Source organism: Columba livia, chromosome 1 (assembly GCF_036013475.1).
Source record: "Columba livia isolate bColLiv1 breed racing homer chromosome 1, bColLiv1.pat.W.v2, whole genome shotgun sequence".
In the NCBI taxonomy this organism is placed as follows: Eukaryota; Metazoa; Chordata; class Aves; order Columbiformes; family Columbidae; genus Columba; species Columba livia.
In genome coordinates, this window is record NC_088602.1 from 73,477,292 (window position 1) to 73,621,470 (window position 144,179).

Sequence of the window (144,179 nt, forward strand, 5' to 3'; positions counted from 1 at the left end):
TCAGCTCCTTTTTAACTATCGCTAAGTTGCATAGTACTGTTTAGGCACAGATAATGTTTCCTGACAGTTAAGAAGATAAAGTGTTTTGTTGGGAATGAATGGCTGAAGTGCACTTATGACTCACTTCTCGGGTATTCATCACTCGCATGGTGTCTCTCCTGATGAATTTGCAGGCATAAATGAGTTGCAGAAAGACCACCATACAAACATGGAATAGTTTGGGTTGGAAAGGACCTTCAGAGGTTATCTAGTCCAACCCCCTGCAATGAGCAGGGACATCTTCAACTAGATCAGGTTGCTCAGAGCACCGTCCAGCCTGGCCTTGAATGTCTCCAAGGATGAGGCATCTACCACCTCCTTGGGCAACCTGTGCCAGTGTTTCACCACCCCCATTGTAAAAAATATCTTCCTCCTTTCTAGCCTGAATCTTCCCTTCTGTAGTTTAAAACCATCACCCCTTGTCCTATCCCAACAAGCCCTGCTAAAAAGTCTGTGCCCATCCTTCTTATAGGCCACTTTAAAGTACTGACAGGCCACAATAAGGTTTCTCCAGAGCCTTCCTCTTCTCCAGGCTGAACAACTCCAAGTCTCCCAGCCTGTCCATGTAGAAGAGGTTGTTCCAGCCCTCTGATCAGCTTGGTGACCCTCTTCTGAACCATCTCCAACAGGTCCATGTTGATCCTGATATGACGTTGGAAAATGGCAGCCTCCAAGTGTTACTGAAATCTTTCTGCTTTATCATCATCTGTCCTATCTGCAGGGCCTGCTGTGTGTGTCAGAGAAGCAGGCAGCTGCTCAAGGTGAAGGGGGCTGCTGTGGGCAGCAAGAGGGCTGCCTGCCTGCCCTGTGCCCAAGCCCTGCAAGCTGGAGCTGCTGCTGGAGCAGCATGAATGCGCAGCTGTCCTTTCCTGGGACCACAGCCTCCCCCACCCTGCTGTGGGCCATGCTGCAGCAACTCATCCCAGGTCTTTCCCACCTTTCCCTGTGGCAAGAGCAGCTTGTCCCTGGTCTCTTGTGTTGGACACACAAACTGATTGAATATATGGGTGGAAAGCCTTGAGCTGGCTCTGCTTGGCTGTGCAGCAAACTCTGAGTCGTCTGCTCCCTGCATTAGGCAGTGCTGAGGCTTTCATCACCTGCAGCTGCTGATCAAAGAGGAGGGAGACTTTTCCTTGAAAATACCTCCTTGTAGATTAAACTGTGCACATCGCCCGAGTCAATCTGATCTTTAGCAGACTGCCATGAATCCATGCGTCTTTCTCTTTTTAGAGCAGTATCTTCAGCTTTCCTTTTAAGATAAAAAGCTGAAAGAAAGTCAAGCTGGCAGCAAAAGTAATTCCTTATATGTATATACAGTTTGCATAAAATACATTCCAGCAATGTTTACTCTGTCAGCTGGAGAATAGAACTTTCTTAATTCACACTTTTTTTGTTTAGGCTCTGACATACCAGATACTCTGGAAGAGAGTGTTAGCCTAGCTGTCTCTCAGTAGAAGCAATATATAAATGGTTCCATTTTTGGCACAGATCTAAGCGTCTGAATGGAAGACTTTGAGATGTCAGAAAAGAAACTAATTATGGTCATGAGTTTTGAACTGCTACCCTGTCTTGACAAATGACATCGGGAATTGGAAGCAGCAGAAGAACCTGAACACTTTCTAATCATGTTGAAAAAAAAATGTCATCTATCATAAAATAAATCTCTTCAAATGAATATTGAAATGAGAGTTGTAAGTTCTCTAGCATTTGCTGTAGACTGTATGGAAATAATAGTCCAAAGGAAAATGAGTTATTGTGTTAGTGTTATCTACATGCAAGAAGCTGTAAACCCAGTATCAAGGGAAAGGAACTAGTATTGAAAAAGTAGGCTAGTGTTTGGAACTCAGAGATATATGGTGTCTTGGTATTCTGGCTCTCAGTAACAGAGGCCATGTCTCCTAACCTTAAACTGTCAGGTGCATATGTGGACAGGAGCTCGCACCCATACTTCCTTGGCAATGGTGGCAGTGATTTGTTTTCTATCTCGGTTAACCCCAGATTGATGAAAAAGAGGGTTTGAGACTTCATGTTGCAGGAAATACTACCCTTTAAGTGAGATCTGAAACTGAAGACTTAGCCTTGCTTTTTATCATTTTGTTTTGCTCATTCCACAAAAGCTTTGTGTTTGCTCTAGTTTTATTGTTTATTTCTTGCTGTAGCAAGGTCTGATTTGTCTGATATTTCTCCTTTTCTTTTTCCACACTCTGTTTCAGACATGAGTTCAGCTTGAATTGTTTTTACTTCAAGCTTCTTTCCCCAATGCTCTTGTTATCTCTGTATTAAGCTGAAGTCTGTCCACTTAAAGAAGCATCATTTGGAATTGAATGTAGCAAGTGCCCTGGATGTCACAGTCATTTTCAGTGCTTGACACCACTTTCTAAATAATGTCTTAAACCAGAGCGGAGTCCTAGTGAATTCAGTACAATTCTGTTCTTGTTTAGAGTTGCATAAGAGTTGTCATATGGAGGTCTGAGCCTTATTGCACCAGAAGGTGCAAATCCTGTGGAGAGACTTAATATTCAGGAGTAGCTGTGAGAGAGTCCTTGCTACCTGATACTTGTAAACAGTAATCTCCTCAGTCTGATCTTGCTAACATAAATTTAAAGGCTTTCTTGAGGCAGTATTTTTTGTGATATATCATCCTTTCTGGCCAAAAACATGTGGAAATAATTGACTTTTGATGATACTCAACTGAAGAGGTCCAACAGGAAAATTTTTTGAGTTGTGATTCCTTTTTTTCAGTTAAAAAAATGTTTTTGACAGCTGATGTGAAATGGTTACTTATGTCATAAACATTTACTTTTCATATAAATTATGTACACGGTGTTGGTTCTATGTCTAGTTGCACTTGGAAAAATAGCCTTTTAAAAAGCAGTATTGAGTCAAAGTCAAGTCTAGAAGTGTGTCCAAGAATACAATTCAGAGATTCCCCCTGCCCCCATGGCTGTAACAAAGAGAGTTGAGGCAGCAGTTTCCCAAACCTGTTAATTTATTTTAAATTTAATTTTATTAATTTAATTAATTTTATTTTTATTTATTTTATCATCTCTGTATCTCAGTTCTCCACAATACTTAAATTAGTATTGCTTAAAACTAAACTTAGTTCTCCCCCTGTTTTGTTCCCCAGGTCCAAATTCTTTCTGACTTCAGGGAACCAAACTTTGTTTTGTTACTTATACAGCATTATTAAAGACAAGTGGTGGCAGTAGTGAGAATATTGTAACTTCATAGTCTTCAGTCACGTTCATATTTCTTTTGAAATCAGAGGAGCATCCCTGGTGATTGAGGCCCAGAACCTTCAACCTTCTTTCTGGGATCTCTGTTCTATAACTACATCTCTGGAGTCTCATACATGCCCAGATATCTTTAACTATACACTTAGCTTTTGCACAGCCTCAAAAAAACAGAGAAGAGAGGTGGAGAACAATGTGGTGAAGAGGATTTGTTCTGAGAGATCTGAGGTAGCACCGCTCTTTGTAGTCTCAGCTCACATAAACCTAAAGCTACCATGAACCACACTTAATGGTTTTGCCAAGCATGAATGGCAGCAAAAATATTTATATTTACAGTTGGCGAGTTGTACCCTTAGCCCTAGGCTTGTTTTTTTACAAAGTCAAATGTGAAGAACAGAACAGGGGGCTATTGATAGGCCATGCTCTGCTGGTTTATTGTGCTGCTGCTTTTTTCTTTATTTCTTTTTTTTTTTTTTTTCTCTATTGACAATTGTAGAAGGGTTCCCTCTAGCTTCTTTGGCCAACTCAGAATGGTTTCCTTAGAGAGGTTTCATCAATGTCTGCAGCTGGAGAATGTTTTACTGGTTTTAATATTTATTTTAATATTTTCAATATTTTACTGGTGTGTTATCTGTTCTTTTTTCCCTTTGTAGGATTTCTTACAGAAAAGAGTAAGCATAATATTTACTCGGTGAAACTGAATCCAATGTCTGCTTCAGGGATGTGCTCATCTGCTCAGGTCTTGCTTCTGGCTTCACTGAAGTAGATGGGTTCACATTTCATGTAGCTGACACACCATGACTGCCCTTCCAGTAACCGTGCCCAACCATCTATCCTCTGGGTATTTTGTTATGGATATGTAGTTTCATTAATAAATAACACTGGTACAGAACATGGGCTGCTGCAGGGTTCACTGCTTTAACACAGACAAACCAATTTACACATGGCTGAAATCTGAGATTGGGGTGACCAGCTTTTAGCAATACTCTTTAGAGGGGATGGGTCTACCTTTGGCTCACATCTACTGCTCTTGGCAGCATGGGTGTCTGTGCCCTTCCCATCTCACTGCAGGCCATGCTGACTTGCAGGTAGTTATGTTACCAAATCATAGAATAGTTTGGGTTGGAAGGGACCTTCAAAGGGCATCTAGTCCAACCCTCCTGCAATGAGCAGGGACATCTTCAACTAGATCAGGTTGCTCAGAGCCCCGTCCAGCCTGGTCTGGAATGTCTCCATGGATGGGGCATCTACCACCTCTTTGGGCAACCTGGGCCAGTGTTTCCCCACCCTCATTGTAAAAAATTTGTTCTTCCTGTCTAGCCTGAATCTCCTCTCATTTAGTTTAAAACCATTATCCCTTGTCCTGTCACAACAGACCCTGCTGAAAAGTTTGTCCCCATCTTTCCTATAAGCCTTCTTGTAGTACTGACAGGCCAGAATAAGGTCTCTCCAGAGCCTTCTTTTCTCCAGGAATGTAACCTTGTCTTTTAGGACAGCTGTTCCTGCAGCACTGGGCAGTCTCTGCCTATTGCTTAGATGAGAGGTGCAGCAGGCCTGTCCTTATCTCTCAGAGGCAAGGGGGAAGGCCTGTTGTACAGGGGTGCTTTGGCTGCTGGAGACAAACAGGACATTGGGACTGAATCCAGCTCCATGGTGGTTAGGAGAGCATGAGGGGAGCTAAGTGCCCCTTCCTGCCCTGTGTTCCCACTGTCCTTCTCCTCCTCCTCCTTTGTTGTGGTTTATCTGTTCTCTAACACCCCGCTGCCTCACACAGGAAAGCTGGATGGACCTGTGAAGGGCTGAGCATCAATGACTAGGAAAGGAGCTCATGGTTTGACTGTGACGTGTTGTTTATATGTTTGCTCTTGCCTTGGGCAGAGCATAGAGTAGAAAGAGGTGGATCTAAAAATAAGATGGGAGCTTCTATGAAATAAGAAAAATTAAAAAGAGGGTGACAAGGAAAGCAGCAGAAATAAACGCGACAGCGGCACCAGCTTGAAGTAGAAGGTGTGGTAGGAAAACTAAGGTGAAAGCAATCACTAAAGTTCCCTCTTCCTACATCATCTTACATGTAGTGCTACACAAGGCTCACCTTGTGTTCACACAGAACACAGCCTGTTTCCTGTGAGGTTTTGTGTAGGTGTGGAGATCCATCCTCAGAGCTGCTTGCCACTTAGCTAGCTCTGCTTGAGGAAAGGGACAGTTGCCAGGAGACAACTAGGGACAGATAAAACACTAATACTGGGATGCAGCCACACCTGCAGCATCTCGGCACCAGCAGAGGACAAGCTCAGCTCCTGTAAGAGAAAAAGTGATCACCTCTCAGGAGACTGAAGAGAGATGCTGGTCTCTGGTATAAGCCAGAGGTTCGGCAAAGGGAAAGTACCAAGTCAGCACTGTGACCTGGTGCTATTTTTTTTGATCCTATTAAAAGCTCAAAAATCCATCTTAATAGTGGAAAAATACATGCATTTTTTTAATAGGCTTTTATAATCGTAAGATTATAAAAGCTTTCAATGAACGTCCACTGCATCTGGGAAGGTTGACAGGACTAACCTTCAATTTTCAGAGCTTTAGGAATCTGCTGACAGGGCTTTAAAATTAAGTCACAGAGAACAGACTGTCTTGTGAACCTGAAATAGACTGTCAAGGGAAAACACCCTTGCCTACTCACTGGAAAAGTGAAGGATAAAAAACCTGATAATCACTGTGTAGCTAAGCAGCCCATTCAATTCCTTTGTGGAAAGTTAAGCTGGAATGTCAGAAACGTGGGGGTCTTGGCTAGCTAAATCTCTCTTTAATGATGGACCTATTATATAGCTACATAATGTGGGCTGGTTTACAGTTACCAGGAGGCTGCTGTTCCCCTCTCTGATAGTGCACAGTGGTAAGAATCTTACCCTGTATGTATGAATGCGTGTATAATGCATCTCTAGCTATTTATATAAAATGAGGAGGAGGTTGAAACAGTGCTGGTTATTTCTGAGATCTCTTCTGAGAAAATAATCTGTGCTTCTGTCTGGATAGTGTGTATCAGTCTGTCTAATACACCATTTATTTCAAATTGTTTTTCAGAAATAGCTGTCACTCTAAAAACAGTCCCCTCACTGAGGATGGAGCTGATGTTTGGTGGTTTTGGTGGTTTATTTTTTTTTGTTTGAGCCACTATTTATCAGTGGTTTGAGTTGCAATTTGGTTATGTCATCTGAGACAAGGTGTTCTGTTTCTGAAAGTACACGTACAAGGACAGAGAAAGAGAGGTACTTCAGTGGTGTAAGGAATTTTGTTATGCACTTGGCAATATTTGTTTAAGTTTTTATGTAGAGTTTGAGTTTTTATGCAGCAGGGCTTGCTCTAACACTTTGCACCTTCTGAAATCTTCCTTTAAGTAATGGATTTCCATTAGGCTTGCCACCTTAGAAACAAAACTGAAAGAAAAAGTTGTTAGCCACCCTGTCTGGAGGTGATCTGCATGTTTAGTGAGTTCAATATCGACCTAATGAAAAAAAGACATTTATCACGTTTTTGTGTCTTTTTTCATTCTGAGTTTTGAAACGGAAAAAAATATTATTGATGTACAGGGTCAAAAACCATTACTGAACAGCTTTGTAAAAACTTCCCTTGCTTAAAGTGTCCTCCCTAAGTCAGTTCTAGTTCAAATTGAGTGTTAGACACCACTGAATCAGGACAGGTTTATGACTGATTTACATGGAACCCAAATTCTTCTTACAGCATTTACTCTCTTTTCAGGAGTGTAATGAGCCAAAGCAAAGAACAGTGGAGAATCAACTCCATTGTCAGTCTCATACAGTCAAATGAACTTTCTGCTTTCTTCCTAATGTTACACGTTTGATCATGATCTTTTTTTTTTTTTTTCAGTTTAGAAAATACCTCTGTCCTCTGATGTGGATGTACATACAAAATTGTGTGAAAATGTACATAAAACTGATGTATAGATAGACTGCGATAAGGAAGTTCTTGCATTACAAACATATTGGAGGACTTTTATCAGCAAATCTTTTCTGGAGATGACTGAGACTTGACCCATGTTTAGAGAATCCATTAAACAGTAGGTAAGCAACTGATGATTTATACTACTTGAAATTCATGTGTAATACTTAAGATATTTTTAATTTTGTTGTTATATAAAGCAATAATAAAGACAAGAGCCTGGCAGACTGGAGCATTTTCTAAGACTCAGGAATGACTTGTCATGAAGACTTTTGCTCTATTCTTAGGTCTAACACTTACTCGTAGTTTAATAACAGATGTGCCACATAACTTTTGTGTCATTTTACTCATTACATGATGATAGATAAGATTTATCAATGCCTAATTGCTGGAGTTGTCATAAAGTCTTAATAGACATTCATTTATGAAACAAGACATTCTCAGGTAGGAAAGGCTATTGCAATGTTAAGTTTTTACAGCTGGAGGTAGTGGAAACTTAAGATAATTGACCCTTGAGAAATTATAAAATTCAGGAAAAAGGGATTTTGTTTCCACTTGGCAACAGGAAAAAAACCTAGAACTTTCTGCACAACTGAAAATATTTTTTCCATTTTGAGGAAAAAAGTTGAGATATTTTATTTGTTTATTCAAAACACATCCCAGCTTCTCTAGGATTTCAGTTCTAGGGATTCTTGAGGCTACTGCCAATAATTTAAGGATAATAGCTATTACCCCATGGTATAGAGTGTGGGTTTGGTAAACCGTGTTCACACTGCCTTGAGGAAGAGTTCTTTTGGGCTCATAACAGAGTATGTGTATCTGTCATGCACTTGCTTCTGAGCAATGCCATGACATCTGCTTCCCTGATGTCAGGGACCCCAAAGCTTTCATAATCCGAAACGGGAGGTTTTCAAAATGCAGCGCTCAGAGAGAATGACAGAACATGTGGGCTGTGCTGGGACCAGGTCACATGCAACTCATGCATGATCTGCGGAGCGAGAAACAGATGCTTTGAAGAGTCACTGTCTTTCCTGCTGGCCCCACGGCAGGTGCAATGGAAGACATGAGAAACCAGATTAAAGCCACAGGTGTCGGCACTTACCCTCTCCTTGTTACTGCACATCCCATCGAGCTCCTAGAGCTCTCTGGTCTCCTGTGTAAACTCTTGGGGTAGTCTGAGCTTGAGGGAGTCCTGTGGAAGCCTGCTGGAGTCCTTGTAAAGTCTCGTGAGACCTTGTTTGGCCAGTAGGAAGGAACCAGACACTGAATCAATAAAAACTCTTTGGAACTGTGACACTTCTGTATTGAACTTTTATCTTAGGGAATCAGAGTTTTCTTTGCTAGGAAAGACATGTCAAGCTGTAATTAGTGTTGGAATAGTGCAGCTTTAAGGCTGTGTGCTGATCTCTGTTAGACTGACTTCAAGACAAGTCTGCCAGCGTTTCCCCACTCAGCAGCAGGCCCTTAACATTTATCTTTCCATCCTGTATTGTTGAAGAGCGTTGCTAGAGAATGGTTTCACATAGCTGCTGAATTTCAGTGCTTTTTAATTCTTTGTGCATTTGTATGGAAGAAGTAAGCCGCTGTATTTACTTCATAAGCATTTGTAAGATTTCATTTGCTTGGAGATGCATTGGGTGAAAGATGCTGTAGGTACAAAATAACAGTAATAGAGGTCTATTGCACCAGAACTCAGAGCAAAGGAATATTGTTATAACAAAATTATTTGATTTATTGTACTCTGCTAAACAATGAGTAGCATGAGGTTATGAAGAAAAACACTGACTGACTCGAATTGAAAATGAGAGAATAACAAGATCATCTTAGCATTGATTACATAAATAAACATGGAGAAGAGGCCTATCTGCCTCTGGCAAGTAGGTGAAATGAATATTTCAAAATAAGACCTTTCTGCTCAGCAGAAATTGTCCTGTTTATGTTGTTAGCTTGGTCTCTCCCTGATGCTCATTGTCTACTTTAGAAGGAAGAGAGCATTATGTTTCCAGTCACCTGAGCTGAGCTGGGAAAGTGCATAATGCAAGCACAGATTGAATTTCCAGCCTTGCATATACCTTCTTACTTTCTCAGCTGTAAAAGGGACAAGGATTGTGAAGATTGCTACAGAAACAGTACTGGCATCTTTACTGTTACATCCCTTGGATGCTTTCCCTGTTAGTCAGAAGCTGGTGACCACAGAGACTACCCCCCCATGTGAAAAGTAATTTGATTTTATAACTGAATATGATGGTAATGAGATGATCTAGACTTAGAGGCCTAGAACTTGATGCCCTCTCTCCATAGAGTGGTTCCAACCTGAACACCTTTAAAACTAGTCGTCTTTCTCAGGGCTTACAGTGGCATTTAATGGGTACCACTAGAAGAAGCAGGAAGGGAGATTAATCTATACAATCTAGATTCCCTCTATCCTAAGTGTGGGCTATGAAAGTGTTTGGAAGGTTTTTATGAAGCATAGGGAAAGCTGAGCCATCAGCATCTTGGTTCATCTAGAGACTGACTGTGTAGGGAGCTCAGGTCCAAATTGTCCAGTGAGGTCCAAAAGTATTGACATGGATAAGCTGCCCATCAACTGGCCAAAAACACTTCCTTCATGGTGAACAGTCTGCCAGGTGTTTTCACAACTCCTGTTGCTACTCAAAAAGTATGAGCATACCATTGACGTGGGAACAGTACAGTCTTTTTAGCCTATTTATCAGTCACCCAGCCATCACGTTCTATCTATCGTGACTAAAGAGAATTCTTCATAATTTCACATGTAGGTTTTATAGTTTCAATTGTTAGGAAGGATTCCTTCTCATCACTAGCATGAGTCCAAAATGTCTTAAAGTCTAAATCACTCATAATCAACATGCAATGCATTCAGATGTATGCTGTGTTTTCCTAATCAAATTGCATATGTGATCTACTGTTGTTTCAGTGGAAACTCCCTTTCTGCATAGTTAACAAAAAGCAAAAACATACTTTTGATGACACAAGGACCATTTGTGCTTGTGAAATAAGGAGGATTTTGCTTAGACTCAGCTAAACAAGTAAAGTTAGTAGAGAATTGTCTCTGGCATAATGAGGGCCTTGCAGAGACCCTGATGAAAGGACTGTGTGACCCTGCATCCCAAAGGAAGCACAGGAGACCCAGGTAGTCACTGTGTCTCACAAATGCAAATACCTTCTTCCTCTAGCAAGGCTGAGCTTCTCTAGCTATTTCAAGTGTCGGAGTTTGCCTGCAGGCAGCCATTTGGGTGCTTGGACCTTCTTCTTGAAACCTGTTAACTTAAAATCTGTTGGACAGGTTTTTTCAGAATTCAGAACAGAAAGATATTAAGCAGTTAAGGTTGTAATCTGAGTTTAAACTGCAGGGATATGTCTGTCAGCTGAGTTGAAAGTTAACAGGACATCTGTTTTACACCAAAGAATCTGGCCTACAGTAAGAAGAGACATTCCTTTGCATGTCTGGAATGGGTTGATAACTGGGTTACAGTTAGCTCTGTAATTCTAGCTGATTTGATCCGAGGCCAGGAAAGAGAGATGGAGCAGCTCACATAAAAATGCAGTCTCATGCAATATTATTTCATTCTTGGCAGTTCTTTTGCCTTCTTGTCTTACCTAGCTGTATGTGGAGGATCACTGACTTATCTCTGACTGTACCAGCTTGCACCTGGAGACTTGGAAGGATGGCTCTGGCCATGAATCTTGAGCAAATGTGGTTGCCTGTACAACCCAGGAGCAGAAAGGCAGTGATTTATACAGTGCAGAATAAGTCCATGAGACAACTTGGCAGGGAAAAGAAGCTAAAGGTTAGTTGATCTGAACAATCTCAGATTAACGCATACCACCTTCCCACTGCCATCCATCAGATCTGAATTAGCTCTTCTGAAGCACGGAAGTGCTTTCCAGTAACCCCGTTGAGCAACAGGGAAAAGAATTCCCATGGAAATGATCAGCTAAAACAACTATGATTTTGGCCAGTTAAAACTCCTGTGGCAAATTCTGCAAGTCCGTTGTCTGCATTCTGCTAAATTCCTGGTGGCATAAAATGGAATAATTTTGCTTGAGTAAAATGATAGTGATTGTATTGGTGCTGCTGGACTGAATGGATATTTCTGGGTCTAGTTACCACTTTGACTGCAAGAGCACCAGCAACACTTGTCTGCCACAGGAATGAGCAAAAAGCCAAGGCTGGTGTTTGCCAAGCAAAAAAATCACACCAAGTGGCTAGGCAGAAGGATTTTATAGTGCCCCAGAATCACAGCTGAACTGACAAATGAGAATTAGAGCAATAAATAGGACTGCATGATTTGTCCATAAGATCTACAGCTTACAAAGAAGGAGGTCTGGCAGCATTTTTAGGAACGTTAGGAGACTTGGAAGATGAGTGTTTTTCCTTGTGTTCAGTGTACTTCAGAAAGCTTCCTCCAGGCTCTCTCCCTCCATGCTGCCTGTGAGGACTGTTCTTTTCATGGCAAAACCAAGCCCCAGATGACAGCAGACTGGTGGGTATAGCCAGACAGAAAGAGAGGCTTCATCAAGTCCTTAGAACCAGCCTTGCTTGCTCCAGCTGAAGTACAGGATAGGGCTTTTTTGTTTATCACGAAACAGTGAGGGTAGATAGGGGAAAAACTCGCTACAGAATAAGGCTGTACAAACTGTGGTAATGCTCTGCTTGCAGTGTCTTTATCTGGTGGTGGGCTCAGACTACAGTAGAACAGACTTCTGTACCCTCCTTTGCTGCTCAGTATATGAAGAAAGCTTGTATTCCTGGGAGGATCTTAGTTCATTCAGCAGTTTTCTTCGATTTTGTCAGGAAAAAAATTGTAGGTTAGTTGATTTGTTAAGTATTTTCTTTTAATTGACTCCTAGAATTGCAAGCTTCCTAAGTTTAAGGGTATCCTTTCTTCTTTGTTTACCGAGTTCTCTAAGGGATGAGCTAATTATATTACAGCAAGTTCAAAGCAGCTGTGTGTATGCCTGGGGCAGCTCTTAAACATTTCCTGAAAGCTATAAGAGGTGGCTAGGTGGTCATAAATAATCCTTTACCGTATTACGTTAAGATTCACACATGCGGCTGAGTTGTGTCCTCTGTCTCCTCTCCTTGTGTTTGTATGGAGACAGTGTCAGAGTTTTTTTTGTGGAGAGCAGGGATCAGGACACTGCACTGAGCACTGAAGCAAGCTGCTCCATGCAAGATAATTTTCACACTTGTTATCTGAGTAAAAGTGAGGTGGTTGGAATTTCCTCAACCACCCTAATGCAACAATTGCTTTTTTCATTGTGGCTTCCCTGTTTGATGTATTTTCCCCTCCATTAGCCCCCTTTTGCCAGCCCACCACTTTGTCGTATGTGGAAATGTCAAGTGGCTTTAAAAATGAATCAGAACATTATTTCTAACACCCTCAGTTGTCTGATCACCTCCAACTCTGTACTTGCCCTCTAAAATGCTCATTGTAATTACTCAGTACAGGCTAAATTGGACTAATTTAGTAACAGACAAGTGTAAAGTGCATTACTGGAACTTATTCAATTCCTCAGCCATATTTCAGACTTCTTACATCTCTTTCCTTAGTTGTAACAACTAATATGTTTAGTACATTATCCCACACCATGTTAGCATCAATGCCAGGGTTTGGAAGGGCTTGCAAGAGTACTCATTTCGCATTTGGTCTCAAATTAGGCCAAAATGCAAAATTTATAAAAACAAACTAGTTTTCCAAGAAATTAATCTTTGTGATTTATTTTCAAGCTTTGGAAGATATTTTAAAATTATATTAAATACTAATTAAATTATATAAAATATGTAAACATATGCTTTAAATTTAGATACGAAATGCAAATATAGACTATTTAAACAGTTAAACCTTTCAGAATTTTTGTGAGGTTTGCTGTTTGTATTCTCAGCCCAGTAGTTTGCTGATGTGAACATGAACAGAACGTTTTGCAAATTCTACCTGAGACTTTTTTAAAAAAAATATTCATTAAAATCTCTACCACCAAATAGCATCTTCAGCTGCATGAGCAGGATTCTTTACTGGAGTGAAATAATACAATGCTGTGGCTTAAAGGAGCTGGTTTTATCTTATTCAGTGAGCATGGATTAACTCAAAGGGCTCTGGAGGCTCAGAGAACTCAAATATTTTCTTTCCATGTAACTAGCAATAGCCTGTATGATATATACGTTCCCCTACCACATGATGTAGTTACAGATGGGTGGCTATTAGCCTCATATAGTAGTTAATCCCCAGAACACACAAGCAGAGATGTAGGGTTGAATGGAGCCCCTGTTTGTATAGAGATTTTCTTGCTGCCTAGTTAGTAGCAGTTCCACGTAGTTCAAGGTGCAGGGGGCTGGTTTGCTGTTTCTTGTTATATTTGGTGCCATGGTTAGTCACCTGCCATAGATTTGCACTGTCATTCCTGAGTGGGTTTAGGAGTGCCTGTGGCCCTGAGAGTGTATCTGGGGAGAGAGTGTGTGGTGAGGAGTGGATGTAACTTTAGGAATGGTCTTAGCAATGGACGTGGCCTTGGGAGTTGATTTGAGAGTGATCATGGCCCTGAAGATACATATGAGGAAACATCTGGGGCTGGGAGAGAGAGTGAGCTTGAGAGAGAGGAGCTCTGAGAATGCATTTGGAAGATGATGTGGTCTTGGGAAGGAGTATCAGGAGTGGGCATGGTCTTTGGAAAAAAATGCAGTCCTTGGTGTGCTCTTGGAGGTGGTTTTTGGACTGATTCTATGTGATGGTTTGGGAGCTTGTCTTGCCCTTTGTGTGTATTAGGACTGGAACTTCTGACTCTGCTGGAAGGTCATTATTTTTTTTTTTTTCACCTGTCTTTTATTTGATATTTCCATGGCATCTTGCACCCACTGGAGGTCAGTCCTCACATAAATCTTGTAGTAGTAAGGAACCTGCAGAAGAGCAGTAAAGCGAGGCAGCCATCACACTTCTGGTTTCTAACCCAAGATTTGCTGTAAATGTTACAATAAGACCTTTTAAGTTTATTTCTCATCACATATTCCATACAGAACCAGACAGCAATACCAACTGTTCATACATTGCACGTGAATGTAGTTAGATAGAGTATGAGTATATATAATTATACTCATGTGCAATATATGGTGTTGCTCCCTCCAACTGTGAACCACTTTGGGGAGACTCAAGTACAGCAAATAGCCGGTGAACAACTGGGCAAAATGTTACTAAGCTAAAGGATAAAGGTATGTGGCAGAAAGTGTCATCTGTGCTTAGAAAATAGGTGTGTTTGTGGAGCAGCACTAAGTAACACTAATTGGAACAGCTCAAAATGTTCTTCAAGGACAGATGAATGGTTACATAGGATGAAACTGTGCTCCCTTGTTCTCTGAGTATATAAACGCAGGGGTTTTAATTTGGGTGCCAACTTCCAGTACTGTACAGCAACTGTAAATTCTGTATGTGCAGCAGCTCCTTAAATGAAGGTTGATTTGTCTTAAGGTAGGCATCCAAAAATAGAAGCCACCTCTTCCTCCCTCTAGTCTGTAGTTTTGAAAAGAATGAAGTGTAAGTGTGAAAAGGCAGTTTTGTAGTGACTGATAGTGAAGTGCTGGTGATTCCAGCCACTGTTTCTCTCTTCCCCATACAAGTGTGTTCTGCAGAGGAATGCAGGGAGTCTTACTATGACAGCCTATAAGTCTGGGCAGCTCTTACCAAGAAGCCTGCGGTATCTATGAGCATGTTCTCAACTCATGCTGCAGGAACCAGCCTTCTAAGAGAAACTGGGAAATGCCATGAGCACCAAGGTCCACACTTATAATTTCTTTTATCTCCTTTTCTCCTACTGGCCTTCACCTTTCTGATCCTTTTTTTGCTTTTTCTCCCTGTGTTTGCCTCCCACACTTCTTTGCCACTACTATTCTTGCCTGTTGTTTCCTCTCAGTTTCTTTTTTGTATGACGGGACCAATGTATCTCTCCTCTTTTTACTCCTGCAATTCTTTTCCCTCATAAAAGGTATGGCTGACTGCTGTGCCTTTAATACTCACTTTTTAGAGAGAAAAGAAAAGAAAAAAAAACCCCACAAAAAAACCCCACCACACCAAAAATACCCAACAAAAAACCTTGCCTTGCAACCAACAGCCAGTTCCTTGAAAAGTATATTTACAATATGGCCTCCAAGTCATGGGCTCTTGTCTCCTTTTCACTTTGTTTTTAGAAAAATCCCTCTTCTTTAGCATGGTAGTCAACAGAACTATTGTGGCTACCCCTCTAAGCCTTGTCACCTCTGCATGTTCCTCGTACTTAACAACAAAAAATCCCAGGGTATTTTTTCACGGGCTTTCTGCTGCATGTCTCTCTCTCCACAGGGCAAAATTTTGTAGCAAATCATCCCTCCCAGGAAACAGAAGTACTTGGTTCTGAAAAGCTACTAACAATGCCGCAAACAAAGATTGGATATAGAACTACTCTTCATGAAATCGCTGAGAATAAGCAGCAGCAGCAAAAACAGTGGCAGTAACTTCAGATTGTGCATGGGTTAGCTCACAAGAAAGGTAGAGGCATCCTTGGTTTTGGCTTTCCCTTGTATTGTGAGTATATATTTTTTGTGCTTTAAACTTTGCATTTTGATGGGTTTGCATAAGGCTACATGTGGTTGGTTTGCAGCTGTGATTTTTGCACTCCCAAGTCCATGCAAAATTTTTTTCTGCCATCTACAATTTATGCACACCACGTAAGAGCTTCAGCAACAGGCATGGGCTGTGGATTTGGGATCACATCACATCACCGCTGTAAATAATGGGTGGCAGTGGTCTAAACATCTTAACTGTATGAAGTCAGGAATAAGACTTCATTATATAAATCACTTGTACTACTTTGTCTCAGATGTTTTTGTTTCCACTATCTTCACATCTATAACACATTTAGCAGCAAGATAAGAACCCAGCAAAAAGGTAAGATACTTTGTCAGAGGGCTGACAGACTGATAAATGAGAATATGAGAAGATTAAGTCTATATAGGTTAAAGAAGGATGAATAAGAGGTGAAATACAAGTATGTACAGCAAAAAGCAAAAGACCATGTCTGCAACTGACTCAGGAATCTTCATTAAAATGCCATTAACCCATGCAGCTCATTGCAATAAGACATCAGTGATATTAAGACATTTACATATATGGCTTCAAAATTTCATGGTTAGGAGAGCAATTAAGAGATTTCTAAGGCACAGAAACTTTCCTTTCATTAAGGTGAAACCCCACCACTAAGATGAGTCTCTCATGTAGGCAAGTTATGCTCTGACTGCCTTCAACAAGATTTCTTGCTGGTTTGATGGCAAGAATCAACTTTGGCTGAGGATGAGTCCTGAACTCCTCAGGCTGCAGGTGCAATGTGATTGGGAATTCCTGTCTTCCTGTTGGCTTTCAAATTTGCATCTTAATTTGTGCACAATGAAGATATCAAGCTGAAAGGTCACCAGAATAGCTGTGGTGTGGAGTTTCATTGCTGGTGCCTTCTCTGTCAAGACAGTGAAGAAAGTGATTAATGTGAGCATCCTTTCATGGAGTTTATGTTCTGTTGTTCAGTTGCCAGGTCATGGTTTTGCCAAAAAACTTAGTGGAGTAGTGGGAAGGGGGTACATACATAGGAAATTTTAATTCTGATGACAGAGAACCACCTCTTTCCTGTCCATTATCTGTTAGTAGCCCTCCTGTGAAGGGTTTTCCTGCTGAAACCCTGTTGTGGCTGAAGTTCTCTGAGTTAAGTTTATTTTAGCCTGTTTTAATTTAGCTACTTTTCCGCTGTACTCTGTGGTCTACATTTTGAACATTGTGCGTAAAGATCCCCACAGAGGCATAGAATGGCACTCTCTGACCAACAGATCACTGATGAAGAGAATATGCATCAAAGGAAAGCTTGTTAATGGAAATGCAAATGAGGTGCCCCAATCATAGTGGCTGCATAAGCTGGCGTTTACTCTCAATGGTGTCTTTAGAAGCAGCTCTGGAAGGGGTACCACACATCCCTTCCGTGGGCTGGAACTTGTCCGAAGTTTAAGGCTTTCCCCTGGCCTCCAGGGAGCCTGGGCTGATACCACAAAGTGCTTGGGCCGGCTGTGGGAAAGCACAGAAGCCGTGGGCCCACCTGCAGGACATAACCATTGCCACAGGTCACCTTGTGAATCACGCTTTTGAGTAGGGATTCGCTTAGGCAGCCATAGGGAAGCTTGGGGGGCTTCAAAGCAAAGCATATGTTTTAGAGAGTTTGCAAATCTGTTCATGTAATTCCAGACCATTAGCTGAAGTCCTGAGATCTCTTAATTGATATTTGAAATGAAAACAAAACAAAACCAACCAAAACCCACCAGCTATAATTCTACCAAAATATAAAGCTGTAACCACAAAGATTGTTCGAAGATTCTCTCTTGATTTGATAACTCAGTGGATAACTCAGGTGAAGTTTTAAAGACTGAGTTTAGATATTATTAGAACTTACACTCACTACAAGTAGCCACAATAGGGAGGAATCAACCAGTTTGAGTTTAAAAAGTGAAGTTTACACCAGCTATTTTTCTCCAATTGTATGACTTTTCATTTAGAAAGTTAAATCAGAGCCCATGAACCATATGCTTTAGAGTAAGATTTTTATAATCGTATTGCTAATTTTATCTGGTAAGTATCTACCACTTTTTTCTAGCATAATGAAAACCTAGAAATGGAGATATGCAATATTTTGCCAGTTTGGTTGCTCAACTCGATTGGCATCATTACAGTAGGTCCTCCTGAGTAGACATGATCTGCCTCATGAGAGATGTTCGTACTAGAAGGCCTTAATAAATCAAACCTGAATGAGCCAGCACCTCATGAAATGCACCCCAAGGATAGTACCAGGTGAACTAGAAACCCATAGCATGGCTGTTGCTGTTTAGGGTTTGTTTACAGATAGGGTTAGGATGACCCTGGAGGTAGGTTGGAGCCCTAACAGACATTTTCTTCTCGTGCACAGAGAAGCACTAGGCAATTATCAGTTGAGGTTTTTTGTGAGTCAGTGTTGTGCCACTGGGGAATACCAGGGTAACTCTCTACTGGTCTCAGAGCAGCCAGCATGTTAGAGCTGGCACCACAGTCCACATTTGGCAGCAGATGGTAGCAAACAAGTAGGTACTTTCCCCACTAAGAAGTCTGCAGAAGGCTCATCTTGCACATGTGTGCACAAACACATGGATGCACTGAGATATGTGCACCCTTACTGTCACTCTCTCCACCACCAACCTTTCAGGGAGACTTCAAGCGCTAGGTGCTTACGCTTAAAACAAACACTTCTTTACCTAATGGTTCTTGTGGAAGCTGTAACCTCAGTGTGACACTACAAGGCTCAGAAACCTAGAGGGAACAAAAAAGTTATCAAATGTGTTTCTAGTGCTATGATTTCTAAACAGCTTTTGAATTTTCTTTTTCTTCAGTCTTTAAGGGCTTAATGCAAGAAATATTCAATATGATACATCATAATCATCTCAAATCAAGTGACACCCACTGCACAAGAATGAACAATGAAGTTGTTAGTAGGGCAGGACATGAGCTTTTATTTTTGGAGTTCTTTTCTTGTGTCTTGTGACAGGACCAGCCTACTTCACATAATAAACATTATAATCTGTCTTGACTCTTCTATTTCAAGCCTCAGCCAGACAGGAAGGAAAAACAAAACTTCTCCAGGACAGGGCCTGCTGTGCAACCCCATTTACTGTGGTGTCTTTAAAGTAACAGAGTAGTGTCAATAAGCAGGCCTCGAACCAACACATGCTCTGGAAATGTCTCAAATAAGCTGCACAAAGCTAGAAGGTTCATTTAAATTGCAATTCCATACTTGGTTTGGGGGATAAAGTCTTCTGTAGCAAACCCAAATCACCTTGGTTAAGTAATAAATTAATTTTCAGTTTAAAATATAAGATTTAGCTTTCCAAAATCCATGCAGTACATTGTTCCACAGGGATGAGAGAAGAAAATACTTGTATCTGCTGAATTATCATGCATTATTTATAATTTCATGTACCAATATTTGGCAAAATAGCATCACTGATGCATTAATATTTTGTACAGAGGTAGAGTCCTTCTCCCTTTTCTTCTTCCCATGTAGGGTCTTGAGCAATCTGTTAAAATAGATGATCAGCTGATGAAAACCTTCAGAGTAAAGCAAAGCACAAATAATAGGCAGAAGGCATGTAGAAAACCATTATAGGAATATCCCAGCTTATTGCTGGTGATTAGGGGTTGAGTGGTGTAGTTATAGTTTCCTGGAAAGCTGATTGTCATTGCAAACCCTTAACTTTCTAGTTCTTTAACTATAAACAAGCAGTGTTAAGAATACAGCTGCAGCTATGTAAAGTCACTGCCCAGGAAGTGTACTTTTTTAAAATGCAAAAAGCTGGCATGCACAAAGAGGTGAGTAGTTGTCCTGTCTGCCTTTGTGGAAGTTAGTGAAGCTGTGAATACTGACACAGGTTGAAGGTTTGTCCCTTGTGCTCTCTGCTGTCTTTCCCCAGTACCAAAGATCTGAACACAGTGCATCTCTTCTGTCCCTTTGGAAACCTTGTGAGTGCTGTGTGACAGAAGAGAAATGGTTGATTTGTTTCAAATCTTGCTGCTCCCTGGTCTGCTATGTGTATTTGCAGGGTCCTTTCTGGCAAGGATGTGCACAAATCTTACTAAAGGGGTGAAAGAAGATCACTGGTCTTATTAAAGGCTGCAATCCAGCAGAGGATGAGCTGGAAAAGAACCAGTCACTCTGAGTCCCCTGCTCCCCCCCTCACTTGGAGACAAAAAGGTGGGCAGCCAGTACAGGTAGGACATCAGTGCAGCCACAGCCCCAGATCTCCAAATATACCTCGGAGCCCAACTTTCTGTTTTTAGTAAGTGAGATGTTTCCTAAGTATGTTGGAGAGACTGAGATTATGGTTCTTACTTACCTCCAACACCACGGTGGCACTTTAGTTCTTCATTTTGCGCTTTACTTTTGTGTGTATGTGTAGAAAGGAGGTTTAGTAATATTTTCCATTCTTTTAAAGGATTTTGAGAGCCAGAGGGAAAATTGCTAAGCAGGAGCATTAACATTACAGAGAAGCTTCCAGATTATACACAGCTAGAGGTGACAAAAATAGTGTGCAACTGGAACACCAGCAAAGACTGGGGTAAGGAATGGTCAGGAAAAGACAGGGAAGTCCCTGGGGTTTAATGGCTGTGTAGAAAGAGATGTTGAGAGCACTCATTACCCATAGTAGTTAACTCCCAAGAAATACACAAAGATCACTACAGATCTTGCAAGATATAACAAAAAATGTCATTATTAAGTAGGATGATTCACTCTTAAAAATCATTAATAATCATGCTACGAGCTGTGATGAAGATGAGCAGATATAAAATATTAATTTCTATGTGATAGTTAATTAATATATCTTCAAGTTGTGATAGTCCTAATTAAAAAAAAAAAAAAAAAAAAAGTATGTTCACTTCATCAAGATTCATTCCAGGATAAGATACTATTGAGTATAAGCAAAGGCATTAAAATTCTGCCTGCCAAAAGCATGTTTAGTTCTGGTCCTGGATGAATTTGATCAGTGGAAGCTGATGATCTTCATCTGAGAAAGCTCACCATAAAAATGTTTTTATAGGTGACCTGGTTTTGTAGCCTGCTGATAGTCTGATGATGCTGAAGGGAACAGTGGTTTTCGTCTATAATACAATGGACGGGGGCCTTGAGATAGGGCATTCAAAATGAATGAACAACAATTTATATATTGAGGTCCTCCAGAAACATCTGATCTCAACATCTCTTTCTATGCTTAAAGCTCTTCTTACGAGGTTTGTAGCCAACAACTATCTTTTTATTTTCTAGTGGAGCTGATATCAAGAACTTCAGTAGTGAAGCAACACTCTGTGTAATGGAAGCTCATCAGCCTGCCCTGGCTCTGTTCTGCAGTGTGACACACACAGGCATCCTTCTCTTCTCTGCCTGAGTAGTAGCACTACTTTAAAACCTAAAAACTAACTGCATTTTCCTACACAGGACTAAGCTATTACAAAATGTGAGTCACAGGAGACAAATTCTGTCTGCAGACTTGACCAGAGCTGGGAACTGTGAAGACTGGCTTTTAGAGTAATGTAATCTTATTTCTGTAGTGTAGTTTGGAAAGTGCTGTAATTTCACATGTATCACTAAGGGATTATTTGTGATGGAAAGGTCACAGTTTAGCAGCGGTGTAGGCTACATACACGTGGTAGTATGAGAGAGGAAGGTTTTTCCTGGAGCACCTATGCCTCTTCTTTACTCCTCAAGCTCCTCAGATGCCAGTTTCTTAATCTCTCTGCCCAGAGCTCTCTCACGCCTGAATCTGATAATGTGGGGAACATCCTAGGGTTGTATGAAGTCTAGCTTTTAAGTTCCAGAGCTTTTGAAAAGATATTGTCTTAAATATGGCCTTTACAGCTGAAATATGGTGTAGGAAGCTCAGAATGAGACTGCTTTTGAACAATCCAAGTCATGAGTATGAGTTGGCAGTAGTGTCAGGTCTAGCCAGCTTGCCCAAAAATTCTCAGATTTGTGCTGTCATGCTGGTACCCACTTCAGCAACCTCCATCTGTATTACATACAAGCAGACTAATGTACCATTTGATTCTAGATTAATAGCAAATTAAAATTCAAAACCTTCTTTTAATAGAATTTATCAGCTTAAAAAAAATATAAGACACTTACATACACATATTTCTACAGGGCAGGGAGTTCCTATGAGTTTGTGAAATTCAGATTCCAGATATGGTTTATTCTTGCTTATTCAGAGAAAAGCACAGGAAAAAGTAAAATAGTTGTTTCAGTTTCACACTCACAAGAGACAAACCTGAAGTAACTTCACAGAAGTCAGTGGGTAGGATAAGTCTTCCCCAGAGCAAAGCTGAACAGGGTTACATTCATAGAGTGACCCTGAATTACTCAAGGTCATCCCTTGGTGACGGTATCCGTGCATCATAATGGACTGAGCTAATGGTGCAATAATGTCTATCAAACCAGAAGACCCAAGGATCTTCCTCTGTATATTGCACTGATCAGGTGAGAGCCTGAAACATGATGCTAGTTTACTTATAGGTTATATAGGTAGGAGTAACAATAAACACAATAAACACCTTCTCAAACCCAGCACCCAATGCAGAACTTTCTGACCTTCATCAGGGTGGAAGTTCCCACTCCTCCAGCTCTGTGGAGGGTCATCTTCTTTCCTACAATATCTGGAACTATTTGCCATTCACCATTAAATGCCATACTGGTCAGGACAGCAAGGATAAGATATCTACATTCAGTTGTAAATAAATATTAGCAAGCATTTCAGAAAATAAAGTGTAACAGAGTCCAGCTATAGAATGAAGAAGTCAGCAGATGTTCAAGTGATGAACAGATTCTGGTGAGTTCGTGTTTGTTCAGAGATTTTATTACCAATTAATCATCAGGAATTAAAAGCAGATCCTAAGGCTCGCTTCCCTGTTTTGTGCAGCACTGATGATGGTTCCATTTAGTTGGCCTTAGATGCTTGCCTAGGACAGGATTATTTGCCTTGGGTGGTACGTCTTTGGTCTATTTTCTTTATGGCAGTCTGCACCCATTTCTGATGAGGGCTTACACAGATCTTGATACCCTTTCTGTTGATAAACCTATAGGAAGAAAGAAAGAAAACCAGGCAACCATTAAATTCCAGTCTCCAAATGTTTATGGGGTTTATGCAGAATGTGAGGACCAATGTGGTAAAACTATATAATATGCTGGAGTTCATAGCTGTTAGCTGGAATAACAGCAGTTAGCAACATTAATTTCCTATTTATGGCATAGGTGTGTATGTCATATACATGGTCATGTGCATACGTACTGACATTTTAAAAAGGGAGCATAACGGGGATTTTGGGATTTTTACATGAGACTATGATGCACATTTACCTCCCAGGAGCAGATCCCAGATGTGATAAACACACATGCTTGTGAGATCGAAAGACCAAACACAGCTCCTAACAGGAGTCAGAGTTACTCCAAACTCTTCCACATCATCTTTCCCCTTGGCTCAGTTCTGGGCATTTGGCTTCTGACTGCTCTACCCTGACGCCTCACTGAGACTTTTTTTCCCCACTTTCTGGGCACAAAGAATCAGGCTGTTCAGAAAGATTTCCACCAGCATTTGTGACCAGTGCACATCTCCTGTCTGAGGCCCACCTCTCTCCCCTTGCTTCCTCAGCTGCCAGGTGGTTGCTTCATGGAGGAACTGGAAGGGTGGCATGACCTGGCCAGACTTAGTGAGTTGGGCCATGAAGTGTTTTCTGATGCCCTTTCCCTTTTTGATGGTAGCATATTTGCATAGATTAGTCTGAAGGTGAACTGAAGGTGAACACTTACATAACGGCATCTACTGGAAGTTGTTGCTTTTCATAGCTGATGAGATTTCGGATGTTCAGTTGTCTTGTAGTCAGGTTTACACAGCTGACTTTGCGCATCGACTGACTTCCAACACTCCCTAGAAGGGAAAAAATATATAAATGACAAAGGCAGTCAATACTATATTCATATTCAGCTGCAATTACTTAATAAATTATGAATTCTAGTGGCTTCTTAGCTGTGATTAGAACATGAGTGCCCATGATGTACAGCCACAATACTAGTCATACAAGAGACCTTAAGGTATTTTTTGTGATTCATCCTACCATTTCCAAAGTGTTATTTCAGTTCAGATACTGGTCTTCACCCCTTCTGAATGATCATTTTGTACCTAGGGAATCACTGCTTCCATAGCAGAAAAGGTGTTTAGTATCATTTGTAATTAGGTCTGTATCATCTGCAAGTAAGGGTCCATATGGAGTAGCGCTTAGAATTGACACCTTTACTGGGTGGATTTCCAAACGCCATCTGACTGTGGATCAGTAGTTCCCCCTGCTTTCCAACTGGAGGAAAGGAAGGCAAGGCTACTTGTCTCACACTGGACATCCAATACTAGCATTAAAAAAAAAGGGAGGTGTATCTGCCAGAAGTCTAAGTACTTGCATATTCTTGCTATAAGTCTGGTTTCATAGGCAATGGTGTGCTACTTAATCCTCTCTTTCCTCTACCATTTTCATAAATTTTACAGAAATGCACTGCTGATTAATGAAGAGGATTGTGATATCAGTGTAAAATTCTCTGAGCACTTGTTACTTGACTTGATGATAACTAAAAATAGGAGCTCGTTTAAGTGAGATGGAGTATACGTATACATTACTCCACTTGCTAGTTTCTGCTTTTCTCCCACTCATCAAAGGCAAGTTTGGGAAATCATGAGGGAGGAAAACACAACACTGCTGTATTCTGAGGTTTCTTTTTAAAGAATTTGTAGAGAAACTGGATTGGGAAAAGTCCAAGAGCTGTTCAGGTACAACTTGCTAAACATAAAACCTGCTTCATATAATCTCATTATCTATGAACTTTTCTTTGTTTGAAATGATTGGAATAGCTGAGGCAAACACGCGTCTGCCTTTTGACAAGCTGTAGCATAGCCAGTGCACAGGTACTGGCAGAGTGCTAATTATTGAGATTTTGTTTGCCTGTAGGAATACTTCTGATCTTGCTTTAGTCATGACTAAAGTGATGTATTTTTTGATGATTCATTACAAATATGTATCTTATTGCCTCACTTAGACTGGTTTTCAAAACATGGCATTAAAGAGCTCAAAGGTAGTCAAGCAATCCTTACTAGTCCTGGAAATATTCTGTCTACTACGAAACTATTTTTACGGAACACGTGCAGGGAATACCAGCGGAGCTCCTCTAAGTCTGGGAACAAAACCCAGGCTTTTATTATTATTATTATTATTCTCTCTATCCCTTGCACACTACCTCAGTGTGCTTTTTCGAATTTGGTGATATTTATGGCAAATCATACAGTCTGGAGAATGACATCCCGAACAGTCAGCCACATGTTGTGGAGAAGAACAGCAATAGCGTTAATCAACGTTTGAGAACGTAGCATAATCTAGCTCTAGGAGCACTAGGTCAGCATACTCTGAGAGTAGCTACATAACATTGTGAATGCTTAGCAGGTCTCAGTTTGTTTTTGGTGTGGTTTTGCGAAGATTATTTTTCTACGTGTTTCTCTTTGCATATTTTTGTGGCTTTGCAAATGGCTTGTATATGAGTGTATTCTGTGATTTTTATGTGCCTGTTTGTGTGAATCCAATGGTGTATAACATATGTTTATGTGTGTATATTAATGTTTTCTTATGATACATGTAGCCTAATCTCAATCTGTTTAGTCACAGGCCTAAGCATCACTGTAGACAAACTTATTTAAAGCACGGCTAATAAACATGGCTCATCCTGGTGCTCATAAACGGTGTCAAACCAGATGCTAAATTGTATGAAATCAGGCAGAGAGAAGGCATTGTATAAATCCTTTGTTCTTTGCAGTTTTTGTTCATAGTTTGCTTGTTTGTACCAAAATATTTGGCTAGAAACAAGCAGATAGACAATATATGGAGTACAGAAATGAAAGAACTTTTAAAAATAGGGACATTAGAGGGATTAAGACCATATAGTTAAAGACAAATTAAAATTATATAATAAAAATACATATAAATGTAGTATATCTAGGAAAAGATATAAGTACATCTTATACAAGAAATATTTTTCATAAGTTATCAACCTATAGAACTCACTGTTATACAGCGTCAGTGAAATTAAAAGACATGTCTTTAAGATTTCATTATTTTAAGAGAGAGAATCATGCACAGAAACCCTTTAAGTGTTGTAAGGCCCAGAAACTCCCCTTGCTTTGAGACAGAAGCCAGCCACTAATTGACAGGACATCAGATGAAATCTCCCATAAAACTGCATTTCTTGCGGTTCTGATCTGGATTTCTTGCAAGTTTTATCTTATGAATCAGCTCTGTCTGAGAACAAATCCTGCACATCAGACCACTGGTGCAATGTGGAGCAATTTCTGTCTTTCTTTTGGGCTGTAAACTTACCTTCCACCATCTGCACAAGGAAGATGCCAAGTAAGAAGGTGACGAGGAGAGCTGCAGCATGCAGTTTCATTGCTGGTGGCTTCTTTGTCAAGGCAGAGAAGAAAGTGGCTATTGTCAGCCCCCTTTGACAGAGTTTATATATTGTCATTCGGTGGTCAGTCCTTGTGTTCACTTTTGGGCTGTCATGGGGGGGCTGACTGTGAGTGGAAAAACTTGAGTGGCAGCACTTTTTCTGGTGACAGAGAACCACCTCCTTTCCCCAGCCTGACCTCCACTAGCCCCCTTGTGAAGGCTTTTCCTGCTCAAACCCTGCTGTGGTTACACTTGCTGCTGTGTTGTGAGTTGGGTTTATTTCAAGCTGCAAAAAGTGAGAGCTCTTGTTCTGTAGTGGAAACCTTTAATAAATGTTCCTATCCTTTCACAGCTTGCTTTAGAGAGCTATACCGAAGCCGCACCGCAGAGGCATAGGGTGACATTCAGACTTACCTCTTTGACCAATGGACTATTTAAAAGGGGAACTGTGAGCTAAAGGATGATGGAAACAGGAACGCCTTGGGTTTTCCATAGTGGCTGTAGAGACTTGGTCACTTTAGCATGTAGCTTTGGAGGGGTATCACTGCTATTTCCTATGTGTGGTGGAGCTTGTCAAAACTCTTCTGTTTTCTCTGTGATTTGATATGGCCAAAGCAGGTATCACCATGTGCGGGGAGAAGGAAGAGTGAACACACTTTTACATAGAGAGCTAGATCTACTAGCCCTCCTGCCAATCAGGCATAACTAAAATACAATAGTTTCAAAGAGGAAGAAAAGTTTTGTGGTTTTTTGTGTGTATGCTGTCTTTCTAGTATAAAGAAGGAAGCCCAAGAAAGTAACCAGGCAATCAGAGAGGCACAATACATAGGAAAGAAAAAGTTCATTACATCCCCATGTAAACATGGTATGGATAACGGATCTGTCAACTCGTTCCAATTGTACCTTTATCAGAAATGTCTTTTTTTACAGTCTGTGGTAATCCTATTACCCACTTCTAGGTGTCCTTTCTATGTTGCATTAAGGTGCTCTGAGTTACTGGATGGTATTGCTACATGCTAGCGGTTTTGCACCTGCAAATATTTTTCAAGCAAGCTGTGGACATCTAGGCCGCACACAAAGCAACCCCTGAGCCGGCATCATGGTCCAGAACCTTTGAGCAGGAATTTCCTCTTGTGCTTTCCATTCTGGAGCACTTCTGGGTCTGGCAGAAAAAGCCATGCTTTGCTCTGCCCATGGAGACCCAGCTGTGCCTGGTGTGAAGCTGCCTGCTGGCTGAGGTTGTAAGGCAGTGCTGCAAAATAGCTGTCAGTGCAAAGCCTCGAGCAAGTGTCCATTCATGGCAGTCTGAAGTCTCCCCGCTCTTACTTCCAGGCCTCATCTCAGCTGGTTACTTCTGGTTTTCCAAATTCTCGATAACATTGATGTAAATTGCTTTGCATGGGGAAGTAAGAATGTGGAAGTCAGTTCCCTGAGATTCCTCAGGCAAAGACATTTTGCTAAGACCTGAGCTCACATGATTCTTAGGCTGTAATGGCTGGTCTGTGGCCTCAAGAACAGTCTATAGATCTGGCAGGTAGAGAACACGCTGCTTGGTTTGCTTGTATATATGTGCACATTCTTTGTTTCTTTTGGTTTTATTCTTTCATCTCACACGGTGGACAGCAAGCAGGTGCAAGATACCTGCTGCTTTACTTGAATGCCTGCTAAACCCACTTGCAACACTAACGCAAGTTGAAATGAAATGGAAGCTAAAGTTTCAACCAAAGTCCTAAAGGACATGCCTGATGCCACAGAGGGGAGGAACTGTCCTGACCTCAGCAGCACTGCTGGGAAATCTAATGTTAAGCTTGTGTCCAAGTAGTGTAGCAGCCTGGTGTTTTGCTGAACACTACCTGAAATCACTCCTTGAATGAGACAGTCTAACTTTTTGGTACTTGGCAGCTCTGAGATGCAAGATAACAACTTTGTCATTGATTGTAGAGGGACGTTTTCTTTCCATTAAGAGAGGAGATGCTCCCACACTTCTGCTCACTGGTGTGATATGTATATATATGTATATACTCACTGTCTATAGCTTTGAGAGGAAGGATCATCAGCTGTACTGAACATGATCCAGCTCAGAAAAAGTCAGTCCTTTCCACAGAAAGTTCTGCAGGTTGTTAGAAAGCCTGTTGCTTCTTCAGTTTTCCACCATTCTTAAGGTGGGATGGAAAAATTGCCCTGTGGCAGGTTTTTCTGCTCTTTGTAGTTCTCTTTTGCTGTGCCCTCCTGGGCTGTTCTGCGTAGCTGGCTTATGTCCAGTGAATTTTGTGTTTTGGCGAAGAGTTCTGTGGGCTGGAGTCCCACAGCCCTGTCTGTGGATATTGGGTGATCCCTGGTGTTCTAATGTTGTGTAAGGCTCATTTTGCACTTAATCTAACACCCGTGTGTGCTGTCTCTGTACTGTGGCAAAAGTTTAGTGCAGGATGATCAGACGTATGGTCTTTCTGTTTTCTTGCTGGTAAGTCTTATTAAAAAGACTGCTAATGAGTGCCCAAAGTGCTTTTTCTATTAGTGCTTCTCAGCTCTGGATAGGTTGAATGCTAGTGATACTTGTCCTGAGGCCTGACTGCCTTTTATGGGGCTCACTTGTCACAGGCTGCTTTCAAGGCATTCTGGAGTAAAACAATCATGTGCAGCTTGTGATATGGCTACAAACAGACAGATGATATGACTGTGGAGTTCTGAAGTAGTTTGTAAAGTCTGAATTGTGGATAAAGATAACTAACTCTACCATGATGCCTCCCAATCTCTTTGCTACAGGTAGGATATTGTGAGCACCATGAGAGACTCCACTTCTCCTGCCTTCCACGTCTTATGTTTAACACGTGCACTCTTTGCTGAGAGAAAGCAGGTGCAGACAGTGGGTGCTGAAGGTATGGATGTGTAGATATATCAGTATTTAACCTTTGGAGCCCACTCACATGCAGAAAACCACAGGCTTTGAGGAAATCTCCTAGGCTTCCTGTACAGGGTGGGGAGAGACTGGGACACACAACCCTGGGAGAGGACAGCAACAGCAAACTCTCCTGCTTGAGGAGTTCAAGGGCCCTCCCAGGCCATTCAAGCCCTGTTCATGCAGAGCACTCTCTATCCCTTTTACCAAGACAGCAGCTGTGGCACAGGGAGGTGAAGGGACATGTGAGACTGCTCACACACAGCAGGAGGCGAAGTTAGTTCCTAACCAACTGCTGAACACAATAGTTTTCTAAATTTTTAACAAGATCAATACATTTTCACTGAAATAGTTGCTGTATATACCCTGTTTTGTATCAGCAACCATGCTGAAAGAAAAGAAATATGTAGTGAGGAGAGTTTTGGGCCCAATATCAGAGTTTACTTACCAGGGTAAAAAACCTGAAGTATTGCATTGTCTCATACTGTAGTTAGCTTTCAAAACAGAAGGCCAAGATCTTCACAAGTAGTTAAATTCTTATGCATTCCTTGAAATGAGCATCTTAACTGAATGTTCAGCAGCCCCTTGAACTTGAAGATGTGCCAGCAGGTCACTATCACTTTTGAAGACTAAATCATGGCATTCAGTGACTTTGAGTGCACCCAAGAACCTCAGCTTAGACACATCAATATCTCAGACAGCTGTTTTCAGGGTTGGAAATGTTACCCTCAGGAGTTACTCATCTGTCTCTATTATCTACAGAAGCAATATATGCATTTATCTTTTGCCAGACACGATTAACTGATCGAAGTCTGGGATAAATCTGACCCTAATATATGTCAGTTTTCATTGTTTCTTAACAGCTGGAGTACTGGTTTAAGAATGAGCAGCAAGTGATATCCAGCTCTGATGACTTTCCCCCTTTTTCCTTTGTCTTTCATCATTTTTGCTCTGTAGATTTCATGATGATTTCATAAGTACTTCTGGCATTTGATTTCACTTTCTTATTGAAATTGCTGTTGTCCTTCTATTTGTGCCTTCCCACCAGGCTTGTTAGATCCTGCTCCATAATTCAGCATATCTTAAGCTATTTACGCACTTTTAAACTCACATCTGAATTCAAGCCTGCCAAGCAGCACAAGTTAGGTATATAATAAAGACCTACTGAAGTCAGTATCCCACTTTAGTATCTGCTTAGTTCTTTAGCTTGATGCATTGAGGGATGGTCAGACAGCAGCTGAAGACAGAATTAGTGTGATTTAGGAAGTTTCTATCCCTCACCTGGAAATGGCAGTTTATGTTAGTTTTTTTCATTCATATTGTAATGGAGTAGAAACACACACGTGCTCAGTGCTCACATGTCAGCTGAGAGACAATGACTTTTAATCTAATTTGATCACTTAAATAATATTTTTAATAACTGCTCTGTTTTCTCCTGCTTTTGGCAGAACTCTTCTTTTGAAAATGTAACCCTATCAGCAGTACTTTCTCTTAAACATAATAGGGTTGGCAATCTGTTTCTAGCACTATACTGCCAGCTTTTCATTTAGTGCGGTGGTGTTGTTTTTGATGAACAGTTATACAGTCACACAAGAGTTTACAAGAGGAAGAATCTGATCCTGATCTTTGTTTTTAGTTAGTCTTGTCTTTTTTTGGTTCTCTGTGAGATGCTTAGCAGGAAGCTAACTAAACACCGTGCAATGCTATTGTTCCAGAGAATCACAGAGGTGATTATAGCTCAGTTCTGTGAAGTTATCCAAATATTATATGTGCTGAAACAGAAGGCACACAAAGCTTTGGGAATTTGTGAAGTATTCTCAGTCCATCTTGTTATTACTACTTTTTCTGCTTTCTCTTCCTCGGCTGTCATGTAAAACAGAATGTAGATTTTGTTTAGTACTTCTTCCTGTGCGTGCCATATCTGTAGGATCAAGGCTGTGGGAACTAAGTCATATTCTATTTGCCTTCAGAAGAAGAATCAAGCCTACTGTGTGAAAAATAAACATACTTCTTGGTTAACCATGGAGAGTCAGTGTCTGTAGACACTGGAAGTGGATCTGAACCAATAAGTTGCTTCTGGGTAAACTGGAGGTTTCCTCAGAAGATGAAGCAGCTCAGATGCTTACCTCTTTTCCAATGGAGACAGTTTCCTCAAGTGTATCTCATGCTCTGGACACAGCCCCTTGACCAATCTGTGTTTGGTTTCCTTTGTTCCATGATGGTTGTTACAGGGGGCATGTTGAACAGCTAAGATCGTTAGGGGAAAATGGAAGTTACAGGTTTTGTATCACACACCAGTGATATTTGTATGCTTCACTTTCATCTGTTGTGCATATGCTATTGTTTACAAGTACACAGACTTTTTCTTCACTGCCATTAAATACTTTTTCAGTCATATCTATTCAAATGAATGATTGGAGTGGGGGCTACGTAAGAAAATTGCAAATCAAGCAGCAGGTTCCAGGCAGCAAAGCAATAAGCAGAACCAGTAAGCCTGGATTCAACTTTCAGTCCTTTAACTGCTAACTTCTCTTGTCTCCACCCAAGAATTATTTGAACTCCTCAGCATGTGTTTTCAGCTGCCAGAGAAAACCTGCATGCTCTCCACATGCTTGTGGCTGCCTAGTTCACATCTGCTGACAGACCTGCTGGCTAGTGCCCAGCATTGGATACCCCTATTCTGCTGGCTTTTCCCCTCAGTGGAGGCACCGTGCTGAGTCTTTCTCCCATTCATGCACTAGGCTTCGGAAAATGTGTAGAGATTTCTGCCTTTTGTTTAACATTGGTTGAAATTGGCCAGGGTGTTTGAAAAACAACAACAAAGAGGACAGACGAATAATGCAAAATTGCCCTTTTTAAAAAAAATAAAAAATAAAAAATCACCTTCTCTGAACTTTCCAAAAAGTATCCTTAGGATTTATTTTTTCTGTTTTTTCCCCACATAGCTGTTTTCTAATAAAAACATTTGTTTAAAACAATAATAATACTTTTAAGTATTTTTAATAACCAAACCTTCATGAGTTCCTATGATGGAGTTAAACAGATTTCACGAATTTTAACTTGGACTTATGGCCTTAACCCCTATGGCTTCCAGGAAAGAGGAAAAAAAATAATAGAGAAGAAGGCTGGAAGAGATCTTTCCAGAATATTTGCAAGAGAAACCCATGGATTTATTTTTACAATGAGGACTTTTTTTCTTCCTTCAAAGAGAGTTCTAATAGCCTTTGGAATAGGTACTTTTCTACTTAATCTCTCAGATGAAGAACCGTCGCACTTTCTAACCACGCCACTGGTGAGGTACATTGCCTTGCTTTCACACTGGTTACTATAATCTGACAATTTTGGGCCACATCCTGTTCCACAAAGTGTTACAGAATTTCTTAAAACTGATCACAGCACTTGATCCTCATCTGCCCTCTGAAATGAAACGTGGTGCTCATGTAGTTGTACCCTTACAGGGATACAGATCAAGAAGAGGTATTTTTCTTTCAGTTGGCTTTTATATTTCCTTAGCCATTTGCTCAGTGAGCTCATCATAGCAGGAGAGTCACTGTGTAAATCAAGGCTTAAATGAGAGGGGCAAGGAAAAAACAGCTCAGCTCATAGGGGCCTGCAGCAAACACCCACCCTTGAAAACGTTCCACTCTGAGCTTTCTTAAACAGAGTCCTTTGGGTTTATTTGTTCTCTGGGTTTTTCCCCCTCCTCATAGTCCCTCCCAGTATGAAAGCACATGTTAGAGAAATGCATCAGTCTGTGCTATTTACCTGAGCTCACTGCAGTGAGTGATGCAATATGAGAGACAAGAGGGCATGGGAAAATTCTCCCTTCCCCTCAAGTTAGCATTTCTTTTGTTCTTTGCAGTTTCAGAGATCAGGCTGTGACTGTTAAATGCTGTTTCAGTTTTCATTTGCAAAATACTTTTATCTCTCACTAAGGGCTGCAGAAACCCCCACCATATATAAGACAGCAATAAATTAAGAGCTCCCTCCCATGGTTATCATATTCCTTGCACTTAATTCAGCTGATTTCAGCAGGGTCATGGGCCACTGTCTGCCTCCCTGGGGTGCAGCACTCCATCCAGCCTTGCAAAGCATGCCAGGCCTGGTGGATGCCCTCGCCCTCCTCTTATACACAAAACCGGCCCAAATTAGCCACATGTCCCAGTGGCCAGTATGGCTACCTGCTTGTGTCAGGCCTAGATTCAGATTACCAGTTTGCTCTTTGTGCACTAGCTTATTTACTGGCATAGGACACTGGTTTCTTCTATCCTCTATGCTACCTTCTTTGGGATAAAGAATTATTTTCCCCATTTTCTACAAAAAATTAGAAGGACGCTACTGGTATCGTAGTATCAAAGGTATAGATGGGAACAGGTGATCTAAACTCTGCGTGACATGGCAGTTTGTACTTCAGAGCTAAGCAGGTGTTGATGCAAGCCCCAGATAAAATAGGATGAGAGTCAGCTGATTGCTGCTAGTCAAAATATTCAGGGAGTGCCCTGCCTATTTATACAAGTCCTTACCTTGCTCCAGCTCTTCTCTCTGTAGGTCCACCTGCGAGCTCTTTTGCCTCCTCTCACCATATACAACTAGCAGATTCATTGTAAGTAAAGGTGCTGCTCTTGTGTGGTGCTTCTCTCCATCTCAAAAGGTTGTGAGAGTATTGGCAAGTATAATTAGCTTTCCTTTCACAGAAGAGGATACAAGTCTGGCAAAATAGAGAAGTAGTCCTGTAAGCTGTTCACTGTTGCTCAAATAGGTAGCAGAGAGGGCATTGTATAAAACATATAATAGCTCTGGGGCACCATTTGTCTTTGCTGGATTCCTGTGCTCTGTCAGGGGTCAGAGCTCAGTTGTTCAATTAAATGTAAAATAAACTATATGGCCTGGGTCTCAAAGGCATTAGGAAATAGCTACTGTGACCAGCAGCATTTTTCAGTTGCAATTTGCTATAGCTATTAATGTTTAGGTAAGATTGCTGTGTATGTTTTATTGTTTGACAGTGAGGCCCGGTGGACGTGTGCAGATCTGTTGCTCCCTGAAGAACTGCGGGAGTTCTCTCATGGGGAACTGGAAAGTTTCAAGATCTTTGGCTCTGCATCCATATTTGTGCCTCGATCTTTCCCTCAGAGCCTTGGCTGAGCCTCACAGTCATGATTTGTTCTTCAGCCTTGAAGCACACCCACCTAATCTCTCCTTTCTTCTTTGCCCTGTGACTAAATATATCTCATTCCTGTGTTTATCTTTTGTGAGGAAGCACAGCTCTTATTGCAAAACAACATGACAGCTCATCAGCTATATCAGGGTCCAAAGCTCTACCTAATTTCTCTAGGGCCTTGTGTGTCTGTTTGCTTCTTCTCTGAGTGAGGTGAGACAGGTGGGTCATGGAGGCTGCTCCCTCTTCCTTCTGACCTTGGCTTGTAATGTAGGTAGCTTGGGTCGGGAGTATGGGCCATGTTACAGTGACAGTGTGCCATTCTGCTACAAGGACTCACCACCTGGGTGTGTGGAAGGTGAGTACAAAGAAAAGGGAGGGAACATAGAGCTTTCAGGGAACATTGTGAAGGGGAAGTGCCTGAAGGTAGCTGCAGTCTAGGCCAGGAAAGTCACAGTCTTTAGTGGGTTATCTACTCACTTATTACCTGTTCAGTGGTGTTTTAAGCTTCACCTTAGGGGAAGAAAAAGTTGAAAGGTTGCCATGAACCCAGGGCCTTGAACCTGGGAGAATTAGCTAGTCTGATGAACTAGGGGAAAAGAGAGATTGCAAAGAGAAGAAACTAGCAGGCAAGTGTTAAGCCTCCTCTCCCTGGGCAGAAGTGCTGGAGGGAGGAGAGAAGGGAATTCTCGAGGATTTAGAGGCTTGGTTGCCTTGGAGAAATGCAGTCTAATAAAATGAATTTCAAGGGGAACCTGAGATGGCTTATTTTGTTGTAGGGAAAGAAACGGAATGTTGTCGGCCACGTTGTGAACACCTTTCATTCATTCTTCCTAGTCAGGGACTGGAGAGACTGATCTTGAACCTGCCCTGGCCTGCTGGTACCTCACTGCCAGTTAGAAGGAGGTGGATTTCCCAGCAACTGTTCTCTGCGGCAGAGTTTGTCATGCAGCAGGCCAGGCTAGGTGGGCTGCTTGTCCTTTCTGGCCAAAAAAAACCTGCTGAAAACCATTTCCCCACAGCAGAGCTTGCCTTGCAGCTATTTGATTTCCGCTGACTTTGAGCATGACCTTGCTTAGGCATCTTCATAGTAGGGGGAAGTAAAATCGGGTTGAAGCAGGTGAGAATCAGGTGGTGTGCCTTCACAATCCTGATGGCTGTTGTGCTTTGGAGGCTCTCTGTGCTCTGGTGGCTCCCTGTGGGTAGCTCCAGCTGGAGCCCAGCGAGGCAGAACAGAGGTGGTTAAAAATCAACAGGGTGTACCAGCCAGAGATACTGTGCCATGCTCTCAGAAGGGGAGAGAAATGAATGTCAGGGCTACTTTTTCAAGACCTTAATTTCTTGTAACAATTCCTGAAAACTAAACTCCTTCTTTTTAGCTGCTGACCATTGAGGAACCTTTACTTTTGAGTTTTATTTTCTAGGCTGCGTGCTATGTCTCTTTATAGGCACAGTTGCACAGTACAGAGAGACCTGTTCTCCTTTGCTTCTTACAACAGCAGGGTGGAATCGCAAGACTTTCCACAAGATTGGCCTTGATAAGCTGCCGATTCCTGCTTGAAATTGAGCTGGACTGCACAGCAGCACCAATGCCTATGGAGCCATCGTGCACCCAAACTCCCTGCCCGCTGCCCACGGCAGAACTGCCTGGCGTGGACAAGGTCTGAACAACACGCTGCAGAGCAGCAGGGTCTGTGTCTACACATCAGACCCAGCAGCACTGGGAGCTCTGAGGGGCAGAAAGGGGTCCTCTGGCTGCTTCTAAGGGTTGTGCAAAATGGGACTAAGGAAAACCTGTCAGTGGATTTGGTTTCATTGTGTGGAGTCTGTTTCCCAAGGGCAAATTTTTCAGGCATGAGCATGTTGAAAGGGTTACAAATTACTGTACTTGAGTAATTCTAATTTACAGGCCAGAGCATGGGCAAGTAATTTGATTTGGGCAGAATAATAAATGCAATACAGTATTTTCCTTGATCAACCACCTCATGATTTCATTTCTGAATAAATGGGATGACCTATGCTATCCTCCTAGATACTTCTAAGGCCCCCTTCACCATAGGCTTGACCTGCACTGGAGGAATTCTTTCTCATTCCCCTCAATGTGACAATCTGAGACCAGGCCTGCTTGGTGCAGTGTGAACACATGAATAGCACTTACACAAAATGCAGGAAGGGTTGCATGTGTTCTGTCACACCTTCTATGTGATGTGTGGTATTGTCCCCATTTTACTTGATCACTAAAGGGGAAAAGAGAGAAAAAAAGAAACTCAACTGCAGCAGAGCAGGGTAGAAAAATTTAATTCTCCCCATAATTCTCCCTCTCTTCCACCTTCCTTGCTGTAACTGTTAAACACTGACCCTTTCTACACCATCTTGCTTAAATTATTAGGTTCAAACTCACAATAACCTGTCTGTCCACAGTTATCCATTCTCACACATCTTGGCATCTCACAGTCCTGATTGGAATCAAGAGGACTTCTCAGCTGGTGATTTTTGCAGGTTCAGAAATAAGAAATATTGGCTTGTGAAAGTGTTTAATCACATCTAGAACTGATTTGCTTTAAGCTGACGGAGCTTTCCAGAAGTCTGCTATAGCTGATGTTATGAAAGAATAAATAATATATCCTGCCAGAAGCAAGATATGGTGAGGTAAATGAACCACCTGACTTTGTGAGGATCACTTGGGCCACTTCTAAAGGCCGCCAGTCTTTGTTCCTTCTGTTTCATACCTGACGATTCACTTTGTGTGCAGATGACACCTCTCTGCCCTTCCAAATGGGGTTGCACAGCAAGTCCTTTCCAGGGCAGGTGTTGTTTTCCCTTCCTGTCTGGCAGTGGCTTTAATTAAGAGATTTCGTACCAAGTCATCGCTGTTGTTCTTTATGCAATGAAAGAGGCTAATTTTTTTCTGAAAGCACTAGAAAAGTACTCTGAAAATCTGGGTTTGTGTTGTATACTACTGATTTCCTTTTGTAACCTTTTGTGTGCTACGTATATTGGTTATGCCTGCCCATTGAGGATATTGTTACTTTCTTAGTCAGTTTTGTTTAAAATATATGTTCTCAAGAGATTTGCGCATAAAATAACCAACTTTTCCAATCCCGAACTCCCAGAAGCTGAAGGCCCCCAAAACATGAGGTTAGGTTAAAAAAATCGTAGCACTTCTTTTAATCAAAGGAAGAATTTGTTTTTCCATGCTGAGAATTTGGAGTATTTAGGGATATGGTCATGTAATATTGTCAAGATTTTCTTTAAGATCTTCAGGAAAAGATTTATTTCCCCTAGAAGTTGGAATAAAAACCAAAACCCTTTTCTTAACTTCCATGAGAGGAGTGTGTGCTCACCTTCCGAGTGAGTAGGGAAGCAAAGTCAGGAAATGTAACTGTCTTGATTGTACCAGGAATTCTTGTGATACTGAATGTCAGGTGACAAGTCCCTTGGGCACCGTCCTAAAATAATGCTGGTTTTATGGTTTCACTGTTTCTTCATTTGGGCATATGGTCCCAAATAATGGAAAAAAAAACAAAATGAGATGAGCGTTAGCCCAGCATGTGAAACCAAACCTGTACCTTCTCCTGCTGCTGGTGCCTCTGACTCGCCTTGAAATGCCATGTTGAGCGTAGGTCTTGTCCATAATAACAACAGGGTGGCTTGAAATGTAAAAAGGTAAAAAACATGCTCATGTGGAAAAAGCTGGACAGGCTTCATGGATTTTCCCTTTCATCTTAGAGTATTCTGTTTGAGCTCGAGCTTCTCTGGGGCTGCTGGCAAGTAAGTGCGTGCTGTTACACACCACTGGCTTAGCAGGGTGCCTCGGTACTGGCTGGCTTTGCCTGCACTTGTGTTGTTGTGGAGTGGCAATTCCAGGAGGCACAGAGAGCTCGCTGCCTTTTTTTTCTGCTTTCTTTAAAAGCCTGGACTCCAGAGAGGCCTTGATCAAGGTGAGCTTTCCTTCTTGCCCCCACCTGCACACCCTGTTTCCCTGAAAATAAGACCTACCCCAAAAATAAGCCCTAGCATATTTTTTCAGGATTTTTGAGGATGTTTGAAACATAAGCCCTACTCCAAATATAAGCCCTAGTTACAGTTCAGAAAAAAAGTCAATTTAAATAGTGTCCAGCCAGCTGCACATGTGAAAAAGTAAACATCTTTTGGAGCAAAAAATTAATATAAGATGCTGTCTTATTTTGGGGGAAACAGGGTAGCTGTTTTACAGCTGTTTCCCACACAGTTTGCAGACAGGGAGTGAGGTGCCCCTCCAGGCCAGCCAGGCTTGAACCTGACCCAGCGGGTGACATCAGTGTCCCAAATGCTGTCGAAACTGTGCCCTGACCCCACCTGAAACTGGCTGTTCCTGGTTGCCTTGACAATAAACAGTACGGTAGCTGGTGAATGCAGTCTTGGGGCCTTTTTTACCATAGGGTGCAGGTCTTGCCAGTGAATTTTGGGATCCTATTCTGAGAATGTGAAAGGCTGTCAGCTTATATAAAGTCTTATGCAAGAAATTATTCTAGGGAGAATTTGAAGCTGATTTTTTCCTCCCACCTGTGGCTATCCATTACATTTTGCCTACGTGTTCTTTCCATGCCTTTTTTTATTCTTTAGTGAACTTAATACCTAAGCTGCTGAGAACATTAGCAATGCTTGATTGCAGCCCCTAGCCCCTGTGCTTTGGTACTGTAGCTCTGCTATTACAGAAGCGGGAACATCCTTGGCCTCTCACTCAGCTGCTCCGTGAGCAGGAAACAACACCTCATTAATATCTGTTACCAACCGTGATTGCTAGGTGTTGCTTTGTGGAAGGAGAGTAGCAAAAGGCTCTTTTATGGTATTTGGCCTATCTCCTGGATATTTATAGGGCTACCCTGCCTATAAATAAACTTGTAATGGGAATTGTCTCAGCAGAAGTTACTGCAGGACCTTGTGTTGTGCCAGCACGGCCTGTGCTCTGAGATGTTGAAGGCTGGAAAGAATGAACATGGTTTGGGGGCCTCCTGCACTGCCAATATGGGGTGCCAGGTTCTTTGGGGGCATTGGGAGTGGGTGGCTTCTACCCCATGAAGGAGGGGACCCCCATGGGAGCACCCTGTCAGGGCATTGGGTGCACCAGGGAGCACCTTATAGCAGGTATAGAAGCCCAAGGGACACCCATTGCTGCTGACTCCTGAGATTGCTGTCTCTTAAATCAGGAGCAGCTGATACTGACAAGGACTAGTAGGACCTGTGCTCTACAAGTTCTTGCCTGTCTCATGTGCCATACTTTGCACTGATAATTTACAGTAACGGAAATGTCTGCCTTTCATGGTACATCTTTATCTCTGTGGAGAAACCAAATGGTGCAGTACTGTAACAGTAAAGCATAGAGGGATAGATAACTGGTTGTGTGTGGGGGGATAGTATAATACATAGTCCAATTTATGTTTACTCTCCTGCATACTTCAAATCTCTGCTGGGTTGGATTCCACTGAATAGTGAGTTTTGTTCATTGATTCATCTAGTCAGAAGGAACTTCCTTCTGGGTTTATTAGTGACAGGACACTTTACTCTGAAAGAACTGCTGATGTTTCTATACAAATTGTGCAAAAATATTGCACCACTGCCAGGGAAAGAGAGCTGCCTCTGGGCTCAGTATGTCCTAATGGTCAGAAGTTATTTGCACTTTAATTTTTCAATTTATCATCAAAGCATTAGTCCAGATGCATTCTGAAAGGAGAGGATCTTCACTCAAATTGCTACAGCATCATTTCTGCTTGCTGCTTAGAGATCTCCTGTGTGGCTCTTTGCAGAGATCTGCGTAATAAGTGTCTAAGCAAAGGTGGATGACAGGCAGAGAATCTAAATGGAAAATAAGTCACACATGCAAGCATTTCTGCTGGAAAACTAAGAATTGTGTTTGTCTGATGTGGAAATGGAAGACTGCAGTATGACTTGCATAATGTACACAGTTGAGACTGAGAAAATTCAACCCAAAATTTTAATTTCGGCTTCTTGGAGAGAACCGGAAATGATATATGGATAAGGCATTGCTGACCCACAGTTATTTGACAAATAGTATTAGTTATAATAATTATGCTTAATACAATAAATTAGATCAGAAGCTCTTTCACAAATCATTCTTTAATTAGGATGATGGAAACTTCATCAGATTATATAATTTTCTAACAGTTACTCAACAGGATCTACAAGGGCCTGATTTTAAGTCACTTCAATTTTAAATCAAAAAGCTTAAAATTGTTTTTTAATTCAGTGACTTTAATTACTTTTTTATACTTGTATTTCCCTAAATCAAGAGTGTAGCACCAGGTACAAAATATTTTTATTTGATTGTTGTAATCAAATAAAAACCTTTATGCAACTACATTATGTATTTGTTTATTTAATTATTTAATTTAGCTAATAGGTATATTGTGTAACTGTGTATACTCAAGCAATTGGATTAAAAAAATCTAATTTTTTATGCTAATTGTTCCCATTGTAGTAGATCTAGGAAAAGGTAAATGAAATGTTTTGTATTTATGGCATAATTAACTTTCTATTTAACAACTGTATCAAGTTAGTTTTGGAAGGAGACTGGAACACAGACTCATACACTGAAGCCCAAAATTCTAAGCTGTTTCTAATATGACTTAATAGGTTTTCCACACTGAACAAGTTTTGAACTCTTCAGTAAAAGTTGTTCTCTATAGAATTCTGGATAGCAGCAGTGAATATGCCAATATAGAAACTCTGTAGGTGCTGACATTTGAGTGAATAGAAACTTAATTCAGGAAATGATTTATGGTACTTTATTTATAAAGTGGGATATGATAATATAGTTAAAGCTATTTCACCCTATTCTTGCTATAAAAAAAAAAGCTTGTTTAACTGCTTACAAAAGCTCACTAATTCAATTCAGTTTTCAATTGCTCAATTTATAGTGCTATAGTTGATTACCAACATTTGTGGTTTAAGTTCATTTGAGATATAAAATAGGTTCATTTTTTAAAGTATAATGATGTAATCAGAGAAAGATTTGACTGAAATAAAAACATCTATTCTAATACTTTAAATAATTGATTTTTCTCTACCCTGTTTACTTAAATGGAAGTTCTGTAAATTTTCAAGCTACCTTATTAAATGTAAAGATTGCTGAAATCCAGGATAATAACAAATAGTCAGCAGTGATTACAGCTAACTGCTGTGGGTGGCTTGGAGTAAGAGCTCAGGTTTCTAATAGCAATAGAAATCTAGTTTTCCCTCCTGTCAAAACTAATTTAAGAGGTTTATTTATTGCCTGCCTGTACTTTAAACTACCAGAATGTATTTAAATTCTGTGCAGGAGATGGGTGTTTAACGGGTGTTGGATGTGTGCTTGTTCTGATTGGGGACTTCACATGGCAGCACGTTCTCTCCTTCCTCGCTTGGCCTCGAGTGATGGGGCAGTGCCAGTGGCACCAGTGCCACCGTGGCTGGTGGCAAACACGCCTCTCCTTGCCGCCTTGCAAGCAGCAAGTCCTGTGAAGTCCAAAGTTATGCTTCTTGTGTGTTAAGTCAGTTAGATATGCAAACATCCGAAAAACTGGAGAGCCGCAACTCATAACTCTTTTTTTAAAAAAAACACAAAACAAACCTGTATTTAATAAGTTAGTCTATATTCTGCTACATTTTTGGCACTGGGAGGTTGAACTGTCAAGCAGAAGTCTTGGGATATTGCTTTGTTTGCTTCATTTTATTATTTCCCCTACTGTTCCTAACACTGTCACTCTTCACAGCTTTGATCAAAGAAACCTTTGAAACCTTTCTTCGTCTTCAGCTCTTAAGAAACTAAAACTTTAGATGAACTAGCTTCATAAATGCAGAGCCCAACTCCCTCCTGTTTAAAGAAAGTCAGCCCTTTTGAGTATGAAAACACGTACCTCTTCAACGAGAAATTCAAACCAGAGAATTAGGAGGTCTAGTTCATCCAAAAGAATTCTGCAAAGTAACTTTGTAAAATTGTGTAAATAAACCCATGTTTTTCAAAAAAAATATTTAATGTATGCTTAACAGAAACTAAACCAGACTTTCTTTGCCTGCTGTTATTAATGTGGACTTAGTGGAAATGTGAAGTTACATTGTTAAAGATAGGAGATAAACAGGAGGATAAAACTGGAAATATCTGCATTGACTGGGTGCATCTCAGGCTGACGTGCAGAAAGTAAGCAAACAGATTCACTGAAGGGTCTGTTTTACTGCCTTAGCTCTAGTAGTTTATCCTGAATCAGGCTCCGCTATTTTACCAGTTGCCTTCGTTTTGTCCCTTGCAAACAAAATCATGTACATCTAATACCTGTGACAGTGATATGATCCAAAAATGTTTATTATCTTCATGGTTTGTTACAAGATGGTTGCGCTTGTACTTTCTTTGCTTTCTTCTTTCCTTCTCCAAGTTATGGTCACTTGGCTCCAATTTCTACTGTTTTCCTGTACTGTTGATGCTTAAGGTTGGAGTGATATGACAAACTGGACAAAAACACAGTTTCTACATGATGAAAAGACAACTTGAATGTATGTGTGGAGTATTTGGTGGTATATCTTTTTATTATGCTAATCATAATCTATTTTAATAGAACTAGAATTGCATAGCGTACTCTGATCATTGACGTGCTATATGAATTAACTATTTTACCTTAATCTTGGGCTCAGCAAGATCATTGGGTCAGGATTCTGCCAAATTAAGTAAACTACCTTTAAAGTAAACAACCGAATACTGGTAGAAATCCTCAGGCTAGGTCATGTATTAAGTTCCCTCTTTTCCAGGTTGTTCCTAAGGTTGGAAAGAATTTATTTTTGAAGGTCGTTTACACTTTTTTTTTTTTTCATTTAGCAATTAATCACCTCGTAGACAAGGGGATATGGGGCATTTTATCAAGTATTTCTGAAGGTTTGATTTGTTGGCTGCTGCCCAAGTAGAGTCAACTGATCACTCCTGATTCCAAAGGAGATGGTATTTGCTGCATAAACTTGAAGATATATTGCAACTTTTCCTTTAATTGCATCACACATCTTATGTCTGTCTGTGGTTCATCAATTACTTGAAGTTATTTGCCTCACGTAAGGGCAACAATAATTTCAGCTGATAGTTTTAGGAAGGATATTTTTGGCCTAAGGAAGACTTTTCTTTTCATCACAATAAGATCCAGGAATTTCTGTCTTGCACCAAGAAGTAACTGTGGCAGGTCATAAACAAACATGTAACAGAAAAAGATTCTGTGAAGGATAAGCCCACAACCTACATAAATAAGCTGAAAGGTCTATACCAAACAGGCACCCAAAGCTGTGTTCCCTCATGTGTGAAGGAAGAATCCTCAGTGTGACAAGGAAGTCGCTGAATGATTTCATGATATGCTGTGGGTCTACCTAACCATATAAACATTTATTTACATATGTTACAGACATTATGTATGTTTCATATAATATTTTTAGATAAGTGTAGTAAGTCCTCTGTGTGTCTGTTTAGATATACAATATTAATAGCTCATTGTAAAAGCACAAACTACATTGTTTATAGGCTGGAAGGCTTCCTAGTTCATTTCTCCTTCACTCTGCCTATGAGGTACACAGGCAGGTGGTGAAATGTTTTCAGGGAATTTCTGTTACAGAAACCTCTGTGATCAACGCTGACCTGAGTCAGAATTCATTGGACTTCCCCCGTGTTTCTTTCTGTGTGCCTTTACTGCTTGCACGCACAGAGAAAGGAATAGGGAAATAGGAAAGTGACTCTAACTCCAATAATACAGAATTAAAACTGAGAAGAACTCAAAACATGTGTCTTGGAAAAGGTAAAGCTCAGCTAAACAATCTGTTTTGCATGATAAAAGAACTGGAGGTTCTCAGTTACATTCATAAAACTTCTCTCCCAGCTGACATTGATTTAAAGATTAAATTAGTACCTTCATCTGCATGACAGGATAAAAGGGAGTATGTACTCAAGTTGATAATGATGTGAAGTGTTAAACCAAAAAAGAAGTGTTGTTATTAAGAAGTAAATCCAGTAAAGTGAAAATTTAGAAAAATTACCAGGAGTATGATTAATAATCAAATGTCTAAAAATGCATAGTAGTATAGAGTGCAAGGGAAATATTATTATTATCATATTTTTTTTTTCTACAGCTGAAATGCCAACAGATAAAACCCACTCGAAGGTTACCTATTGAATGTCTTGCAGGGCTGGGGATGTGTTGTAGGTAGGTCAGACCCACCCAGCCACTCGCCCGCTCCTTCCCAGTCAGATAGAGAGACTTGGAAGGGCAAAAGTGAGAAAACTTGTGGTTTGACATACAGACAGTGTAACTGGTAAAACAAAAGCTCCATGTGCAAGCAAAGCGCAAATAAGGAATTCATTTACTGTTTCCCATCAGCAGGCAGGTGTCCATTGCTTTCCTCCTCCAGGAAAGCAGGTCTTCATCATGCAATGTTTCCTTGGGAGGGCAAATGCCATAATTCTGCACATCACCCCTTCCTCCTTCTTCCACCAGCTTTGATTGCTGATCATGATGTCATATGGTGTGTGATATCTCTGATCAGTTAGGGTCAGCTGTCCTAGCTGTGTCCCCTCTTAACTTCTTGTGCACCTCTAGCCCATTTGCTGGTGGGGCAGGGTGAGAAAAAGACCTTGATGCTGTGTAATCACTGCTCAGCAATAGCTGAAACATCCCTAAACTAGGGACATTTCTTTGGTCACAAATCCAAAACATAGCACCATATGAGCTATTGTGTGGGAAATCAATAGCCTGAACCAGTACAGGATAAAATCCCTCACCTTTTGAAGGTACAGAGAACTGAGAATGATGGCCTGTAGTGTTGGGAGTGGCTGGAATTGTTACACAACACTAAAAAAAAATTATTGATATGAGTCTACGAACAAGGGAACTCTTGGGCACCTGTCTCAACTTGTTTAATGTCATCTTTATTTCTCCTTATCTACAGAATCATGTGCTCTATTTGCTTGCTTTTGCGGGGGGGTGGTATTTGTTCATGTCGGTCTATGGCATCAAAAGTCTATATTGCATATTTCATTATTGCCAGCTGTGTTGTCACTGTCCATGTAGTACAGCTTTGAATAATTAATATCTGAAGTCTCTACTGACATGTGTGAGAAGCATGGGAAAAGGATCCCCAAAATCAGTTTTTCTTCTTCAGGTCTTCTTACTCTTTGGGTTTGTACTCCTGCCCCCTTGGTTTCAGAGAAGGCAGAAGTTTTGAAGGAAACAGTAGCATCTTTTATTAGATGAGTTGAAATATTCAGAGTTTAGGAAGAATATCAGGCTCATGGAAGGCTTAACAGAAGGAGCAATGGAGTTAACCTGCCTTCAGCCTCTCAAGGGACAGAAATGAAAACCACAGAAATACTCAAGTTAGAGGCACAGTCCTATATGCAGTCCCTTCCTTTCTACAGGCGTTCTAATTTTTTTGCAAGGAGTTTATATTTGGAAATGTTTTCTCTTTTCCTATCTGTCAGTAGCTACTTCATGAGCATGCAGTGATAGTGCGTTTTTGTAAGTCCTTCTGAATGTCCAAGGCCACCTGCATGTGAGTCTAAGGGAGCATGGTTTGCACACCAAGAGGCAAAAAAGAGGGTGAACTGATGGGGAGAGGATGAATCTCCTGAATTTAAAAATCCTGCCAATTGTTGCATTTCTGAAAGGACTCATGTCCTCCAATGCCTCATGTGCCACGTATTGCTATCATTGGCTACTGGGACCAAAGTTTGGAGTGATGGGGTATAGTTAATTGCTGGCAAGAGGGCTGGTAGATGTGTGTAGGCTGTGAGTCAGACCAAAGACTGTTTAACATTATTTACTGGATGTATTGAGGGGAAAGACTGACAGTTTTGATTTCTTCTGTTTAAGCTCAGTGACTATATCTTTGCTAATAAACTAAATGGCACCAGAGGTTGTTCCTAGATACTGAATATGACTTTCTTTATAATGCTCAGCTATTGTCACTGACCCTTTTTGGCCCCTGCCAACTAACCCTCTCCCAGACAATTCACATACACAGCTTGAAAGTTAGCAAAGACTAGAATGTTTTGGGCTGCAAGAGAGCTGGGCTCTAAGGGTAGGTGAAGGGGCCAATCTGTACTACAGAACAAGTGCTGGGCACATTTACCTTCCGATCAAGGCATTATGTAATTTTGTCAGCAGTCCACAGTAAAAAAGTTGTGCTGTTACTGGTAATGAATTAACCAGGGCTGAATCTAATGTGGACTTTGAAAAGGCTATTTTTGGTCATTATATTTGATTCTGACAAGAAAGTTTGTTGGATGTCAAAGTTATTTTCTTTTCAGAATAGGTCATCTTCTCCATCATGTAGTTAGTGTATCACCACCATCTGTGTGAAGATGAAATAATTTAGTGGTGTTTTGATTTGGTTTCCTATTACATAATAGTTCTCTACCTGGAAGGTGATTCTACTAATTACCTTGTTTCATATTGGAGGAGACTGCAGGTACATGAGAATGATAGTGGAAAAATGGGGCTCCCTGTAAAATATTTAAAATAACCTAACCATTACACTTGTGAAACGCCATTGTAATTCCTGAAAAAGTTTTACATCAGCTGCTTCCAGTCCTCTGTTTGGCTGCCTGGTTTGGGGCCACCTCCTTGAACTGCATCTCCTGTGATGGACCCACAGCCTTGGCCATCCCCCCTCTGCAGGCATGGGGTGTCTGGTGCCTCTGGGCAAGAAAACCTGTTTTCAAGCAGTCAGACATTCTTCTGTATAGTGTTTTGGTCAAAATCATGCCTTTCCATTCTTTCAAGTCCTTCAGGTTTCTAAGGCAAAGCCAGGCAGTCCAGGTTAATGGCTTTAACTCTTCTCTTTGCTCTGAAAATGCTCTGCAGCACAGGAGAAATTCTGCTACCTGCAAGCTGATAGGAAGGGAAACCGAGGCACATTCTCTAGTCTGCGGTGAACAGCACAACTTGGGAACAGAGTCCAGGTCATGTGTCCCCCTGCCAAGTATGTTAGAATAGGTGACCTAGAGGTGACAGGCTGCAGCTGTGAGACGGCCAGTCCTCCTGCTTTAGCGGCGATTAACATTCCTGTGAAGCCTGCCCAGGCTTATGTCAGGTAGTCATGATTTACGGTGTGTGAGAGTCTTTATATAAGGCTTTACATGCCAGCTGTAGTGAACTCAGATGCCTCCATCCCTGAATTTTAATTTGTATTATTTTTAAGTATCTCCTTGATTTAAATAAGGAATAATCAATGTTTTTACAGAAATAAAATGGAGTTGTGTCATCTTGTCTGGAAGAGGTGAACTATTTTAAAACCTCACTAGGGCATTGAACAGATCTGTTTAAAAAGAAAAAAAATGAATCCAGGAATGAACTTTCTAGTTCAGTTTCTTCCCATGCTGACACAATAGAGTGGTGGCTGCTGCTGCATCACCCAAGCTTCCCTGCCTGCAGTGGTTTTGCCTCCCTGCCGCCAGTAATGAGGTACCTCCCCTTCCAACGCAGCAAAGCTAAATTTAGCCCCCGCAGAGTGCACACTTCCTATATTTAGTGTTGTGAAAGTCAGACTTCAGCAAGGAACTGGCTAAATTGTGAGGTGTTCTGCAGTCCGGGAGACAGAAATAGAAACAGAGCCAAGTGGCTCCATGGGTTTTCCCCCTCTGGTCACACAGCAATGACAACGGAGGGGCTTGTGTGGGGCTGAGCTTTTTTTTTAAAAAATATGTATCACGGCAGTTATCATGGGATTCCTGAACGTGAGCAGACAGAGAGCTATGGAGCCCAGTGCAGCTGGGGGGACACTGAGCAAAGCTGCTGGCTTGGTGATGGAGACCAGACCTGGCAGCCCCATGGGGACACAGCAGTGGGGGGGGCACAGCGGTGGTGGCTCTGGCAGACTGATGCAGCATCTCCAGGTGCCACGCACACTGCAGGAGTGGTGTAGGCTGTGTTTTATTCCTCTGCCCTACAGTTGTGTATCTGCATGTATATGACACATGCAGAGATATACATGTGCTGAGATATACAGAAAGGGCTCAATCCTCTTTTATGCAAAGCTTGCCTAGTATCAGCTTGGCAAGATTTGTAAGGTGACGTAACACCGGTTTGTTAAGCCACGTGATGTAATTTGGAGAGAAATGGGAAATTTGGGGGCACTCTCCCTTGCGTCTTGCATCAGAGCAGGTGATTCAGGCCACAGCTATGGCAGTGGGGGTGGAAATGTGTTGTGATTTTTCGCTTACGTGGCACCTGCCCAGATGGATGAATGGGGTGGCCGCGGTGGCACCCCCATGGCAGCCGTGTTCCCTCTGTGCACCTCGGCACTGGCCTCAATCCCTGAGCATGGTGGGCACCACCAGAGAGCTCGTAGACTGGGACTTACCACATCTGAAAGCAAACTCAGTTCAAACTGTAAAATGTGCCAGCATTGAGCCCCTTTTGTGCTACCAGGAGAGGTTAACAGAGTTCATGTAAATGGATATTCAGTGATCACTTCAGACTACTGCTTGGGTACTGCAAACCAAGCGACTTAATTCCTGCGTGAATCAGAAAGCATCTTTTGGACAAACATCAGATTTATTTGGTTGAGAAAACATCTGTTTTTTTCATTCAAGTCTGCAGAGTCTGCACCTTAAACAAGATTGGATTAAAATTTGATCAAAAAGGCTGGTACATTACAGAGAGAAGCCTCTGTCAGGGTATTCTAAGCCTTGTGGGAGTCTGTTTTCAGAAGAAATGTACATGCTCTAAAGAGAAAGAGAAGTATATAGGGCTAGAAGGGACCCTGAAATGATCCCTTGCTATCATAGCCATCAGGCCATACAATGGTAAAACTTTCCTAAGCTTATCTTGTTATTTCCTAAAAATAGCCATGTTTTTTTCACTCCCTGTGGTCCTCCTGAGAGCCTCTTCCAGAACAGTACAGGTAAAATAGTTTTCTAATTTCCAGCCTAATTTTATTGTGGTGCATTTATTCCCATTTGTTCCTGTGCCATTTGTTTTTCATTAGCTCTTCTTCCTCCCTGATGTATCTCCTCTATAAATATACCTGGGATAATCATATTTTGTGCCAGCCTTTGGTTGGCTGAGCTAAACAAGCAGAGCTCTTCAAATTGCAGGTCCTAAAATAGGCCATCAAACTTCAGGACTGTTGCCACAAGGCATAAATATGTATCTTTTTTCCCCCTTTCTTAACTGCTTTATCTGTTAGAGAACATTGCACAAGTGGGGTTACTATGGCATGGGGAAAATTTGCCATTATGTCTCATTATGAACTGTGGCATCAGAATAGTTTTCCAAGACAGAGCTTTGCACTGAGAGAACTGTTTTCTGACCCAATTGCCAGGTACCGGTCCAGATGGGCCATTTGCCTTTTCTAACACCTTGGTTTCCGACTTTTAATGCAGAGTAGCTTAGTTGCTATAGAGAAAATCATACTGTTATAAGCCAAGGAGCATGACCTCAGGAAAGGCTTGAAAACAGCAGCAAGAGCTGGGAAAAAAAAGAGCAGAGTCTGCAAAACTTCTCAAATTTTCCTATATTTTCTGTGAGATGCAGGAGCATACTAAAAGCATCCAGGACAGCATTAGCATCTTGGTTGCTTCTCACATATGGGTTGGCCCTTGGGAGGGGGAAAACATGTCTAGCCTTGTGACGGTATTCTGGACAGGAGTGAGCCCTCTGTTCGTTTTGCCTCCATCTCCTGGCTGAGTTTCCATACGTGTAATGAGCTGCCATCGATGGCTTTTGACCGCTCCTTTAAGCTGGGTGCCAGCAGCGCGGAGCTGGCAGGCAGTGAACACTGAGTCTATGTAGGAATGAGAAGAGGGAAGCACGCTGAAGAGCAAGGCTGAATCTGTGCAGCGCCGAGTCCCTTCAGCAAAGCAGAGCTGGTGACTAAGAACAAACAGATAGTCACTCACCACCACTGTCTATGGAATCATGAAACCTGGAGTGTCCTGGAGTAGGAAGTGTTTGCTGCATACTGCAGCCGTGAATGACAGTCATAAAGACAATCCCACGCTACTCAAGTTCCGATATAACTTGTCTGTTATCCATAAAACACACTCTGAATTGAGCATTCATTCATTTACACAAGCATTAAGGACATCTGCAAAAGTATATCTATCTTGACATCCTTTGGCCCCATGTTCAGAGCAATGCTTTGATAAAAAAAGGTAGTGAAAGGCCGTTATTTTAGCTGGAGGCCAAAAGCTGCTAGAAAGGAATGTAAAGGGAAAGGGATTCCATGCTGAAGGTAATTAGAGAAGATGAAGTACTTAAATGAAGTGAATGCTTCACTGCGCTTAAAGTCAATGCTGAATTTCACCAGTCTGGGGAAAAAAGCTGAAATGTTGCTGCTCAGATATGTGTTAATAATTTTTTAATGTGCTACTAAATGACCCAGCTCACTTTGTCATGGGAACAGAATTGTAATGATCCAACCAGTGTCCCGAAGATTCCAGGAAAAAACTCAGTACAAAGAAAGCCAGCTCTGTGCCTTGTGACAAGACAGCGTGTGAATGATTTAATATTATCTCACTGGTAGATCCAAGAGCCAGAGGAAATGGAGACCTTGTTGAGTAAACAGTGCCCAAGAGCTGGAGCCACAGGTCCAGTAACATGTACTCTGAACAAACACAACGGAGAAACATGGGAGGACATGGCATTGATCTAAACAGGAGGTGAGAAGTGATAGCAGCATGGTATGATGTGAGAGCACGTGCTACTCCAGCAAGCATTAATGGTTCACTGTTGGAAAGTAAAATGTGGGAAAACAAGACGTGCGGTTCCGGCCACCTGGACGATAAAGGAAGATCAATACTAACATGACCATCTGGATGGTCGAAGACATAATACTAACATAGTAATATATAAAAGGCCTTGGACAGATTGCTTTGAAGTATCTTTCTCATAATTGTAAAAAGTTATAGCCCAGACTTGTGAGAATGGTATCTCGGACCGGATAACCGCCCCCAAGTGTCTGGGATGTGTGAATGTCCTTGGGCCTGGTCTGTGAATGAGTGGAAAAACAAGTGAGACAAACATCACATGAGTTTAGTGTGTTTTTAATAACAATTAGTGGAAAAACACCTTTTGTAAACATCTTAGTCCAGGCCTGCACCTGTAAATCCTATAAATTGTCAATGGTGAATAAAGAAGGCAGCCTAGGCCTAGGTCAGCTCTCTGCTTGGCCAGGCTCTGCGCTCCTTCCTGAACAAGATCTCTGCCTCTGCATGAATTTCTGTCTGCGTCCCGGTATGTGTCGTCTCTAATTGCCGCAGTTCACAAGCAACCTTACCCCCTCCTCCCAGTCAATCTGCACTTAAGGAAAGGGGATGGAAATTAAGTGCAATGTGGCTGCTTCTGCAGCAGAGAGTCTGCAGCAGGGTGATTGCAGGCAGCTTCCTATGGCCCAGCTGTGTGGCAGTGGCCAAGGCGATGACTATATGCTCAGATCCTGGAGCCTGTATAGTCCAGTCAGAGCATTGCCTTGCCTCAGCTGCAGGGCACAGGCACAGCCAGGGATGGAGCTGCTCTGCCCGGTGCTGGGGCACCTTCAGAGCCATGCCACCTGCCCAGGGCCAGCTTGGAGCTCCCTTTGGCATGGGGCAGATGTGCTCAGGGAGATCTGACTGGGGTGCACCCACCTAGACAGCAACACAGCTCGGCTTTCTCCTGGGCCTGAAACCTTTGCTGTATCTTGTGGCACTAAAGCTGTGGTGAAAACCAGTTCTGCTCAGGTCTGTTGCCAAACTCCCAGTGACTCTAATAAGGCCAGGATTTCAGCCTGGCAAGCTATTCAGTAGTGCCATCCTCACAGCCATAGCTCAATTAGCCATGAGATGCAAAACCCTTTATGTTCCTAGTTCACCTGCTAACTAGCTACTGAGTACTGGTTGCCCCTTTTCCGTCTCTCAGGTACTTACTTTTGTTGCCAAAACATCTCCCTTCCTGGCAGGCAACATGAGGGAGGATGGCACCCCTCTCTCCTTCCCCAGATGGTCACTGCTGTCTCCTCTTCAGTCACCAACTGCTGAACGTGAAAAGATTCATGACATGAGTGCTGACATAGTGAGAGGCTGAGAAATTCCCTGGCTTGTAGCACTGTCCTCAGCCCGACCTTCCTCTTCATCTATATTTTCGTTTGCCGCTCGAGGTGGGGGGGAGGAAAGTGCGGCTGTGAGTCATCCTGGGGGCTGATGACTCATATTTGCAGCCAGAGCCCTCAGCGTGCTGAGGGTTTCTTGAGTCTCTGCCCAAGCTTTCGTGCCTGGAAGCTCAGCAGAGGGAGGGGACTCTCTCCATCGGGGGCTTGCGTGCGGGTTTTCCTCACTGTGAGTTCTAGCCCGCAGTTGTCTTTTCTCTCTGTTTCATTGTTTCCTCCCTTGCCAGCAGCTTTTCCCTCCCCCACCATCCACCTCTGCTTTCCAGTGCCAGACCACACCTGCCTATTTTCCATATATGCTAACTTTTTCCTCTAACATCCCATACTCTTCCACTACTCGGAGAAAGCCCACTAGTAGTCACTGTCTATATGAGATGCTACTTCATCCTGGCTTGAACAGTCTGTGTTGGTGTGCTTGGTTTGCTAAGAAATACCACTTTCTTTTGAGTGCTTAGTTGCTAAACTCTACATGCTGCTGTATGTCATTCCTCACAGCTGGCGTCGCCATGGGTTAAATGGGTGACTTTCCTTCTGCGCATCTGTGGTTCTTAAAATACTCATCCAGTCCCCAACTGAGGCTTGCATATAATCCGTGGTGACTGGCTGAAGCAGCTGCTGGGCCCAAGAATTAACTCGTCTCCTTCTCTTGTTTGAGGTTCACCTTCACATCAGACTGCAGTATCAAGAAGAAGCACACGTGGGATCTCAGGGAGCAATGGCAGCTAAGCGGTTCTCCACAGCTGAGGGGGCTCTGCTCCAAAAGGAGGTGATGAGAGGCAATCTTGAGATGGTCGGTGAGAAGTTGCAGGAAGAATTCTGCTGGGTGTGTAAGCCAGTGGTGACGTTGGAAGGGGATCTGAATGAAAAGGGCATATGAGAGGTACAATATGCTGGGGAAACTGGAGAGAACAGCATTGGAAGGTAGCGGAAAAGTTTCTGCTCCTTTGAACCGAGGGACATTCTGACATTCAGAAACACTAAAACATAAACAAGCAAAAAAAAGAACTTATTTTTGTTGTACAGTGTATGACTGATGTGTTGGCAACATTTCCTTGTCACTCTGCATAGCTTTTAATTGAGGTTACCTAGAAACAGTAATGGACAAAAGTGTTTCACTATGACTGAGTTCTAACCGTGGAGGAGTTCATCAGAAAACCGAAAAATAAAATGGAGAAGAACGGAAAGCCAAAATATGTTTTCCTCAGTCTTTTCAGTTTCTCATTTGTTTGTAAACTTTTAAAGTAAAACACATAGAAGGAAGTGATGTAAGCAAGTTACAATTTAGTTCCATCATACTTTTGTCTGATTTCTTTCATTTTCCCAAACTGAAAAGAAAAAGAGAGAAAGGAGAGAGGGAAGTGAAAAATAATTCAGTTTGGGGCTCTTAATTGAAACAGAAGTTAAATTTTTAATCTCACTACAGGTTTTCTTCATAACTTTTGTTTCTGAAGAAAGCCAAAGTTTTTGTGTTTGTTGGAGAAGCAAATCTAATCAATATGAATTGAAACCTATTGATGGGATGAGCAAATGGCTCCTGCTCTCTGCATACATCTTTGTTTTAGCAGATTTCAAGATGCAGTATACATAAAAAAGACATCATAGCTACGTTTACCAAACCGCAATGCATCTCACATTTTGTGTGATAGGTTAAAAAACTTGTATTTCATCTGAGCCAGCTCATGCATGGATAATAAATAAATGAGCTGCTAATAGGCTATCAAGGATGTGAAATCATTCTGCACCTTTTGTCCAGTGATGAAGTCTAAAAAAGAATATCAGGCTAGGGAGTATATATGTATAGAAGTTGTCAGATCAAAGTGTCCCCAGAAAAAAAAAGATTTGCTGGAATAAAGTAGCTTCCAAAAAACTCTGGATAGCTGCAGCGTTAGTGGAGCCAAGCCCCCTGGAAGCTGCCAGCCATGTTATGTGTCTTTTGGCACCTTTGCAACATACGTAAATAGCTGGAGACCTTTCTGCAGCCAGAAGCAAGCAAGATGAGAAAAGGCTCTGTTTCTAAATTGGAAAAGAAAGCTGTAAAAAACAGGCATGCTGATTGTAAGTATGTCAGGGGACTTCAGGAGTCTGCCCTTTGGTCCTGTCTGCAGGCAAGGTCAACTTCCCCTCTTTTTTTTTTGTATATACAGACAGTGCATGAGCACAGTCTGGGACTGCTCTTTCCTGAGGACCAAATCCCAAACCGGGAAGAGGAAACTTACCCTGGTGTGATCAGAAGCCCTACATTCACACCTTTGCTTTAATAAGGCGTTGCTTGCCAATTGTCCAAAGTGGCTGCCTCAACAATATGTGGTCCTGCTGTGCAGTTCCTCTACTTAATCTAGCCTTTGAAGAGGTTAGGCAGGATTACTTTCAGGGGAAATCAAAACAATAAATAAAGATCTTAGGCCATGGGACACAATGCTAAGTTAAGTAAATGGCAATTCACTTCAAATATGAGTGTTAAAAGAGTCCACATCCTACACCTGTCCAGGACCATGTATTTGGCATCTGGCCACATGAATTTGTAACAGATATTAGGTGTCTTTGCTGTTCCCTAGTCCTACTCAAATGCCACCCATATTTCTAGCTTCTGTGAGCTCTGCACACTCCGCACAGTGGGCTGCAGATTCTGTTGATGATACAGTTTTAACCTCTTCTGATCCTGTCAGGAGAGAACAACGTGGTCTACTCAGGGAAGCAAAGCCATAGGTTAAGGTGTCTTTCCCAGATTTCCATTACTTAAAGAGTTGGGGTCTCATTTTGAAGTGTTTTAATTTGTTCTTAGCTGCAAATTTTGCTCCGCTGCTTGGCAGAGGTGTTTGTATAATTTCATAGAATTGTTTAGATTGGAAAAGACCTTAAGCGCCACATCTAGACGTTAATGTATCTGAAGTGAAGCATAATCCAACAAGATAACTGAGGGCTTTTCTGGCCACAGTGCTACGTCAATGGCATTTAAGTTCTTTCAGAAAGAAGGGTTGTATAGTACCCTCAGAGCACAACTGAAGGCCGTAGCTATCTAGGTGGTATTTTGTGTCAGTGAGAACTGGAGCTGAGCAGTCAGCTGCACATGGTGTATTTCACACATCACCAGCTTATAACCACTAGAGTAACTTTTCAGTTATTCCTTCCTGCAGGCAAGGTTGTGAACTCTAGAGAAAGCATATACCAATGCCTAATCCCTCAAACTGCTCAAGGCCCTTCAGTTTATTAAGCCTTTTGGCTACTTTTTGCATGCTTTTCTGGTTCACTGGAGTGACCCTTCCAAGTTTTCAGCGCTTTACAGGGGAGCTCTGGGTACAGGCTTTTTTTTTTTGTTAGCTTTTTCTTTCTGATATGTTTCAAATACTGTTCTTTACAGTCGTTGTTTCATCAATTTTCTACTTACATCTTTATAAAGCTAAACAGCAAATAATCAATTTTTATACTTTTTTTGTTTGTTTGTTTTTGTTTTGGGACTGGACTTGATCTAGGAGAGAAGGGTTAGTTCTATAGGCCACCAAAATATTTGTGGTGGCACTTTCTGTTCTTCTATTTAAAAGGATGCTCTTTCCTCCATCTGGTCAGTCACATTTACCCAACTGCTTTTTCCAGAATCCACAGCTCATTTATGGTTCAGGAGTATTCAACTGTATGTGCAAAGCATGTTTTCCACAGAAATCTCCAGTCTGTTACAGGTTTTGCTTTTTCTTGTATTTCCATGGCATTTGAATAGGACTAGGGAACAGCAAAGACACCTAATATCTGTTACAAATTCATGTGGCCAGATGCCAAATACATGGTCCTGGACAGGTGTAGGATGTGGACTCTTTTAACACTCATATTTGAAGTGAATTGCCATGGAAATGTCATGACTCTGTTCATTGATTGCACCTGTCACCACAATAAACTCATCTTTATTAGTAGTATGTAATAATGCTTAATAGCATACACAGCAGAGTCTGGACACTACAAATGAGATCAGTTTCTCTGTTTCACAAGGGAGTACTGTTCTTCCTGTTTTATAGGCAGAGAACAGGGCCTTCAAGAGACTAGAAAGGCAACCATGACAAAACCTGGTTTGTTTTCTGAATACTCTTTTTTTTAATCCTAACAGCGGACAATCCTGCCTTGCTGGCATTCCTCCGGTGCTGTGAATTACAATGCGCTTAATTACCAAGTAGCAGTATTCGTCCATGCAAGAATATTTTGTTCCCAAATCTTCATCACTTCAAGAGGCAAGAAATAACTGTGTGGATCAAAGAGCTGTTACTTTAGAACAGCTGTTCAAATGCACATAAACACCCTGCTGAAATTACTCTGGCTATTTTGCATATGACTTACATTAGTAAGAGGCCTTAATAACTGTTTCTAGTATGAAATTTCAGCTTGTGCTTACAGCAAATGCTGGTACAAGTTGCAGGAGATTAGAGCAGTGCCAGAATGCTGTTCTGCTGAGTTACCTTCTGAGAGTGGAGGCGGCTGGAAAGCTGCATCAGGGACAGTTTTCTCACCTGTTGCCTAATGATTTTTCTCCATTTTATTCCCAAAGTTCCTACTTTTAATAGCTTGCCAACATCCTCTATGCTGGGCATTAGGATGGCTTCAATTACATTCCTGGTGAAGTGTTTCTGTATTAGCATAGCTGATGCCTTTTTTTTGGTCATTATTATAACAAGGGAAGTATCAAGTCAGCGGGGAGACAAAGCTGTTCCCTGAGTGCAGCACTGGGCTAAAAGTTCATTGCGTTGTGATGGAAATGTATGTGAGGTGTGGAAAAAGAGGGGGCTGTCATCTCCATGACACTACTGCTTTTCTTAAAGAAGGATGCTTTCTTTTTTCTTCTCGCATAATGAGTTGCTAAGTGGCTGATATGAAAATACAGAAACATATCAAAATGAGATATAGTTGCACTTTGGACATTCAATACAACTGCAGGGAAAACTGTATGGGATGATGTGTTAGTGGTAGAAGTGTACCCATGTTGATCAGATCTTGAGCAAATATAGATTTGTTCAGTGTGTTGACCTTCATGGAGGTACACCAATTAGCAGTAGATGGTGGTTTTGCAAGAGGTTCTTTAGTTTCTAACATAAGATGCTCAATGAAGTATATATTTGATATCTGCTGTTTGCTCCATGTTACCTTTTGTTTCTAAAGCAATTTCGTTTCCCAGGTCTAGTAGTACAGCACACAGCATTTTTCTATCAGTAGAAATCTACATCTCCTAAGTAGTGTTACTGCAGCAGCACAGCCCTGCAGCTGTCAACCTATGTCACAGGGTGAAAACTTAAACATTTCTCATTTGCTAATGGTAGGGTTTTTTGTTTGGTTGGTTTGGTTTTGTGTTTTTGTTTGTTTGCTTTGTTTATTTGCTTGTTCGTTTCTTCAAACATGAAGGTTTTGGCAATGATTTGTGAACAAATACTGCAGGCTGAAGACTGACCTCAACACCCAGGGAATGTGATGGTGTGCAAAAGTGTAGTGATTTTGCCCTGAACATCCTGAAAGACCAGGAACAAACCATCTCTTGCTTTGCTGAACCAGAGGCTCATTGCCTTGCCTTGTCCTTGTGGGGGTTGAATGGATGTACCCGTTCAGTGGTGAGGAAGGCCAGCACAGATGCAGCTGATCATTTCCCTTCCAATACACCAACTCAACGCTTTTTAGCTCTTGGTCATGGACCAGTCCCCAGTGAAATATATGTCACTGTCTGTAGCAAGTGTGAGAAGCAGCCATGTGAGCCAGGAGGTGAGGGCGGGAGGAGGGGCAGGAGGAGCCCCAGTGGCCTGCAGGCCTCCCCACCCCCCTGAGCGGCAAGGGCTTTACATTGGGATTGGTTTCTCCATGATCCTAAGAGGCTGTGTTTTGAGACGAAATGTTACAGTTTGAAAGTGCAGACTGCTGCCGGGCTTTGTCTGGGGCTCATTATTCCACTCCAAAACTGCTGTTAGCATCTGAAACTGAGGAGAGTCCTAGTTTAGAAAATGGGAGATTGTAAGGCTGAAAGGGACATAAATGTAGGGGCTAATGTGTGGGAAACTGTCATATGTGTTTCTCAGGTAGTGCCACGGCAGTGTAAGTGAATACTCCCTTCTGATCAACCCAAAGTAACGAAATGATGGTCTTTTGGCCATCTCTGCACTTATACTGCTTTTTTTCTGCTTGCAGACTGATAGGTAAGACTGTCTATTACACAGAATGAGAAAGATACATTTTCAGTTTATCTTCTGAATGTGTAAATCGGCTTGGCAGCCTTCCCTCAGAGGAAGGACAGTGTAATGCCCTCTTGCTTAAGGATGGTCGCCAATGTAAACACATATTTTTCTGTGTTATGGAACTTGCAGCTGTTGCTATACCAGAGCTGCCAAAGTTTTTTTCAGTGTTTTGAATGATACTTAGTTTTTCTGTGGCTTCCAGCTTTCTGGGAAAACGCAGGTTTCTGAGCAATCTAGATGAGTTCCTTCACAAGTTGCCTTGGACAGTTAGTCACTAAGAAAACTTCACTTCTCAGGGTGCCGTGCTTTTCAAAGCACTAACAAGATTTGTGATAATGAGAGAAATGCAAGGAAGTGGAGAGTGAGGGGAATTAGATTATCACCCTGTGGGGTCAGGCTGTCTGGCTGGGAAAGTGTCCAACACAACAGGGGACGAGAAAGACACTGCAGACCTCTTCCTGACTGCACTCTGATAATTTTAAGGCATGTAAAATTCTTCCTTTTTCAGTGAAGCCATTGCTGATGCTAAGACCTCACCCAGATCCAGGTAGAGCCCGTGAGGCAATTCTGTGGAGTCCCAAGGTTTTTGAATGGGCATCCTACATTTTAGTCAGTCAAAAGAAGAAAACCAGACTCCCACCCAAAGAGCCTGCTTGGGCAGGCTGAGCATTGTAATGGCAACATGGCAGAATTGGGTAGAGCTCAAGAGAAACAAGCATTTTGTGAAGAGAGGAGAGGGGATATCATCTGAGTCAAATGGAGAAGGTAATGAGAGGATAAATTTGAAGGATGGATGACAAAGTTTTACCAGATAAAGATTGTCAACAAAGAATATGATTGTGCAATTTCATCTTGATGAGCTCTTACCAGTTGGCACTAAGTTATCTATTGAGTTTACTTTAGCAATCTAGATGAGCTCAACAGTTGATCTTCATCTAGCAATCAACCACTGACACCGTGGTACATTACAGAGACAGCCTGTGTTTTAAGAAAGAAAAGTGATTTATTGAGAGCAAAACATCACAAGACTGTGTCAAGATAGAAGGGGAACAAAGAAACTGATACGTTTGCAACATCACATTCCCAGCAGCCTCATTACAGAACCTGCCTCTTTTAAGTGAAGGATGTCACATTTTTAAACACAATTAGATCCCTAGGGATGGACAGAGGTGCCTTATGGTATTCTCAAAAGTGTCTATACATCCTGCTAAAGGGCAATAAGTGAGGTAACTTTAATTCCTTACTTGAATTTTGGAAGCTTAAATGTTTGTAAGAAGCTAACGCTAAAAGGTCAAATGTGTCATGGCTTATGTTTATTTCCTGACTGATGTGTACCTGTGGTCAGGAGTACTGTTTAAACATTTTCAGCATGTTTATTGCCATTATGCAGCATGCATGCCACACAATTATTTTAAAATTGACTATATGTTTTTTAAAAAAATGTATAAAGATTATTTTCTCCCTACTTCACAGTTTTCATATAAAAGGAAAAACCAATATGGGGTATTGTAATAGTGATATAAAAGGTGGTAATTGATCTGAATCTGGAAGTACTTCTCTCATGGGGCCTGATGTTATTTCCTTGCTAAAGAATTATCCTTCTCTTCCAGAGAGATTAGATTTCCCTGTGACTGCTTAATCATGCTTCTTATTGTAAATATTGGGCTAGACTAGACATGGAAATGAAACTTCACCTTTAACAGAGGTGAGTAATTAAACAAATCAAGCACATGTTGCAGAATGCACAGATTGAAATATTTATCAAATACAACAGAATTATTAACAGGTTGTTTTTCTTTTCTCATTATGATTATTTTCTCATTACGATTTCCTTTGTTTGTTTGGGGTTTTTTTGTGTGTCTGTTTGTTTTGTTTTTGCTTTCTCCTTACTTCTTTATATTTGCTTTCTCCTTACTCCTTTATATTTTCTCTTGTTTCTCTTTGCCTTCTTCCACTCTGCTTTCTTTTCCTTTCTTTAGGCCTGATTGACCACAGGTGGAGAACTACATTTTTAGACCTTGATTCAGCACAGAGCTTAAACACAAAACTTACACCTATTCCTTCCCTTAAACTTGCAATTTAGTGAAAGAAATTGGAAAGAATATGGATTACATTGACACTAGAGGAAGAACTATCACTTTTTGTAGGCCGCCATCAGAATTTCAGGGTATTTTCTGTACATAAGCAGAAGATTAAATGCTTTCTGTTACCAAAGGCAAGGAAGAAATCTGGCAAAAATTGCTGTTGACAAGAAATCTGGCAAAAATTGCTGTTTACAATCTATAGTACCAGATCAAGAAGTAAGAACTATGATTGATGCTACAATTGCAGATATCAGTGTGAGTTTAATGATGAGAAAAATGAGTGGCTTAGGGTGCAGGCTAGTTTGGTTTGTCATGGAAGAAAATCTGCCAGTCTGAGTTTTCAAGCTGTGGTCCCGTTTTTTTTTTTTTCAGCAAATTTAAACCCCAAAATGATATCCTTGTGCTTGTTTAAAGGCTGTTCTTGCATTCCATGTTTTGTTCTGTGTTGATGATTTGAGGGTTTCTTCTCCTGCCTTCAGCCAAGGTTTTTCATGTTGCCAGTTGGGATCATACTTAGACATGTATATTTAAGATCTAGTTCTGTTGTAAGGTAAATTTAAATACTAATTGCTGTCCCTTCTGGCAATGGTGAGATGTCTAATCATGAATGCAAAAATATAAATCCTATTGGCTGGAAGGAATATAATTGGGAAGATGGCTCTTAAGTTTGCTGGTTAGTTGTGGATGTTTTCCCATGATCTATGAGGTCCCCCAATACAAAACCATCTCATATTGAGCTATGCAACCTCCACCAAGTCCCCAGAATGGATTACTCACGTTATAGTAACAGCTAAGCCATAAAAGCATAACAGGGAACAAAACAAATTAAAAGGGCAGAATAGGTATATGAAGAGCTGCAGTGGCTGCTAAGTGGTCTGCAGCACTTGGTCACTAACAGCTGTGTACAGCTGTCACTCAAAAAGCAGAAAACAAGTTGCTGCCACAAGAAAATGCTGAGCTCATGAGCAGAATTTTGATTTTCTCATGGAATGCATTTGGATGTTAGTTTGAACTGTGTATTAGCCTACAGAATTAGCCCTCTCATCTGATCTTAAAAGCAGTGTTCAGACTTCATCATTTCAAAGAGAAACAAAGGAAAATTTCCAAGAAACCAAGCAGGCCACTTACTTTCCTTGTGGGACATAGGGTGACAGGTCTTGCAGGTAACTCTGGTTCATCAGCATGCCTGCACCTGGGAGCCAAACCTCGGCAGCCACTTGTTGTGCTGGAGCTGTGCCTGGCCTCACTTCATTGTCCTCCATCCACAGAGTTGGTTCCAAGAGCACAGCAAGGCAGCCAGGTTAGCAGCCATGCTGGGAGCTACATTCCTGCTACAAAACCCTAGAGATTGTCCTTTCTAAGTTGCCAGAGACACTAATAAAACCAATAGTTCTGGACATGCCAACAGGCTTGAAAGACTGTCCTGCTGGTGGTATCCCAGTGTCCGTCAGATTACCGCACAGCACTCAGTGGTGAAGAAGAGTGGGAATTTGTCGTGAAGTGCGAGTCAGGCACCAGTATGAGCCTGGGAGGAGGCAAATGAGCCTGAGAACAAGATTTGTATTATTATTAATACTGTTGAATAGTGCTGGATAATACTTGTTCTTTCTGTGAAGTCACTGCGGGTGATGGCTTGAAAATGCAAATGCTGTCTGGCTAGCTGGCAAAAAGATGCAAGTTAAACCAGATGCATTCCAGATAGGGCACAGCAGTACCTTCATGTGTTACTGCTGCTTCAGCTCTTGGAGGAGAACCATGGAAAAACCAGAAGGACACAGAAATCTGAGTGAAGGCAGAGAAGGGTAGGCACCCTGTGCTGAGCTCTGTATGGAGGCTGTAGGCTTCCCCTTCCTGCCACTTGGATGGTGCTTGCTGCTCTGACCAGCTTCCTCTCCAGCGACACCTGCAAATAGATGAGGGGCAACAGCCAGCCTAAGAACTTGAACTTACAGAGAAGTTTGGAAACCTATGATACACAAACATTGCTCCTACGCTTATTCTATTCACACTTTCTGAAGGTATGTTTTGATCAGAATCATATAAAATGGACCATAAGAAGGGATATCTGAACTAGTGTGGCCAGCAGGACTGGGGAAGTGACCATCCCCCTGTACTCAGCACTGGTGAGGCTGCACCTTGAATCCCGTGTTCAGTTTTGGGCCCCTCACTACAAGAAAGACATTGAGGTGCTGGGGAGAGTTCAGAGCATGGCAATGAAGCTGCTGAGGGGTCTGGAGCACAAGTCTGATGAGGAGCGGCTGAGGGAACTGGGGCTGTTCAGCCTGAAAAAAAGGAGGCTGAGGGGAGGCCTGATCACTGTCTACAACTACCTGAGAGGAGGTTGTAGCATGGAGGGTGTTGGTCTCTTCTCCCAAGTAGCAAGTGATAGGATGAGAGGGAATGCCCTCAAGTTGCACCAGGGAAGGTTTAGATTGGATATTAGGAAAAATTTATTCTCTGAAAGCTTGTTAGGCGTTGGAACAGGCTGTCCAGGGAAGTGGTGGAGTTGCCATCCCTGGAGGTGTTTAAAAGACACGTAGATGAGGTTCTCAGGGACATGGTTTAATGGTGGACTTGACAGTGTTAGGTTAATGGTCGGACTTGATGACCTTAGAGGTCTTTTCCAACCAAAATGATTCTATATGAAAGGTCCAAGAAGCAAAGAAGGTTACTGAATGACATGGGGTGGGTTTACTTGCCATTATTAGAAGGTTGAATTTTTTTACTCTACATTTCTGATGCAAATCAGTTACAGCAACAAGTTTTAAGATTAGTTTTCCAGTAGGAGATTGGTCTGAATGGGGGATGTTGGTGTTAAGTCAACAGGCTGTAAGAACATTGGGGCTTTCTTCCACCCTTGTTGCAGATTTACACTTGGAAAGGTCTTTATTTTTCTGCTGTGCTGCATCTGCTCGTATGCTTTTCTTGACTGCTATTTGTGTAGCTTCACAGTACTGTAAGAGGAAAATTCCAGAAACAGCAGTCCACAGTAGTGGCTGTGGTTTACCTGCATCTTGCAGCACATTGTCAGTGCTTTGTTATCAGCTGCTTTTGTATGAATTCTGCTCAAAAATTCCAATATATAATTCTCCTGAATAGATATCTACAAAAGATTTTTTTTGTCATGCTTCCAGATTTCCGTGGGCTGAGGTTTTCCGAAGTGATCTAGCATTGTATCTGAAGTATATGTTTCACTTCCGTCTTTGTTTCCTTGACACTCTGATGTTTGAAGCAGGATGGGTACCGAAGTACAAAGTAAGAGACATGGTCGCTTTTCATTTCAGTTTCGTCGTGCGGGGAGATAAATCTATGAAACTGAACTGGCTGCCTGCACTTTGTTTATTAGTCAAGATGGGATAAATGAGAACATTGTTAAAAGGTCCTAGATGTGATTTTCAGGGCAGGTAATTTTCAAGTGAAGTTACCCACCTTCCTCAGGCCTGACACAACCTTTATTTGCCTACTTTTGCTATGTAGGAGGGCTAGTTCTCTGACTGGCTGCTTCAACAGGTTTTGGCTGAGTGGACAGGGAGTGTGAAGGAGCTGTTGTTCTATGTTTTGCTATTGTAGTTCATAGACTGCTTCATAGGATGCATTCTGAGTCCTGTGTGTGTTGTAGTTTTAACAGTATAAACATGTACAGATTGTGCGTTCTTCTAACTCTCTACAAATGGACTTCTTCATGAGAGAGAGAGAGCTGGATATTATGTGTTTCCTATGCAATCAGCAGGATATGAACTGTTTTTTGACCCTGTGATGTTTAAGCCCATCAGATTTAGAGGTTTATGGACAGCTGTGACATGACCTTCATCTAAAGAGAGCGCTGCGGAGTTATGACTGTGTCACGCAATGCAGGACTGCAGACTGTACTGATCGAAGCTGGTAGAGAGGCTTAATTTGCTAGTAAATGTGTGCTTGAGTTTGCAAAGCCAGCATTTGGGGAATGAACGGAACATTATTTTTGTTTTTAGAGAGTTAGTGTTTCATCTGAAGTTAATGAAAGGCAATAAAGGTTGAATGAGAAAGTACCATATTTAGTGAATTTCTTCTCAGGGACAGAAAAAAATGGCTTCTGAGTTGATTAGAAACGTTGTATGTGTATTCTCTGTGGTTGTATTCTTACTGCCTTACAGAGGGGTTTAGTACAGTTACAGAATGTAGATAAATAGGCAGGTGTGACTGTCAAGGTTCAGTAGGATGGTCAGGCTTCCCCTTAAGCTCAATGATGATCAGAAATGAGCAGGAAAGGTTTTGCTTGGGCAAGTAACCCTTGGTTTTCTGCGTTTCCTGGGCAGCATCCTTACTCTCCTGACTCCTGGCCTTTGAGAGGAGTTCGATTTAAATCATCAGCTGATGTCTACTGCCACCAAGCATCACATCAGCTTGTACCAGCTTCTGACCTCAGTGAAACTGGACCAGATTTAGATTGGGCATGTGGACCTGAAATGTTACCAGTCATATTACAACCACCATGGATTGTTCCGTTGCCCCAGATAGGTTTACCCAATTCTCTCCTCATCTTTGCAAGTGCTTTCCCTCAGTTTAATTTTAGTTTGTATACCAATAGTAGCTGTTACTAATTTCTGTGTAATTTATTTTTCATGACATCTTTGTTTTGTTTCTTCAACTCTACTCTAGTTGCTTGATGAAGCAGGTTGACATTTTTACAGTCGTAGTTGACTCAGAATATACAACGGATAAAATGAGTGCACAGGTACAAACAAAGTTTTGGCCCGAGGATAACTTTGCTAAGAGTTAGAAGTTTCCAGCTTTATGAGCTCAGTTGTTAACATGAAAATCATTCTGACCTAGCATTTTATACAAAGTTTTATTATGAATAGGGAATAAACTTGGGTGGCTGTTACCTTATGTATCCGCATGCACCTACACGGTTTTACAATTTATTTTATCTTCCTTTTTTTAAACCTATGATAATGAGAGAAAAACCCAAATAAGAATTATGGCTTGGCAGAAATTCAGATTAGTTTATGTTGAAAGGATTTGAAGTTGTTACGATGTAGAAACAGTTCTTTGCTCCTACATCAGAAAGTACCATATAAATCATCATCTTTTACCCAATTACTTCCCTGATTTTCTTCCTTGATGAAAGGATGTGACTGATTGTCATAAGCTAGTTAAATTTATTTCCGGTGTGCTGAGACAATGTGATAGGTTACATGGGCAAGTGACAAGGTTTAGTGCCTAAGCCATTAGCTGTTTTTAATGACCTGCTTGGCACGTAATGGCACCTGAAGCAAGCATGATTGCTTTTCCCCACAGCAGAAGGCAAGGGATGGACTCCCCTGGTGAGACCCCCTAGAACAAGGGGTTTTGAAAGTCCATATGATTTTGAGAGGCCATGTGATTGCAATGCAACTTTTCTGGACAGTGATTTTCCCTTGTGATTAGGCTGAAGGTCACCTGTCTCAGCAATTGTTATGGAAAGGTGTCTTCACAAACTAGATTGTAGGTTTGGCTCCTAAAATGTGAGTGTCAAAATATGGGAGCTCATATGTAAAAATAAGACCAATGGCATCCTGGGATGTATTAGAAGAGGGGTGGTTAGTAGATTGAGAGAGGTTCTCCTCCCCGTCTACTTTGCCCTGGTGAGACCGCATCTGGAATATTGTGTCCAGTTCTGGGCCCCTCAGTTCCAGAAGGACAGGGAACTGCTGGAGAGGGTCCAGCGTAGGGCAACGAAGATGGTGAAGGGAGTGGAGCATCTCCCTTATGAGGAAAGGCTGAGAGACCTGGGTCTCTTAAGCTTGGAGGAGACTGAGGGGTGACCTTACTAATGTTTACAAATATATAAAGGGTGAGTGTCATGAGGATGGAGCCAGGCTCTTCTTGGTGACAACCAATGGTAGGACAAGGGATAACAGGTTCAAACTGGAACACAAGAGGTTCCACTTAAATTTGAGAAGAAACTTCTTCACGGTGAGGGTGCCAGAGCACTGGAACAGGCTGCCCAGGGGGGTTGTGGAGTCTCCTACTCTGGAGACATTCAAAACCCGCCTGGATGCCTTCCTGTGTAACCTCATCTGGATGTTACTGCTCCATGAGGTCCAATCCCTAACATTCTGTGATTCTGTGAAAAATAAGAAAATATCAGAAAATATCAGAAAGCTATACATTATCTTCATTATCAACACCTGTAGCTAGATAGCTTTTTTGTCCACCCAAGAAAAGAAGAAGAGTATATCTCAGTGAAGACCACTGCCAGGTGACTGACCTACTGCTCTCTGGGAGATCCCTGCTGATGAAAAACCTATATAAATACCTCCTCTGTTGTCTATTTTTTCCAACTGAAGTAAAAATCCTGCCAGGTTCAGAGAAGAAGATAACAGATCAAAACTAGGTCATCATTTCTGTATTCTAAACACCTTGCTTTTCCTATTCTCTTTTTACTTTGAAGGGAAATGTTTCTGGTGGGAGCATGTGGAGTGTGTTTGCATGCTGACACATATTCTTGAACAGACTGCCTTGACATTGGCTCTGGTAACATTCCCCTCTCTTTAAAACCTAAATCTGCAGGTATTTATTCATATAAGAAAGTTATCTGAAACTGCTACTTTATAAACTGTCAGCTTTGTTTAGTAAAGCTACTTTGGTCTGAAATAAGTAGGTAAACTGCTCTGTAGGTGATTATATTAAGAAGAGGATACAAAATAAGAAGAAAATTATTCTTTCTGTTGCTATCTGCATGATCTGCTCTGACTGTTGATAACTAAACCAGATAGCCGTAGTGTCATTGTCAACCAGTCTGCTGATCTGTGAGGTTGGATTTAGTTGTGAGCAAGATTTTGTCATTCAGTGCTAATGAAACCAGAGAAATGTTAACATCTTTTACCTGTATTGTGGGCTTCTTTTAAATTAATGTCATCTTGCTTATTTGTTTTATTCAGGCCTATGAAAATTAGGGAACACTGATTTATTACTTCCAAAACTTCATGGGCTAGAAATGTGTAATGAGGTGAAGCAGTTGAGTTATACAAGTTGACACTGAGTTTGCATAATATTTTCTGCACACTTTAAAGTGTTATTCTTGGAACCTTTCAAGAAACAAGTATCATCAGTGTTAAAGGTTACATTTTGGAAACAAATCATCCTTGCAATTGAACATGATGCCACCAAATATACTAAGCAAAACTCTATACTGGTGGTTTCTAAAAGAACTGTGGTCACACCTTGCAGACCCAAGAGGAGTCAGTCACAGATTGCACTAGGCAGAAGTAAATAAATGAAAGACAAGAATATGAAAAGGTAGTGCCTGTGTTGGAGAGCCTGTAGCATTCACATATGAACAAATGCAAAAAGGTGGAGACTCTGGGACAGTTCAGACACATGGGTCTATAAGGTGCTGCAGAATGAGAGCTGTTCTTTCCCAGAGTTTTGCATTGGGTGCTAGATGGGCTTGTAACTTCAGTTTAAATTCAGGAGTTGTAGCCAACTTTCAGATCGCCCATTTGCTGCCTTTCCCTAAATCCCAGACTTCCTGTAAACTAGAATAGAGTTAGCAGCAGTTTGACTCTTTGGTGTGTCATTTGTTTTTGATAGTGCAAGAGAGACCAGGCATTGAAACAGCTGCAAGTATCATGTCACATAGCTTCTCTAAATGATCCCCACAGACAGTCCAATACCTGCTCTCCCCTTTTTGCTCTGCCTTTTCTGGGAAGTAATACACTAGATCAGTTAGATCCAATATCTCATGAGAAACTGGAACACTTTGCAAATTGATGAGTAAAGAGATTTCTTTTTGTATATACTGATCTTTAGTAGAGATGGGGAATAAACTGTAATTTCAGACCAGAGCTTTATAATCAATTGGGAGACACCAGGCTTTTTTTGAGAGCCTTTTTAAAAAATCCCAATAAAGATTTGTAACAGGTGACATTAGCTTTCATTTTGATCTAAATTTGTTACAATTTCTTGCTTTGTTAAAAATGTAAAAAACAAAACAAAACCCAAACCCAAAACTTCCTTATTTAGTGGACAAAATGTTTGGTTTTTTTTGTTTGTTTCATAGAAGATAGTATTTTTTTTTTTTTTTTTTTTTTTTAATGTAAGGAAAAAGGCATTGATGTGTTTGAGGATGTGAGACAAGCCTTCTGTGCTGGCTAGCCAGAGAAGGTGTTTGAATGCTGGAGAGGAAGGTGTGACCCTTGTGTCATGGATGAGCTTGTTCTGTAGCACTGCTCTGGAAGAAGAGGGGAGTTTTTTCCGGCCTCAGCTTATCGGCCTGTGACAGGAAGGACTATCAGCAGCTCTGTTGTCCTGCTGTGGTGTGTGCTGGTGCCAATGGATGAGTGCTCCTCTGGAAGAGCTACCAGCCCATGGGGCACAAGATCACAGGGCATCAGTTTGGGCAATATGTAATCTCTATACAGGTGCCGTTCCTGGTTGTGTGAATACAGCATCACTGCAGCTCTGTACTCTGGATATAGCTACTATTATACATCTCCTTTTTTGTGGGGGAATTGATAGACAACTATGGTTGAAAGACCTATAGCTGGGAGGCAAGTGCCTCTTGAGGGATCAGCTGGTGGCCTGCTGGCATTGCCATCAGGCTTGCCTGGGTGCTTTCCTTTTTCTGAAAACTGGACAACATGCTCTGATACTGCATTAGAGGGCAACACATGAGAACCACCTTCATGGCTATGGCAGGAGAAACAGGGATGGTGTTCACTGCGTGTTCCCTTCACAGTCTTTTCAAGCTAAATCCAGTAGGCAAATAGAGGAAATGTGCCTGAGGGGAGAGCGAATCAGATTCCTGTCACAGTCCTGGCACCAACTCAGTATGATCCTGGTTAAATTCTTTCCCCTCACTTAGACTCATTTTCAGGAGCTGTAGAATCAGCTATAGAATAATATTTGCTTCTGTTATTGTGAGCTGTTAATGACTGGGAAATGCTTTGAGGTCTGTAGGCAAGTGGCACCAGATTTATGTGATGCATAAAATGCTGGGTGTGTTTGAAAGGGATAGATGAAAAAGAGCTGATTATAGAACGCTTTGAAGTCTGTGTTAAAGTTTTCACAGATTTCTATGGGCTCTGGATCAGATAATCAGCATGGAGGGAGGGGTGGGAGAGAAAAAACTTATTCAAGGTCATCATCTACGTATTTTTAAACAAGGAAGCAAGCTGGTGAACTTGTGATTGATTGCTGTTTATGCTGGTCCTCAGAAAAAAGTTTAGGGAAATGTTGAGATCCCATTCATGTGCAGCCAGTCTTGGAATGGATCATGGAAACTCTCTGCACCAACGCTGTCTGAATTTCCCTGCCTGAATTTTTCTGTCTGCGAACGATGATCCATTGATGAATGCACCCATGAAAATAGGAGGGACACTCTATGGTGCAGCCCCGCTTGACAAATCTTCTCACAAATAGCCCCTCCAACTACTCAGAGTCATGTTGCCTGGATTATTTCAAGGGTCAATGCCTGGGTGAGGAATGTGACACCTTGGGCCATTTATGTAGCCACCTAATCATGCAACAGGTGAACAGGGAGCCCATGTACAGTGTAAACAAATCCCTTTGCCATTTTCCCCCGCATTGTCAGACTAATTCTGATGAAGAAAACACGTGAAGCTGAAGCCAGGGAATTAAGGCTTGGAGCCTGCTCAGAGCTTCAAGAGGAAGTGCTTTTGTGAGGGCACTTTCTGGCATGTTTCAGGTGATGACTAAAATATTTCCCCCGCCTCCACTCTATCATTTGTTAGTTCACTTCTGTGCCACCCCGGCTGGGTGCCGGAGATGCTTGTGCTCTGAAGAGAGGAGGGATGGTTGACTCTGCACCATGTGGCTTGGTGCCAGGAGCTGTGGTCTGTGTGTAAGTTGTTATTTGGTCCCTGATTAAGTTATAGCATCTTGGTTTCTCGTCTGTGAGTGATGCATTATAGAAGAAACTGTGATCATTCAGTGCTTCCTGATGGACAAGCTGGATGTCTTCCTCATCTCTGCCACAAACTTCTTAACTGAGAGTCAATTAAGCACTGGCTGCAGGCAGGGGAAAGATGTTCCTGACTGCACTTTGTCCCTGATGAGTGTGCACAGCAGCTGATAATCAACATCTTTTCTTCCCCAATGAATTTGTGCAAAAGAAGAGCTCCTGCATTTACTTCCCATTATCAAAAAGAACACTTATAATGGGCACCTCTTAATTGTTCAAAACCATCAATTTACTCAGCTGGGACACACCATAGATTCTGGCATGTGTTTTACATCTTTTGCAGCTTTCTCTCAATTTAAGTGCAGCATACTGTTATACCTAGAAAACTCGACCTGATCTTTAAGAGACATTTCTCCAGGTTTACCAGGGCTCTACTGTAGTTATCATCAATAAGAATATTTAATAAGTAGTTGCACTTTCTTGAGAGAAATATGTCTGTGTGGAGAGGCAATGCTTGATGCCAGCTGAATATTTTTCATTCAAGTTTCTTAAGCTGCTTGATTTTTTTTTTTTTTTTACCTGTGCTTTCTCTGGCAAGCACACAGTTAAAGGCAGCATTGCACATATTTTATGGTACATGGTAAATATTTTAAAGGGAAACAATAGAGAAATAACAGCTTAGGCTAAGCTGATCTCAGAAGGCGCGTGACTCTTATAGCTAATATATTTGCCGCATGTCCTGTTTGTAACCAAATAGTCTTGTATCTGCACAGCACTTCACCACTCTGCTGGGCTGTTTTCCTCTATGCATGCAGTATTTATCATTAATGTGTCCATTAAATCAGTAGCCTTTAATGGATCTTCATGTTGCTTGGGTTTTCCCTGTGCAATGAGTATCTCATGTCTGTCTGGGTGTTATTTTTATATTGGGGGAAGATGAGCAAAAGCAGCAGCACTGCTCTGGTGCTGAGTCACAGTGAGACCGAGGTCTTCCTCAGCGCCTGTGTGTGTGTCTGCGAGCGCGTCCTCCCGCTGCCTCCCTGAGCCAGGCAGGAGCTCATATCACGCTCCATGCATGTGTACATCAGAATCATAGCAGCTCCCTTAAAGTAACACAGTTTCGTATTCTGTCCCCATGTGGATGGTGATCTAAAGCCTGCTGAATTCCTGGGGAGGTGGTTTGTCAGCTGAGATAGTCTTTACTGTAAAGGACAGAAGGTATCAGAAGCGAGTAGCTGTGTTGGAGGAGTTTCTCCCAGCTAGTCACAAGCAGGCATTGCTCCTGGGGGCCACACAGGACCAAGGCAGAGAAACAGAAGTGTTTTGGAGCCATTTAGGAGACCCAGAGGTGAATCTTCTTTATGCAATACTTACTGAAAATGTCCATGGAAGTACAGAAATCTCAGAAGGAGAGAGATTCCACTGAGAATCAGTGACAAACATAGAGAATTGTTTAAGTTTTCTTTTGACCAGTTCTGTTTAAAACACCCCAAGTACAGGCCTTCAGCACTCAAGTGCTCAAAGCATCCAGGCTGTTTGCAGACTCTGTCCATATGTTTTACTGCTAAGCAACTGAGATTTTCTTTTTTGCTTCCTTTAGACTCTGCTAACCTGTCTTTACTGGAAACATAGTGATGAGAGAGTGGAAACAATTTAACAGGATTTGCAAAGAAGGGAATGATGCTGTACTAAGCTTGACTCACAGTAAACCCACTAAGCCCCATGGAAAGCCTTTGTTATGACTTTGGGACCTTAGCTTTGGTGTTGAAAAGAATGCCCACAGTAGCTCAAAAACGAGGCAATTTCTGCCTTACTGAGGATTTTCCGTTGAGATTTCCCAGGAAAGGTCTGCCAGTGTCTGATGTGCTTAGCCTACTGTATGAAGGCTGTCTGGATATGACTCTCTGTGCTGTGCTTTTCATTTGCTTGCTTCTGGACTCAGTCCAGTGTTGCTGACGTCCCTCCATTGATTTCAGCTTGCACTGGATTAAGCCCAGCAGTCGCCTAAGTATATTCATTTCGTAGTTGTTTGTGAGTTATGTTTTGGAGGTTATAAAGGTCTTGACTGTTAAAAATATCTTTGTAGTCTGGCCTTATAAAAATGCAGTGCCTTTACCATGTTCTCATGCCTTTATTATTATCATTATCAAGTTACCCCTTTTAACCTCTCTGTGGTTTAAAAGTGGAAAAACCTTCCATTACAAAAACATGGCAACCTCCTCCGTAGAAGATTATGATTTAATGTCAAGTCATTAGCTGTGGAGCATTTTGACTTGGGTTGTGAGCACTTACCCTAATCCGCTAGCCAATGCCAGTTCCAGCAGGTGTGTCTTAGTTTACAATACTCCACACTCAAAGTTTCTTTAAGCTCTGTGAAAAGCTGTGCTAACTAGAACAGTGACTATGCCCATATGTCACCAGCTATCTATGGAGGCATGTTTCGGGAACACAGAGCTAAAAAAGGTTCACATTTTCTTGGCTACTGTATCAAGCAGCTTTATGTCAACATCTTCAAGTTACATCTAGCCTTGACCTTCAGTGTCTGGCTTGGGACTTTCCAGAGTCAGATCCTTTAAACAAAAAGTACCAAGGTCTTTGAGCCCAGAGTCTGTTTTCTTTTGTATGGGCTACCACAGAGATGCACATGCAATTGCACTATATTTTCGAAGAGCAAGTTCCACAAAGAAGTGCCCAGTTAGGTGCCTCGGTGCTTCCTTTCAAGCCCCACCCTGCAGCTGTTTCAGTCAGAGGTGCCTGATTTCTGTATGTGCATGAAACTTCCAGGAAAATCCTTACTGATTTAAGCTGTTGGGCACAAACCCAGCTGCTCAGTGTCAGTTGGCTCCAGCCTTAAAACCCGGCAGGTTTCTCGGGCAGCTTTCACTTGCAGGATCCAATTTGGTAGGCATTCCCAGGGCTAGGGGTTTGTGCACAAGACAGCAGTGGTTAAGCTTACCTAGGGTGCAAAGGAACTAGTTTAAGGTCTCTCTTATGCCTCATTTAGAGTAAGAATTTGCTGTCAGATTTTCCACTTGCTGGAAACTATTAGGCTGCCTTGTCTTCTGGCCTGAATAACTTGTTTTGCTGAAGCCCCTCTCCTCTACATGAAAAAAAGTAATATTTGTTAAAGGAGATTGCTTTTTACAGTTGAAAATGTGAGCTGATGAAGTTACTAACTTCTTTCCTTCTTTGGGGACTCAGTGAATGGTAACTATGTAACTTTGTGGGCTTGCACAAAGAGTTGTTTTCTTCTGAGATGAGTAGAGGCGGTAGGCAAAACAGTCCTAGGTCTGTGAGGAGGTTAAGGGGTGGTTAACCTTGCCTGGTGTCATAACCATGGAAGTTTCCCAGGTTGAACGGGACAAAATAATGTACATACACAAATGTGAAGTTTGCTTCTTCCTGATAGCCTTCCTTACCTAGGAGATTTTTTTCCTCTATAGGAAGAGACACACAATTTGAGGGACTACATATGAGTGTGTAAGAAACAGTTTTTTCATGCACCAAGTCAGCACCAGTAAGAAACTGTAATTAAGCAACTGTATACCATACCAGCTATGGATGCAATGTAAGGCTGGCTGATGTGGTACCGGAGAAAGATTCCCCTTAAATCCCTCCCAATTCTATCTGTCCTTCTCTCTTAGAAAGTGGGTTTGCACTCAAATATGGTCTCACTTTCCTGCTCTTTCCTTCGCTCTCCGTACTCTTGCAGCTCCCTAAAGCAGTCTGCTCCCCTCTTTTAGGCACCATCTGTGATGAAGCAGTGTTCCCAAAAGCTCTGTCTGACTTTCAGCACACCTGGCCTGATGCTGCTTTTCAGCTTCACCATCTTGTATAGCACTGTGCCATTTTTCAAAAAATCCTTGGAGAGAGAAAAAAATCATCCTTCACTGATGGATTGACTTGCTTTCCTTTCCTCTTCTGAGTAAAAACAATATACTGTTGACTGTTTAAAGCATGCATATGTCAACCTCAGCCACTCTTATTCCCGGAATGAGAGATGCAGGGTAAGACAGAATAGAAGAACAAAGGAAAAAAACAATGATTTGTTATTGTGTTTCTGAGTTAGAGAAATCTATTCTTGTACCCTGTGAAGAGTCACCTGTGTAGAATGAAGTACATGAAATTACTTGACTCGGTAATTACACAGCAATACAAGTGGATCACAGCTTGAAGTCTTCCTAAATGCAAAGTATATGTCTTATACTCTAATATAACACAGATAGATTTGGCCAGGGAGGATATGCCCGGCAGCTCCTTAGATCAGTGTCAGTAAAATGTTTTAATCCAAATCTCACTTTGAACCCTTAAGAACCTTTTCCCTCATTGCCACAGTAGAAGTACATGGTGATGACTGGGGAAGGTGTCCTTTGTACCCCCTGTGTTGCTTGCAGCACTTTAACAGTGGGTACCCCATGGATGAGAAGTGCAGCCCTAGTAACTTAGGGGCAGCAGCGTAGCTCCACAGCTCTGTCTTGAAAGACCCTAGCCCAGAAAATAGGAAACTGGCATGGCTAAAAAAGATGATGCCTGCTAGACCTTTGGTCAACCTTATCTCTTCAGCAGAGTGATACCTGAAGGGTGTGGGCAGCCAAGTCCAGTTCATTACTACCTTGTTGACACCGTCTGCAGCAGAAGAACCAGCCGTGACGGGTTACCAATGGTCACCTGATTGCAGAACTCAGCATTGTTTGTTGCATCACAATGATGGTATTGACTGGCAACCCGCCACGCTGCTGTGTTAGCTCTGGAGGGGCCTGCGGGGCAGCAGAGCCCTGAGGAGCTGGGAATGGTGGTTTTGGCATTAGCATGCTAGGTGAGCACAAAATGTCAGTGCATTGGAACCAGCATTATCACACTGTGATTCACCTGATCAGTTGTGTTTAGAGGTAGGTTCCTGCTTTCTTCTCATCACCGTATCTTAAAGCCTCGCTATTGTCATTGCATTTATTTGTGCATGATGCCAGTGATGATTGCTGTCTCTGGTGTACAGAAAGAGAGATGAGATGCAAAGAGACACAGGGCATGTTTCATGTGTCCAAGTTACATATGAAACAAATCATAGTCTTAGTGTTAACTGAGCTATCCTTGAATCAGGCAAGCTGTGTTAGCTGAAGTATGTGTTTGGATTAATTAGCAGCCTGGGCACATTGGAAGTATTGCTTTGAAAATGTGTGTTAGCATCTCTGTGTGAGGTTTTAGGAGTACCATCCGGCACAAAGCTCACAGAATGATCTCTAGCCTTGTTCTGCAGTGTGGTGTGGGAGCATAACCCAAGTGACCTACTCTGCTCACATGGAGAGTGGATAGCCAAGCAGGAGAGCTGGACTTAAGCCTCTCAAGAACCTGGCTAGCACTTTAACCACTGGGCACTCTTTCCATGGAGACTCTTCACAGTGGGACTGTTTATGGTGACTTGTAAGAGGGTTTTTCTTGGGACTAATCACATCTCAGTCCTGCTGTGGATGTTTATTGCCCAGGACTCCCTTATTTTGTGGAAGTTTCTTTCTTACATCTATTCCTTTACCTCTTTTCACTGTGAAAGAGTCTCTGGCATGACTCAGATATCTTTTTGCCTTTCACAGCATTCAAGACACAAATTGCAGCTTGAACAGTTTATTGGAGCATGGTACTCTACACAGAATAATGCATTTGTTCCCTCAGTTGAAGAGCTTTGCATGAAGCATTTCAAAGCCTTTGCCCAGGTGAAGTCTGGAAGATGATACAGGTGTTTCTGCACTGTGCTTTCAACCTGAAAGTCCCCTAAGAAAGAGTCAGTTGTAATTATTTTTGCTGGAATTATCTTCAGATTTATTATCCTCCACCCACACAAGCACTGCTGTTTTTAAGATTTCAGACAATTGTCTGCTGTGCTATCAAAGCCTCACGATGAATATTCTTTCTTATTTTGTTTTTAAGTGGAGTTCTCACACTTCTTCAGTGTAACATTTAAAGAAAACATTATCTGTCTCCCTAGTGTCAGGTTGACTGCACGTGGTTTACAGTGTCTATTTCTTCTATCCTTCTCCTTGTCAGAGCTTATAGTATTTTAGGCACGTGCCTGTCTCTGGCATTCAAATCAATGGCCAAGCTTGGTGTGAGGTAAGGCAGACTACGTCCATTGTCCCAAATGATGTTGATAATGAGGCAGATGACGCCTTCTTATCCTTTCTCATCCTCTATGAATCTGTTTCTAACAGAGTTTTTTTCGTTGTCCATGCAGAAATTGGGAATACACAGTATCTCTTTACAGGTGAGGAGTGAAGAACACTGGGGGTTTGTCTTCATTCTACACTGCACAGAGTACGACCTAGTAACACCTAAGCAAAGAAGCTGGGATACAGAAATATATCTAATCATGACAGAATGGGCCACGATGCTCTGATTTGCCTTCCTCTTCTGGAAGTGTGTCAAACAGCATTAGTTTTTTTTTTTTTTTTCAATCAGGAAGAAATAGGTCTTCATAGAAAGGAAGACCGTATAGTAGAAAATAGTCTGTTTTCTGATGACAGCTATCACTGAATCACTAGCCATTTTTGATAGTTTTTAATTAACTCAACAAGAGAAGCATGATTAAATACTGAATGCCAGGCTTTGGCCAACTGGAATTAAGCTGCTCTAGCAAGTTCATTGCAAAATAGCACTGGTGTGTCAGCACCACACTACAGTCTACTCTCTGCCATGGGTAAGACCTTCAGTTTCAAATAGAGACAAAGGAAAATTCAGAACCAGCACAGGAATTGAGGCATGTCTTCCACGGCACATCCTTCTCACTCAAGGTGTTTGGCTCTGAAAGCATTTATATCATGATTTTCTTTAGTTCTGCTCATCCCACACTACATCATTACCCTCTTTGCTTATTTGGCATAGACCTTCAAATAACAGACTGAAGGCTGAGTCAATGTTTCAACAGAGCAGGCAGGAGAATAATATATGTTAGTCACTTGCTTTTTATTTCTTTTTACATGATCAAAAGAGTTCATTCATTGCTCCTGTAAACTTTCAACTCACAAAGATGCAACAATAGCTCATTATCTTTGCAGGTGTTAATATATTACATTATGGAAATACTTTATTAGCTTTATTGAATATATTTATAGAATTTGAGTGTTGTGGTACAAGTGAATGTATCTGACTTTGCAGAAGCAGTGTTGTTTAAATCAAACTCAAGTAATGAGATCAACAGGCACAACAAATGGAGAACAAGTGCACACATATACTGTTTGATTAATTTGATATCCTTCTATAAGATCACCCACCTAGTGGATGAAGGGAAGGTGGTGAATGTAGTTTTTGTGGATTTCAGTAAGGCTTTTAATACTGTCCCTCACAGCATCCTTCTGGACAAGTTGTCCAACTGTGAGATGAGCAGGTTCACGGTGCACTGGATGAAGAACTGGCTGAAGGGCAGAGCTCAAAGGGTTGTAGTGAATGGGGCTACATCTGGCTGGCGACTGGTCCCCAGTGGTGTTCCTCAGGGCTCAATTCTAGGGCCAGTTCTGTTCAAGATATCTGTCGATGATCTGGATGCAGGACTTGAATGCATACTGGGCAGAAGTTCCGCTATTGCTGAGGAATCCCACCCATTTATACTAGCCAGGGGTTGAGGAGACAAATTCAGTTCAATGGAGGAAAGTCATGACCTGAAGTCGTGAGGTACATTTCTTGGTGAATCTGCTGTATCTGTATGAAGTGAGTGCAGAGCACTGGTGCTCTCAGCCAGCATTTCAGATTAATGCCATGATGATATGTGGAATTACTGTATCTACTGAAGAGCACTTAATTACTCAAAGCCCTTTTTCTGTTGCCTGCTTTGTTGACTAATGCAGAGAGTAACTGCAAATGATAGCTCAGGTTGTTGGCCTGCGTATTCAGTGTTTGCTGTGCTGCAACGTTAAGTGCAGAGTCTGTACACAGTTTTCATTTGCAGCAAAGGCAGACATCAGACAGAAGCATCTGGAAAGCAGGTAATGTTGAACCAGCAAAAGAGCAAACTGCAGACTGTGCTGCCACAGAGGTTCAGATTTAGCATTTCTAAGTGGTATAGAAGGATGTTTGCATCAGCCTTGTCTCATCTAGTATTCTCCCTGGACTGTAATTTGGACTAGATTACTTTTTACAACCCAGTGCAGCACATTCAGCAAATCCTTGGAAAAAAAAAAAAATCTCTTCTTGATGCTATAGTCCAACCTGTGAGGTGTAACACAAACAAGCACGATACAGTTTAATAACTGTTTTATTACTGATCTTGATTTAAGTTTATGGTCATGAGTCAGTTTGTAGCAGAGAAGCGACAGCAACTTGCATTGCTTGCTTATGCGCTTTGTTGCTCACCTCATCAGTACAGCTGTGGCTGGGTAAGCCACAGACACTCAGCTATTCTCCTAGACTCCAGCCGGGGGAGGTCAGAAATATGTGGCAGAAAAGTGCTCTGTTACGTGGGTAAGAGTTCCTCCCAGGCCACCTCAGATTTTCAACCAGTGCCAAATTTACTCTGAACAGGTAAAATCAAGGTAAGGGAAGAAAGGAAATTTCCTGGTGAGAGCATGATCAGCATTTATTTATTTATTATAGCAGTGCTGCTTCACATCATGTTAAAACCTCCTCCCCTGCCTGCTGCCAGCTTAGGACTGGGAAAGAAACAAGAGCTTTCTCCACGTGAGATGGTTCTATTTCCTTACACAAGGAATAGTGCAAACCTTATAAAAATTGGTGGAGAGGCTTTCTATAATTATCAGTGGGATTTGGACCAAGACTTTGGGCAGTGGGGATGTGTAGCTGAAATTACACTATGATATGCTGTTTTAAGCTGTTGTCTTTTATAATTTTCATGGTCCTGAATGCAGTCAGTTTGTACGTGACTTGACAGGCCAGGCAGAGAGAGGAGATTGCTGCTCCAAAATCTATCAGTAGCTGCAAGAATAACATGAACACAGGAGAAAGATAGTGGAAGCATGGGAACAGAGAGCTTCAGTGAAAAATCACATGAGGATTTTTCTGGAGGAAAAGATGCTTGATCACAGAAATGACAGAGAATCAGCTAGTTGCTTGCCTCTCAGGTTATAGTACAGTGGCTTGGGCCTACCAAGGTGAGACCTACAAAAGGCCATCTTAGATGCTTTACAAGACCAAGTTCCCTGCCTCCCAAATGGAAACAGATACATTGAGGAGGAAAAATTCCTGTGAGCTTGCCTGGATGGAAACCAGTGGATAGGAATCACATTCACCCCTAGGCATAGCTGTGGTACCTGATAGATTACAGTAGAAGATAAAAGCACTTAATTTTGGATTACTTATCTAATTATGGCAGTGTTTTTACTGATGAATATATCAATTTCCAGTCAAAAATTGTTCACTTTAAGATGGGTTTGAACTCAAACCAGCGTCTTAAGCAACTTCAACTTTTAAATATCTTGAGCAGTGTGTTTATGAAGCAAAACCTTGTATGCAGCCTCACACAACCATGAAAATCTCAAAGTTTGGTTCTGGGGCCAGATGTTGTACAAAATGTCCATTTTCTTTAGTATTTTGAGAATGTATTTGCTTTTGTCCCCCCCCCCCATATATTTGCCTTTTTCTTCATTTGTGATCACACTCCCTCCCTCTACTCACACTTCAATGTTAGCTTATTCCTTCTCTTCTCATCTCTGTTTTCTTTGGTCAAGGGTTAAGAGCTCCCAACACAGATTTAAAGAATTATATCAACATTATCAGTTGATTCTGCTTCACTTGGCAAATCCTCTACTTTTCAAGGACTGTATTTGATATACTGTTCTGGCCTTTTTCCTTGCAAAGTTATTTGGAGAGCCTTCTCCAAATTTTTGAAATTTTGCTGGTATTGATTTATCCTAGTCACCTCATCTCCAAAGACAGAGGATTATGCATTTATTTTAAGAAATTACATAATGGCACATTCTTCAGGTGGCTTCATGTCTGTCACTGATTTTGCTCCAGTTCTTGTCATGCCCCTCAGTTTTCTCTCAGATAGAACCATCTCTTGTGCATTTCTGTCTTCTTCTGTGTTCTCCACAACTTGGGCTGATCTTTTTAGGCCCACGTTCTGCAGTGTGGTGACTTTTCTGGCACAGGCAAGGCCCAGAGAATCTGATCCTGTATGTAAACTAAAGATCACATCCTGCAAAAATGTAGCTGTGCCTTTTTTTTTTTTTGTATACTGGGATTTATCCCATTGACATGGCTTTAATGCTAAGCTCAGACTTGTAAATATGGGGTATAACAGAGCACAAGAGAAAAGATCTCAATGAAGTCATTAAGATGACTGCTGTTGTGAAGCTGACATACAGGTAGTAAATCTAGGATTTATCCCTACAGCAAAACTTCTCTTTATTATTCTTAAATGATTCGAAGATAACCTAAGGCAGAATTTGTCCTGGTCTTTATGAGAGTAAGTCAGATTTTGATGTCTGAGAAAATATGAACCGAATATGCAGTGCTTTGTCCATTCCGGTATATCTTTGCAGACTTCAATTGATTCCTTTAAACCCAAGGTCCAGTTTTTTCGTGTCTTCCTTGTAGAGCAGCACAAGCCAAGCAAAGATCCTGTAAAGTATTTAAGTAAGACAGACTCTTACTTAAGACTGAACTCCACTGATTTTGGCCAAAGTTCACCAGCAGGCCCATTGATTCCAGTGCCTAAGACTGAGATCAATGCTGTTCAGGCCTGGAGCTCAGAAAGACAAAACCAAGCCTGCTGACTCTGACCCTCAGGCACTTGTACATGTCTTTCATCTTCAGCATGTGGGCAGCCCTGCTGCCTTTTCTAACCTTTTTGATGCACAGGTCTGGAATACTACACAGGGCATCAGATACACACATTCCAGTACCCTGAAATAGTGAGGTGTAAGGTCACGGTCCTCTGTAACTATTGTGTCTTGCAAAGTAAATCTAGGCACAAGCAATGTTTTATATTTGCTAATATGTTATTGACAGAATTCCTTCTTCCTGTGGTTCGCACCAACAACTCCAGCACAAAGTGCCACTGCCGGTGATGTTCATACTCTCTGCTTGCAAACAGTGCTGTGGCCTTAAAGAAGCGGGCCAGTACAGCAACATGTTGCTGGTGTGATAAACATGGGCTCAAAATAACGTTTATAACCAGAAAAGGATTCAATGTCTGTGAGTCAAGGTTCAAGTCTAAGTAAGTCTAAGGTTCAAGTGAGTCAAGGTTCAAGTCTAAGTTTTTACTAAGAGCCAGCTGGTCTTCTGCCAGGTCTTCTGCTTCATCCACAGACTGGTTCCCCTTCAGCTATGTTGGCATCTCTCTGCTTAGGTGATGCCATGACTCTGCGCCAGGCTTATCTTATATTACAACATCCCAAACACTCGGATGGAAGAAGTTGTAAGGTCTCTCATGCTTTTACAGGAAATATGCCTTATTACAACATGGCTGTGGGTTAGCTATATTTTTTTTTATCAATGCTGTGTTGCTAACTCTGATACATTCATCATTAGTCTCATAGTATTTGATGTCCTGTCTCATTGTCAAGTGATTAAACAAGAATCTCAGCCTTCACTTTAAAAACTCATTTCTAGGCACAGAGTTGTGGAAAAGTAATTGAAAAATATTCTGTTTGAAGCACTTGAAAAATACTGGAAGTGAAAAATGTTGAAAAACTGTTGAAGTGATTATGTACTGTGCTAATGGAGAAATCAGAATATATAGAAAAAATGGAGTTGTGGGGTTTTATTTTGTTTTCAAAAGTCCTATATTTTTTAAGTTAATCTTGTGATTTGGGAGAAAAAGCAGTCAAGTGCTCCTCTTTGACTGTTTGGAGTTGCTAGAATTGTCTGTGTTTTCCCCAGTTGCTTATACTGTTCTGCTACTCAAACCTCTATTCAAAAGGAGTGGATCAAATGGAAGATGTGGATTTGTCTTAGCATCAGCATTCACCGAGTTGCAGATTAAAGACTACTCACAAAGGGAGTCAGTGTTGGTATTTCTCCTCCCCAGCCAAACCACCTCACTTTTTCTTTTTCACCTTTTTATTTAGAGTTTAAAAAGCTCAAACGGTTCTCCTTCTTTTTTGAAGTTTGCTGCATTTTGCTTTGTGAATGCAAAGATTACTCTGCCCTAGTTTATCTAAAAAAAAAATCACTGACGATGCTGACAGTATGCCATATGCAGCCCGTGTAGCATGATGGGGGCAATGCTCTGTGTTTAAGAAAAAAGTGCTTTTATCTCATACTTTTCAATATTGTTATTTATTAAATAAATATGACTTTATTTCCTGTTGTTTTATTTATTTAAAAAATAAGGGATTAGTTAAAATTTTATGTCTATATGGGTCTTTAGTAGTGCATGGGCTCTGTGTTGGCTCTCAGATCATGGATCAACTTTTACGCCGTACAGTACAAGTGTAGGTGGGTTTCTTCTGTGCCACAGAAGACATGAGAATGAAGAAATGGTGTGAGGTTCCCATACCAGGCATCTGTGCACAGTTGCACATGGTTTGAATAGGCGCAACTCTGTCCGTTTCCCTGCAGTGGCACCTGGTTTGTGTTGGCATGAGTGAAAGGTGGTTCAGATTCAGTAAAGGTGTCCCAAGCAGGTTGAAAGGCTCTCTTTTCTAGAATGGCTTTGGGGAAGTCAAATCAGGCTAGATCAGGTTTTGAAGCCAGTGAACTTTTGCAAGGCAAGCTTGTCACCACATTGCTCTGTGCTGAGGAATTTGGGCTGGACCCTTATCAGCTTTGGAGAAAGGTCTTCCCATGCACAATGATTACCTAAACATTAGAAGTGGATGCTGCAATTTAGATAAAAACTAAGTTCAGTTCCTAGCTTTGCTAACTATCTGTCCTAGGACATCACAGGAACCACTCTTTCTCTGCCTCAGTTCTGCTTTTTGAGGTTTTTTTGGTCCACATCCCATTTCTACATTCCTTCTAGGTACATGCTGTTTCCCACCCACACCTTTCCTCATCTAAAAATTACTTGACTTTCTGAAGAGGAGTCCTGTGAAGTGTATCCTCCACAGATGCACTGCTGGGGTGGAGCTGGGAATAAAGCATGAGGGGAGGGAAGTGATTGGGACAGGAAGAGGCTGAAAGGTGACATATGGGACAATATGACACTGCATCTCCAGTGGACAAGAGAGCAGAGCTTCTTCTTTTCTTGGCACTGTGGTTCTAAATCAGCCTAAGCTGACCTTGCACTGTCCCCTCAGAGGCCTCCATGAGCCCATGAGGTGCACACAGAATTGAGAGCAGCCTAAGTAGTTAAGACAAAGTTGTGTGTGTTCATCTAGAGCAGGTGTTCCCAGAGATAACCCTTCTATGCCTAATTATAGTGTCTGTCCTTTTCCATCAGCTCCGTGGCATGAGTGCCTTTTCCTGTGGTGCTCTCCTATTTGGAGCTCTCTTGGCTTCCTTTGCTTGTTCTACCACTATCAGCTAACAAGCTTCTCCAGCTTCCCCAGGCCTCTTGATTTCTCTTTCCCACTGTTACTCAGATGTCACAGAAACTCCCTAATCACCATCATGGTCTCTGAGAATGACAGAGATTTTCTTTGTGTGCAAATTAATAAGCTGGTGTAAGTAAAATTAAGAAAGAACAAGGCTACACCAATGCAAAACCTATTATTCTTTTATTGGACAAGTGTAGTTTCAATGCTCACGCTTGAGGGTATGCTAGTAAATACATTAAAAATGCTTGGAACATGGAAACTGATTGACTGGCACTACTGTTTCCTATGAAGCTTTACAACCTTAAACTGGTACACGACGCCATCATGGCCCTTAAACCAGCACTGCTGAAGCCACTGCCAAGTTTGCCATTGACTTCATCAGGTAAGAAACTGAGCCCTAAATTCTGGTTTGTTCAAGAGCAAATATCAGATCTTCCTGGAAGAGATCAATAGTCTTTCTTGTTGGATTACAGCTGCACAAATACTGTGCGGTCTTGAAACAGTTTATCCTTTACAGAGAATGAGATCTGCAAGTTGGAGGAACTGAGGCCACCTAAGTCATTAGCTTTATTTGTCTGTTCTAAGCCAAGAATATATTACCAAGGGCAGGTGGATGTTGTACAGGCACACATAGTGGAAACCAAATCCATCTGAAAAGCAGACTCCTGACAAGAGTAGTATATATATTTACTGCAAGTGCAAGTGGCCTGACCTTCTCCTGGGTTTGCCCAGAGTAGAGCTCCTGGCTAGTTGTGTCATTGGAGACTTTTAAGACAATATAAAAAAGACTCTCAGTAGGACTGGGTTAGGCTTCTGTTTTTATTGTTGGACCTACTCTCATTTTAATCAGGTATTGACTTCTTCCAGTGTTGTAAATACTTGGAATTCTCCTGTGCAGGTGGACCTTTGTAGCGATGGAGTTACACGGAGGGCTGTAACAGGTAACGCCAGATGCCGTATGCCAGAGACCTGATGCCGCTTTCAGTACATTTTCAGCTACTAAATGCTGAGAAGCTGGCAGGGATCACGGGGTTGGTTCCAAGTACACAGTAAAAGACAGTAAAGTCTAGTAGATGTTGGAAAGCTTATACTGTGTTTCCACCTCATTTGGAGTGACTGTGCTGGGAAGCAATTTATACAAAGTTGCTATGGAAAGAAAGTTGTGTGTGTTCAGAATGGCTATATGTATATATAAAAAAAGGTAACTGTGCATATGCCATAGACTTGTGTATCATAAACATGTATGTCATAAGCAATTTTAGTTGGGGGATACAACTTCCAGTGCAGACTGAAGGAATCCTCCAAAACTGCTATTGCAAGCACATGGGCCGGCATTTTATTTATTAGCTCCAGAGGGAAAGAATTATATCTTCAGCAGACAGCTGGTGAGTCTTGGTACTTTTTTTGTGACCCTAATTTTCCTTCTCCTGTAATCACTGACCCTCATCCCACCCTGTCCTTCCCCAAGCTTTCCAAATGAGGTACACTTAATATTTTTAAACATTTTGAAATGGGCAGTCATACTCTGTCATCCTGCAGACAATGAATTTCCACTGTCGATCCCTGCATGAAAGAGAGACAAGAGAGAGATGTTAGTGAGCCAGAACTGCAGAGGATGAGACTATGCAAGTAAGAATAACTTTACACCAGGTATTGTGGCAACAAAAACATCTGTTTGCCATTAGTTAGCTTTCCTCTCAGTGCTTTATGTTTTTATGGGCTGGAAGGAGATTAAATATGTCTGATACTTATAATTCCTTCACATGGTAAGAAAATCAGCTCTCTGAATAATTAGATCTCTGAGTACCCTTCAGAAGGCAATGACTCTTGATCAGTCCTAAATCAGCTTTAAATCAGTGACAAAGAGGAAAAGCAAGGTTCTGTCAAAAGTTATCGTCATGTGATGTATTGCTCAGGAATGTGTACAAAGTAAAATACGTGGGTGATTTTCAAGGTATTTCTAAGTGTGGAGTTATCCACACAGCAAAATTAACTTTGTTTTTTTTTTTTTCCATTACAAGGTCTTATAGCTAGTGTCCTTTATTAAAGGACTATTGAATGAATCAATAGAGAGAGAAATTAAATTCACTTCTCATCCTTGATCTCCACAAGTGACATATAAGTCAGACAGTGTTTATGAGTGTAAGGAGAGTTTATGCTCTCTCTGGTTTGTGAGTAATTGAATGTCTATATTCTCTCTCAGGAGAGTGACACAATACCTACTAACAGTTGTTAGTAGGAAGCATGGCTGGAGCAGCAGGATTCAACAGTGGAGGCCAGTGATTTAGTGTCCAATAGTTGTAACAGGCTGCAAATTTCCACCTTAGCTTATTGGGTGCTAATTTTTGCCTTGACAAAAAGGCATGGGTTCAGAGGACCAAATACTGTCCTGCTGTGGAGCAAATCTTCGATTTAGGCTGCTTGGTGCTGGCTAACAGGAGTTTGGATCTGATGTACAGTCCTTGCAGATGGCAGCTGTCATTTAAATTGGTAATGGGTAGTACTCCAAGAGATTTCTGAAAGTTTGGATTCTGCTAATAGTGATCTCCTAAACCTGAGGTGTGGGACAGGTAGTGCTGCTGGAGTGGTTCAATAGGACCTTGCTTTACATAACCTTTGCACAGTCCTGGTTTTCTTGTGGCCGGTCCAATCAGTGAGGAATCTGGTACGGAACCTGCTGCCATTCAGGGATGTGCTGAGACACATGAGCCCAGATTTTGGCATTAACTGCTCTTATATAGTGTCATTGACTGGGTGACTTCTGGAATAAGACTAATTTGACTCTTAAGCTCTTTGTGAGTATAAAGCATCTCAGCTTTCATTAACTGAGACTTTTTTAATTGGAAATTTACTGTGCTACTTCAGTTTATGCTGAGTGTTGTTTGGAACTGGGTCTGTCTCATACTCTTCAGCAAGTATATGTTTAGTTATATAGAACCTATATTTTGTTTTCTTTAGGCCTTTCCTAGATGTTTTTTAATCATAATGCCTCATAAAAGGGTTATCAAAGGTTAATGAAATGCAACATTCATTTCTATTTTAGAAGGTCCTAATTTGGACTATATGCATGCTCTTCAAAGACAGTTATTACGCTTTTGGTCACTGACCTACCCAGAGAGATGCCACCCCCCCAAAAAAAAATTACTCTCATGTGGATTAACAGGATTATATGGGTCAAAATTAAGGTCTGGTAAACCAGCACCCGTTGTCAGATGGACTTTTAGCTCAAAAGCTGAAGTTAAGTAATTTTCCTAAAAAAGGATATTGTAAAGTTTAATGTCAAGTTTTTTAAAATAAATGCATTTTAGTTACCTGAATTAACAGCATACTTTAAAATATTAGAACAGAATTATTTCTGAAGTTGTAATTTAAGCTTGATCTTGCAGACATTTTAGCATATATGCACGTTTGATGGCGAATAGGTTTATGCATTTAATGCCTTAATTTATCTCTGTTTGCATTACTTGTGTTTCAAGTTAAGCATGTATGTCCAGCTTTTCAGGGTGCAGGCTATTACTTTTTACCATTGGTCCTATGTGTTTAATTCAATAGTTATCAGCCTGTTTCAGTTGTAGATTCCCGACAAGTTTTCCAGTGGGGGTGTAGAACCTGTCAGGAATTGCCTTGTGTAGCGTCCTCTAAAATATATATGGATTTGCCTTTGCATACCCTTAACACTAGTTTATAGGTCCCCCACAAATTGCTAATTTGATGCATTTTCCTTGGCTTGGGGTGTCAATATTGAATTGTCACTGTTACTATCCAGCTGTCATATGCTGTCAGATTTGAATTTTTAATGCTATAGGGAAAATATCTTTTATCTCAAAATATTGTCAAATAATCTGCTTTCAATTCAGTTTAAAAATTCTATGAATTCCTATTCATACTGAGTTTGACAAAATCCTCTTTCTTTGGTCATATGAAACTTATTAGGGACATGAAATACCCTACAATTTAGCTCAGCTGAGCTCGGTAGATATCCAGCTTGTCCAGGCATTTCAAATGTACTTACTGTTGGGGTATCTGAGTGTTGATCTTTCTTTCAGTGAAGATGTCTGAGCAGTTGAGAAATTATTGGCTATTCAGATCACCCAAATAAATGGAACAGAGAACAGTTTTGTAAAAGAAATGAGCTTGTGACAGAATGTATGTGCGGTTTTTATAATATACTATGCAGTGAAGGGCAAGCTGTGGCACCCACCAAATGGGTCTGGTGGCCCTCACCAGATTTTGTATATACAATTGTATATACCCCCTCTGCTCCCAGAGGTAGCTTAGGCCCCTGCTAATTCTTTCCAGCTGCTTTTATCCTGCTTTATAGACAATTGTTTTCTCCTTTTGACCCATTTGACTGAAAAATATAAATATTAACCACTTCTAAACTCTGTGCTCTACAGAAAAGCACTTAAAACCTCTGATGGTTAGCAGCAACTCCTTCATTCATTCCTGATACACACGCATGGAAAGTCACAGAGAGTGATTACAGAAGGGGAGGTGGGGATGCAATGTTTCTAAACTTTCTACAGCTTTTGCCATGGCATCGTGTTCTCTCTCAAATCCCTGAACATCAGCAATGACTGCAGTGATACAGTGTCTTAGGGAGTAGGAAAGGAGGATATGATTTCTGCAAGTTTATTCAAAAAGTCCAAAAATGCAGAACTGTTTGATGTGATTAGGAAAGCTTACACTAAAGTATCTTCCAAGGCTTTTTTTGTGCCTCATTAGCTCAAGAACATTGCCTGTCCTGGACTAAATAGTATGGACACAAGTTTAGTGTGCTTGAAAGTGAAAAGCAGTCTCAAAATCTACAGCATATTTACACAAAAACGTTACATGTGTGTATGCTGCTGGCAGACTGGGACTGAGAATAGCTTTTTTTTTGCTCTTATTCTTTCTCAACCAGCTGCAAAGAACCATTTTGGATGACAAAGTTTGCCAGTTTTTGCGAGTGTGTCACTCGGGAGAGTTACTGTGTGAATCTGAATTATGAACTGGCATAGCAGGATTTTTTTTCACTTCCATGCTAGGCAACGCAAGTTGGTTTTAGTTGCTCTGGAAGCTGGAGCTCAGAAAGTTCCTTAGCACAAAAAAGTTTCCTAGATTGCAATTGTTAAAATGTTTTCTCTATAGTTTTCCCCTGCTAGTGTTGCAAGTTTATCTGTGCTGTCACAGCTGTGATAGGACAAAGGTGTTGGTGGCTTCTTTCCAAGTGCTGTGATCCCATAACCTGTGAGAACCATTACTCCCCATGTACATGCCCAGTCCCTTGCTGCCACCCTGTTCTGGAGACTGTGTTAAGCCATTAGCAGCCACAGACAGACTCTCTGCCGTGGCTATGACAAACAGGGATTAAGAAAAGCGCTGGGGAATATTTAAGAGGAAAAAAACCAGGACAGGTATGTCCCTTGCAAGCTTTTAAATTCTTTCTCCAAAGGGATGAAGAGATACCGTTGAGTCAATTAACTGTGAAAGTTACTCTTCTACTTGTAGGGATAATTTGCAGACATGGCTTCTATTTTTTAATGAACAGGCTAACGAATTTTAGCCAGAAAATTACAGTTATGGACGTGTGGCAGTGTGTTATCATTTTTGGAAAGGTGGTCTTATTTTAGGTAGTTTTGACTGATGGAATCCCTAGTGAACCCTGGCAAGCTGAGAGTGTCATTGACAAAAGCACCTCAGCTCCTTCGAGTGTTATTAGACACAGCTTGAAATGTTGGTGTGTTTGAAATCCTCCTTCTCTCTTCTCTCCCCACTTCTCCTGTAGCCAGTCAATGATAGGCCAGTGTAGTGCACCTTGCCTGGCTGGCTGTGTTGTGTTTGATAACAAATGCCTTAACATACTGGGTTGAATTGTCTGATGAAAAACATCAGCAAAGAAATAGCTCACAGTTGACAAATTAGAGGCCAGCTTGAGAAGAAAGAATCACGATCTCTCTCCCACAATCAAGTTTCAGTGACTGCTCACACTCTCCTTTGACCTGCTGTTAGGATCTCTGTAGTCCCAGAGACGGCACTGTGGGGCTTACATTGTCCAAATTTTAAAACCTCGCTGTTCTGCATAGTGCAGAGGGAGAGATACCTCTTTTTAGCTGACCAGAGCAATTATGAATCTACCTGCATGACTACAACTTCACTAGCCATAGGGCCTCTCTCAAGAGGATTAGCAAATGTCAAGTAACAACTAGGACTGATCAAAAAAAAAAAAACAACCTCATTTTCTGGAAAGGGATCAATGCAGATCGCATTGCCTGAATTTCTGGTGTGGCCTCAAATCTGTTAGAATTGTGTTGCAATGGACTGAGCAGTTTACAGCATTCACATTGCAGTTTGTGTGGCCTTGTCTTGGTGTCCTGGCAGATTCCTGCAAAGGAAAGTGAGCCAAAATGAGCCCCCTGAAAGGACAAGATGTTCTAGGATGAGTTTTTACTAGGATGAAAGATGCTCTGATTAGACATAGGTGAGAAACAGCACTGAAGATCTATTACAGTTTCCAGAGCTCAGGTTTAGACAAGCCTACCATTGCTATATTTTTCACTACTTAGATGGACATGGCAAGTGATCCCCTTGTGCATGAAGAATAATGCATTGTGATCTTTGGTCCTCAGAAGTACTAGCCTGATGTCGAGTACCACAGCAGGGGATGTGTAGCCATGTACTGTTTGAAGGAAATAGAAAAGGAAGACCTTTTTTTTTTTTTTTTCTTAAATTTCCAATGACACAGATGAAAAACAAACCTGTCCACAGCAGAGAAAGTTGTGGTTGCCCCACGGATGTAATGGTCATAACTGTACATCATCATGTCCATATCTTCTCCGTAGTGTCCTGGATATTCTGTTGTTAACCTTTACATTAAAGAAAAAAGAAGATAATATAATTTACCGTCTTATAGAAGTAAGTCCAGTTGACTGAATGCAATTCAAATAGCTTTTTCCTTATTCTTTAAAAGCTTTTTTTTCTTTACAGTACCACAAGATGCAGTCCCACCTACGATACTGCCTCTGTCTTCTACACAACTGATGTAGCTATTTCAATAAATTTCAGCAAGTGTAGAACTGTAAAGAGCAAGTTGAAGTATTATACGTATATACATCTGTAGCTCTGGGATAAAAGCAGCCTGAACAAGAATGTAAAGCTTGTCTATTACTTATGTCTTTATTGCAGGGATTTGCTCTCGCCTCTTGTGAATCTGTTTGTTTTGCTGCTGTAGAGAGCTGTAAATGTTGCCAAGTAAAATAACTACAAGCATTTATCCATTTATGAATTATATTAAATGAATGTAGCAATTAATCCCTTCCTCTTTGTTGTTTCCATTTTGCTGCCTAGTTTATAATGTAAAAATATGGGCCTGGACAATATTTGTGCAGTGTATTTTATCTAAGAACCTCAAAATGCATCTGCACTTCTTAATCAAATTACAGTTAGTGCTTCCCTGGGAAATAGGCAAGTAATACTGTATTTGGTTTTACAGATAATGAACAGATGTGGGAAGTGACTGGGACTTGACCAGTACTTTATGTCGACATTATGTTAGAGGTCAGGAATGGAAACCTGGCACCCAGTCTTTCCCTGTATTACAGCATTTTAAGTGGGAGTTGCTGGTGGAGTTGTGTCAGCTTCACTCAAAACTGCAAAGGGTAGAATCAGGTTCCCTGTGAGGGAGCCACTGTCCATGTGGAAACAAACAGCTTAACTTCTGTTGAGACTAAAAGCTTTACAGAAATCGTGACAACCATTTTTCTGACTTAATTCAGCCTAGCAGCAGTACTTGAATGATGCTTGAAGGTGATCCCAGCACAGCCCAGCCAAACACTCATGTGCATGTTTACCTTTTGTTAAATCAGTAAGGTTTGAGCACAAGCTGAAATATTTTACTCACTAGGAATATAATTATTGGAATGGTTTTAAGTTTTTAAAATTATATGCTTGGGGGGTATTTGGAGCCTAACCTAGTAACTGTTGGAGTGCTATTGGAAACTGAAAGTTTACCTGAAAGCGGAGGGACTCTGGAATATTAGGCTGCTTTCTCCTAGAGCCATTTGTTATAACAAAAAAAAAATCCACTGAAGTTGCCACCACTCTATTTTAAATGTATTTTTCATCACTTTGTTTACCCTTGTGCTGTTTATGTCTGCTTTGTAAAGCAGATGTGACTTAATTCAAGATCATTTTCAGCTTTTGAAAATGAAAGAAAAACATCATTCACTTGGAACATCATTCCTAACAAATAATTATTCCTTGACAAATGAAAAACAAGGCTGAGTGTGAAACTCAAGCGTAGCCTTATGACATCCCTAAGTCTCAACCGTCAACTTCTTTGAACATATCTTTTTTCTTGTGCCTCCTGTCCTTTGGCCATAGCAATCATCAAACAAATTACTAGCTACAGCACAAGAACACCTGTGCCCAAGTGGTTTTAGGAGGCAGAAGAGCAGGCCTGGTCACAGTGTCTGTTGTCAAAGCTCTGACCAAGGGCCTATGGATTTGCAGAGCCTTTGCAGTGTTGTGCTGTTGGTACAGAATGAACAGTGCTATTTTACAGGTCATGCAGGCAGCTGCTGCAGGCTGGGAGAAATAGAAGAAACCATGTACACTGGCAGTTGTTAGGATGGATAGGTAATCAGTATGCTCTGCAAGTGTAAAAACTAGAGCCACAGTTTTCAGTCCAGCGCCCATGAAAGTCCAAAATGAGGCCACTATTGAATGTTAATGGAACTGGCTCTGACGCAGACAAAGAGAATAAATGCAAATACTACACAAATCTGTTTCTCATGGCTTCCACCAGTTAACTGGTGGGTTTTTTCTAGACCAAAGGTCATCATCTGAATGTGTTTCTGTCAAACCACGGCGAACCTAATTGATCTATTACTTTGACTGAAAGCTGATGTTACCATTTTTGTTTTCAGGATACCTCCCCCTGTGCTCCCAAACACATATTTATTTGTCAGTGCCAAACAGTTAACAGCTCAGATTTGAATACTTTTTTACCTAGGCAGCCTATGACTTTAATATCTAGCACAGCTTTATGACCCATAAAAGAACCTTAATCTGAGCATGAGATAGTTCTTTGGTATAGCTAACTTGTTGAAAGCCCTTTAGTTTGCAAAGAGATGCTTTTGAGGCGCTCCATTCCATCCCCAGAGCTGTAATGAGAGCTAGATTATGCTTCAGAAAGCCCGACCTCTGCTACTTGGTCTATATTTTATCCATTTTTCTTACACAGAAATCAAGGCCTTGCAGAGGACTTTCTTGCATACCTGCATCTCCCCTCAGTGAAGCCGTGGATTTAAATTTGGGAACTTCAGAGTATTTGTGGATCCATAGCCAGAGGCCAAGAGAAACTGGGGCTATATCTATGCTAATGGAACAAACAACACCAGAGAATGTTTCTGGGCACTATAACCCAATTGCCTAGATGTGCAAATTATTGGAACAATCCCTGGGACAGTTACAGCCTTGACCAACTAGCACAGTCTCAGCAGGTACCTCAAAGAAAGTTTGTGAGTTATCACATGGTAGGTACCATTCCTAACAGGCAGAATGTGGGCACACTGTTTTGAAGGGTGAGAAGAGTTTAATAGTGTGGCTGCTTCCTCTGCTGGAGGAGAGTTCCCATATTTAGTTTGCTAATGTGTAGCCCGCCTGTCTGATAGCTCATCTTTGAAGATTCCTGGGTTACAGCAGGTTTTAAAAACATGTGGCATGAAGACCAGCTATGGACCACAATTTCATTTTGCATTCATCTGTCAACCCCAGGTTTTGGGGCTTTTTCAGGCTATTATTATGACAAAACACTAAGGCGTGTGTTTATATATGTTCCACCAAATGTGTTTCGTAACATCTGTTTGGCATTCAGCAAGGAAAATGTTCTGTAATCTAGACCAGCACTATGTGCTGGGCAGACAAAACTTGAGCAAAACACAAGGTTAAAAAGCTGCTTTCAGCTCTACTCAAGACAGAGAAGTCAGTTCTTTGAACTTGCTTCATGACCCTTTCAATTGAAAAGTAAATCTGATTACAAGCTTCTGAACACTATGAAGGGTCCACAAACCTTTTGCAGAAGCAGGCAGTGTTATTCTGAAGTGAATGGATGCAGCATGGAGCCTTCATTTAGCTTCTCTCTCTTTTCTTTCTGCCTACTGTCGTCTCCCCCTCCTCTAACTTCTTCAAATTACCATTCAGCCTCTTAAGGCTCCTCCGCTAAGAAATGTTCAAAAAGAAAATATATGCAATTACCGAAAGTAAATGATACGGGGGTATGAGCTGCTCTGAAGTTTGTCTTGTTACAGACAGATGCCTACTGACTCCTTTTGTTCTGAAGAGAAAAATTACAAATAGCGCTATGACAGCAATGTTCAGATTCACTTGGGTCTGTGTGGTCTGTCTGTGTAATTCAATTCTCTTTGATGTTTGCTGTACTCATTTATGAAACAGTTCCCTTAAGCCCATGCAGCTCAAGGTCATCTGGATTGCTCTGTATTCTTTAGAAGGAAATGCAATTGGTTTTCCACATAGCAGTGCTCCATGGGGTTACCCAACCCTTCTCTGTTATCCTGGGGATAAGTCACACAAAATATATCTGCACCAAGAGATGCTCTAGTGTTTAATGCATAGGGATATTCAGTACTTGGTTTTCTCATCATGGACCCATTAAAGCTCTTCTCAAAGTGGTCTGCTTGGCACAGGACAGTGGTTCCCTCATAATTTGTTGTAGTTTGGTGTGTAACCATATTATCAAGAGTTTAACTGAAAATATTGTGTTTTACACTTTAATGCATATCATCTGTGTATCAACTGTCAACCATGTACCAGGGCCCTACAGATAGGTGATTTATTCACAAATGTGGTAGCATTTGTGAGCCACACGTGGCAGTGTATGGTTTATAGCGAAGAGGAGCCATGAAACAAATGAGATACAATTTTTTTCCCTAATTGGTGAGGGTTTACCAGCCCATGGGTGTCTGCACTCCCAAGGGTAAGACCATTTTTGAAAAGACATCCACAGTAAGCTATATGAGGGCTCTGTGAGAGCTTCTGGCATTGACCTCTTAACAAAGAAAACTGAGCTAAGGGAGCAATGAGAAGCTTGGGAATTGTCAAGTGCTGAGACGAAGTCACTGCTGCTGTTTGGGGTGACCTAAGACCTCTAGGACCAAGCTGTAGTGCTTGTGGTGCCTAAGAGGATACCTGAGCGAAAGGCCTAGAAAAGAGACTTGCAAAGCAGTGGTGAGAAGACCTCTGTTATACTGATGATGGGACCCAGGTACTCAGTAATTTGGTGCTGAATGAATCCTGAGGAGGCAGAGGATCTGTGCAAGGCCTAGTAGGGTGCATGTAGTGGAATTGTTTACTAAACCCAGATATGCACAGAGGTGTTAAGTTTGGGAAAGGACTCATAGAAGAGAAAACAGTGAGACCTTTAGCAAGTGGTAGTCTTTTCAATATGTATGATCTATTTGCAAGAATTAATACAGAAAATAGAGGAATTCAGCTTTGTAAATACACTTCAGGTTGGCAAGTTAGTATCAGGTGTACGATGTTTGGACACAAGAATCATGGACCACTTGTGGCATTGTCAAGAGAGGAGAAAACAGATAATTCTGCATTAAAGACTGGGAAAGAAAAGCTTGTGAGAAGGCGTGTAAGTGGTTTGGCATGTGTGGAAGAGAGCAGGAAAACCTGTCAGAAAAAAGTATTTTCATAGTGGGGTTTTTAGCTGAAACAGAGTTGATGTGGGATGGTTTATCCTCTGACTGGTTTGTATCACCTCACAGATCCTCACATTTTTCTAATGTACTTTACTATAATCCTACAAATCTTGCTCAGGGTAAGAAACTTATTGAAAAAAGGCATTAAATCTTTAACAAGATTACTGTTGTTATTATTCTTGTCTGAGAGTACTAATGTTGTTTATTTTCCACGGTGAAAAATTACCATGTTAGAGATTAATAGAAAACACAAAGTTACCCATTTAGCATTGAGAATAATGTTTTGTACTGATCTACAATGATCCCTAGCACTCTTTGAATGATTGACTTCAGAAATAGCTACCCTGAGTCTAGTTTTTGCCAATAAGAAGATCAAGTCATAGTAATGGCCTTATGAGTGTTGCACAGCCCATCCCTTAGAGAAGTAAATGGGAACTATGGGTATGCCTTGCCTTCAGATACCAAACAGACAAAAGAAGTGAATCTTTTAAAATATCAAAGACAGTCAGTGGTAGAGCTCACGGTTTCCTGTGTGAACTGTTGAATATACTTATTTCCTGCTAGTAAGTACGTGTTTCAGAGTGCCTTACATTTTTCACTTCTCTTTCAACTACAGTGATAACAGGATGAATTACTTCTCTTTAACCTTAATTTCTCTCTTCGCTGCTGAAGTCTTCCTCTAATGATGCCACAGCCAAAAGAAGGAGCTGTTCCATTTCATGAGGAAAACATAAGCTTTGACATTAATTTTCTGACACTTAAGTAAGAGTGTCCCCTGAATGACCTTACTGTTTCAGATGTTATTTACAAGTGCTTCAAGAATATGGCCCTTCTAAAGAAGGATTTTGGTTCAAGAGCCATAAGCCTGCATGTTACATTCAGTGAACATGGGAATTATATGATCTTTAATCAGTTTCAATTCTTCCTCCAGCTGGAAGACAGTGGCCATCCTCTTTTAAAAAACATACTACACTGAAAATCCAAAGAAGGTCTTAATAAGCTGTAGAAATTCCTGCCAATGCTCCCAGTGTAATTCCAGATTGCTGGGCTGCCAGGGAACTAGAGGCGTCCTGGAGCTGTTCTACATGTGAGCAGTTCTCTCATGTGGCCACACTACACGTGTTTTGGGATTGAGTTCAAGCTCCAGGTTATGAGATCATAGATTCACCTAAACACATCACTGCCCTTCTGTTTCCCCTCTGTGTGAAAACCACAATCTCTCACAGGGTGGAGGAGCCAGCAGGCCAACATAGTGGGACCACAGTTCTTCTTGGAGGTCTGCATGAGCTAATGCAATACAGATACAAGTGGCAGAGAGCCCAGGGTACCTTATGCATGTTCATCAAGATGTATCTGAAATAACATTAGCCAGCTTTCCAATGTCAAGCAAATGTGTTTCCCAGAAGAGCCTGTTTCCACCACATCTATTCTGAGTTTACCTCCTGGATTTGTATCTCTGCTGTTGGTAATCTCTGAGAAACCTGCATAGGATCTCATCAGTTTCAATGTGGCTTTGGTGGCAGGTTGAGTCCAGAAAACAAATAAGTTCTTTGAGCCTCATAACTCTTGGAAAATGTAATTGTTGCCTGGACAATGTCACCATGACAGAGAGCAGCCACAGCTCCAGACAGACCTTCTGGCACTTGAACTGCTGGTTGTTTGGAGAGGAGAAACAGTCATAAACAGTCTGTGCAGACTTGGGGCTGCTCTGTGACATGTGTTTGTTTTCGAGAGTGTGGAGTCAAGCTTCCAATTTCCTGGCAAAGAGAAAAATCTGAGCTCTAATGGGACGACTTAATAACGCTGTGTCTACATCTGGGATGGATTTGCTTCCTTTATGGTTTGAATCAGCACACGGTTTATTTTACTGTGGTAGCATTCCCTAGCCAGGTAAAATAATGGGAGCTTTTCTGCCTCCTGTGGGAAATGTTAATTATTTTCAGTATGGTAAAAATGTGCAGAATCCATGACAAAACTTGGCATGGTAAGGAAGAAGCAAAGTACTTGTAAAAAAAAAAAGATAAAATAGCAAGTGCAAAACTATGAGGCTGGAGAAAATGAGTATATTTATTTGCAGTATGGGCTTACTCTACAGGTAAACTGGGAATTAATGGTGAGAAGAAGAACCATGAAAGAACTGCTGGGCTCTAAAGAGAAAGATGCTACCAAGCAAAGTCCTTAAGCATGTATTTGGCTTTAACCATGTTCTTAAATTAAGCAAAGTGTTTAAGTGTGGGTTTCAGTCAGCATGATGATGTCACAAATTAGTATTCCAATACATGTTAGCAGGACTCAATAAACATGAATATTCCAGCTGTAAAAAACAGGTCAAATTCTAACAAACCATTTGCATGGCTCATATACACGGGGAAAACCTGTCTTTATTCATTGCAGGGGGAAGACCAGCTTACTTTAGGAGCAGTGTAGTACCAAAGAAGAAGAGCCAAGAGAAACCATATATAAGGATCAGCTGCCTTACTGCTTTTATATTTGCCAGAGAGCCCTGGAGGAGGAAGAGATCAAATTCTCAAGGTGAGAGCTAATTTAAAACAAGGTTTTGTTACACCTCAGTATTGTCAGTTTTCTTAAAAATGCCTTTCTGCCCACATTTGATTCAATAATCAAGGATTCATTGCACATTAAAATTCAAGGTTGCTGAGAAATTCTGCAACAAGGATTGCCTTTGAATATGGATTTTCCTGTGTGTCATACATGATCTACGAGGCACCGTAGTTGTTACATATTTTCCCGGTATTACTTTTCCACACAGTCATATACTAATAGGTGCCTTTGCATAAAATTAAGCTGCTTCTACCAAGAACCAGGAGTCAGCAGCATGTTAATAGTTATTTCTCCACATGTAGTTTATTGACAGCTTGTTTCTGGAACAGAATAAATACTATTATAGGTTGGGGAAGAAACTGTAATGAATTATGATACTGCATATGCACATGCATTTTTATTGTGTCTTATATGCATATACATTTTGAGGTTCTACCCTTGGTAGCTGAGAACTGCTTTGCAGATTGTTTGGTAAACATAGCCTCTCTGTCAAATGCATCTTAAACAGAGTGCAAGATACAGACCAGAAGTGTGATGTCTGAACAAGGTCTTGTGACAATAACTTGGAAATGCCGATGGAAAGGAAGTTGTGAGTGAGACCTCCTGAGTTTAGGGAGTGGGAAGTTTAGTGGCTGTACACTGAAATTTCACAATTCAGACAAGTCACATCTGTAATAGTAAAATTGGGTCCAAGGTATGGCGTTTAACACTACCACATTGCAATTCATGTTGTTTATATCTTAGTATAACAACTAGTGCTCTCCCAGACACTGTCTAGGCAAGGTGAAGGGAATAAAACAGAAAATAAACCATTCCCAGCAGACATTAGGCAGGAGACCACTGTTTTGGAGAGGAAAGTTTAGCTGCATGCTGTGGGCCCTGCAGCAGTAGGAGAAAAAACTTCTTCTCAGTGAGGGTGCCAGAGCACTGGAACAGGCTGCCCAGGGGGGCTGTGGAGTCTCCTTCTCTGGAGACATTCAAAACCTGCCTGGACATGTTCCTATGCGACCTCACCTAGGTGTTCCTGCTCCAGCAGGGGGATTGGACTAGATGATCTTTTGAGGTCCTTTCCAGTCCCAAACATACTGTGATACTGTGAGTCCTCCTATTTGGGATTGCAGGACAAGTCTTGTGGAAAGGGACCACAAGAGGTTTCCAGTACAGCCCTCTGCTCAAACTAGGGTCACCCCAGGGATTTATTCAGCTGAGTCTTGAAAACCTCCAAGAATGGAGCCTGCACAGCCTCACCAGGCAACCTGCTCTACTGCCTCACTGTCCTCATAGCAGAAAAGGTCTTTTCTTTATAACCTTCTGAACAGCACTTCTGCCCTCAAGCGTATCAGCTGTTCCCCCCAGTTTGGTGTCATATGCAAACTTGGTGAGAATGTGCTCTAATGCCTCCTCAAACTCATTAATAAAGATGTAAAGCAGGATGGGTCCCAGGGTAGACCATTATTTACAGTGCTCTGCTCATAGTGGTCACTCAGGCAGGATATCGCCCTTTAACCACCACCTTCTGAGCCTGTTAAACCACCAGCTTTTTACCCATCTAGTTGTCTGTCCATCCAGACCAAAACATCCTGATTTGGATAACTGTATGTACAAAGAACTTGTATCTACCCTGCAAACTTCGAAGGCAGAATGAGAGCTTGAAAGAAATTGGAAGAAATATATTGTAAGGAGGCACTTCAAAGAGCAAGATCAAACAAGGCTCTCAAATAGAAGAAACTGTATGAAAGACTGTCCAGGGTGAGAGTGGGCATGGAAGTGTCAAGACAGGCCAGAAGCTTAAGCAGAATCACAGAATGCTAGGGATTTGAAGATCATCTAGTCCAATCCCCCTGCTGGAGCAGGAACACCTAGATGAGGTTACACAGAATGTGTCCAGGTGGGTTTTGAATGTCTCCAGCAAAGGAGACTCCACAACCTCCCTGGGCAGCCTGTTCCAGTGCTTTGGCACCCACACTGGGAAAAAGTTTCTTCTCATATTTAAGCGGAACCTCCTGTGTTCCAGTTTGAACCCATTGCCTCTTATCTTATCATTGGTTGTCACCAAGAAGAGCCTGGCTCCATCCTTGTGACACTTACCCTTTACATATTTATAGAGATTAATGAGGTCACCCCTCGGTCTCCTCCAAACTAAGGAGACCTGCTCCCTCAGCCTTTCCTCACAAGGGAGATGCTCCACTCCCTTAATCATCTTTGTTGCCCTGCGCTGGACTCTCTCCAGCAGTTCCCTGTCCTTCTGGAACTGAGGGGCCCAGAACTGGACACAATATTCCTGATGTGGTCTCACCAGGGCAGAGTAGATGGGAAGGAGGACCTCTCTCTGGATCTACTAACCATCCTGCTTCTAATACACCCCAGGACGCCATTGGCCTTCCTGGCCACAAGGGCACAGTGCTGGCTCATGGTCATCCTGCTGTCCACCAGGACCCCCAGGTCGCTTTCCCTTACACTGCTCTCTAACAGGTCGTTCCCCAACTTATAGTGGAACCTGGGGAGCAAACTGGGTTCAAGATGGAGTGACTGAGCCTGGTAATTCAGGGTACAAAATGGTTTTATAATGAACCTGTAATCAGAAGCTATGTACCAGAAGATTTTCACAAGCCAGGTGACAGGTCTTCCCAGAGGTTTCACAGCTCTCCCCTCACAGAACATGAGCACACGGGATTTCTGCCCTGCCTAGGCAGAGAAATGCTTTGCCTGCCTTTGAAATACTGCCTTTTTTGCATGGAAAGACAGCAGCTGCTGAACTGCATAAGGCATTCGTTTCCAAGCATAAGAAATGGAGTGTTGTCACTTTTGGAAATAGAAGGGCAGAATAGGAGTCAGTGTGCAGCTGGGATGGAAGCACAAGACATCAGTAACCCCAAACATTTACATTAGGATTTGCATTTCTCTGAATGCCAATTTGCAAGGCAGAGACAAAGTTGTTCCCAGTTGTCAAGACAACATCTGAGGGAAGTAGAACTGTCAACAACAAAAGAGGTCAGAGAAAATTTCTGTTGCCTCTCTGAAAATACATGCAATATTTAAGGAGTAAAAAGATTGGAAGAACTCTGTAAAAGTTAGAATGAGTTTCCCTCAGAGGGAAGAGCCTGGGCAGGTATGTAAATAAACCCCCAGGCAGAGCACATCTGTAGGCAGTGTGAGCAGAAAAGGGGGCAGTAGAATGTTCAAAGACTTTGTTACAGAGTTCCTATCATGGAAAATATTTAAAAATAATAATAATGATAAAACTCAATTTCTTTTCCTCCTGGCCGTAAGGAGACCGAAGGATGCAAAGCAAGGCACTGCTGTTGTGTTTGGCTAGTAGCCAGCCAGACAAGTAAGACCAAATGGCACGGAACAGTTTGGACATGTCTCAGTGGGAAGTTTACTTCAAAGCACAGATTTCCAACCCCCCCAATCTCTTTTTTTTTAATATTTTTGACTGCAGGCAGGTTATTCTTTTTATCAGTGAGAATAGCTGGATTAATAGCCTTGACATGTAAAATCATGAGTTCTCTTACACAGAGTGGACAGGAGCAATATGAGCTTTCTCTGTAGTTTCCTACTGTACTTCTATATCAGTTTTGAGAAACCACACATAGATGCTCAAGATGTACAGCTCATTTTTCCATAGCCTCTGTGAGGCTGGCAACACCAGTTGTGATGCTGTGTTAAGGGTGAGGCCATATTTTTTTACGTTTGGACTATGATTGGTAGCTCATTTTGACTTAGGTTTTCAAACAGCCTTGAGAGTAGGAGCAGGTTGTATGCACTACAAATAAAAAACCACCAAGTTGTCAGCCAGAGGATATTTTTTCTGAGGTAACTGGCAGTAAATTCACTCTCGTAAGTCATTCTGGTACAATTATGTAACACAGAGATGGTCCTACTCCTGTAAGTGTGCTAGATTTATAGTGGGAGCTATATCACCACCTTTGAAATGCCATTCCACTTTGGAGATTTCTGTCATGGTTTCCAGCACAGCGAGGCTGCTGCTGGTACCCAGACCTGGTCATTTACAGCTAGCTACTGCCTTGTGCTGTTCGGTGTAGCTGTGCCCTCATTCTCTTCCCTTAGCCATGGATCCTCAAGAATCCTGTTAGAAGACTGGAAATAACTTGCTTAGCCCCATAAAACACATTTAACTTTTTCTCAGACAAGGTTTTTGATGGGTCAAGCAGCCAAAGGCATTTATGAGGACTGCTGGAGAAGAGGCTCACAGGTCTGGTGTCTGCTTGAACTTACCAGCATGAGTATGGGCATCTCCGGCTATAGCGGCAGCAGTAAAATTGCCATTCACGGTCAAGCACAGATGGAAAATACTGGCTCTGGAAACCAGCCACCAGCCCATTGTTCGAGCAGGTTTGATACCTAAGAAAAAGGAGAAAGAACACATAAGGAAAACATGGTGTTAGATTCCCTGATATTTTCAAGAATTTCTGAAACCAGGATTAAAAATATTGATTGAGGGTGGAAGCTAAGAGTTTGGCTTTGTATTGAGAAGCACTATGTGCACTTGCTGTGTATTAAGTAACCGTTTTGTATTAGAAAGCAACAGTAGCTAACTAATAATGTGTTAACATTTGTGTTGCATTTAAAACTATTTAAGCTGGTTTTAAGTATTAAATCATCCCAGTATGCAGGCAAGAAGATTTTTCTGATGTTGATATTCTCAACTGTTTGCAAATCATGAGACTGACTTCAAAATAGTCCATTATTACTTTTATCTCTGACCATTGGTATTTGAGCATTTGGGGCTCACCGGAGTAATTTTTTCAACTGCTTCTCTACAAAAAAAGAAGCTTTAGAAAATTGTATATGAGAAGTTCAGCATTTTATTTTATTTTATTTTATTTTATTTTATTTTATTTTATTTTATTTTATTTTATTTTATTTTATTTTATTTTATTTTGTTTTGTTTTGTTTTGTTTTTTGTTTTATTTTGTTTATTATTTTCCTTCTCAATTACATATCTCAAGGAGAAGTCATTCTTAATTCAAAACACTATAGGCCTGTGATGAAACCATGATTTGATAGAAATCACATGAGGAAAACTGAGACTCAGATATTATGAAATTATAAGACTCACGTAAACTTTATGACTGGGTTTTCAAAATCATGCTTTCTGTGTACTCAGGAATTCTGTCTAACATGTAAATCAGTGCCTTCAAGTAGAATAGACATGGTCTCTAAGTGTGCAGATAGATGCTTCTCTTTCTGCACAAGCATCTGGACACTGATACCCAAATTATTTCAAGTGATAATCAGTTTGAATAGTTTCCTTCTTGGAGACTAAAGACAAGGAGAGCATGAGAACGGGTAGCGCATTAACTCAACTGTTGAGTGCTCATTCTCTCAAGCACCCTTCTGGCCTCAGTGTTTCCCTATTGGAGAAAATCATAGGAATTCAGTTTCTTCTATTTACTTTTCTTTCTTTTTCCTTCATCAAGGAAAACTGGCAGCCTAGAGCTGTAGGAAACCTTCCTTGTGATACCATAAAATCAAATACATTGATATATCCGAAAGACAGTTTCAGAAGTAACTTTATGATTAACAGATACCAAATTTTTTCCCTAGATTCATTCAGTGACCTCATGGTTTATTTTAATGAGCCTGGAGTTCCCGGAAGGGAAAACACATTGTCTAGCAGAGTTGATGTTTGGAAAGTCATGCACTTGTGCATACAGGTGTTAGTGCTCGCAAAGCTTGAGGCTCAAGTGTTTGTAGGCAAAAGCTGAAAAACTGACCAATTTTGACCAGTGCAGGGTTGAATTCCTCTGCCTTTTGGCTTCCTCCTTTGAAGCAGGACTCTCTTCCATATGTCCCCTCCACCGTGTTCTATTGTTCAGACAAGATTATTTACGTTTGTTTGTGTCCCCACATCCCCCACGTTGCTGGGGCTGCACAAACTTTCTGTGCTTTGTGAGGCTCTTCTGAGGCCCTTCAGAGTGAAGCGATGATGGGGACTCTTGAGTTGCTATGGTATCACACCAAGTAAGACAGTCTGTCTGGCACTCTGAGGATTTCAGCAGGACTTTGATAGGAAGTTGCTCTGTTTTTTGGCACATAGGCCGTGGGAACATATGGCTAAGACTCTGTGCAAACATATTGGATAGCTGCAGATGATTGGTGTTATCCTGATGAAAGAAAGGCTGATAAACAGAAATATAGGGAGTGGTTGTACCTGTTGCAAGATGAGCACTTTTCTGTATTAATCTGTGTAAAGCAGAACCAATTCTGTGTGTCTTCATCTTCTGCCTCTCCCTTCACCAGTCATATGCATTTCTACTGCTCAAGTCCTTGTGCCCCTGTGACACTTTCTAGCTCTTTTGCATAGGTGTAATAGTGGGAGCATTTAGTTTCTCCTTTTCCTTTGCAGTTCCTCTCAGAGGCCCAGCATTTCCCTGCTATTTCCCATCCTCACTGGTCAACATCTGATATTCTGGCCCATACTTGTCTTTGAGGGAGGTTTTTCCTTCTCCTTTCTCTTCCCCAGATTCAGTCTGGGAAGTCCTGCCCCCTTTCCCACTGTCTTTCCCCTACAACACTTCCTATTTTCTTGACACCTCTACTATAATAATATACTCCAGTTTTGATGAAAGGATTCATCTTGAAAGAGACATCACTGATGCACCCTTCTCACTATAGCAGATTGAAAAATTCTAGCTAACAAAACACACTCATGTTTACATGTATACATACTTGGGCACTAAAGTTGGGGAAGGTATGGTTATTTTTGATCCTGATTCTATCTTCTCATGAAAAGTTTATTTAAAATAAATATTTGGAGTTGTCTTAAAAATTTATTAGATGGAGACTATAACTGGCCATCAATCATGTCTTATGATTAAATTGCAATTTTATTTTAAAAACATTCAAAGTAAAATTTGGAATATACCTTTAAGCTCACATTAACTTCTACCTCTCTGCTTGCCTCATACAAAGTCCTGAAGTCTGTTATTCAAGCTCAATATTGGGTTCAGCCAAAGAAAGATAATAGTGACATTGAAGTACTTTTCTTTAGCTTTGAGAAAAACACAAGATTTTTTTCCTTGTTCTTTCTAATTTTCAAGTCAAATCCAGATATTCCTGAAAAAATGAAGAAATGTTCTCAGCAAGTACTTATTTGTGAGCTTAAATAAAATCTTTTCTTCTCCTTCCTTTTTTGTGGTTGGCCTCTTTCCTACAAGCAGAAAGTTATTCTTCCAGGGAAACAAACAACTCCTCCCCACACACCTTTTAAGTAAGATGCTCTAGGCACTAATCTGAAAACAACAGTTAATATGTGAGGATTTCTTTCTTCTCTGTTAAATTCACTACCCCTGTCACAGCAAATCCTGCAAATGAGTATAGTGAATAAAAAATTTGATTTACAGACAAGTAAAAAAAATGGCATTTTCACTAGGCCCACTCTGTAGCACTTTTGTTATATGGATAATTTGGTATTCAGAATTAATGTTGTTGGGTTCTCCTCACTCATGATATCCTGACATTGCTAGGAAGACAGGAAGATACCTCTTAGATTAATGCAGAAGAGCATGAGAAACCAGCTGGGACTGTGTGGGATTCAACTTGGCGATGGATATGTTGTTTTGTTTTTTCTAGTTGGCTCAAGATGCGATGCATGAGGAGTTGCCTTTTGGATCTGGTACTGGGAGAAGAGGAGGTGAGCTGTCTGGTAGATGGAGGAGTAGGAAGATTGGTGGTGGTGAGGGTCAGGTGCTGTTGAATGGGAAGTTGCCCTTCCCTTCCCTCATTTACATCTGTTGGAAGTGACTGCAGCATTTCACAGAAGATAAGTAAACTATACAGCCTTATTTTGGGTAGAGTTTTGTGTAGTAATAGCGATATGCTGGCTCAGAGTTTTCAGGTCCTGATGCAGTTGCCGTGGAAAGCCTCTCCTTTGACAGACCTTCTTCTGATCTGGCTGATGAGTGTTATACAGCTGAGTTCTGTCATGGAAAGCAACCAAAGTGTGCATCCATGTTATTGGTTTGGTTCAGGTCAGGACTGCTTTTCTTGTTCACCAATGAACGTTTATCTGTGAGACTAAACTAGAGCTGGTTTAAAGCAAACTTGCTCAAAACGCATATGTGGATTTTGGGCCCATACAGGAACTGTTTCACCCTACAGATCCACATAAATTGTACCACATTATTTACAAACATTGATATAGCCTCGATGACCAAGTGTGTACCTCGTTGACTCAACAGTTGCCTGCCAGGCTGAAGGCAAATATTGCTTGCAACAGCATAGTTGTTTTGGACAATGGCACCAATTTTTGTACCACTTCATAATTACACCTACATCTTGGGTTTGCTCTTTGCTAAACAAAGCCCAAGAGTGTTGTGTGCCATCTAATGAGGGAGCTGTGTTGTAGACCTGTCCCCAAGGCCCTCCATCCCCCACATCTGTCAGGAATTGTCTGGGTATCACTCCCTAAAGCTCTCTGGAAATGTGCTGAGTCTGACACACAGCTTGGTAGTCACTGGGTCAAGCTGCATTAAGGTCTAGTTGTTCCTTATAACAGGGTAACCTGAGAGTGTCATTCTATGTACTTCAAAAAAATCCTACTGTTTTGCTGTGGAGCAGATGGCTCCTGTGAAACTTGCATCATTAATTACTTTAAAGCTCTCTCTCTGGAGCTTGTCACAGCAAAATGGTTCTATATATTACAGCGATATACCAGACATGGCAAACTGACCTGACAGAAATAGTGCTGCCTGCTTTCATCCACAGTCCTCCCTGCAGTGCTTAGGGAGAGGTGGCCTCACCTCACACAGCCACTAAGAACACGGTTAAAGTGTAGGAGGCATTTTTTAATGAGACATTAGAGACATTGTTTTACTAGAGCGTTGTTTCACCAAAATCTGTTACTGTCAATATCCAAAACTTAATTTCCTTTTGATATAGCTGGGGACAGGAGGCCCTATACTGCTCTCCCGGGTTATTTTGTGGGGTGTCCTCCTCTGTGTAGTTTCATTAGTTGCATGATGAAAGCTAATTTAATGGTCAGTCTGTTAGAGATGTGCAAGGAGAGATAAGTGGCTGAGGGCAGGCTCGGGACACTTGAAACACTGGCACTCAGAAGAAAGGAACGACTTTTTGTGTTTGATTAGGCCATGCAAGTCTCCAGTGGCCACTTCTATGAGGAGTCTCCTCTATCTGTTGTGGGGTGTTGAGATGTGCTGTCGTGACTTCCACATGCCAAAGGCAACCTCACTGTCATCTTCAGCTATTTTTTCCTTTCATTTAGAGGTCAGTGATTACTTTCTTTCTATTCTCTGCCCAAAGAGAAGGCAAGACCCTAATCACCCTGTTGATTTCTTCCTGACAGACGCTGATGAGGCCTCCCTATCTACAGAAACACCCCTCATCTCCTCAGATACTCCCACTGGACTCAGTCCATTGCAGCTGTGCTAAGAGCTTGTAGCACTATCCCTTTAACATAAACTTAGGCCTTTGAAGAAAATTAACTTGTCTGCATCAATAACACAAATGGGAGCATTTTGAAAGGGCAGCTTGATTATTTGGTTTTGGTAATACAGCCTCAGATTTGAGACTTGGGATTAGTCAGAGATTGAGAACAAAACCGGTTGCTTGCAGATGTACCGGTGTGTGCTGCCAGCGCCTGAACAGGAGGCTCATGCAGACATTTCCTTTGCTGATAAGTCTGTCTGTGCATCCAGTTTGTGAGAAACAGGGTTGTGTCCCTACTGCATGTGTGTGCTTGTGAACTTAAAGAGAAGGCAAAGGAGAGTGAGAATTGGAGTGGGGAAGGAGAATCTAGATACGTTTTTTCCAAGTCCCATCCAAACACTTTCTCAGAAGTCTAAACAAGGAAAAGAGGCAATATACATGCATTAAATACCACTTGGCTGGAAACGTTTCTGCCTTGTGCCTTATGTGTAACTGGGAGCGTACTGGGGATATGGCATTGTTCCATCTGTATTATGTGGTGTAAACCAAACATTTCTCCTGGAGAGAAGAACTGTTTGTCTTTGACTTGCAAACTTATGTTTGGTTGTTTGATCCCTGTTCTTTGGTACTTTCAGGCAAGAAAACCAGTTTTTCTTAAGTACCTTGTTCAAAGACCAGTCCGTGGAAACAACACTGTGGTATTCAGTGAAGCAGTGAAGAACGGTCTCAGCGGCAGTCACTCAGACCTTCCCTTTTCTTAGGTGGTGAAGTATTTATCAAAGGCCAAACTTCCTCCAATACAAATGGAGCTATAAAAATAAGCTTTATTCTGTCTTAAAAAGCAGGATTCCTTGAGATGTTGCAGCATATAAATAATGATAGGTGTGCAGAATCGGGGGATGTCCTGGAGACTTATCCATGCACCAGACATTCTGCTCCCAGTATTGAATAGCATCTTGGTTAGCAGATAGCCTTTGCAGAGTCAGTAGGGCCATAAGTAAGGTGTTGGGACAGATAAAATATAGTTAACTTTAAATATATACATAGATAATACATATATACATAGATAATGAAGCTGAGAAGGCATCACTGGTCTTTTCATCCAATCTCTTGCCAAAATTTTCTCTGTGGGTCTTATAACACGTTCAGAGGTTTCTCATGTCCATTCAGCGAAACATAAAAGAATATGCTTTCTTCAGAAGTGCATGCACAAATATGCCTAATCTCAGGGATGTGTTTATTAAGTGAAGCACTTATAGTTAGATGTATTCTGAAATGTCAGTAGGTAATTCTAGGCAACTGTCAGAGGTGATTGGTCTTCATGAGTCTGCTTCTGGAGAGAGATGGGGTGCCCCAGAGGGCAGTTTTTAGAGTAGCTGTTTCTCTCCATTGACTCTGGAAGGAGGCAGAGTTCATAAATCAGGCATTGTGATTAGATGCCTAATGTGGATCTGTGTCATTATCCTCTTTCTCTTGAATATTTTTTTTCATATCTGTAAGGTGCAAAGTCTTACAGGTTTAATCCTAGAAGCCAATCTAACACCTAGTGATAGTGTAGGAAGCAAGCTTACCTAAACCAGTTTTGCCAGTAATTCTCTCCTGTCCTCCAGTCCCCTCAACTCCCATTCCTATGCTTCCCACATCTGTTTCTGCCATTTACCCTCCAGTGCTAATGGCCTGAGAAAATAATGAATTTGAGACTCTTTCTTCTCTCTGCTTTATACTCCTACTTCATTTTCTCTCTAAAGCATTTCTTGGTTTATTGTCTGTTCTACAGAAACCCCTCTTGGGCTTGTCTCTGTTGTGTAGCTGCACAACAGTCAAGAATGGTGTTTTGTGAAATGCCATAGACAATTTGTCAGAGGTCATTTGTTGGTGTTTCTGCCAGACTATAGTTTCTGGGACATGGCTGAGAAAGCGGAGGGAATTCAGAGGAAAGCTGGTCATGTGGTCAGTGCTTGCTTAGCAATTTTGGAATAGAAAACTTCCAAAGGAGAACTAGAAGAATGGAGATGTGTTTAGCCTGAGAGCAAAAGCATGGGTGAAGGTGCATGGGTGAGGGAAAGGCATAGCTGCTACCTATTAATAAGTTAAAGAGATTTTATAAAGGATGCAGTGTGCTTGTTCTCATTACTCAGTGAAGGTTGGGCAAGGAATAAAAAGCCTCAATTACAGCAGAGGAAATGTAGCTTTAATTTTAGGAAAAAAACTTGGCAGTTTTGTAGTTATTAGCGGTACAAGCTGTTAAGTCTCCCTGGATGTGATATACAAGGCGAAACAAAACACCAGAGCCAAAGAAAGAATAATAAAGTCCATCCTGCCAGGATAGGGAATGGACTAGTGAGTCCAGGAGAGTGCTGTGCCAGCTGACATGAGGATGATGTGTTGCTCGTGAGCACATTGGTTCATCAGGAGCTCAGCGGGGAAACAGAGGTGGCCAAACAGGAACTAATGGTACAGATTGTGACTCGTATTTGTGGTCCCACTTGACTACTGAGTTAGAACTGGGGGTGGCTCCAAGTAGCAATGAGCTGGGCATGGAAGAGAGCAAGAAAAGAGAGGCAGCTATGAGAAGTAAGTCTGCCAAGATAGAACGTGTGGGATTGTTGAAAGTCTCACAGGCTAGATCTGTGCCGTCACATTAATGTGAGGTTTGAGTTTGCACTCAGATGCTCCAGGCTGTTTGCTGCTGGCCCACACTTTCACTTCAGTCTGGGATGAACCTGCTGGGTCCTGGAGCAGCAGCGTCTGGGCACAGTGAGGGACATGCTGGCTTACACCAAGCTTCTGTCCATGAAGATGCAACCAGCTCAGCCCTGGGTGCAGAAAACTGCAGAACACAAGCAGGCAGAGCTGGATAAGATGTATGGAAATAGGTCAAGTAATTAGGAGCACAAGTTCACCTTTGCAAAGGAGTATGTGTTCCCTAATCATTTTGGTATATTTTCCCCTCCACTCAAAATGGAAGGAAGGAAGGAGTTGGAAAGGTGAGCTGGGGAAGAAATAACTAAACTCCAAAAGCTAGAAAAGAGAGTGAAACAGCATTAAACACATTGGAGAGGGGTTACGAAAGAAAATAATTTGGAGAAAAGATAGGGTTGGCAATAGGAAAAATGTAGGCAAGTAAAAGAACAAAGTAAGAAGATTTTTTAAGAGTTGAAGGAAATAGGAGTCAGATAATACACTGTGAATGTAGTCATTCTAAGCACACAGAGCATGGTAATGAATGTGGTCCCATGGCTAGACAGCAAAAGAAAACATTCTGTATAGAACGTTTTCTGTTTGTGAGAATTGAACTTGAGCAATTGCTCCTAGTGATTTTTAGAAAGAGAATAATAATTTTATTTTGAACAATAGAAATGTCTAATTCAAAATTACTGTGAAGTAAGTAGAAATTGCATCAATGTATGAAAAATGAAGAAGTCATCCAGTATTATCACAGTGTCTTCTTTCTGCCTTTTTTGCAGCCCTCCGCCTTTCTTTTCAGTTCTTATTCCAAAAATTAAGTATAGGGTCAATCCTTTTTTCCTTTAGTAATTGCATCAGCCATAGGAATGTATCACGTGGTAAATGAAAGAGTATGAATAATTCAGAACAATTTTTTGAATCATTTAAAAAGCAGAAGCTTCACATTTCATTGTTAACCTGTTCCCATAGAACATGAAATCTACAAAAATCACATTGTAATTTCTGGAGCAAAACCATTTGAAATATTTGAAAATATTGTTGAGTTCATTCTATCAAAAAAAAAAAAAAAATTCAAACTCAGTTTTCCAAAACTGTGTTTCATGAAAAAATCAGATCATTAAATACTGGGTATGTGCTAAACATGAAACACCACACATATTTCCAAAAATTATTTTGGCCATAAAATGTGATTACTTTTACCTCTAAGGCTGATGTAAAATGTAGCATTTAGTTAACCAAAACATGATCTTCTGCTATCATTGTCATGCATATATGTGCCACCATCATCACTTGTTAGTGTGGATTTTTGGCTCCTGTAATACCAGCAGGACTGAAAAACAGCCTTTGACTGGGCCTAAGCCAAAAAGCTTAGCAACAAAAACACAAAGAGAAAAGCCAGTGCAATACAAAGAATATTTTTTTTTCTAGTGATAAGAGCAGGAGGTTGGAGTGAGGAGTTTTACAGTTTGTAACCAGGTTTAGTCACCAATACAATGTGTAGCCTTTCAAGAGGAACTTTATCCTCTCCTCACTAAAGGTTCATGCCCCTTTTTCTTCATCTGTGAAACAGCGATAGCAAGATTGAACCACTTTGCAGCTGAGATTGTGAGTGACCAAGCGACACAGCATTTCTAAAGCACACTGAGACCCTCCAGCAAGAAACTGCTACAGAGAAGGCAAATGTGATGCTGATCACCCCACACACATGCATTGTGATTAATGAGTCTCAGGCAGCCTTTCAGGGCAGTGAAGCTGCTGGTTATGATGGCATTAATACCCGTTTGCATTGACCAAACTGCAGTATTAGCACCCACATTCCACAGGGGGTATCAGGGCTGTGCCCTCCAGGGATGGTTGGGGTTCTCCTACCATTCAGTTCCTGCCCTGTTGATCTCTTCCCACCAGCACTCTGTCGGCTCACCGAGGCTCTGGGCCGCCGGCATGCAGGCGTAGTTCCACAGTCTGTCGGAGCCTTCCTTCTTGCTGAAAACACTCCTGACAGCCACAATCACCTGCCCATGCGGGCACTGGAAGTTGAAACCCTGGCGGTATACGTTGACCCATTCATCATTATCTCCATAGTTATAGGGGCCGTAGGCGTAGTCACCGTACTGGCCCCATGCCACGGTCACCAGAGGCAGGAATACACAGAGAAGGACAAGGTCCATCCTGAGGATGTTCCTGGCTTAGAAATGCCCCACTGGTTTCTTGGGCTGGCCCTTTTATATCGCCTCTAACATTTGGCTTCCAGATGTTAAGCTTCCAGATCCAAGTGCAATGTGTCATTGCTTAGTAAACCCTCTCTGAGTTACAGACACATCCAATTACTTTTAAGGTGGAATTCTGCAAGTACAGTAAGTCTGCAGGCCCCAAGAGCAGGGTCTTCCCACCACCACAAACCATCTGTGATCTCTTGCTGCACAGCTACTGTGTAGAGCAAGATACACATTGTGGTGCAACTGCAACAGACATCCCACTTTTATCCTTAAGACAGCAGTTAAATTTGAAAACTGCTGTATTTGAAATCAAAGCTCTATTTGAAGTTGCCATTTTCCATTATTAGTAACATGCAACAAAATGCAGTCATGTGTGTGTTTCCCCACCCTTTTTTCCCTGGATATATGTGACATGATTCTGCCAGTCCCTAGAAAGCAGGGTATTGGGTGAGGTGGGGAAATTCACTGCTCCTTTTATAAAAAATACTTTTAGGCATTTTGGTTTGCTTTGGTTGGAGGGGAGGTGGAGCCTGAAGAACTGAGCCTCTGGCTTGGCATGGAAACAGACCACCCTGAGAAGCAGGGCATCAGCTTCTTGCATGCAGAGCTGATTTTGCTACGACAGTATGTGACACTGTAGAACTGTGGACTCGGCAGATGTTTTAATGTGAAGAAAAATCATATAATCAAATTATTATGAAATCAGCTTCATGTGTCACCATAGTCTATTGAAATCTTTGAGCAAGGGCCTTTAAAGCTACCTTGCATTTATCTTGGGCTAGAAACATGGGGCTACTGCTGAGGAACTGCTGTGCTGCAAATTCAAAACATGGTTTGCCACTTGGAAATGTGTTGATATGCTACATCCTTGGATAATTTCTTTATGAGGAAACCACGCTGTTCAGGAGAGCATGAAGCAGTGTGCTTTACCTAGCTGTATGCTTGACCCATAGAAAACTGTGGGACTGGAGCATGTTTTAGTAAGTGAGACAAGTCCAAAGTCAATCTAACATAGTCTATATATGCATATGTTGCCTACGCTGTGTTACTAGTGAAATGTGTGACCCTTGGAGTGGCCTCAGATTCAGATCCTGTCTCTTCCAGTGAAATCATTGCAAAAGATCCAGAGATTGTTTCTTGCTGTAAGTTTCTCCTCTATTCTTTTCATCATCCTGCTTCCCCATTTGGGCCATGCACAAAAAAACCCCAAACAAACAAAAAACCCCAATCAACCAACCAAACATAAAAAACCAGTATGGGCTTTCCTTCAGTTGCTGATACTATCAAAAGAAGAAATGTTATTGATAACAGTGGATTTGTTCTTCTGTAGTGATCTCCAAACCAGTCATGCTTGGTCATTGCTTTGCAGGATTATAAACATATCAGGAGGTCGGTGCCTTTACTAACCAGCCCCAGATCTCAAAAGCTGCTACAGCCTCATCAATCAACCAGGCACTTTTGTACCTTTAACTAATGGCTTTTTTTTTTTTGTAGCAGAGTCTTGTTTGACAAAACTGTAAGTGGGGGTTGAGCTCTTTGTCAAGACCGCAGCACAGCAATATCTCATTTGTCTGCGCTTGCAGCCAGTGCAAAACCACATGAACTTGGCAGCTGAGAATTCTGATCTAGTTCAGTGCCTCACCTCCAGCTGTGGCAGCCCCAGGTGCTTGGGGAAGAAGGTTAAGGAGACAGCACAGAACAGCCCTTTCCTTGGAGCTGCACTCTTAGATGACAGTAGGGGACACAGGAAGCCAGCATCTAAAGAGAGAGGAAACTTCAGGTTAAAAACTCCATAGTTATCTGGGCACCGGAGTGTAAACTTGAACTGCACAATCTTCTATGAGTTTTTCAGCTGACTCAGAAGTGTGTGTTTTTTCCCCTCTTACTTCCTTAGACACGTAGTCAACATCTGGGAGCAGTGCACAGTGCTGTGTGTGCCTGAGAGGCATTCTGGAAAATGTTTTAGCAGGAAGCACCACATTATCCTATATATATGATCCTCACCTCACATAACCCTTTGTAAACACCATTCCTTGGAAGGAAGTCCTCACATAACCCACACAAAATCAGGGCAATAGGGGATGAGAAGTGGGACGGGGGCCCTATGGAGAGCACGGCACAGTCTTCCTTTGCCTACCTTTGACATGTGTGTGAAGCTTCAGGTTTTCTGTTGTCATGTCCTGCATACAGTCTAACTTGCCTGATTCCAGTTAGTGGATAGGGTGGTACTTCCATGCTACACTGTGATCAAGAAGTGGTTTGGCTGGGTGAAAAAGCTGTGCAGGGAATTTGGTGAACATGACGGATGAGGAATTACAGCTCCCTGTAGCAGTCGTGGCAGCGCAGATGTGTCCTGACCAGGCACTGCCTGAAAGTCTACAGTTCTGTGTTGCTGTACCCAGTGCTTTCTGGGAACTTTTAATATTAATTTTCATGCTTCATTCTGATACTGAACAAAAACAGAAGATAATGGAATTTCTTACCAGGGGGACATGATGGTTTTTAGTCACCTTGGAGAAGGGTGGTATTTGTGAGTGGGAGACATTGTGATTTGAAAATTCCCATAGAGGTTAAAAAAGGAGAGAAGTGTGCACACATGAATTTTGTTTCTGAGTAATGCTCATTCAGCTCTGCAGTTCACAGCTGCTTGGTTCATGGAGCAAAGCCAAGGCTACTTATGGCATGTTTCACTAACATTTCACACCATTGCTCCAACCCAGATAATTCCACTGGTTTTGCTAGTACTGAGAACTGCAATTTTAGCTGTGTTTCCATTGAATCACCGGCATGTTAACCACACTATGCCTTATTCTGTTCTGGCCAGTGAATCAAACAGAACAGCTCAAAAAACAGTGTCTAGAAGAGCTGCAAACTAGTCTGGAGCTTGGTGACTTTGGTTGGTTTCAGCTAGAATTTGCATTAGGAGAAAACTCAATGATATTTAAAAATCAGTCCCTCTCTGAAATTACTTAACCTTTAATTTGACTTTAAAAACATCAGCTGCGTGCCTTACACATCCAATCTTTGGAAAAACAGAAACTCGCAATGAATTAGCAAATATGAGGTGCTAGGGCCAACCTTTCATTTTCAGTTCCTTGCCATGGAATCTGTTACATTGGCTGGTAATTTTATTCCCTATCAGTTCTTAGAAATGCTTCATTTAATCAACAAAGACAAATATTTAAGTTCTGTCTTGTCCAATGATGACAGATGAAAATGGATATTTGTTGAGGCACAATGGATTTTTTGCCTCAGTCTTCACTGGTGAGTGCTCTAGCCATGCCACCCAAGTAGCAGAAACAAAGGCAGGGATGGGAGAATGAAAAACCACCCACTGTAGGAGAAGATCAGACTTTAGACCATCTGAGGAACCTGAGGGTACACAAGTCCCTGGGACCTGATGAGATGCACCCATAGGCCCTGAGGGAACTGGCAGATGAAGTTGCCAACCCACTATTTGTCATATTTGGGAGGTCATGGCAGTCTGGTGAAGTTCTCACTGTCTGGAAAAGGGAAAACATAACCTCCATTTTTAAAAAGGGATAAAAAGGAGGACCTGGGGAACTACAGGTCAGTCAGTCGCACCTGCATGCCTGGCAAGATCATGGAGCAGATTCTCCTGGAAACTATGCTAAGGCACATGGAAAATTAAGAGGTGATTGGTGACAGTCAACATGGCATCACTAAGGGAAATCACAGCTGACAAATCTGGCAGCCTTCTGTGAAGGAGTTACAGCACTGGTGGATAAGAGAAGAGCAACTGATGTCATCCACTGGGACTTGTGCCAAGTATTTGATCCTGTCCTGCATGACAATCTTGTCTCTAAATTAGAGCTTCAAAATTAGTTCTACTTTGAGCCCAGTTTGGACTAGAGGCCTTAGGAGAGATGTTCCTTCCAACCTGAATTATTTTGTGTTTCTCTCCTGCTGCAGATACTAGATGCAGCATTACTTAGCTCTGCAGGCATTATTCATGCTTTGGAGCTGTTAGGAGAAATGCTGCAGTATTCTCTTACCATGCCATGTCAGAGCCATGAAATGCAGAGAGATTGCAGTGCTTTGAGCTAAAGTCCTAGGCACAGCCCTGCTACTCAAATGAATAATAGTAGCCAGCATAATGGGTTTTATTTTAGCACACAAGCTCTATACTAAACTAGGGGAAAGAACAGAAGAGCTTTATTTATTATTTGACAAACACAGAGACACTAGAGATGCAGAGAACAGCAGGGATTCAGACTAGGTCAGTAACGGGTACGACTAGACCTGTGTCTACAAAAACAAGTTGCATGAAAGGAGCATCATCTGGTTTTATCGGAGCAGCCATGCTGCTGGAGTTTGTGCATCTGCAAAGGTCTGACTCATGGGCAACTGGCTTTTTTCCCCACTGTGAGGGCAGGAGGAGCGTATAAGGGTGTTATCTCACAGCACTTCAGTCTTTAGATACGTGAGAGTGATTCCATCCCACACTTTTATGGACTATAGCCAGAAGTGAAGCTTTGCATTTTGTGCTGGTGAGGGAGGCTGAGTGTGTACCCCTTGAGCCCTGAAGTCCTCTGTTCACAAACCAGGTATGGGAGAAGCAATAACAGTAGCAGCAGCAATATCTGTCTGCTTCCAAGCTGATGCAGCTGCACTGTGGCAAGAAAGTGTTTTTCATGTCAGTTCATTGCATCAGTGAGGTCACACATTTTGAACACATTTTCCATATTTTATTACACGCTGTTTCAGAGTGATGCTGGCAGTTCTGATAAAGCAAAGTGGCTTGGATGAGTCAAGGAAGCTGCACAATCTGGGAACTAGAAGCTGAATTCAATTACTGATTACTTTTCCATGCCATCTTTGCAGCATGACTTTTTTTTTTTTTTTTTTTTTTTTTTAATAAGCTACCTGCATTGTCAGTTTTTATAAAAGTGTGAGGATTTAGGATGCCTTTATTATGTTTGGGCAATGAGGCTACAGAAGTCTTGGTACTGTGGGACAGAATGAAGCTGCTAGAAAGCTGTGCTTCACAAGGGACAAAGATTATCCTTGTCAATCTTTTAGCTCAAAGTTATTATGTTCTTTCAGAGTCATGTATATGGTGAAGGCTGGAGTTAATTTGTCAAGACTTCCTTCTGTTAATGATATTTTTTCTAGCACCTTTCTCTTGATGCTCTCAAAGTACCTCAATCACCTTCTTGAAAAGTAGGAAGGTTTAAAAACCCCTTATTTTACATAGTAGGTCCAGCAATCTGCCCGATGTCCACTAGTACCACAGGGCTAGAAGCAGATTTAAACTCACGCATTTTGACTGTCAGGATCAGACTCCAGCCCTGGGAGACATACCTTTTGCCATACTCTTTTTCCTGCTACTTCCCTACAGAGACACTGGTTCAGCTTCTACTTTGCATAGCTCTTCCTGTGTGAAAGGGAAGCTACTACTTCAGGCCCTGTGATTCTAGAGGATATTGCAAAGCTCTCTGCTCTTTGGAAGTAGCTCTAGAAAATTCTGATACAATACCACCTGGAATATTGCTGTGGAGGAAAAAAAGTGCTAGCTACAGTGCTCTTTTTCCAAGGTTATCATAAGCCTTTTGGATTACTTTAGTAACAGCTTACCACCTGCATGTGTAGTATTAAAACATGGGTTAAGTAACAGAAGCAAACAGGAAATGCAGAACTGAAGAACATAAAGGCTCTGAGGAAAGGGTAAGGAAGCTTCACTGAAATATTAGTAAAAAAACAACTGAAACAAGTTTTCCTGGTCTGGGGAACTGGCTAGATGCCATGATACATTTTTGCATCACTCTTAAATCCAATATTTTGAAAAAGTAATGTTCAAGCAATTGGTGAACAACTGTTTCGTAAATTGATCACCATTCCTAGATCAGATTACCCCCCAAAAATGGGTACAAAAGTTACAGTCACAAACCTTTGTGACAAACCTTTCCCTGCTCACACAAAGCTTTGAGCAGGGAAAAGCTGGAGAGAGGAAACAAGATAAACTGTGAAAGGGGAGACATTCTTATCAGCTGCAGGGTTTGTGCAGGCATCCTAGAATGCCTACACAGAATATTCTGCCATTAAATGAAGCAGGAGCCTATTGCCATCATTACTGACTTCCACAGATCTCTCCTCAGAGAGGATATTAAGCACTCCTGATACAGCCATTCCTCAGATCATGAAGAACTGTGTAACTTGACTCTTAGGTATGTACAATAAGAAGTCATGCACAGCTTATGAACAGAAAATGCATTTTTTGTTCAGGTCCACTGGTAGTGAAGAAGTTAGATGATTCTTGCTCTGTCACCTCCTGCATGGTTTAATCATAGTAATACAGACTTTTTTCAAAGCAGTGATATAACTGCTCCTTTCCACCCGGCACATCAGGCTATAAAAGTTGCCCTGTTCTAGTAACTCTTACCATTTGTGCTAATAAATTTGTTCCCTAAAGTTGTTGCAAATCACAGAGCTGTTGCAATTACAGTGGCTCTTCCAGGATCGTTACAATGAGGAAAAGCCAATTTGATGAGTGTTTGCAATTACAGTTTCAAGTGTCAGGATAGGGCACGATATTTTTCCAGTTACATGTCACTGCTAAAAGCTAGGTGTTTTTTTCCTAGTGCTCTTTGCTAAAAAAAAAAAAAAGTCTTATTGCTGTAGCTGTTGTTGTTTCTATCACTATGAATTTTAGCATATATACTTCAAATCCGTGCCCGGTCTCTAGCTACAGTCCCAGACTAAGCGTGGTCAGGAAAGGCACAGTGTTTGAAGCTGAAGCTGCCAAAGGCAAAGAAAAAAGCCTGGAGGCTACAGGAAATTCAGGTTGCATTGATTCAGCAGCGCCTCAAATGCTTCAGGCTGAGTCACTGCCGAGTTTCCTCACATATTTAGCAGGTGGCATTTTACAAGGACCTTTTTATACATGAGCTGAGTAACTGAATCCCCCTTTTCATCGAAGATCTCGTATTTTCTAATATAATAGCCTTATATTTAATCATTGGGCTAAATTCAAGCTTGGCTATCTCTATATATATCTATCTTATATAATAGCTGGAGAGCTTTCTTGGAAGAGCAATCATCACCAGATCATCAGAGGCAGAAATATTCTAAAACTTTGTATGACTTCTTCAGAAAGAGATTAATTCTCCAGTGGGCTTGTTGGACTTCTGAGTGAACTTGATACTAAAACTAATGCGTAAGTAGTTTTAAATAGATCCATGAAAAATTATCTTCTCCCTCTCTTGACTTAAGTTTGGCCTCAAAATGTGTAGCTTCAGTTGATTCTTGAAGCACTGAGAAAGTCTGTTGTGATAAGATGGGTAGAAAAAATGTTGGATTTTAATGCAGAAGTTAGAAACAAGAATCGAAGTATTTTTGAGGTATTGTTCATAATATGAGAAGAGCTACAAAAGAGGCACAAGTCCTATTTTATGGATTTTGCAAGTCTCACACAAAGCTTGTTTACATGTATGGCTCAGTTGCCTTTTCTTTCAGTTTAATCCATGGGAAACCTTTTTAGAAAAGGCCAGAGCAGCCAGCTGTAGTATTTTCAAAATCCATGGACTACTGACCTGAGGCTCAATATGGGCCACACTTTTCCAGGGGTGTGACTTTAGCTGTCGGACTGAACAGCATTAAGATGTCAGTCAACTGTGATCCTTGTCATGGAAACCAGCCGTTGTGGATGGCGAACAGATTTCTCCTTCACAGAATTTTGGTATCATTAGAAAGTTCTCACATGGCTTTCTCTAGCATAGAGCGGGACCTACAGATTATAACATTGCTGTGAAATACTGGAGGGGAAAATCTGAACTAATCATTCATAATAATCCTGCACAGACCCATGGGGTAAATCTGAGGTCAAGGCTGAATTGATCTTTGATGTGAGAATAGCAGTAGCTGTAATTCACTTGCTGGTCATGGGAATGGGGCTGAGCCAAAACCAGTTTCCTCTGAGCTAGATAAGGGGGAGAAAGGGTAAGAATGTGACTTAGGAGTGTCTCAGTTTTACATGCAAAGGACCTTATCTCTGCAGGATCATCCAGGCCAGTGTAAAGTGAATGCTGAATAGGAACACTCGGAGCTTGTGGTGTTTTATGCCAGTTTTGTGATTTCTTTGTTCAGGTTTCTTTGTGTCAAAATAAAATCTTAAGCAGTAAGAATGATCTTGCTCTAACAGTCACTAAAGCTGGGTGTTATCTGGCAGCTTGTGTTATTTGGGAAACAAAAGCAGATTATGAGTTGGTCCCTTTTGGCCATATGGTTTGTGAATTTGGATAGCTGGAGTGACAGCATAGCCATTGAAACCCAGCACCCGGCACCCTCTGTCCGTTTGCATTCTAGTAATGACAATGATTTGTGTTTTCTTTACTTTTTTGCTTTTGTGGTGCTGCAGATGGTGGTGGTTGGGGAAGGGGGGTGTAGCAGGGAGAGAGGAAGAGAAAATTTAGGGAAGGGGCTTCTGTGTGCTGTCACTATAATTCATTGTGATGTGACCTTCTGGATTTTCAGCCCTGCTCAGCCATCCGCCACTCCTTATGTGACTGTCACCTCACAATATTGTAATTAGCAACTGCCCAGCCCTAGAGATTTGATGCTGGAAGTGAAAAAGTCCAAGCAGGTCTCTGCCAATTTAAAATTAACCCTCTCACTGCAGGACAGATTGTCCTGGTCCAGGAGTAGCTCATTGTCATTCACACTGAGACAGCGGTATGCTCCTGCTGTTGCAATCCAGCTCCCTTGTCTCACCCTGCTTTGTTCTCCTTGTGTCCTCCCAGGTCCCAGGACTGCTTCAGCCACCTTCCTCTCCACATGCCACCCCTCTTTGCTGGCTATGAGAAGTGATGCTGCTAATGGAGGTGCTCAAGCTGACAGTCCTAGGGTCCATGTGGGTGGATGATAAATGTGGCTTTCCGTGGCTGTGCCCGACAAGGTCTGTCCACCCAGCCTCAGAAAAGACCCTGGTGCTCTGTGCACATCTCTCTTCTCCTTCCCCTCTGCCTGCGACTTCTCCTCCCCCTGTGTGACCACTGCAGAGTTCAAAACCACCTGGGTCCCTGCCAATTTATGCAGCCATAGGTTCATGCTGCTAAGACTGGCCATCTTTGCTGCTGTGGATACCTCAGGCAGGTGGATGAAAGCTGGGCCATAGGATCAGAGAATAGTTTGGGTTGGAAGGGACCTTCAAGAGTCATCTAATCCAGCCTGCAATGAGCAGGGACATCTTCAACTAGATCAAGTTGCTCAGAGCCTCATCCAGCCTGGCCTGGAATGTCTCCAGGGATGGGGCATCTCCCACCTCTCTGGGCAACCTGTTCCAGTGTTTCACCACCCTCATTGTAAATAATTTCTTCCTCATGTGTATCCTGAATCTCTTCTCTTTTAATTTAAAACCATTACCCCTTGTTCTATCCCAACAAGCCCTGCTAAAAAGTCTCTCGCCATCCTTCTTTACAGGTCCCTTTTAATACTGAAAGGCTGCAATAAGGTCTTCCTGGAGCCTTCTCCAGGCTGAACAACCCCATCTCTCTCAGCCTTTCTCCACAGGAGAAGTGTTCCAGCCCTGTGATCATTTTTGTGGTCTGCTGTGGACCCTCTCCAACTTGTCAATATCTTTTCTGTACTGAGGGCTCCAGAGCTGGATACAGAACTCAAGGTGGGGCCTCAGATCTGCCTCCTTATGCTACAAGTTCCTCACCTTTGTAAAGGGACTATGGACTTTCTCCAAGTGTGACTGGCAACTGCTGTTGTCAAGGCCCTCATTACATGTCATTTAGAAATCCTGCTTCATTTTCTTGTAAGCAGGGCGTGGCTGGAGGTCATTCTTGTTGCTATTCTGTTTGGCTAATTAGAAGCAGCTCCTGTTCACCTGCTGTGCAGAGGTGACAGCACAGTGACAACTCTGAGGACGGTTGCCTTCCCCTGGGAAATATCTAGGGTTTCAAACAAAAAAATGGTATATGGAGAGTGCAACAATATCTGACACCTAGTCTCTGTAGTCATTCTGTCTGTTCAAATAGAGCACAGTAAGATAACAAAGATCCTGTTAGTCCCGTGGTTCCTCTGGGTGATGAACTATTGTGATAGGCAGGTTTGACACTGTCCTGGCTCAGATACCGTTCTGATAGTTTGCGTAAAACCAAAGATATATTTGCTTGCTCTATTCTGTACCTTCCTGTATAGGTACAGGTTTTTTTACTCCCAAGTTCGTAAAAGCTGGTACCCATAGTCCTCTAGGATAAGGCCATACCCTTTTTGCAATACTTCTATGCTGCCATATTTGGTTCTGATCCACAAGATGCTTTCTTCTCACCCCCTTTATTGTTGCAAGCATTTAAAACAAGCACTGTTGCTACAAATTGCCTGTTTCTTAGTTCAGCTTCTCTGTGGGGCTGTGACTGATCAGCCCCTTCTCATCACCACAAGAAGCATTAAGAGAGCCCTTGAAACACGTTTTCAATATCTGGTCTTTACATGCTCAAGCCATTAAAGTTCCTGAGCCTGCTCTCAGCTTCCAAACACGCAGATCTGCCTTTGTACCATGCAGCTTGTTGTGTCTTATGTCCATCCACATTGCAGGCCAGTTTTGTAAGAGCACTCTTGTATTTTGTTGTTGTGCTTGACACTGTGCTACATCCCAGCAGTTACAGCATTCACCAAGAAGCGGGAAAATGCCTGCATAGCTATTACTGCTTTTATCTTTTCTAATCACCTCAAATTCTCATGGTCTGTCAACTACATCCACAGAATAACACATGCTTTCCTTTTCTTTGTGCTATGCTCTAGGTTATTTTATTGCATTGAGAGCTCCAGCGCGTTTATTAGGGCAGCAGACTCAGTTTCTCTTCTCAGTTTTAGCATATTAACAGCCACTGCTCATCATCAGAGAATATTGTGGGTCTGTGGAAGAGCAGCCTTGAGAATACGTAACCTTGATGTTATTCTTTGCTTCATATTGACAAATGAGGAGAAAATTGTTGTCAGTAAATGTAAAGATAAATATGGAAAGAAAGAAAGAAAAAGGATCAGCAGAACTCTCAAAAATCTCTGGAAACAAAGTTAAGTCTTTGGGTTGTTCATAAGATGAGACATTAGAAAAGCGGGCATGACAGGCAGTAGTGGAAGAGTTTGTGCTTGTGTTTTGTGAGTGTCTTCGAGGGAATATGACATGATTAAGAGAAATTTCTGCTTATTACTTAAATGCTTGGCTAAATTTTATGTCCATGCAGCACAATACAAAGTGTCAGCACCCATTGCTTCTGGAGCTGATGATTTAAGCTAACTAGAAATTTGCGTGGATAAGTCTCACACTACCAAGTTAAGCTGTCACTGTGGCTATACCCAGTGATGCTTTCTGGTGAAACATGGAAAATGGAAGAATTTGTCTTCAGTAACCATCAAATATTTGGCACCAGCTAAAGGAAATAAGGGCCAAAAGTTGCTGTTCTACTAACTGTGGGCAGCAACATCTCATCTTCCTCATCCTGCAAAGAATACAGTGTAGTTCAGGTTGGAAGACACCTCTGGAGGTTTCTGGTTCAACCTTTTGTTCAAATTAGGGTTGGCTGAAGATCTGATCAGGTTGCTCACAGCTTTATTCAGTCTTGAAAACCTAAAAGGATGGAGAACGCACAACCTCTTATTTTTGCACAAGCAAATGGGAAGTGTAAGTTGCAATGCATGGCAATGTAATATCTTTGTAACCAGAGGAACGTGGTAACAGAATCCAAGCTGCTGTTACTCTGCTACTCGTGCACTTCTCTGCTGTATAGCTGTCTCTATCACTGCGCCCTTCAAAGTGTTATATTGAAAACAGTATGTTTTTCACTTTAGGAGGCATGTCCTGCCTCTGTGACCTTAGAATATTTAGCAATATGAATGCAGATACATAACACACATGGAGTGAAAGTCAAAGACTGTTTCTCGGCCTATATTAGGCACATTTCCGGCTCTCACCTCGTTATTTTATGAAGGATGCAAAACTCAGCAGCTAAAAAGAGTGAATCAATGTTCTTTTATGTCAGCACTGGCTTAGACCAAGTGCCTGGGGAGCTATCACTGTCCCTAGCCCAGTAATGCTGCAGCTCTCCAAATGCCCTGGCAACATTGCACCCAATAAAAGAACTGTGCTAATTGCTTGAAACCTTTTTTATATCTTCCTTCCAACAATATTTTAGTGTATTTAAACCTAAGCTTCAGAATATCAGCAGTTCAGCGGGAGCTGCTGGTTTAGTAAATCCTGGAGTCCTGAGTTAATAAATCCTGACACACTGGGTTTAATCACAGCTGAAGCTGGCTCTGCCACTAGACTGTTCTGTATCCTTTAGTAAATTGCTTTGCCTCTTCATGTTCCTGTTTGGCCATCTCTTCATTTTTGGTCTTTCTGGCCTGATGCTTAAGGTCAGTTGTTAAGTTACTGTCTATTATTATGGATTTGACAATCAATGTCTTGCAACCCCAAGCAAATGCCCGTATTCCCCAGCTATTAATTATTTGTTGCTTCTTGCTCTCTGTCTTTTCACAGCAAAACTCCCAAGAGTCTCTGTTTTGTCCTATTGTGGAAGAACTGTTTAGCAGAAAATGGGAAATTGTTTCTTACTCAGCAGTTATAATAACTACTATGAACCTGTCTTTCTAGATACATGATTTCCTGACATTAAATGATTTGACATTTACAGCTGCTTTTATCTCTTCCAAGAGCCTTGCTTTTTTTTTTTTCCCCTCGCTTAAAGTGCTGTTGTACTCTGAAAATTGTTGTTAATATTGACACCATGGGGGATCCATATTTCTTATGTCAAATTTATTCAGGGCACAAACATGTGGATTGACAGCAAGAAACTCCCTGGCTTTTGTGGTCTTTGGGTCATGATGGGAAAGGCCTTTTCTAACTCATAACCCTGCAGATCTGCATCTGAGTCTGCCTGAACTGTGCAGAAGTGATGGAGGGTGACAAAGCGGTGCTGAGAATAGGCTGTGCAAGAAAAGCAGAGGCAGCAGGCTTCTCTCCTGTGCCCCGCTCTGGCTGCTGCGGAGGATTTATGACGTCGTAACAGGCTTTGCCGTGAGTTGAATATGAACAGCACTTCTCCCAGACTCAGTACAATCAGCATTTTTGCTGCATTGCCTTCATTGTTTTGCTTCAGCACTCCATTGAGATGACTGGCAAGGTCCAAAGTTGCATGCTAAGATCCCTGTACTGCTGCAGGAAATTTAATGCGCTAGCTGCAGGAATAAGGAAATAATGCAACTTGTAAGTGCCGTTCACTCAGGCAGAGATTCTCTGGGGAACAGGGAAGAAGCTGGAGAGGGCGTTGCCAAATATTCCTTCTTTGCTGTTATTCACTGCAGAGAAAATTATTTGCATGTAGATACTGCTCTATGAACTGCCTGATACAGTCTCTGCCCTCCGCAGCAGAGAATTGCTGGCTGCCTTCATACACGGCGGACAGATTCAGATAGCCATAAACACGAGGCTGGGAGGATGGGATCACTTATCATTTCACCAAGATGAAATCCAATTAGAAAAAGCAATTTCATTGCAGTGTGTACGTCTTTTACCAGCTTACTCTACCCATTGTTGTCTCGTACAGTCTAAATATGAGACTCTCAAGTAAGGATCATTAGGTATTCACAGTGCTGAACACAATGGGATCCTGATCTTCCTCCATCAATCACTATCACCATCACATCAGCATTTATTTGTTTATACTGCCTGTTCTTTCAGTAGGAAGCTCTGCTGGGAACTATAGTGGTAATAAGGACAGAGAACTGCTTTTCTCAGCCATGCTTCCTTTTAAGAATATAAATGGCTTCGCTCTTTATGGCACCTTAAATGACATTTTTCCACAAATACCTCTGATTATTTTCTGAGTTGACTCTTTTCTTTCATGCTTATCTGATGCTTTTTTACACTGTAATATTTTATAGCTTTCTAGCACTTTCCATTTAAGGATTTTGAGGCATTTATATCTCTGAGGTACAGAATCTATTTTACAGATGTGGGAAACTGAGGAAAAGCATGGTGATGTTTACTTGTCATAAATGTAATGCACTGAGTTTATCACAAAACTGGCATTTAAAATAAACAGGTCACCACCATTTCTTCCCCTGGTGTTAGCCATTCCCTCCCTTTGTGCCTAATCTTCCTCCTGTCTTCTTCTACCATTTTGCGACTGTCTTATCCTTTCTTTCAGCAGATCTTATCCCTAGAAGTGGAGTTTGTTTTCCAGTTTTGTGAATCTAGATCTGATCCCCAACCATACCTTTCATTTATGAATGTGCCATACAGCACGCACACACTGCCAGTTCTGCTTCTGTTTTACGTGCTAACAGCTAGGAATTTCCATAGCAAACTCCCAGCCATTTCAGAGACCTTGGACACTGGCAGCAATTCTCATCTCTCCTGCTTTTTCCTGTGGCCCATTATAGTCCTGGTATTCAACTTTGTATTATAGGCCATTAGCATTTTGCCTTATAAACAGGTCATTCTGAAATGCTGTGGAGCCAACAGTGTGTGTAGACTTGGAGAACAGTGTTCTCTGGGCCCTTCTGGACTCTGTATCTGTCGTATGACTATCTGCAGTAGTATGTGGGGATGAGAGCCTGTATTTCAACAGAGACCCCTAATGCAAATTTTCTTTCTGTTATTCCCACACTGAAATTAAAAAAAAAATAATTAATAATAATAATAATAATAATAATAAACACAAAAAACCCAAACCAAAACAAAAAACAACAACCAAGCCAAACAAACAAACACCAAACAAAAAAACAAAACACAAAAACCCCACAAATGCTTTCTGCATGAATTCTTCAGTGTTTGTTCTTCAGTGCACCCTGCAAAGACAATAATCTGTGTATGATGCAGCTGGATAAAGGCAAGAGTTTAGGGTCTGAGTGTTCTGGTTTGGTTTGGGGTTTTTTTTACCCTTCTCCAAAAATAACATAACTTCTGCATGTGGTTCTTTCAAAAAGCTCTGGGCAATATACTCTGTGAAGTAAGAATAGCCAATTCAAAATTCTGATTTGTATTGACGTGGGCACTCTCCATATTTCAGGCACTGTGTAAATGCCTTTTCTGGATAAATTTGTTATCTTTTTTTTAATGCATTGAAACAAGGGGCAGCTGCTAAGGAGGAGTGGAGGCTCTTTGCCAATGTAAGGACACCAGAGAAGCTGTCTGCCAGTTTCAGTAAGAGAAGAACATCTTTTTCCTTTCCAGTCCTCTACTCTTTTCCAGTGCTTCTACTCCTTCACATACTCTCCTGGATAGAGACAGGAGTTCAGTCTCCAAACTGAATCAATTCTTGCTCCCTTCACTGATGCTGTGAGCCGAGCAGAGTTATGTGTTGTGATAGTGTTTTTATGTTGTGGGCAGCTCTTCTCTATGTGTGTCCTGGTTTTGTTAAAAACCAAGTTTCTCTTTTAGAGAATTTGCCTGTCAGCTAAAGCCTTCATATTAGCTGCATTTTCCTGGAGAACCAAATACATGTTTTGGTAAACATAGCAATGGAATGCTAACTTATTGATAAGGACAGATTCACATCTTGCGAGAGGGGCAACAAGAAACTGGTGACCAAGAAACTGACCAACTGTGTATAACATTCTATTCACTTGAATACTTCATATAAAAGTGGGAGATCATGAGGATCTCGTCTCTCTCTTTTCCCTTTTTCATCCCTTCTGCTTACGGCTGACATTAGAAGAGGACCTTGCTAGTTGTCCCTGCGAACTGAGGCCTAGTGACAGATTGAATCCAGCTCCGGTTGGCTGCAGAGTCCAACCCAGGACTTCGGGTGCCGGCTCTGCAGTTGCTGAGACTTTCAAGATTGGTTTTGTGTATTTTGTATTATTTTCTCTATTCTTATTAGTAGCATTAGTAAAACATTTTAAACTTTTACAACTCTCTTCTCTCTGTCCTCCTTTCCCTCCCGATTGTCTGTCCTCAGTGGGAAGAGGGGGAGAGGAAGGGGAAAAAGGGGGAAGGAGCTGGGGGGAGAGGAGGTTAACAATACATCTGCCAGGGTTTTATTGTCACCCTGCAATCTAAACCCTTGACAATGTGCTGGGTTGATACAAGCAGGCTTACAGCCCCTTTCCCCTTTAGCCTGCTCAATGCAGCATGTGCACTGCACTGCAGATCACTATTTGGATGTGCACATCTTCCCTAAAATGGCATCAACACCTGTCTCTCTCCTAAAGGCACCGCAAGGTCTTTGAAACTGCATATTTCATCTGAGTGTGCTCAGAGGAAAAATTATTTACTTTAAAGATCTGTTTTACTTCTCATTTGTTTCACATCACCAATTACCTGTACGAACAAAGCAAATCAGCCATTAGAAAGAATAGTCCTGTGCTGATAAGCTGGATACCAGCCGATCCAACTTTGCATCATGTTCCAATTAGCTCTACCCAGGAAAAGCATCAGTGACTGGAGCAGACAACATAGATGGGAGATTCTCAAGGGATTCAGCCAATAGCACGTGGATCAGCAGCCTCATGTTAGATGTTCTGGTACTGGTGGAAATGGTAGTTTTCAGGTGGGACAAAAAAAAATCTCCCTGCTGTGCTATTTTCCACAAGGCTGTCACGGCCTTATTCTAAACACCAAATTGCTCATCCATACATGCCTGTGCCACTTCTGCCTTGCTCAGAATTCCCCAAGCACTCCTCATTTGCAAAAGCGATCCTCCCTACTTTCTACCTTGGGCTTCTGGTAAATAAGTAGATGTGTTACTGTGCTGGGGGAAATTTGCCCTGTATGCAGAGCAGAGAGTATACTGAAATGGCCAGTGTCAGCTGTGCAATTGATGGAATGATGAAATTTGTCCCAGTTGCTTAAATGGTGTCATTCATATGTATTAAACTATAGTCTAATGGTGGAGTATTAATCTGGAGAGAGAAACTTACCATCAGGTTGGAAATCCATGTATAGCTGGTGAAACAGCATCTAAACTTGGCCTCTTGTTCCCCCTTAAAGTTTTAAGTGCATTTCAACTTTTGAAGCAAAACCAGTCTGCTGGAGGACTGCCCGGCCTTGCTTTGGCTTGGCTCTTTCTCTGGATTCCTGCCACATAAGAGATGTTAGCTACTTCGGTTGTGTTTTAGAAACATGGAAAATGTGGCTCATGTAAGCTTAATGTTAATGGATTGCTGAAATCTTCAGGCTGATGTTGTCTTTTGGTCAAGAAGGAAAAATTAGTTTTCCCCCTTGTCTAAGCCTCGCCTCTGTTGTTTGTTTGTGAAGAGAACGCTTTTGTAGAGGTGGCAGGATTTGACAAGAGTAGGAAGGGAAAGAGGCTTGCCATCTAAATGTGACATTTTCTGTACCTTGCTATAGCTTTGCAGCAGGATCTTGTTTCACTGTTCTCTGATGTCCCGTTTTGCTGTACTTTTGACTGATGTCTGTTAATGCTTAATCACCAGTCAGCAATCCTTGAGCTATCTCATGGCTTGTTGAGGTCCATTGACTGTCACCATGCAACCTGCAACAGCCTTGTTTTCGTAACATCAGAGTGAGAAGTTGTCTAACAGAACCACTTTTTGCTGGGGCTTTCGAATGGACAGCCACCACAACTCTTATCCCATTGTAGGTGAAGATACACTTATGAGGTAACAGGTGTGCAAGAAAGTATTTATTTAGTAAAATAACATATATATTTATATATCCCTTCCTATTTATATGCCATCCTCTATATATATGTTTGTATATCCCTTCAGAATTAGGGACAGGCAGTTATAATCTGCAGCGCAGATACTAAAGTGAGCCATTTTGATGTGAGCAAGTTTCTCTCCATACTGCAAGGCATGGCCTCTCCCCATCCCTAAGTCTTACCCGCTTAAGTATGGTTATGCTAAGGTAATGTGTGGCTTCACTGTTTCACTTCTGTCCTCCTTTCTTCTGTCGTGACTAGCTGCCAAAGGTATGGAGATATCATCTTGGCATCAAACTGGCTTCAGGGAAAGAGGGTTGGCTTAAGAGCTACAAAGCTGACTTGTGAGAGAGCTCAGTTTTTGTTCAGCTTTTGCATGCTTCAAGTGCTTCAGCCATTTCTTGTTTGTAGAGCAGTGGCAAACTCCTCAAGTAGATGTTAATATGTGAACACAGGGAAGAGTGGTGAAGTGTGCAGCTCCTATCCCATGCTGTGGCCTTAATTGTTCTGAAGAATTGCACACTTTGTCAAGTCCTGTTTGTAATTCCTCTCTCTTGATTCAGCCTATTTTCCACCAGAGGGAAGGTAAGGTGAACTGCTTAATCTGCATGGCTCTTGGAGGCAAAAATTTTCACAAAAATTAGGGCCTTGGCATGGTGATTTTATATGCATACGGATGTCTTGTCATCCCATGGCCATCCCACAGAGACAGCATTTCCGTGAGTGGGTGGGTAAGGCCTGTGTGCACTGAGCGTATGAAGTGCTTTTGGTTTCTGATGAGATGAAAGGCCCTTGAAATAAACCCTGGCCCTACAGAAATCAAGACCAAAGCTACCAGTGGCATCTTTGGGGCCAAAGTGTTGCAAAACTTGACCTTCTAGAAATGGCTGAAGTCTAGATGGGCCAGATTTGTCTAAGCTGCTAATAGGCTGCTATACATATGGATCTTTTTTCTTTGCTGTGAAAAGACATTCTGCTTTAGAAAAGATCTTCCCATAGTGACCAGGTCAACACAGGCTGATAACCACACATTTGAAAAGACAGTCTACAGCTACATGGGATGAGTCCAAATCTTTGGGCAGTTTGATGCCAAGATGATATCTCCATACCTTTGGCAGGTAGTCACACCTGAAGAAAGGAGGGCAGAAGTGAAACAATGAATATCTTTGGACAGAGTGTGGTTTCATGGAAAAATCCTAAAGCACACACCTGAAAAGACTATGGAGAAACCCAATTCCAGATCTTGGATTCAGCTACTCTGCAGTTTTTTCAGGGTTCAAATTTCAAAACTGAACTGGGATCCAAATAGAGGCAAATGGACATTCTCCCTTTACAGAAGACCTGAAATTGCAAACTGGCATTTCCCTGACCTCTGCATTGGTCCCACTGCTGTGTTTTGTGGCATCAGCCCATCTCACCAGCAGCATTATGTCAAAGGAGACCCAGAGACTTCTCTGTCAATGACAAAGGAGTTGTGCTTTCTTCCCCGACACATCATTCCCACCCACAGCCAAGCTCTGAGATAAAGTTGTCCTAGGAGGATTGCGCAGTTGTGCAGGTCTGTTCCTACAGCACTATTCAGCCAGCCTTGACCTTTAGGGAGAATTACTGTGTGAGGGCTGCTCTGCCCCTGTGACCGTTTTGGCTCCTGGCTGCCTTGCACCATCAGCCAGCAGAAGGGCTGGTGTGAAGTGCGTGGTACCCAGCAAAGCACCCTGCTCTTGTCCCAGCATGGGCCAAAGGTGACCTGTGGCAGTGTCAATAGCTCTGAAGGAGCAGTCAGCAGCAGGGGTTGGTGAAGTCCTTTCCTTGCTAATCCTGAGGACAGGCAAGGACTCACAGGGATTTGTACGCTTTAGGCTCATTGTTTGCTCCCATTTCTCTCAGTGCTGGATAACCAGCTGCTGAAGCTGATGTTATTTCTAACCTCTTGGGCAAAATTTTACTGCCACTTTCTAGCTGATTGCTTTGGTGCTATCCTTTCCCACTGTTGTGCATAGCAAGGCTGGCTGGACAGTGTAGCTCAGAGCAGAGCTATGTGTTCACAGAGCACCCAGGAGCAAGCCCACAACAGCAAACACAGCTGGTTCTACTTCCATGTGCAAAATGTTGTGCCCACTGCAAGGAGAGGGTTTGGGATGCTTCTAGGATCTTTTTGATACAGATGACTAAGATGATATCTTCTCCTTCCCCAAATATACGCTGTCCTAAGCTATAGCTTTGCCTAATTTTCTGGGAGCCCAAACCTTGGTGGGAACCCACTGGCACTGTGGTATTGTGCCCCTCCATGACACTGGTTAGCCTTTATTGGCTTAGTTTCTCACTGACTGTGGCCTCCTATCAACAGCTTCAGGGAGACCTGAATGTAAGGTGTCCCTTTTTATTTCTCTGCCTGTAGGAAGCATTGGTGATGGGTCTTGGGGGACAAGCAAAGATAGGGAATTCCTGCTTGCTCTCCATTTCCGGTCTCCACTTCCTCCTCTTGCCAGATTAGGAGATGTCTGTATTTCAGGTATATTTTTCTACTTTTAATGGACAACATCTGTTAGCATTTTCTGGTTGGCTGCATTCATTTTAGAGAGCAATCTTATGATTTTGTCATTCATTGTGGCCTTCTGTTCCCTCTAGTGGTGGCTGGGTTCTCTGTAAACCATAGCTACATAGGGAGTTCAGTTTAGGTCTGAGCCTACTTTCAAGATCTAATTTACCTGTGTTCACCAAAGATATTCACTAAATGGGCTAGGAGGCATTTAATCCAAGCTCTGGAGTTAGGGCATAGTCCTTCTGCAGGCCTGAACTTCTCATGACCTGGTGTGTCAAGCACCAGTCCACCAGCAGGTGTCCCAGAAGCCCACTGGTTCCTCATCACAATTGCCACAGGGTTTCTCATACCTGGACTTGGATCTTCTGAAGGCCAGTGTGGATGCTGGACCACAAGCAGGATATATCCAAACTAAAAGTGCAATGTACAAAAGGAAAACATGTGGATTGTGGGATCAGGTGTTATTGAGCCACGATCTTCACCTAACATTGTGGATACACTCCTTTCAGGGGCTGAGGAACCTGCTGTTGCCTTGGTGATTTGAGCCGGGTCTATTAGCACCACCAGGAGAGCCTAATTGGGTATAGTTTAGAGGATTATGAACAAGTCCCTGCAGCACAGCACGAGTAGGGGTGATTTCAAGGATGGCATGAGGCAGATATTGTATTTTGTGTCATGTTTAGCCAACATAGGAGTACTGGATTGAGACAGTTGGCTGCTTATCATTCCTCTGCGCTGCAAAGAGAGCATTATCTTTCTTATATTCCAGAAGCCCTTCGTCTTTGAAAGGGACAGGAACTTCACTGGGGACTACCAGTTCTCTATTAGCAATAACATCAAGAGGCAGCAGTTTCTTCAGCTCTTGCAATGGAAATGAAACCTCTGTCTAAAGGAAAAGCTGTTATAATGTTGTATTAGTCCCTGACAGAAGCACAGGAGTATGTGTTAGCACCATCTAGCCAGCATCCCCGTCATTGCATCACTAGCTACCTCTTTCTCCCTTTTTTTCCATCTTCCAGCTCGATGCAAGTAGTTGCCCCTTCTTTTCAGCTACAACTCTTTTTACTGCCCTGTATCCTTTGTCCTCTGGCATTATGGCACATCCTTGCAGGCAAAGCCGTAGACTGTATCCCAGTACTTGGGAGTGAGGAGGAAGGGAGATGTTCTGGTGATAGCCCAAAACTCAGACCCTCTGACAAGAGTGAAGGCGGAGTATTCCTGTGCTCTGCTTACAGTAAGTGCCTGAAATGTGAAAATAGCTACAGGGCATGCATTGCAGCAGCCCCTGGGGAAGCTCTAGCTTGACAGAAGGCACAGTCCATCAGCACTAAAAGCAAGGACCTGTGAAGTCACCTTTGCTACCTGCCGTCTCCAGGTGGGGCAGCCCCAGGCATGGGTCAGCTGGACCCAATGGTCTCATTTCAAGACCATGTGTCAAAAGCAGCAGGAATAGAGCCAGATGAGCAGCAAGTAACCACCTGAGGCAAGTAATCACCATAGATCAGGTAGTGCTGTGGGGCCATCTCAGCAGTACCCTGCTTCATGCCATGGAGGCTGTCCTGGCAGCCCACTCTGTCTTGAATCTTGCACAGCCCCTCAGCTCACCTTCTGGTTTAATTTTTCGGGCTGTGGTCTCTCTGGGCAGTGACATGGAGGTGGTACAGCAGTGTGTGAGTGAGGGCAGCATATCCCTGCAGCCCTTGGTCCTCATCGTCAGTGTGTGAAGGTCACCGGCTCCTGGGTAAATTTCCATCAGATGCAGCACTCTCCCATTGCGACTCAGCATTTCTGACACCCGACTGCAGCTTCTCGTTCTCATTCGATCATTTTCTTACTAAGGGGAACTAACAGCCGTTACTAGACTGATTTGGCCACAGTCCAACAGTGTATATATTACTCACACATTTCCCTGCTAGCAAAAGGCTCTTCTTTTTTCACTGTCTGGTTGCAGCCTCTTCCTATCTTCATCATTAGATAGCTCAGAAGGTCAGTGCTGAAAGAGAAATCTCAGAGGTGTTTTTTACAACCCAGATTAGGAGAGGGCTGGGGGGGGTGGAGGGGAGGCTGAGAGTAAAGGGAAGGTATGCCCAACTGAATTGATTCTTCACTAGGATTGTCTCTGGTATAGCTGAAAACACAATCCTGGAAAATGGGATATTTATAGAAACTGTACTGCTCCAGTTGGGTAAGTCTCAAGGTCATCTGGTGACCACCGCAAAAGGAATGGCCAGATACTGCTGCTGTTGCCCCAGCATCACGAGACTCTAAAACCTTCAATTCAGTGCTGAAATCTGCATACAAAATGGGATCCTACTCCCTCTCCCTAACAACCATCTCTCCTGAAACTGCATTAAGGAAATACACAGCCCAGCAGTGAGGCTGCTCAAAATGCCTGCAAGGATTTTTTTTTTTTTCCTGTGGGAACATTAAGCTATTAACTCTAATTCCCTCGGAGGTAGAGATCTGCAATTCATTTCACATATAGGGCATCTCAGGAGTTTGCCTGAACAAGCAAAGGACCAAGTGCTGGCCTGAAGCCAATTCTTTTATTTTTGAGACTTTCCCACCCCTTGAGGAAATTCTGCATGAAGGTGCTGGATGGCAGAATCCCCAGAGAGAAAAGAGGAGCAGAGGACTTGTGTTTTCACTACATCTGTTATATTCCTGCACAAAGACAAGTCCTGACTTCATTGTCGGATGAACACAATCCTTCCACTGCCCCCACACCCCAAAAAGTACTAGCTGTCATAGAAATCTGTGGTGACAAGGAAAGGTGAAAGCAAGGTCAGGACTGCAGCTGTTTCGCTCTGGCCCAAACAACAGTCCAGGTCCAAAGAGTGAGGGAACTCCACTGAAGAGAGCGGAGTCAAGGAGGCACTGTCCTGAGGCAGCTGCCCCCTTCTCAAAGGTTACAACACACCCCTTCTAAAACGTTAAAGGCAAACTAAATGTGACCTCTAGACAACCTTCCTGAATTGCCCTTCCTGAGCACAGAGCAACATCTTCCCTAATATATTCTTTTTCAAACATATTTTTTCTCCAGTGGGGATGCTTGCAAGAGCCTGTAAGTTTTGTGTATAGGGTTAGTAGGGTAAATAGGGTAATTATTCATATCTTCAAACATTTCTTGCACTGTGAAACAAAATACTTGATTGCAGTGGCAGTATTGTAGCCAACATAATGCAATGCAAAGCAGTAATAAAACCAAACTCTGACTGCGCCACAGTGGTCTGTGACGAGTATGAGAATAATTGTGTAGCAACTGCAACAAGGAGCATGCAAAGCACACAGAGAAGGCAAACGCTCACAAAAGCACACTGCATGAAGGGCACATTTTTACTGTTGCATGACCTTGGGTCAGGGTAAGCTAGGCCAAGCAAATACAAGTGTGCCAAGCTGTACTGGAGCGTGTCCTTTGAAAAGGCGTGCTCACTCAGGCAAGGCTGTAGGACTTCTGCAATCACCTCCCAGGTCCTCAGCCCTGCAGCACCCCAGGTATACATTTTCTTCTGAGTAGCTGGAAGCTGGCCTGGTTCTCTTCATAGAAAGACTAGAAATAATGCCTGCCGTAGGTCTGCATTGCAGGTGGATTTAAACCTGGTATATACTGTCTTAGTGAGGAGTAATTTCTGATTTAGAAGTAGTGAGCAGGTTGCTGACCAAGAATATGCAGCCCAAGGGAAGTTATGGGAAAGCCCTGGAAAATGAGCAGTTTTGAGCACAGGGACGAATAACCTTCGCCTGAGCCAAGTTGAATGGTTCATTAAACTCAGGCGATAGGTTTTCGTGGGTCAAGGAGAAATGGATACGGAAAAATGCCATGGAAAAGCTTACCTTAATGCTGCAGGTGAAGGTGAGTGTGAACACTGAGTGTGAATATGCAGTTCTGCATAAAAAGGCATACAAAATGAAAGTGTGATATAACACAAGACCATGCAAAACATTTGATCTCCAAATTCCCAGACCAAACCCCCCTGCTTGCCTCTCGGAAGAGCAGAGGCTGTAGGGGTATGAATTCCTAGGCTAGGATGGTCTGTCTTGCTACGGCTTGTGTGAAATTGAATCTACCCTAGAGGATTCATACCCAAAAGGCTGCAGCTAATACACATGACATTCTCAAGGATTAGAAAGATGATTTTTCATGAGCCAGATTACTTTAGAGACATTGGAACTATCATATCAAGGTGATTCCTATTATCCACCCAGGACTACACGTAACAAATATGAGAGCACCACTGGGGTATGAAATGTAGAGGAAGGTTACTTACAGGGAAGGAGATGGTTAAATGGGAGAGAAGCCTGTAAGTACCCTATTTCTCTTGTTAAACTTTAAAAGTTTAAAGCAGAGATTGTCTTGTGTTCTTTGTTGTCTTAGCTGTATTTTGGAGAACGTAGAGTTGGCTTTTACTTAGTGAGGCCCAGCTCAAAGAGGCAAACGTTGCATGAAGTACCTAAAAATACAGGTCGTTGTAGGAACTACTCTGTTTCTTGATAGATATTTTAACTTTTCATTGGAATGCTCTTAAAGAGGAAATTCATTGCTCCAATCTGCTGTCTACCTTGGTGATTAATGCACTGCTGAGGCTTTAGGTGTCTTCAGGTGGCCTCACAGAAGTGTAAACAAGACAAAACTGTAGTTCAAACATTATGGAAGCCTTTGTCTACTCTTTTTTTGTCTTATTTATTAACACTTGTTGAAGAAGAACTGTAGTGTAACCATTATTATTCTTGTGCTCCAAGCCATGTGATCTAGGCATGAGAAAAATTCTCTTCTTTGATTTTGTCCTCCAGGTGTAGCCTCAACTCCATATTCACTCTCTCCTGCTGTATTTGGGAGTAAGAATAAGCCCATACATTTTTAACATTGGGACAACCAACTCCAACAGTGCAGAATGCTATAGTGGCCCTACAGAGAGTGTACAGGTTAGGGCCGTGCCAGGTTAAGAGGGGTATAATTTATTCATCCGTTCCTTCTAATGCTGTTTTTTGTGCCTTTTGAATTCTACAAAGTCACAAGAGACTCCTCCTGCTATGCACATTTTTTAAAGACCTCTAGGCATAATGACGTCCTTCTCTGTTCCATTGGTGAGAGGACACCCTTCTGCCTGTAGTGAAATGAAGCAAATAATAGCATCTGCTAGTCCAGGGGGCATCTTTCAGAAGTGGAAGCTTACAGGTTTTGCTTGGTATTTTCCCTCTTCCTAAAGCACATGTTAATGATTTTGACCTTTCTAGTAATTTGATTCCGAAACCAGTGTTGCAGCAGCTGAGCCCTAAGCTGTCATTTTGCAAAGGAGATTATTATCACTCTGAAATCAAAGAAGAGGGCTGCTTGTTCAAGCCTGTGTGGAGATCCCCTCACATATGGAGATCCTTCTCTCTCATCTCTCTGTGTCCTCAGCTCTGGGCCTGCTGTCAAGAAGTTCCAGTCTGCTTGGCTAATGTAAGGATAAATCTGCTGCCAATTATTTGCATCATTGTAATATAAAAAAGCTCTAGGAGAGCCAAACTTGTTGAACATTTTGGGGTGATACCAAAGGAATCCTTGTACACAGGTACGTAGGGTAGAGGGGGGTTATGTGTATGAAGATGTTTGTTTGTGGTGTACAGTCATCGAAAGGCCATTTAGGCTATTTGCAGATGGGCCAGAAAGTGCTCCCTGCTTGCCGTAAGCAGAAACTGGCTCATGCGAAAGGTCTCCTTTCAGATCTGTGTTCCCTTGGCTCCTCCCACAGTGTGAATAATCCCTAACGTTTCTGTGACTCAGTGGATTTGCGATGGAAATCACGGCAATATTTTCAGAGCCCCAGTCTAATACCTGAGCCCCGACAGGATTTTTGCCCCCACATCTCTGGCATTTTGCATAGTTACATAATGCCTCTTACTCACGGCACCGAAATCCAGACTGTGTCCGCCTAGTAAGGAACTAGTGAAATTTGGAGTAAGATCCAAAACTCCTTTTTGTTCACTCTTGAAAACCTTTTCATTCATGTTTGGGTTTGCAGATTTTTTTTTTTTTTTTAATGTGATTTTTTTGATGGCTTACATTTGCCAATAGCTTGCTCTATTGGCAGGATCAGGGAGGTCACAGTTTTATTTTTAACTTCTTTGCTTTTGTATTTTAAAAGTCAAGTTTCTGTATGGAAAGGAAGTTCATTTAGCTGCTTGACAAGATGAACATAAGCATCTGCCTTCAGCTTGGCTGTTTCATTCTCTCTTCTCCCAGTCCTCCTGTTCCCTAAATGCTTATTAAGAATGGCAATTGGAAGAGTACATGTGCAAAAAAAAAAAGAAAAGATAAATAAGTAATCTCATCCATACAAACTCCTAAGCCCATGGCTATACTTCTTGTATCAACTCAATAGAAAGCTGCTGTCCTCAGAAAACTGACAATCAAAATCTTTTGGGAGGCTCACTGCTTAGTGCAGAGCAATGTCTGTTCTCAACCCAGTTTCAGGATGCTCCTTTCTGGAAAGTGTCCTTTCTGCTGTGCATGAGAGAGGTGGTTCTCCCAGGTCAGATGGAGCATTCACAGCCAGGTGCAGAGGCCACAGAGCCTTGTCAGGGGGCAGGTATGCTGGTGAATGGTCACAAGAGGTCTATTCAGATATTTTTGTGTCATATTCAGAGAGGGAATTTCACCTGGCTAACTGAAAGCTAGGGGTAAACCACTTTGCAGTGAGTTCACGTATATGGATGCAAACAGGATTTGAAAGTGGTAGGCAGGCATGTCTTGCATGTCTGCACCACCTGCCTTCTGTGGGCCATTATCGCCTTTTCTGAGAGGTTGTATCAGCCACTACTGCTGTCTGTAATAATCATAGTAGCATTGACTGTGCTGTTCATATATTCATACAACCTTAATCTCCCACGGTGAAAGCTGCTTCCCTTAAGGCTACAGGCTTGAAAGCAGACCCACCTGCAGACTGCTGTGCTGGCAGCTGTACAGCAGGCAGAGAAGCCAGGGCTGGAAAAGCAGTCATGCATTGCAAAGCCACTACCAGGCTCTGTTTCACAGGTGAAGAACAGGAGACAGATGGAGGGCAAGTGAATTGCTCAAAGTGGTATGAGTAATATCACTGGCAATGCCCAGTCTTGAAACTAAGCCTGGCTTAGGCCAGGTTCTGTGCATCGTGTAGTAAATTGGACTGCAGCATCCCTGGGCTCCCCAGTCTTGCCCCAGAGAGGCTCACTGCATATGGCAGGTGCAGTTGCACCACTGTGTTGGCTCTGATCCAACAGTACTGCTGAGAGACCTTACCCTTTCTTTCTCCTGTGGGTATCCATGGTGAGAAAGTAGCTGATTCTTTACACAATAGGTGCACTTTCTTAAATTAACATAATTCCTTCTGGATTTTGTTCCTGTTCAGCTCAGTCTTCCCTTTTTGGGCACATGATGTAGTTGGGTGACTGAATAATTTATAGGTACCACCTGGCAGGAGCAGAGACACTGACATTTACAGAGTCAGTAAAGATGAAACAAAGACTTTGTTGTTTGCTGATGCTCCAAGAACAGGCTGCACTGAGAGCAAGCACAGCTTGTATTTCCCCATCCCTTGTCCCTTTGGTATGCTCTCCCACTTCAATTCGGTCTGCAATTCCCACTTCTTTCTTCCCCCCTTCACTCCCTACAGTTGGCTGCCTCACAGGAACATGAAGCTCAGGTGCTGCATGCCCTGGTTGCACAGAGTTTTCAGTAGACTGTAGGCAAAAGTTGAGACTGTCACCTTTTGTACAGTAAGATGTATTGCAGTGTTATGAACTGGGACTGTCCCCAACTTCTACTAACTGGCAGCCTGGGGCGGACCAATCTGTCTTATTCCTAGACCTCCGAGTTACCCTTTTCTGACCAATTTCTTCTTTTCATTTGCCTAGGTCTAAGCATCTGCTAGACCCTTGTCTCTGACTGAAGAGCAAAGAGCATTCTTACCCATGAGACCTGTTTTGGACTTTTACCTTCCTTTTAGTCCTGCAGCTTGGCCAGGTCCTGGGCTTGAGGAGACTGGTCAGATTGGTAGGACAGTGTGCAGGAAGAGTGAGGGCTGTAAAGAAGAGATGCAATAGAACTGATCCCAAATTATATTTGCCATTTTGGGCAGCAGTTTAATTACCCATTATGTGATATATACCCATCCATGGCCACATCTAATCTGCCAGTTCTTCCTATCTTTCAGGAAAAATGATGGGATGGAAAAGAGCCAAACAGTTTAGCCTGTGTTGGGGCTAGGACTTCTGTGGCTCATCTTGCTCTTTTGTGGCTTATATGGCTATGTCAGGCTAACCCATGATTCATTGACTTTTCTAGTTATTCAGACTTTACCTAGCTGTCCATCATCCTAGGAACCATCTAGTTTCCTGAAAACTAATTCTCCCTGCCATTTCAACTCTGTACCTTTGGCAATCCTAGGACACTTCTCTTGCTCTTTGTGATGCTTGAATCCGGCCTTGATAAAGTAGGAAAGCTTGCTAATGTTCTTTGAACAGCACAGCCCTCTTTGCTCTGATTAGCTGTTAGGCTGAAGTATTTGAATGATCCAGGTCAGGAGTGTCAAACTCATTTTCCTTGGGAACCACATCAGCCTTGTATGTAATTTTAGCCCCAAATGTAATTTTAGGACTGTATAAGTGTAGGAGTAGTTAATGTAAGAACTTGAAAAGAGAAAGACAGAGAAGAGCACAAATATGCACACAGAAACTACCAAATGATGAAAATCAAAGAGGTTTCTGAAGTCCTCTTTTCAGATTGATAACTTGCCATCCAGTGTTAATGGTCTGCTGCTCACATCTCCAGAAAAGGTATTTAGAAAGAAGAGGGAGGTGCACATTTCTAGTGTTGGATGTATTGGAAAGGATAAATGCTCCTTCCCATAGTAACACTAGTCAGTCAGGCATGTGCTGTGTGTCACTCATTGGAGAAGTGCCCACTCCACTGTGTAGCATCTCTGCTGTCACTGACAGTAGTGTCAGTCCTGTATTCCTCACTTAAATTTCCATTACCCTCCTCTGCACCTTCCGTCCTTTAGTATCAGGCTGTTCCCTGCTTCTGGGTTACAGATCAGGTCTGGGAGCACATCCCCTGTCTTGACTGTGCCATGCTTTTTGTGCCTCTATGCCTTTTGCAGCCTCACATGCTGACCATTTTCACACTTCTAATCTCCTTTTTGTTCTTCTCTCCCCTCTTCCCAAATGCTCTTCTCAGCTCTGTAATAGTATCTGGCACTTCTTCAAAAAATGTTTTTAAGCCATAATCATCGTTTCTTCAAGTTTTTACAGGTTTAGCCATCTCATAATGCCAGTTGGGAAAGTGAAGCTAGGCACACTTATTGATCATCCCAGGAAATGTTCAAGTAAAAATCAGAAGACTTCTAGGTATCTCAGTGCATGGTTCTGGCTCTCTTCCAGGGCCTGGACACCACAAGCTGCTCCAAGCCACTCAGGAGGTGGCAGTTCCTGCCATCACAGACCAGCCAGTGGGACACGCTGTGCCAGCCCCCCACAATCTGCTCCAGTGCAAAGTTGACTGGAAAGTCAAGCTAGTGGGCTTGGTACGTGTAGCTGAGCATCATTCACAGGATCCCATCACCAGCCCAGTTTTGGGGCTACCAGCAAACAGCTGGCTCTGCAGGACTATTCTAAATCTTTTCCAGATGTTTGACACACATGTGTGAAAGCCACAGACTGGGCAAGAGGGAAGGTTATGATAAATCAGATAGATCTTTTATTTGCCCCTTCTGATCTATGTGATATTATCATTATGTGATGTTCTGGGTTCAGAGCACAAGCAGGTCTTGTGTCAGCTTCAACATCGGGGTGAGCGTAGCTTGGCTAGCTCTAAATACATATGTGCTTTGCTTTATTGTGTGGAGTGTGACAGAAGGCAATAAAACATTTCTCCCACTTATGGAGGGTAGTCTATGTATCTGCTTTATATTGATCCTCCTTGGACAGAACTGTCGAATGGCTGTCAGCACACTGAAGGATTTTAAACATAACAGAAAGCCAACCTAAACTTCCCTCATCTGGTCTGGATAATCTGACTGATCTCACCATTCCTGCTGAACAATGGAAAATTGCCTGAATATTTAAACATGTATTGTTCTTTGGGAAACAAAATGTTCAGCTAGTTTGGTTGCCTTAGCAACATCCACTTCTAAAAATACGAAAGAGACAATCTACAAAATAAGTGAACGTGTAGAACAGGCAAGGAGAGAAAATGTTTCTTTCTCCCTGACCCAGACTAACTGTGTCATGGGCATAAAATGCTTTCGTTTAAACCTCAGTGAAGGATTTAGGGTGCATCTTCACACGTTTGCTGTGCAAGTTTAATTTTTAATAGTTTAGAATGTGACTAATGTTAAACCCATGCAAGCCCCTGTGGCATCCCTTTTATATTGGCTCCAAACTGATTCTGTCGACGGTATTTCTAGAGTGATGGGAGCACAGAAAGCCCAGACTGCACCATAAGTAAGCAACAGGTCACGGCAATGGTTTCTGTGTGTTAGAGGGCAAGCAGGCTAAAACTGTAAAGGATTAATTAAAAATGATCAAAGGCCAACCTGAGACAGACCTTGTGAAGGCGAGTAACAGAAACAACAAACAATTCCTTCGTGACATGGCATGGAAAGGACCTGTATATGCTTGGGGAGAGTAATGAGGTGACCATAGGTGTGACCCAAGGACAGCATGAATTAAACAAGTAACACTTCGTTTTTGAGTAATTCTGAGAGTGGAGAACACAGGGCAAGCGCTGTGTATATAGAAAAGGAAATGACAGCACCCAAGATGAAATAAGAACGTAAGCATCTTGATCAGCTCCAGTCACAGGGAACAGAATATCACAGAATATTGAGATAGATGGTATATAAAATGGCAAGTCTTATGGGGCGGATTTTTAATTAATTTATCAAGTTTGTGGTGGCACTGTCTGACTGCAGAATAACAGTTGCAGTAGTTCTGTTATCTCTAAGAAAAGGAAAAGGGTGTAATCTAGGGAAATGCAGACCCATTCTTCTGACTGCCACAGTGCATGCGGCTTTAGAATCAGCCTGTGTGGGGAATAATAAAGAACACAGAGGCAAATTAATAATGAAGTACAATGCAATGTTAGTTTGTCAAAGGCAGAGCATGCCAGAATAATTCGATATTTCTCTTTGATAAGACAACTGTTTTTGATAGGGGAAATGATAGAGATCTTATCTGTCCAGACCACAATAAAGTACTTTGCACAATGACATATGCAAAATTAATAGCTAAAGTAGAAGTTATGAAAAAGTTAAAAGGCGGATAAAGAGCTGGCTGGTGGGGAGACAAAGGTAGGTTGTACGGAAAGGG

The 144,179-nt window shown here is 41.8% G+C and overlaps 2 protein-coding genes and 1 long non-coding RNA gene across 3 annotated transcripts; 1 reads left to right on the forward strand and 2 right to left on the reverse strand.

The window, feature by feature from the left end:
- Positions 1–22,656: 22,656 nt before the first annotated feature.
- On the reverse strand, positions 22,657–26,487 carry LOC102098016 (lymphotactin). Its single transcript, XM_005511473.3, has 3 exons — positions 26,225–26,487; positions 23,625–23,742; positions 22,657–22,894 (listed from the first exon to the last, which is right to left on the reverse strand). The coding sequence occupies exons 1-3, from the start codon at positions 26,370–26,372 to the stop codon at positions 22,789–22,791; spliced, it is 372 nt and encodes a 123-aa protein (XP_005511530.3). The 5' UTR covers positions 26,373–26,487; the 3' UTR covers positions 22,657–22,788.
- A 48,887-nt stretch (positions 26,488–75,374) lies between these two features.
- On the forward strand, positions 75,375–106,092 carry LOC135578307 (uncharacterized). The gene is made up of 3 exons (XR_010469797.1): positions 75,375–75,550; positions 98,188–98,325; positions 105,955–106,092. It is a non-coding gene; the product is annotated as an uncharacterized LOC135578307 (long non-coding RNA).
- Positions 84,247–112,670, reverse strand: DPT (dermatopontin). The gene is made up of 4 exons (XM_005511472.3): positions 112,327–112,670; positions 102,595–102,720; positions 90,823–90,930; positions 84,247–85,648 (listed from the first exon to the last, which is right to left on the reverse strand). The coding sequence occupies exons 1-4, from the start codon at positions 112,623–112,625 to the stop codon at positions 85,582–85,584; spliced, it is 600 nt and encodes a 199-aa protein (XP_005511529.1). The 5' UTR covers positions 112,626–112,670; the 3' UTR covers positions 84,247–85,581.
- Positions 112,671–144,179: the final 31,509 nt, after the last annotated feature.

Excerpts from the sequence above, each read along its gene's own strand:
- DPT (XM_005511472.3), bottom strand. The coding sequence starts at position 112,625 with ATGGACCTTGTCCTTCTCTGTGTATTCCTGCCTCTGGTGACCGTGGCA. Across the intron at positions 102,721-112,326 it reads AACAGGGCAGGAACTGAATG|GTATCAAACCTGCTCGAACA; the intron begins GTAGGAGAACCC and ends CCTTTTTCTTAG. Across the intron at positions 85,649-90,822 it reads ACTTTCTCTGCTGTGGACAG|GGATCGACAGTGGAAATTCA; the intron begins GTTTGTTTTTCA and ends TCTTTCATGCAG.
- LOC102098016 (XM_005511473.3), bottom strand. The coding sequence starts at position 26,372 with ATGACAATATATAAACTCTGTCAAAGGGGGCTGACAATAGCCACTTTC. Across the intron at positions 23,743-26,224 it reads CCTTGTGCAGATGGTGGAAG|GGAGTGTTGGAAGTCAGTCG; the intron begins GTAAGTTTACAG and ends TTTCCCTTCTAG. Across the intron at positions 22,895-23,624 it reads CTTCCAGTAGATGCCGTTAT|GTTTATCAACAGAAAGGGTA; the intron begins GTAAGTGTTCAC and ends TTCTTCCTATAG.